Below are 144,179 nucleotides of genomic sequence, written 5' to 3'. Positions count from 1 at the left end.
AGTGGAATTCGAAGGCAAAGATATATAGTGAGATTGGTGAAATTTGGAGATGCTTTGCAGTTTCGCAGTTTGTTTTGATTTGACGTCGGGCAGAGGATACTGGAGATATTCGAGAGTAGAATAACGTGGGCGGAAGAGAGAAACGGTAATTGTAGCAGAGGGGCATGAAGTCGTGCGAGGCAATAGAAGGGTTAAGAAGAAGAGATTTGAGTGAGGATAGGAGATTGGGTGGTTAATGTAAGTCAATAACTGGAGTTCATAAAGAAGAACAGTGACACTTGCTCAGCTGACATTTGTGGGAGAGACCAATAGCTGTCAGAGTTGGGAGACAGGGTTGCATTTTGTTATCGGTGGTGATGGTGTGGAGCGGGAAAGTGGGTTGTGCGTGACAGTGACGAGTGCATAGCTTTTACCTAAGTAATATGCATGTCCATGACTTAAGCACGCCACGTTCAATGTCCTCATCTAGATAATTAGCAAAAAAAATTCACTGGCCTTTGTGCAGTCCACTCACTCCATTGCCTCATGTTTACATTTTGCATCCCTATCGATCCTTTAGCAGCTCCCCCAAGTAACTGGTTATCCATATTTGTTGACCTAGCCATTGTAATCTAACTCGATAATTCTACTTCGAAAGTATGTTTTCATTCCCATAGCATACAGAGGAAACATTGCCGTGATAAGTATCTTCCTTCATTCATTGTATTATCAGATCGGGACATTTTTTTTCAACGGTGTTGATGCCATTCCTGCCTCCTTCTAATTCGATGCTCAGCTGTAATTTTCAGAGGCACGTGTTTGAAAATTGGACCGGCACTGTACCGGACAGTGGTCTTCTCCTGCAGTCAGAATCTAGTCCCCGAAATTTTGAGTTGACTATACTATATTTCGGCGCCTTGCTGCTTTTCCATTCTTTTCTTTCTGTAGCCAGTTCACTGCGCAAGGAGCTTTGGGTTAGGGAAAGTCCACATTCGAATGCAAGGTTATTACATTTTGTCATTTTTAATTGGTCTGTATCCCGATTTCAACCATTTCCCGACAACGCGTTGACATTTCACTGAATTCTCAAGTACACCCCGTCAGTGAGAGTGGAGTGCGAACTAATCGGATCAAAATTGTTTATTATATTCTGTTCCTTCTTTGGCCGAATATTAAAGACATCATACTCCGACATTAGCTGAGGGAATCTGAACAGCTTGGCTGATCAAAGCAGGCAGATTAGACGGTTCCAGTAACTTCTGCTTTTATATCGTTCTTAGGATAATTTTTGGTTAACGTACTGATTCTCAACGCAACATCAAAATGTGGGAGTTCACATTCGAATATCTATAATTAAAGTATGCAGACGATACAGAGAGATTTAGTTATAGAAATCTGAACAACAGAATTAAAAATGTAATATGTGAGTTTACGCACCACGAAAGGATAACTCGAGGTAGAGGGTTAATATCTAGTGAAAGGTAGCAAGTAAGGGAAAGGACGATGTTTTATACTGACTGTGAATATTTAACAGAGAACAACAGTTCATGATTCATTGGTCTGTTTTGCAGGTGGTTTGGTCGTTTGCAGTGACTTTGAAAGCTGTCAGTGGAGATGGATTAGGGTCGTTCCTGTAATAATGAATTTCTGTCATGAATTGATAAATCGGATATATCAGATTCGTTTAATCAGATTACTGACGGGTGATCCTGAGAGGGTATGTTAGATAGATGACGAACTCATTCCACTAGCTAACATCACGAAGAAGGAAACATTTAGCTTAATGGTTGTACGTAGAAATCACCATATCGTGATATATTACAACCAGCTGGATTGCAAAAAAGGAACACTTAGGCTACTACATTAGAGTGGTCGTTTATTCATAGTGCAGCAAAATCTGGCAGAGGATGACAAACAACTCATAACATCTTCCGCATATTACAGAAATTGAATCATTGGAGTTCATTTTAGAGAGGAAATACATGGATTATAGTCAATGAATTATAAGGCACAATTCGATCCCTAAAGTCCGGTCCCGTCGCTTCTTCAAAATAAAAGCACAATGAATTCCAAACTGTTTCACAAACAGTAAAAATTCGATCAAACTTTCATGTTCTTGATGTTTCAGAAACTGCAAAGCTGAATATTCAGAAATGATGCATTCACCAAACGTACTTAATAAAAAGCGCGAGCAAAGCAAACTTTCCCACTTGGCTTAAACAAAGGAAACGAGAAATAACCACATACGTGTACTCTCTGAAAACACATAATATTTGAAACTGGACACCAGGCGGCTAAACAATGGGAAGCGCAGCTGCCGTTTGTAAAACAACCAATCACAACGGAAGCGATCTTTGCCAACCGGAATAAGCCACGCCTTCCGCAGGACCCACACATCCCTCGAAAGTTGCGAATGTGATGATCCAAGCCGCACTCTGGTATGACCAGTGCGAACTCTTAGGTTACAGATGAAGCACCTTAGTAAAATACGCAATATTGCACATCCATTTATAGACAAAAGACAATAGACAATAGGTGCAGAAGTAGACCATTCGGCCCCTCGAGTCTGCAACGACATTCTGAGATCATGGCTGATCATTCACTATCAATACCCAGTCTCTGCCTTGTCCCCATATCCCTTGATTCCCCTATCCATCAGATATCTATCTAGCTCCTTCTTGAAAGCATCCAGAGAATTGGCCTCCACCGTCTTCCGAGGCAGTGCATTCCACACCTCCACAACTCTCTGGGAGAAGAAGCTCTTCCTCAATTCTGTTTTAAATAACTGACCTCTTATTCTCAATCCATGCCCTCTGGTACTGGACGCTCCCAACATCTGGAACATATTTCCTGCCTCAATCCTATCAAATCCTTTAATTATCTTAAACGTTTCAATCAGATCCCCTCTCAATCTCCTCAATTCCAGCGTGTACAAGTCCAATCTGTCCAATTTCTCTGCGTAAGACAGCCCTGCCATCCCAGGAATCAACCTAGTGAATCTATGCTGCACTTGCTCAATTGCCAGAGTGTCCTTCCTTAAACCTGGAGACCAAAACTGTACACAATATTCCAGGTGTGGTCTCACCAGGGCCCTGTACAAATGTAAAAGGACATCCTTGCTCTTGTACTCAATTCCCCTTGTAATAAAGGCCAACATTCCATTTGCCCTCTTCACTGCCTGTTGCACTTGCTCATTCACCATCATTGACTGATGAACTAGGACTCCTAGGTCTCTTTGCATTTCTCCCTTACCTAACTCTACACTGTTCAGACAATACTCTGCCCTCTTGTTCCTGCTTCCAAAGTGGATCCCTTCACATTTATTCACATTGAATGACATCTGCCCAGTATCTGCCCACTCACCCAGCCTATCCAAGTTTCCTTGTATTCTCCTAACGTCCCCTTCGCATGTCACACTGCCACCCAGTTTAGTATCGTCAGCAAACTTGCTGATATAGTTTTCAATGCCCTCATCTAAATCGTTGACATAAATCATAAAGAGCTGTGGTCCCAATACAGAGCCCTGTGGTACCCCACTAGTCACCTCCAGCCAGTCCGAGAAACACCCATTTACTGCTACCCTTTGCTTTCTATCTGCCAACCAGTTTTCCATCCATGTTGAAACCCTGCCCCCAATGCCATGAACTCTGATTTTACTCACCAATCTCCTATGTGGCACCTTATCGAATGCCTTCTGAAAATCTAGGTACACAACATCCACTGGCTTACCCTCGTCTAACATCCTTGTTACACCCTCAGAAAACTCCAACAGATTAGTCAAGCATGATTTGCCCCTGGTAAATCCATGCTGGCTCGGCCTAATTCTATTACTGCCATCAAGATATGCTACTATTTCGTCCTTAATAATGGACTTAAGCATCTTCCCCACGACTGACGTTAGGCTAACAGGGCGATAGTTGTCCATTTTCTCCTTCCCTCCCTTCTTGAAAAGTGGGATAACATTAGCCACTCTCCAATCTTCAGGAACTGATCCTGAATCTAAGGAACATTGGAAAATGATTACCAATGCATCCGCAATTTCCTGAGCCACCTCTTTTAGAACCCTCGGATGGAAACCATCTGGACCCGGGGATTTATTAGCCTTCAGTCCTACCAGTCCACTCATTACAGTTTCTTTCCTAATGTCAACCTGTCTCAATTCCTCTGATATCTTATGACCCTGGCCCATCCATACATCTGGGAGATTGCATGTGTCCTCCCTGGTGAAGACAGATCTAAAGTACGCATTAAATTCTGTTGCCATTTCCCTGTTACCCATAACAATTTTTCCCAATTCATTCTTCAAGGGGCCAACATTGTTCTTAACTATCCACTTTCTCTTCACATAGCTAAAAAAGCTTTTGCTATCCCCTTTTATATTCGTGGCTAGACTGAGCTCATACCTGATTTTTTTCTCTCCGTATTGCTTTTTTAGTTGATTTGCTGTTCCTTAAAACTTTCCAAATCATCTGTATTCCCACTCATCTTAGCCCTGTCATACTTCTTTTTCTTTAATGCTATACAATCTCTGACTTCCTTTGTCAACCACTGTGGCCCCTTCCCCCTCTTTGAATCCTTCCTTCTCATTGGAATGAACTGCTTTTGCATCTTTTGTATTATCCCCAAGAATATCTGCCACTGCTGATCCACTGTCTTTCCTGCCAGGGCATCCGCCTATTTAACTTTGGCCAGCTCTTCCCTCATGGCTCCGTAGTCTCCTTTATTTAATTGCAACACTGACACCTCTGATCTGCCCTTATCCCTCTCAAATTGTAGATTAAAACTTATCATGTTATGATCACTACTTCCTAATGGCTCCTTTACTTCAAGATCACTTATCAATTCCTGTTCATTACATATCACCAAGTCCAAAATAGCCTCGTTCCCGGTTGGCTCAAGCACAAGCTGTTCCAAAAATACATCCCTTAGACACTCCACAAACTCCCTATCCTGGGGTCCAGTACCTACCTGACTCTCCCAGTTCACCTGCATGTTGAAATCTCCCGTAACGACTGCATTACCTTTAGCACATGCCAATGTTAACTCCCTAATCAACTTGTATCCAATATCCACCCTACTGTTTGGGGGCCTGTACACAACACCCATTAGGGTCTTTTTACCCTTACTGTTCCACAGCTCAATCCACACAGACTCTACTTACCCTGTTCCAAAGTCACCTCTTGCTTAACTGAATCTCATTCCTCACTAACAGGGCCTCCCCACCCCCTCTTCCCATATTTCTGTCTCTGCGATAGCACGTATACCCTGGTGCACTCAATTCCCAGGCCTGATCCCCTTGCAGCCATGTCTCCGTTATCCCAACAATATCGTAGTTCCCCATTTTCATCTGAGCTTCACTCATCTGTCTTATTTCTGACACTACGCGCATTCAAGTACAGAATTCTTAGCCCATTCCTCTCTCTTTGATTAAAACACTGTCTATTGTACCTAACCCAGCTCCTTGAACTTCCATCGGGCTAATTGTACCTTGAATTTTGATGTCCTTCTCAAGATCACCCAAACCTTCTACACATTTAGCCCCATGCTCCTTCTGACCAACCCTCTGGATCTGGATCCCTGCCCCCTGCACATCTAGTTTAACCCCCCCCCCCCCGCCCCGAGCAGCACTGGCAAACATTCCTGCAAGAATATTAGTACCCCTCCGGTTCAGATGTAGACCGTCCCTTCGAAAGAGATCCCAATGTCCCTGGAACAAAGACCAATTATCCAAAAACCTGAACCCTTCCTTCCTGCACCATGCTCTCGGCCTCGTATTAATGTGCATAATTATTCTATTCTTCGCCTCACTCGCACGTGGCACAGGTAGCAATCCCGAGATTGTCACCCTGGAGGTCCTGCCTTTCAGCGTCACTCCTAACTCCCTGAACTCTCTAAGCAGGACCCCCTCACTCACCTTACCTACATCGTTGGTCCCTACGTGGACCACTAAATCTGGGTTCATGCCCTAGTTTTCAAGAATAGCCATTTGTTACCTCCCAGTGTGCTACAGTGGTCTACTGACATCCTTGTATCCCAAAAGGCTACCAGTCCCACTCTGGAGTGTAAGGGACAATGACTTGGCTTTGCAACTTAATCTTATACGCTGATTCTCTGAGATATGTTCAACCAGGTGAGCAAAGTCACCCGACCCCTCAGGGTGGTAGGTTCAGCATGCTTGACTAATAACAGTACAAGAGCCACCTTTTTTGTTGAGCAGGTAATCTAAGTTAATCAAAACCTGATCCTGAGACAGTCTCGTCACACCATGGTGAGAAAGGCTACCATTCAAAGCCGTCTTCCTTTGTTATTGTCCTTTTACCAACCAGCATGAACAAGGTGCTCATCCATGGCATAGAACCATGGGCAGGGTTAAGAACTGCAAATCCAGTAAGTGCCATTCAGCGTCCAACAAGCGCTCAGCTTCACATTGCCATTTGGCATAGGCACAGCCATCCCAGGATACTGTTTCTGCTAACACTTGCCATGCAGATTACACCCTGTGCCTGTACACAACAGACCACCAACACTCAGTCAGGTGGTGAAATCATTTTTATGAATCAGGAACTTCCAATTCAACAGATCGTACGTAGGCAATGCCAGCGCTTAAACCACTTACTCCACCAGAGCTCAAGTCTCTGAAGGCTGTTATAATACCCAGTGTTGAGTTTGACTGGAATAGACTACTCACTCCCAACTCGCCAAAAACTGAATGCCAAAGTCAGGTAATTTTCCCCAACATGTGAAAGGAATCAACATCAGTGGCATCCCTTCCGGGATGTAGTACGGATTCGTCATACAAATTCAACAATTAGCCCGGGTGGCCCAGTATGCTAATTCAAGCCACACCCCTAGGAATGTATGTCAGGATATCCCACCACAAGTCAACTTCCACTGCTTTACCATTCTGTAATGCAGAGAGATCTAAAGGTACGCATCTCTGATTATTCACTTGATACTTAGCAACACCAAAATGCAGAATTGGATGAGTTTCTGCCCACATACTTCATTCCCTCTGAGATGCGGGTATCTCAAAATCGGGAATAAAGCTGCCAAAATTTCTATTCCATCAACTCAAAGTTCATACAGACAGTATGAAATAAGTCGTCTGGAAAAAACAATTATCTGTGGAAACAAGCAACAAAGTAACAAGTTCAGGTAAGGGATAGATTAAAAAAAAAGAGAACAAGAAACAATGTAGCTGACTAAACAATCACAAGAAATAAGAAACAAAGTTAAGATGAAAACACAAATAAAGGCCGGCTGTGATATTTAAAATTTCGTATGGAACTGCAAAAACTCAACAAAGACAGTTAATTTCTCAAACGGAAATAGCAGATTTATAAGAAGGAAAGGTCAACTGGGCTGGGGCAAAAACATTCACCGAGTCTCTTAACGACTGACCCCACACACAGGCAGACACACACAAATGCAAACTGACGCGTGTGCCACGTCTCATATTTCTTTGCATTCAAATCATACACACTCTATTTACAGAGAAGACCGATGCAAGTGGAATGACTCCCTCTCTCCAACAACAAGGCGCTGAACAACTCCCGAATTCAACTGCTGGGGTTCATTAGCAACGGTCCTTCGATGCGAATCCTGAGTAGAATGCAAGTAATGAGGTAGATTAAAAAAGGAATGCTTAATAGCAGTGGGCGTGGGCCCTTCTTCCTCTACAGTCTTCCTTCCTTGTTCCGCAGACAGTTCTTTCTACACAATGTATAAAGGGTAGGAATAGTAATTCCATTTCCCCTGTTCCTCCAGGATTCCTGCAGCACCCAAAACCATTTATATACGGCATATGCGGCATAAACCCCGTTCCCGTCACTTCAACCCCTTCCCCCGTTTGCTTAATCAACTTCCGTACCTGGCTACGAGTGCCCCCTTTTACATACTCTAAACCTTGTGATATTTCAATCGCTGTACCTACAGGATGACCAACGGCTGTTGTTATTAAAGACAGCACTACACCGTTATTGAAAAACCGTTAAGCAACCCCGTGTTTCATCATTCCAGAAGTTAAGTTAATCTCCTCCAGTGAGCTACCACTATCGCAGCATAATTCACTGCTAAGAGCCCACTTGCGTAAAAATTTAGTACCCTACACTACTGTGCTCTATTTCGCTTGGAATGTTAAACTCCATTCAGCAAGAGTGAGACACTTAAATTTAATCGCTGCCGTTACCTTACCGGTACCCATGGTGAAGTATGATGCTCAGGGAATGCATGCAGTGATCTCAGGGCGTAATTGATTGCGTGATGGGACGATAACCCGCTCCCGCTCTACCATTCCCTGATGTATCGCATCATTTCAAGTCGTTGGTATCACTCCCCAGATTAAGGACATTATACTTCCGTTTTGTGATATTACATGACTCCACAAATTTGGAATCCACAGACAAAGCAAGTATGATGAGACTGGTGATTTTTCAGCAAGGATGAGGTTCCGGAGTTTGCTTTGATTTGACTCGGCCCAAGAATCTCCTAATAACAAGTGTCTATACCAAATTTTGAACCACAGATCTATTTAGAATGTATAAATAGCCCATCTGATATTAAAAAAATGGGTGATTTTCAGTAATAGTTCTTGAGAGAGAAGGGAGAGTGTATTGTTTAGGTTTTACACGACTCGTATATGGAGAAAAAACATCTAATATCAGACAATATCATGTCCTATTTTAGCTAAGACATGAAAACATCACAGCTATAATGATTTTAAATATATTTTATTGAAACTGGAAGTAGCAAGAACATTCCGCAACTGTGAGGTTTATTATATAACCATTTACTGTATAACAATTACAACCATCAAACATGGTCCTCACTGCAATAGCATAAAAAAATCCATATATCTACTACTATAATTATTAACTATTATTCACACATTAACTAACATTTAACCAACAAACTAAAAAAGAATAATTGTTCTTTGCAAACAGCAGAAGTTGCATTTCCTTCTCTTCTATCCCCTTGCGTTGGCTTCCTGTGGGACTTGTTGTTGACCAGGGCCAGTTTCAGATCGCTGCCCTGCCCTTACCAGTGCTGATGAGGCTGTTGTGCAGGGAAGGTGGTCTTGCCTTTGCATAAAATGAGTCACAAGGGCCCTGCAGGTAGGGTTCAGCTCACTCCATATGACAAGGGCATTGTAGGTCGATATGTCAATGATGTCATGGAATATGCCGAGAGGCCAGCGAGCTGTCCTTCTCGTGCATCTGTATGCGCATGTTACTTTGTCAAGGTTGTCCACTGCTCCTTTGTTGGCATTGTATTCAAGTATGATGGCTGGTTTTCTGTCCTCCTGAGCGCTGACCTCTGCAACCTTATGTAATGTGCTCATAAGGATGACATCCTTTTTCTTATTTTGCATAATCGAGAGAACTGTGGAGTCATGGGTGAAAGCAAACTTAGAAGACAGGCCGGTTCTCTCCCTTGTTGCAATCAGAGCAGGTGGCAGCACAGGCTTGTTCCACTTCACGGTATTAACCATTGTGATTTTCTTCTTAAGGAGCGCCTAACCAAGCTCATGAGATGTGAAGTCCAGTCTAACTTATGTCAACAGTCGATCTCCACGTTCCAATGTATTTTGCCTTCCATTCTGTCGGCTGCGTGCTATTTTTCTTTCATTGTCAATGTATAGCAACATAATCAGGTTATCTGATTCAATACCGTTATTTGTTTAACAAATCAATCTTCTTTTGACAGTGGTTCCATTCATATAAGTAGCAGGAGTTTACTGCATCAAATTTGAGTTTGACGTCAAAAGGGATTGAGATGGTTTTAGGATATTTGGAGCTTTGTCACTCGACACAAGATGTTTATGTTCTGACCTGCTATTAATCTTCGTCAGTTAGGCACGAAGGAATACTTGCTGATAAAAAATTTAGCAAAAATATCTGCATCTCCGATTCCTTCATGTTGTTTGAACGTCTGCTGATGAGTACAATAATCGGGACTGTTACTTATCTCTCCTCCCCCACCCCTTACCCGCTGTTTTGGCTTAACAGGTGTACGATTGATTTTTTTTTCTGTGTTATCCATTGCTGCAGTAGCACGAATAGCTTAAGTACATTTTTGATCCCAACAAAATTACTGTGTCACAGCAGCCTTCCGAATGCACAGATATCCAACTATACGAATAGTAGAAGAGAAATGAAAAAGTATTAAAAAAAAACCCTAGTTATCACAAATAGTCGGCTCCCTTGATGTAGGTTGACTCATTACAGAGCCTAAAGCCCGAGGGTAAGAATGACCTCATATAGTGCTTCTTGTCATCTATAAATAAAAGTATTCCTGTGTTCAGCCAAGTTGGCATGCAAAGGGTTAGAAACATAGTCCGAATTGCCTGGATTTTCCTTCCGATCAATTGCTCTACCACAGCCTACATTGTGTCCAGTTTGTCTCTTGCCATCCGGAAAATAAACGTATAAAAACTATTTAGTCTATCGTTTCCGCACCAGCTGCCTCAGAACAATTCGTGCATTACAATTGTGTGTGTGTGGGGGGGGGGGGGCGGGGGGGGCGCGGAATTGCTCGTGTGCATGTACTCAAAGTGATAAAGATTAACTTTCTTTTATCGCATATACAGAGAAATACATCATTTTGCAACAACAACCAGCACAGTCTGGAGATGTGCTGGAGGCAGCCTGCAATTGTCAATATACTTCCTATGGCAACATAGCACATCCATGATTTACTAAGCCGAACCAGAACACTCAGAGGAAACCTACACAGTCATTCTACAACATTATGTGTCAATACCCAAAGAATTGATATAGGTTATTAAAATTATTTCAACGCTTGTAACAAGTAAACATTTTGAAGACAGAGGGAGAGCAGCCTTGGCACATATTGGTACGAATGGCTCAGGAAGGAAAAGCAAAAAAAGAAGTCCTGAAATGAGAATCTGGACAGCTAGGCAGAAAGCAGAGAAGCAGTACCTTACGGGTAGTAATTTCCGAATAGTTGCCTGTGCCACGCACCAGCGAAAGTAAAACAAGGATAAAAGGGCAAATTAATGTGTGGCAGAGAAACTGGTCCAAAGAGCAAGGCTGCAGGTTCTTGGAACTTTGGGGTCTCTTCTGGGGAAGATATCACCTGTTCAGAATGACGGGATGCACATGAACCCGAGGGTTAACCAATATATTCGCGGGCAGCTTTGTTAAAGTTGTTGGGGAGTACTTAATCTAATTTGGCACGGGGACGAGAGCAGAAGCGGACCCAGGATAGGACGAATGGTAAAAAAAAAACATAGATAGCGTGCAGCCAGATGACAGAAAATAATTGCCGCCAGCAGGGTTAGTATCAGTACATTAGGAATGCAGGATCAAAAAAGGGCAGCAAATACAGCACTCAAAATATTATATCTCAATGCACGGAGTGTAAGAAATAAGGTAGATGATCCAGTTGCATTTTTACAGATTTTCGGCCATCACTAAATCGCAACTGAAATTTGTTTGTAGTTCGGCGCAGAAAGACCAAGGTTACTGGTTGTATCGGGGGTGGCGTGGGGGGGGGAGGGGTGGTGGAAGAAAGGCACAAGGGTGGCGTGGTTCTGCTGGTAAAATAAATTGGCATTAAATCTGTAAAAAGAAGTGATATAGGGTCGGAAGTTGTTGAAGCCTTATAGGTTGAGTTCAGAAAAACAGGGGTAATAGGACCCTGAGAAAATTATAAACAGGCGTCAGAAACAGTAGCGGGGTTCTGAACCACACATTACAACAGGAAAAAAAAGAAAAACTAAGCTTTCAACATGCAGGTCGATTCGGAAAAACTGGTTGCAAATGGATACCAGGAAAGTGAGTTTATTGAGTACCAATCAGATGGCTTTTAGGAGCAGTTTGACGTTGAGCCAAACAGGGGATCAGCTATACGGGAATTAAACGGAGCTAATTAGAGAGCTTCAGGTTCTCTAAAAAAAAACTTTCGGAGACAGTTATCACATATGCTTGAGCTCAACATGAAATTTGGTAGAGGGAAAGAAGAAATATGAAGGAGCAGTATTTCAGTGGAGTAAAGGGAATTAAAGAGATATGAGAGTAGAGTTAGCCAAAGTAAATTGTAAGGAGATGCTGACAGGAACTATAGCAGAGCAGCAGATACCCAGAAAAAAAATGAAAAAGATGCAGGATAAATGTATACGAAAAGGAAATATATACTGAAATTACAGAATAGTACAACAACGGCAGAAAGGAAATTCAAAGCTAATATCAAAGCAAAAGAGGGGCCATACAAAAAGCAAGCACTGGTGGGAAAACAAAGGATTGGAAAACTTTATAAAACCCCAGAAAGCAACAAAAAAAAACATTAGGAGGGAAAAGATGAAATATTAGCGCAAGCTAGCAAATAATACCAATGTGGTCTGTAAAAGCATTTCAAGTATGAAAGTGCATATGCAACCGCTAGAAAATGAGGCAGAAGAAATAGAAAACGGGGCAATGGAAAGTGCAGATTAAGTAAGTTGAGTATTTTGCGTCAGCTGTGACTACGGAGCAGTGAACAGACTATTAGTGTGCTAGAAGTTGAAGGGTGTTAATGAAGATAAGTGAGTGCTGTTTCTAATACAAGGGAAAGGGCGCCCAGGAAACTGAAAGACCTAAGGGTATTTAAGTCACCTGGACCAGATCAACTGAAAGTGGTAGCAGTAGAGGTTGTGCACGCTTTAGTAAAGATCTTTCAGAAATAAGTGGATCCTGGCATGGTGCCAGAGGACTGAAAAAGTAGACTTCACTTGCAGAAAGAAAGAAGGCAGCAGGAAAGGAAGTTATGAACCAATTAGCCTGGCATCAGTGACTGGAAAAATTTGGAGTCAATTGTCAAGGATGACCTTATGGAGTACTATGTGACACAAGATAAGATAAGTAAAGTCAGTATGGTTTCCTTAAGGGAACATGCAGTCTGACAAACCTGTTGGAATTCTTTGAGAAACTTACACATATGATATATAAAGGGGATGTAGTGGATGTTAAAATGTTAGACTTACAGAAGGCCTTTGACAAGGTATCACAAATGAGACTGCTTACTAAGTTAGAGCACATGACATTACAGGAAAGTTACTGCCACGGTTAATCATCGGCTCATTGGTCGGAGGCAGTGAGTGGGAATAAAATGATTCTTTTCTGTTTGGCTGAAAATGACAAGTGGTGTTCCTTAGGGGTACTGCTGCCAGCGCTTCTTTTTACACAGAATATCAATGTTTTAGAGGATAGAATAGATGGCCCTGTTGCCAAGCTTGTGGATGATACGAAGACTGGTGGTGGGGCTGTTAGTGTTGAGGAAACAGGTAGGCTGCAGAAGGACTTAGGTAGATTAGGAGACTAGGCAAGAGAGTAGCAAAGGAAATGCAACTTTGGGAAGTGCATGGTCATGCACTTTCATAGTAGGAATAACTGAGGATTTTCCAAATGTGGAGAAAATCCAAAGATATGAGATGCAAAGGGAATTAGCAGTCCTTGAGCAGACACACAAAAGGTTAACTTGCAAGTACAGTCAATAGTGAGGAATGCAAACGCAATGTAAGCATTCATTTCAAGATGTCTAGAATACAAGAACAGGGAAATAACTCTAAGTATTTTTAAAGCACTGGTGAGGCCTCACCTTGGGTATTGTGAACAGCTTTGGGGCTCTCATCTAAGAAAAGATGTGCTGATATAAGAGAGGATTTGAGCAGTTTCAGCAGGAGTTTTTCAAAAATTAAAAGGTTATCATACAACAAACGTTTGGTAACTATGGGTGTTGAAAGTGAGAACAATGGGGTGGGGAGAGGTCTAATTGAAACCTTTCGAATGTTGAAAGGCCTACATAGAATAGAGATGGAAATGACATTTCGCATTGTGGGGAAGTCTAGGCTTCCATTTAAAACAGTGAAGCAGAGAAATTTCTTTAGGCAAAGGCAAGTGAATTTTTGATTTGATACCACAGGCAGCTGTAGAAGCCAGGTAGTTGGGTATACTTAAAGCAGAGATCGATCGATTCTTGATTACCATGAGAATGAGAAGGCTGGGAAGTGGTGCTGAGTGGCAAGCTTTCGTTAATCAGGTGAAGGAGAAGTTAATTTCAGAGGTGGTTGGGTTGGCAAATGTATCTCTCGCAGAGACACAACTGCTCATAGAGTTGCAAGCAAAGTCCAAACTGAAAAACACCCCAGTCTGCATTTGAAATGGTGTTTCAGCAACGCATAACAAATACCAGAAACAGGTGGTAGCAACTGCAATCTCATAGACACTATTCAATAGCTCTCCACCAGAGCAGTCCTAGTTCCAATCACCAGCACCTCCTCCATATCATCAATTGTTATCTCACCAATCGCAGCCTAGATTTCCCGATTCCTTTGGTTGCTTCTGGACCTGAAACGTGCGTTCGTCTGATGGTTAGCTAGTGACCCCGACGACTGCAGAAACTTTATTGCTGAATGTGAGATGACTTTCCAAACTGAGTCAGATCGGGTCAGTGATAATGCACGTACAACGGCGAACTTCTCGGGCAAGAACCCCCTCCCCCACTTCATCCTGTTGAACGCCCTACAAGAGCAAGGTTTCTCTGCATTTCAGTGATTCTAGCAATTTGTCGTCGACTTAGAAAGAGTATTTGATCTCCTAGTACGGGATCAAATAGCTCAAAAACGACTGCTGCACACGAGCCCAGGGAGATGGTCAGCTCTCTTGAAAAGTTTTTCACACTTGCCGTTGAGACTTGTAGAACGAGCGCTGCCTCATCACTGCTTTCCGGCGTATGCTAAGCACAAAAGTTCGGCGCGAGAACGCTGTGCCCTTTCAAATTATTACTGGGCGTCGTAATGCAAGCGCCCAGTCAAAGAGAGACCCGTCAATTAGAAGAACAATTTTGACTGGCAAATATTACTGCAGGCATCTTCCACAAATCACGGAATAGTACCCCCTTTGATGTTAATAGAGTTCTCAGACCCATCAGCGCTGATTATCTATTGCCTCCGGGTCAACCAGGAGTCTCCCGGATATCTGTAAGGCTGAAAAATGAGGAGTTCCAATCAACAACTGAGAACGAATGGTGATATCAATGCTTTGGGTAGTCGGCCTCACGTTACCAGCAAGATTTACTTTCTATCCCTCCAGCCAGTCCGAGAGAGCTACCATAAGGTACAGATCTCTTTCCATCTTTTTAATTCACCTGATATGCCGTTGTTGCTTGGACTTCCTGAGTTTCTTGGCATAACCCATGGATTTCTTTGTCCCTTAAGGCGCTGGAATTGGAGGCCGGCATGCCTGTGTAACTGCCTGGGTCCAGCTCAAGCACTGTCAGCGTGTCCTCTCCTCGGTCAACATCAAATGTCTGCTGTTCCAGCTAAATATGATGAAATTCTTGAATTCTTCACAGGGAAGAAGTTCGCCGTTCTGTCTCCACACTGTTCACACAACTCCAACACTGAATTCCTACCTTGGTCTAGCACTCCCAAGGGCCGGCTCCTTTCCCTCTTTTTTCAGAAATTGTGACCATGGAAAACGCATCGGCCTCAGGTTTACTCATCCACCTACCTGACCAGCAGGAACGGGTTACCTGTTTTGTGAGCTAGAAGGATGGCATACTCCATCTTGCAGTGATGATCGACCTCTCAACAATAACTTGTGGAGAAAAACAGCCCTCTTCCCATGCTTGCCTCTGATTTGAGTAGAAATCTTACACACTAAGTTCTGTGTGCGCAGTGCTTACAATGTGATTCGCATCGATGAAGAAGAGGACTACACTATATTGACTAGATGCACCTGGCTAGGCCTATCTTTACCCGATCAAATTTATTTTGTCATTTGTTAAACAATATTTTTATTTTTATTTTCATATATGTCGCTTTGCATAAATCGATCTATTTTTCCAGCTTAATTTTGTCCCAAATAAATAGTTCTATATTCCATCCTGACACCGAGAATAAACTGACTGGCCCGAAGTTGTTGGACTTAACCTTACATCATTTTATTTCAAAAAATCTTTAATGAAACCCACTCGCCCACAATTATTGTAGCCGTTATTTTTGGTCTTCTGTTCCATTTTAAGTTTTTCGTTCTTTCAAGCACTGGACCTCAGATTTTTGAGCGATGGACGATGAGCCATTCGAAGCGCCAGAAGACACAACTCCCTCAGGTTTGCTAATTGGGTACAGTAGTCATCGATTCGCGGCAGTTCGGCGTTTTCGTGCAGCGTCCAAGCTGTGATCATGATTTATTGGCAAAACAAATGAAAATAAGACAGTGGCCATCATTACCGTTCCCATACCGTGAGTAAACAATGCTTGAGTGGAGATTTTGAGGCTGTAACTCTTCGAGGCTTCAACGAGGAGAGGCTTGTATGAGATGTCTCTGGTACTAAGTCGGGCTCAGTAATTGGGAAAGGAAGTGCGGGGTTTGGTGATCGGAGATTCGTTAGTTAGAGGACGGGAAGGAATTTCTGTGAACGAAAACGAGATTGCAAGATGGTATGTTGCCTCCAGGGTGCCAAAGCTCTGGAAAATCTTATTCCAAAGAACAGTATTCTTGAGTGGCAGGGTAAACATCCAAAGGTTGTGGTCCATTTCCTACCAATGACGTAGGCAGGCAGAGAGTCGCGGCTCTGCAAAGTGAGTTCAGGGAGTTAGGTGCTAAAGTAAATAGCTGGACCTCCGGAGCAGGGTGGTGATCTTAGGATTGCTACCCGTGCCATGTGCTAGTGAGGCCAAAAAAAGAAAGATCATTAGTGTTCAATACATGGCTAAGAATTTGGTGTATGAGAGAAAGCATCAGATATTTGGTCATTTGGGCTGTTTTACACGGAAGGCAGTGTAGGTACAGAAGAGATGGTTTGCAGTACAAGTCGGTGACGAATGTTTGCTTGTGTTGCATAGGCATTAAACTAGATTTGTCGTGCGATGGGAACCAGAGTGCCAGAGCAAATGCTGCAGGAGTTGTGGAGACAGCTGTTGCTAGTAAGTCAAACGCAGTCAGGAATCAAAAGGTGTAACATATTTCGACTAACGTCATGAGCTACATATATTTCAATGCAGGAAGTATTGAAGGAACGGCAGATGGTCTCAGAGCAAGGATCAGCGTTAGGAAGTAGAATTTTGTAGCCAGTAGTAAGGCGGCTGCAGGAGGAGCGGGACTGGCAGCCCAGTATTCCATGGTTATGCATGGAGGGAGAAGGAGTGGCGTTACTGTTCAGGGTAAATGTCACACCAGTGCGGCGACAGGACATAAGAAATGCTGTAATTAGGCATTATAATTGGAACTAAGAATATGAAAAGTATGGCCACGTTATTGGGCTACATTTTAGATCACCACCTAGGACGACCACAAATTTTTCCGTGGATTTGGAGGCTTGGAGGCTTCAATGACGCGGTGAGCTATGATGGCTGGAGTCAGGGCTCTTGGTAGGGTCATCCATTCCAAACAGTTAAAGGGCAGAGTTAAGACTAATAGTGGTATGTCGGTCCTCCAGGTTCGCCAGTTCAACCCACGTTAACAACCCAGTCTGGCAAAACGAAATTGTTGCGGAAACAGCTATGGAGATTGCTTCTACATCAGATTGCAATTGTACTCCTGAATCTCCACCCGCGACTGTAGGAATGGCAAAAATGAAAAACAGAGGCAAGTTGCTGACTTGAAAGAAGCTCTGAACATCACCAGAATGGAGCATTTTCATTGGGGCCCTAAAAGCCAACCGCGATAACGCAGTAAATACGTAATTATAGATCAACCAACAGCCGGTAGGATACATAAGGACCAGTTTGCAGAGAGATTTCAAACTGTTGAAAGATAGTTATAGTGGGCTATTTTAACGTTCCGCGGGTTGCCACTGACTCCTATATTAGTATAATTAATATATGCGATGGAGTATTTCAAATGTGTTCCGGATATTTACCTTGCTGCCTACGTACGAAAGAATGTGTTATACTTGACCTCTTAGTAGGGAACGACACAGGACAGTTGACAGAAGTTTGAGTAGGGGAACACCGAATGATCATATTGACATTAGATTCAAAGTAAAAATGGAGGAAGATGGGTTTGTTTCGTTGGATATGATTCTAAATTGGAGGAAGGTCAATTCTGATGGCATCAGAAATGATCTGGTAAGTGTGGATTGGAGCAGAAGATTTTTTCGACAAAGGCGTATGTGGTAAGGGGAAGGCCTTCAAGGTGAAATTAAGAGAGCATAAAGCCTTTGTGTCTCTGAGATAAATAGGTAAAGATAACAGGTTTTGATGGTATCAGAAAAGATCCAGCAGATCTGGATTGGGAGGGGCTGTTTTCTGATAAAGGTGTAATCTGGTTGAAGAAGTTTGGTTACAAGAGGTATTGAGGCCATAGTTGAGAAAAATTAAGTTGCCCTAACAGTCAATATAACAGAGAAACCTGAGGGATTATAGATAGATGCTGACAGCAAAAGGAATGCCAGCGATAGAATTGGTCCTCTGGAAGTTCAGAATGGTAATCTATGCGTGGATCCAAAGCAAATGCAGGAGATCTTAAATAAATTCTTTCATCTGCATTTACTCGGGAATTGGACACAGACTCTATAGAAGTGAGGCAAAGAAGCAAAGAGGTTATCAGCACAATGCAGATTACAGAAGAGGAAGTGTTTCTATCTTGAGGCAAATTAGGCTGGATTTGCCTGTCTATTCCTCTTAATATCTTGTACATCTCTATCATGTCTCCTCTCATCCTCCTTCTCTCCAAAGAGTAAAGCCCTAGCTCCATTAATCACTGATCATATTCCATACTCTCGAAACCAGGCAGCATCCTGGTAAATCTCCTCTGTACCCTTTCCAATGCTTCCACATCCTTCCTATAGTGAGGCGAACAGAACTGGACACAGTACTCCAAGTGTGGCCTAACTAGAGGTTTATAGAGCTGCAGCATTACATCGCATCTCTAAAACTCTATCCATTGACTTATGAAAGCTAACAACCCATCAGCTTTCTTAACTAACCTATCTACCTGTGAGGCAACTTTCAGGGATCTGTGGACATGTACTCCCAGATCCCTCTACTACTCCAGATTACCAAGTATCCTGCCATTTACTTTGTACTCTTCCTTGGAGTTTGTCCTTCCAAAGTGTACCACCTCACACTTCTCCGGGTTGAACACCATCTGCCACTTCTCAGTCCACTTCTGCATCCTATCAATGTCTCTTTGCAATCTTCGACAATCCTCGACACTATCTACAACACCACCAACCTTTGTGTCGTCTGCAAACTTGCCAAATCCACCCTTCTACCCCCATATCCAGGTCATTAATAACATCAAGAAATGTCGAGGTCCCAGAACAAATCCTTGTGGGACACCACTAGACACAACCCAATCTGAATGTACTCCCTCCACCAGAACCTTCTGCCTTCTGCAGGCAAGCCAATTCTGAATCCACCTGGCCAAAGCTGCCTGGATCCCATGCCTTCTATCTTTCTGAATAAGCCTACCGTGTCAAATGCCTTACAAAACTCCATGTAGATCACATCCACAGCACTACTCTCATCTATATGCTTGATCACCTCCTCAAAAACTCTATCAGCCTTGTTAGGCACGATCCACCCTTCACAAAACCATTCTGACTGTTCCTGTTCAGACCATGATTCTCTAAATGCCCATAGATCCTATCTCTAAGAATCTTTTCCCACAGCTTTCCCACCACAGACGTAAGGTTCACTGGTCTATAAATACCCAGACTATCCCTACTAACTTTTTGGAGCAAGGGGACAACATTCACCTCCCTCCAATCATCCGGTACCATTCCTGTGGACAACGAGGACATAAAAATGCGAGCCAGTGGTTCAGTAATCCCTTCCGTCGCCTCGTGGAGCAGCCTGGGGAATATTCCGTCAGGCCCCGGGGACCTATCCGTCCTAATGTGTTTTAACAACTCCAACACCTCCTCTTCCTTAATATCAACATGCTCCAGAACATCAACCACATTATTATTGTCCTCACCGTCATCAAGTTCCCTCTCAGTGGTGAACCTCCTGACTAGATATTCCATTTCACTTGTCACCCATGGTTCCTTCAAACTGCCATTCTTTATCTTCCTCACTGGACAAATTTATCCATAATATCCTGCAAGAGATCCTTAAACATCGACCACATGTCCATAGTATATTTTTCTGCAAAAAATTCATCCCAATTCACACCCGCAAGTTCTAGCCTTATAGCCTCATAATTTCCCCTTCCCCAATTAAATGTTTTCCTGTCCTCTCTGATTCTATTGTTACGGATTCAGCAACAATAAATATATGAGTGAGACAGGGGTTTTTATATGAAATAAAACATTTATTGAACACAGAAAAACAAACCCACAAAAGTAAACAAACCACTCACGTAACCGGAAGTCTGCTGCTGTGCGGCAGCTTAAACAGTTCTTAAAGCAATGAAGCTTAAACAGTTCTTAAAGCGACGTTGCAAAAACAGTTCTTCAAAGTAGTATTGCAGAAGTTCAAAATGCTTACAGTCCATTTAAGGGAGAGACTTTTTAAGACGATTTAAATTCTCTTTCACATCGTGTTGTTGCGGTTCCCAGTCGAACTACTTTTCCCACGAAGAATTTACGAAGATGGAAAATGAAACAGCTTAAAGGCGTTGACCTTTCCTTTACAAAACTGTACCCCAATCCTGTCTGCTATTCACTGGGATTAACAAGGGGACAGCCAACGAATCCTTCCGAATGAGGATCAAACAAGGCCGAAACTTTTTCACCATCGAAATCGACTATCCTCGATCTTTTAGCTCCAGAACTCCGATCTTCACTCTCCACTGATTTTTAACTAGCAATATTATAAAGAAACTGCTGGCAATAACCTTTTAAACTTTAGGCATTAAATAAAACTCCATCTTTCAACTAAACTGCGGCATAATATTAGATCACGCAGTGGCATGAAGTCAAAATCGCAAATCCAGCCACGACCTGCCCCTCCTCACAAGGAGGGGTCCTCCTTTTATACCCTGTAAAAAGAAACTGTCACATGACCTCTACCCGCGGGAAAATGACGTCACTCCACCATCCCAAGTCCATTACCTCAAGTCCAGTATAGCTTCAACACCACTCACGTGACAAGTACACCACTGTCACGTGTCACGGGTACGTAACACTATCCTTTTCCATGATAATGCTAAAGACGAAGGAGCATTGATCACTTTCCCCCTGATACTCACCCACTGACAGATCTGTGACCTGACCCGGTTCGTTACCTAATACTAGATCTAGTATGGGATTCCCCCTAGTCGGCTTGTCAACATACTGTGACAGTAATCCATCCTGGACACACTTAACAAGCTCTGTTCCATCTAAACCTTTGGAACTAATCAAGTGCCATCAATATTAGGGAAGGTAAAGTCACCCATGATAACAACCCTATTATTTTTGCACCTTTCCAAAATCTGCCTCCCTATCTGCTCCTCGTATCGCTGCTGCTACCAGGGGGCCTATAGAATACCCCCAGTAGAATAACTGTTCCCCTCCTGTTCCTGAATGCCTCCCATACTGACTCAAAAGACGATCCTGCTACATTATCCACACTTTCTGCAGGTGTAATAATATCCCTGACCGGTAATGCCACCCCTTCTCCTCTTTTTATCCCCTCTCTATCCCTTTTAAAGCACTGAAATCCAAGAATATTGATAATCCATTCCTGTCCTGGTGCGAGCCAATTCTCCGTATTGGCCACTACGTCATAATTCCATGTATGCATCCAAGCTCTCAGTTCATCACCTTTGTTGCTGTTGCTTCTTGTATTGAAGTACACACACTTTAACCCTTCTAATTTACTACCTTCACACACTTTCTCCTGCTTCATTTTCCTCAAAACCTCTCTATATGTTAGATCTGGCTTCACGCCATGCAATCTTTCACTGCACTATCACTCCACTCCCATTCGCCTTGCAAATTAGTTTAAACCCTCTCAGACCATGCTAGCAAACCTACCTGCAAGGATATTGCTCCCTCTCGAGTTCACGTGCAACCCATCCTATCTGTACAGGTCCCACCTTCCCCAGAAGAGATCCCAATGATCCAAAAATCTAAAACCCTGCCCCCTGCACCAACTCTTCTTCCACGCATTCAACTGTCATCTCCTCCAATTCTTAGCATTTCTATCACGTAGCACTGGCAGCAATCCTGTGAACGCCACCCTTGAGGTCCTGTTCGTCAACCTTCTGCCTAGTTCCCGAAACTCACACTTAAGGACCTCATCCCTCTTCCTGCCTATGTCGTTGGTCCCATCATGTATCACGACTTCTGGTTGCTTTCCTTCTCGGACCAGGATATCATGCACCCAGTCAGAGACATCTCGGACCCTGGCACCCGGGAGGCAGCAAACCATGCCGTTTTCCTTCTCATGTACACAAAATCTTCTGCCTGCTCCCCTGACTATAAAGTCTCCTCCTCTGTCTCATCTTTCTGCACCACAGGGTCAGACTCTGGTCAGACACCAGAGGACCTGCCATTGTAGCTGACACCTGGTTGGTCGTCCTTGCCAGCATCATCCAGCACGGTAAACTTATTATTCACGGGGATGGTTACAGGTGTGGTCTGCACTATATGTCTATTCTCCTTCGCTTTCCCCGCTCGGAATGTCACCCAACGACCTGCTTCCGGCATCCAAGGTGTGACTACCTCCCTGTAGCTCTCATTTATGACTGCCTCATTCTCACTTAGGAGTCGAAGGTCATACAGTTGCTGCACCAGATTCCTTACACGGTCTTCCCGATCGCCCAGACGCAAGTACTTCTGGCAGATGTGATTCTGTGGGAGAGTGGAGTTCCCCCAAGACTGCCACATCTCACAGGAGAGGCCACCGTTTCATGAGGCATTGTAAAGACTAACTGGGAACAAGCTCGTCCACCGCCTCTTGTTACCGAAGCCTCTCGAGTCTAAGCCTCAAATCTCCACTCCTTCATTGGCCAACTGACTCACTGGCCGGATCGCTCCGCTTGAGCTACTCCTCTACTTATTTGTTTGATCTTTTCAAACTGCTTGCTCACCTGACCAGGATTGCCCAATCAGCTGTTTTCTGCCGAGTCTGAGCTATTCAAATATTGATTGTCTAATCAACGGCTTTCTGCTGAGCTATTCAAATCATGATTGACTTGATTGCACAGTCCAATTGCTAAAACTGCCAGAATCTCTCGAGTCAAAGCCTCAAATCTGCACTCCTTCATTGGCCCATTCACTCACTGGCCGCCTTCCTATTGATAGGTTTAATGCAACAGTACTTTTTTCCACTGACTTCAGGTGATACCACAACTGAAGGTTATGGATTAAGGGTAAAAGGTGAAAAGTTCGACGGAATCATAAGGGAAACTATGGTGTCTTCCCTCTGCTCATCCTGTATTTGTCCACTGTTTGTTGTTTCCAAATATGGGTACAGTCGAGATCTGTTTTTTTTTTCTCTCTGTCTTAAGTTACTTTACTGTCATATATTTCGTTGTCCGCACCCATTCCCCCATCCTCACCAAAACTATTTTCGCTGTGTTGGCACCACAGTATTGATAACGAGGGAAATGCTCTGGACACTTACATCTGCGCTATTTGTTGTTCTTGACTCTTCCGAACAGCGGACTATCGAAGGCCAGGAGAGCAATGACCACTGAAGATGTTTTAATTTGGAAAAAAAAAAATCAATATAAGTTTCTCAAGCGAGACCATAGTATGTTTCGAAGGAACTTTTAAAGAGAGTAGTCGTTACTTGGAAGGCTATGAACGAGAAGCTAGAGAAAACTAACATGATGGTGTAGTTAAGAAGCACATGGACAAGCAGGTGATATTCCGTACAAAGACTGCGTGCAGACAGATTTGCAGTTGAAATTAGTATCGTGGTCGGCACAGATACTGTTGGCTGAATGCCTAGCGCATGTATGATACCTTTCAATGCTCTTTTATGACTGACTATTTGGGTTCATTGTAACAATGGAGTGAGGGATACAGTCTGTCCGTGCATGAAAGATTGTGCGAGTTTATATATCTGTTGCTGCTGGTCGTCCACTGTACCCATCAAACACTTAACTCTTATTCTGACAATATTCCCACGCAGCAATTTGGAGGTGGACTTTACGAAATTTTCTAATCACTTCCCCAGGAAAGACCAATGTTCATAAACACGAGGGAGCCTGCAGATGCTGGAAATGCCAGGTGTTGTTTTACATCAAGATACAGCTAGAAATATAGATTCAACCATCCTTTCACACAACTCCTTTACTTTACCTAAAAATCATGGCGTTCACAATCGGACAAGATCACTTCCTGCCCTATTACTTTGTTCTACAGTGGTTTAGTATTAACAATTAAAATTGTGGACATGTGGCAAGCTCTTACCGTCAGATCCTTACCTACCGATAGAACAGGATTTCCTGGTAATGCTTTCTCTGGGGTATTTTTCGTCGATCTGGAGGTTTTAATGAAACCCAGACAAGTAACTGAAACAAACCAACCTGACCAAAAGTAATTATATTTCTGAAGTTTGCTTTGCTTCAGTATACTGCACCTTTTCACTCTGTCTTCTTCTTTGGCCAGATCAAGATTTCTGACTATATGCAACCGGAATAACCGACTTTATGCGTTTAAACACCGCTAAAGAGGGAAAAATGATGAACATTATTTTTACATTTCTAGAGCCACTGGGATTATTGAAAAAAAACGACAAACTGTTGATGCTCTCCAGCGAACAACATAGTATTTTGAACATTCTTCTCTGCGTGTTGAGTCCGAAGCGTTTCAATATTAGAAGAAAAAAAATATTTTCTGTCTTCATTCCCGCCACTCAACCTTATATCCTTCACGTAAGGAACTCAAGTGTTGAACAGAAACTAACCTTAAACAATGTTCAACACATTTCTTATAACTGCTCGACAAATATTGTCGCACACATTCCATTGCACGGTCCCATTTCAAAGAAGAAATACCTAGTTTGCTCATTTTACATACCAAAATAGTCAACGCGACAATAGGTGTTATTGAACGGAATTCCATCTTGACCCATTGAAGAATTGCCCGGTGTATGTCATTTCTTCATAAATAAGGGATAAGAATTTATGCTAACTGGAGGAAAATCCAGAATCAGTCGCTGAATTTGAGTGCACATTTGGCAATTGAGAGATTCAGGTGGAACAAGCAAGAGCGTAATATTAACCAGAGAACTCTACGACTGGACTAGATTCCTCAGGTCGGGTGATTTTCACCGATGGAAAGAGCTTCACAGCAGCCTCCACTCGAATGCCCACTACATTCGTTTGTCGCAGTGTTTTCACATCTTGTTCTTCCCAACCCCAGTCATAATGGTGTAGTCTTAATTCACCGGCACACGTTATCTGTTCAAAGTAGAAATCAATGCTATGAATAATATCTGTACTAGTCCCAAGTCATTTTATATATCTGTATGATTGGAGTTCAATCAATACACCTGGTTCTCCATGCATGATCCCACTGAGGGTCCAAACGGAAGCTTCTCAAATAAAGAAGAGAATGGTGAGAAAGAGGAGAATGTCACTATCCTCCCTCCTCCCCCCAAACAACGCCGTTGACGGCAAGCAGCGACGGACACCCTATGGGGAGAGATTGACGTTGAGGTTTGTGCGGATGGATTTAGGGGAAGAATTGTAATATATGTCTATCTAAGTGAAACGACACAGAGAAAGTGACGCAACAACTTAACAGGACAGACAGTATTTATTGAAAGAAATTTCGGACTGGGATCCTTCATCAGAAATGAAAAGGAAGGCACCTTTGCTCCATTCGCAAACAGTAGGGATTCTTTATGTTTAACCATTTTTATACCACTGCACATTCCCATTATTACAATGTAGGTCAAAGGCTTCTTCTACTGGCACTATGAGGCCACTCTCTCAATGGAAAAACAACACCTCATATTCCGTCATAGTAGCCTCCAACATGATGGCATGAACACTGATTCCTCTAAATTCTTGTACTTTTATCTCCCTCCTAACGTTTCTTTGAGCATTCCGCATTCTGACACCCCTTTTACCTATTATCTTTTTCTCAACTGCATATCGCATCCCCCTAATGCCCCCGTCTTTCTTTTCGCCTTATGAACAACTCTCCTTTTTAACTGACTCCTTCTTAAGCCCTTTTATATGTTGTAGCTATCTAGTCCCAGCTTCTCAATTGCTACCCACACTCCCCAAATCTATTATGCCCCTCTCATCTGGTTTCACGTATCATCTGTCTGCGTTATAGACTTTTCCCTTCGGATACCATCTCATTCTGGTTTTTTCCCCTTTATTTCCAGCGCTGATGTAAGACCTAATCGTCAAACGTCGGATATTTATTCCTTTTTATAGACACTGCCTGACTGCTGAATTTCTATAGGATTTTGGTTGTGTTACACTGAATTTGCAGTATATGTAGAATATCTTGGGCTTGTAACAAAATGAGAAGATTTTGGGATCTCCTTGGACTTCCGTGTCATTAACTTGTCATTTCACTAACGAGCAAAAAACCTATTTATATTCCTTTGTAGAACTGGACTTTAAGAACCTTATTCTACAAGCGCATGATGCTACTTGTTAAACGTAGTTGTGTGTTAAACTGAATACTGGGTATAGAAAAGAGCCGCTGCCTGTAGCACGAATTAATGCAGGGTGGCTGGATTCAACATAAACAGATATAAGTAGTACACTGCAAATAGTCAATAGATACAGCAAATGTTTCACTGTATACTCCTGAATGGTTTAAAGAAACACATCGAGACCCGAGATTCTGAAACAGGAGATATCATTGATCCTTTATGAAGAATACGGTCAGCAGAATGTAAAATAGTACCAATTTCTTGGTTACATCGGAAACAGTTCTAAAATTCAACCTTTTTGGACAAATTTAAGAGTTTTTTTGGAACAAATTATTGGAACACAACTTCCACATAATCCAATATTATTTTTATTAGGCGACATTGAAGGGATAAAATCGAAACCCAAATTGAATAAATATCAGAAAGAATTTATAAAAATTGCACTGGCAGTAGCCAAAAAGGCTATTGCAGTTACTTGGAAATCGGATGCATACTTAAGTATAGATCGTTGGAAGAATGCCATTTCCAGCTGTATTCCACTTGAAAAAAATACTTATAATTTAAGAGATAAATATGAAACATTTTTGAAAATTTGGCACCCTTATTTACAAAAGACAGGATTAAATATATAGGTGCTCTGAAGATAAAATAATTTGTTATTTGGGGAAAGAAATAAATATATATATGTATACTAAAGTTATTACGAACACCGTGGAGCATGTGGGGATCTTCCGATTTCCAGGCACTCTTTCTTTCTTTCTTTCTTTTTCTATAGGGTTGTTAGGGGGGAGGGGCTAAGGGGAGGGGGGAAGGGTATTCTTTTTTTCCCTTCTTTCTGTAATTATCTGAAAACTCAATAAAAAAAGTTAAAAAAGAGAATACGGTCAGCAGTAAAAAAGGAACTTAAAGTTTGAGTTGATTATAAAATGGTCGCACAAAAGTGGGAGAACATCAGAGGGAAGAAATGCGTTATGTTGTAAAGATGGCGTTGGGAACGTCATAAATTTTCAGTGGAAGATGATCTTTTTTGAGATTTTATACTTGCCTAATTATCAACGTATTCCAATATTGGGCAACAATATTATAGGACAGCATACACGCAGACGTTCATTAAAGCTGAGGATCTGTACGATATGCTTTATTTGTAGTTTACATTGAGAGATTTTTGTAATTATTTGCCGTCAGAGAAAAAATAAACAGAGAATGGCGGATGGGGCAAACAGGGTGAGAGAAGCAGGACTCCCCGCCACTCGGAGTCACAAACCCCAATTTCGGTCTACTTTGTACCTAAGGTGTACGGGATTAAAAACTGTTTAAGAACTTTCCCAATCCTTAAAGAAAGAAGAGGTGGTTTCGAAGTAGCACTGAAGGTTTGTGATTCTCAATGCATCAGAAATCAAATGTATTTTGAAATATCCTGGAGCAGCAAGGACCAGTGAAGATGCATTGGTCTGGCATCCAGTCCAAGTTGCTTCTGTTTGTTGAAATATAATATAGCCCAGTTTAATACAACGTGTTAACGCTAGATATCTATTCTTAAATGCCCCGGTTCGTCATGAACACGCCTTCTGTGGTTCAAATGCTGTAAAGGTTTCTGCATCGTGTACCCTGCATCAGGACAACAAATTCCACACCCCATTTGGTTGAAAAAGAAGTGTTTTCTATTTGAAACATATCATCTGCTTCATCGTCTTTCTGCAAAGGGAAGTAGTTCCTATCTAATAACAGCTTCAATATATTTCCTAATTTAATCAGTTACGTATCCAGTAAGCCATTTCTGTTCCAAGGCAATCTTCATTTTTTTTTCAAATAGTCTATATAGCTATACTGCAAGTCCTAACTATATCCGTGCTTAATTCCCCTACAACACTCCAATCGAATCAGAACTTTTATGCCCGGGATCGAAATTGCAAGCAACGCTCAGACGGAGAGGCAAGTACAGATTGCAATTTCCAGTACACCTTGCATTTCTTGTTATTCTTGGATAGTAGATAAACACAGCCAGTCCGATTATTTTAATCACTGTCTAACTTTACTTACTTTGATTGGAGATATATGAACATACTCTTCCTCCAAAGCTTGCAAAGTTTGAGCAGATTTGCTCTATGGCCAAAGAATTACAAATTCGTCTAGATGTAAGGCAGCGAATAATCTGAATGGTATGGGGCCATCCATAAACGGGATCGCAAGAAGATGAGGAGGAATACAATTTTACCCTGCTGTATCAAGGTGCAACGATTTCCACTGCCGAGAACATCTTTAAGTGTCTGTTGCTCAAGAAGGTCACATTCATTATTAAGGGCCTTCACATCAAGGACACAACATGGTAAGGGAAACAAGCAAGGTAGTTGTGGAAACTATGATGTTTTAAAAAGAGGAAGTACTGGCGCTTTTAAAGAGTATAAAAGTGGATAAGTGTCCGGATCCTGACAGGATATTCCCTCGGACCTTGAAGGAAGTTAGTGTAGTATTACGTATTTAGGCAACAATAAATCCATGAGTTCGGCAAGGGTTTTTTTTTTTAACAAACAACACGTTTATTAAACACAGAAAACAAACCCCCCCAAAAGTAAACAAACACTAATGTAACCGGAAACCAACTGCGGTGCGGCAGCTCAAACAGTTCTTAAAGCGATATTGCAAAAACAGTTCTTTAAAGTGGTATTGCCAAAAGTTCGATATGCTCACAGTCCATTTAGATGGGAGAGACTTTATAAAAAGATTGAAATTCTCTTTCACGTCGCTTGGCTTCGATCCCCGACGTCGAACTTCCCACGAAGAATTTACGAAACCAAACGGCTTAAAGGCACTGACCTTTCCTTCCTCACTATCTTCAATCCTGTCTGGTAAAACCTAAGGATTAACAACGAAGATAGTCAACGAAATCCTTCCAAATAAGGATCAAACAAAGGTCGAAACCCGTTTCACCGTAGAAAGCGATTCTCCTCGATCTTTAACTCCCGAACTTCGATCTTCACTCTCCACTGTCCCGAACTAGCAGAATCGTAAAGAACCTGCTGGCACTGACCTTTTAAACTTTAGGCATTGGATAAAAACTTCATCCTTCAACTAAACTGCGTCATCACTTAAAACACGCAGTGGCATGAAGTCAACTTGGCAAATCCAGCCACGAACTGCCCCTCCTCACAGGGTGGGGTCTACCTTTTATAACCTGTAAAAAAAAGTCACATGACCTCTCCTGGCTGGAAAATGACATCACTCCACCATCACAAGACCATTACTTCAAGTCCAGTATAGCTTCAACCCCAGTCAGATGACAAGGGTACCACTGTCATGTGTCATGAGTACCTAACAGTAGAAATACCAGGGGCTCTGACAGAAATATTTCAAATGTCATTGGAAACCGGGATGTTGCCGTAGGTTTGGCGTATTGCTCATATGGTTGCTTTTTATAAACAGGGTTCTAAGAGTAAACCTTGCAATCATCAGCCTGCAAGTTTGACGTCAGTGCCGAGTAATTTAATGGAAAGTTTTCTTAGAGATGGTATATATAATTATCTGGATAGACAGCGTCTGATTAAGAACAGTCAACATGGACTTGTGCGTGGAAGGTCCTGTTTGACAAACTTATTGAATTTTTTGAAGATGTTACCAGGAAAGTTGACGAGGGTAAAGCAGTAGTTGTTGTCTATATGGTCTTCAGTAAGGTCTCTGACAAGGTTACACACGGAAGGTTAATTAGGAAGGTTCAATCTTTAGGTATTAATATTGAAGCAGTAAAAGGAATTCAATTGTGGCTGAATGAAAAATGCCAGAGAGTACTGGTGGATAACTGTTTGTCAGGTTGGAGGCCGATAACTAGTGGTGTGTCTCTAGGGATCTGTACTGGCTCCAATACACTTTGTCATATACATTAATGGTCTGGATGATGGGGTGGTAAGTTGGTTTAGTAAGTGTGCAGATGATACTAAGAGTGGTGGCGTTGTGGCTAGTGATGTAGGTTTTCAAAGTTTGCAGAGATATTTAGGCCAGTTAGAAGACAGGGTTGAACGATGGCAGACAAAGTTTAATGCTGATAAATGTGAGGTGCTACACTTTGGTAGGACTAATCAAAATAGGATATACATGGTAAATGGTAAAGTATAGGGGAATGCAGTAGAACTGAGTGATCAAGGAATAATGGTGCATCGTTCCCTGAAGGTGGAATTTCATATGGATAGGGTGGTGAATGAAGCTTTTGGTATGCTGGCCTTTATAAATCAGAGCATTGAGTATGGGAGTTGGGATGTAACGCTAAAATTGTACAAGGCAAAGGTGAGGCCAAATTTGGGGTACTGTGTACAGTTCTGGTCACCGAATTATAGGAAAGATGTGAACAAAATAGAGAGAGTACAGAGGAGATTTATTAGAATGTAAATGTGTTTTAGCACCTAAGTTATAGAGAAAGGCTGAACAAGTTAGGTCTTTATTCTTTGGAGCGCAGAAGGTTGAAGTCGGGGGGGACTTGATAGAGGTATTTAAGATTATGAGAGGGATAGATAGAGTTGACACGGATAGGTTTTTTCCATTGTGAGCAGGGGAGATTCAAACAAGAGGACATAGGTTGAGAGTTAAGGGGCAAAAGTTTAGGGGTAACGCGAGGGGAATTTCTTTATTTCGAGTGTGCGAGCTGTGTGGAACGAGCTTCCAGTAGAAATGGTAGAGACCGGATCGATTTTTTCACTAAAAAAAAAGGATAGGTATATGGACAAGAAAGGAATGGAGGGTTATGGGCTGAGTGCAGGTAGGTGGGACAAAGTGAAAGTAAGAGTTCGGTATGGACTAGAAGGAATGAGATGGCCTGTTTCCGTGCTGTATTTGTTATACGGGTATATGTTATGTTTATATGTCATCTTCTCGTTATTATCGTCCAGAGGATTACAGGAGACGGAAGACGTATACCTGGCGATGTAGTAACAAATTCTTACCCTCTACCATCAGACATCTGAGCAGGTACGAAAACCTGACAAATTTCAGAGTTGTACATATTTACAAATGTTTGTACAAGTTTGGATAATAAATTAACCTTTGAACGTTTGAATCCTTGCACCTGAACATTTCCTCATACTTTTATTGCAGAATTTAATTGCGTAACTTACAGACTTTTATGTCTTGTACTGACTTCTGGCTCAAAATGGAAATAATCACGTCATATGTCACTGATAATAAATAAAAAGTTTCTAGTTGACTGCAAATTTATCTGCCTTGTCGCTTGTCCCAAATGCATTCCGTCAGTATTTTTTCATTATGCATATTTGTCTGTTTCCCTCAACTAATCAGGGATGCATATCTCCTTCCCGTGTAAACGCAGGCACTTTTTCTGTAAAGCACATTTTCAAGCTCAAAGGGTTCACTGAGGAAGCTGGACCACCTCCAGTTACAAGAAAATTCAAACCCTGGAGACAGTTTACTATTGGTTTTTGAAAGGCGATGAATACTTTTATACTTTGATAATAGTCATGATCTAAATTTATTTCAGCTGGAGTAAAAAAAAAGTGACAAACATGAAATTTCGAAATGAAGACACTACAGTAAAGGACACGAATGAGTGACTGGAATACTTTTTAAACATTAGCACTATTCGGATAGAATAAAATGTGTGCTTATACGACATAACATCTGTATATCATATTCAATATTGACAAACTGGGTCATTGTTCTCTTGGTGCCAATGAGTATATTTCAGGAACAATCAATGCAGATCGCTCACAGATCCAACGTTGGCTTTTATCACATGACAAATCATTCAATTTTCCATCGCCAAGTATCTCCGCACAGTCCTCGGCGTTGTTTGCATCATTTGGTTCCCCTTCGTTCCAGTTTCTAAATAAAAGAACAAGAAAAACAGTATCATTAATAGGACGCCAAATTCAATCTCTGCTTTAGTTCCATACTCATGCTGCAGTTCATGGTGCAGCTAGAAGACCAGCATATGCAGGCAGGGTCTGTTTTGTTTTCACAGAATCTGTAGATAGTACTGGGCATATTCTCAACAGAGGCCACTGAATGGTGAAATGGTGTACGGAATTTATGCCCATGCAATGCTGTAGCACTTATTATCATCACTACAACAGAAATATCCACTCGTCTGATAGACTTTCCGTTGCTTCTCCCTTTTGTGATCTGATGCGTTTGTTACTTTCAAGTAGAAATGCTTGACTTGGCATCTGGCATTTGTCCCTTCCAAGTGGAGACGGTGATGACTGCTCCAATCATGACTTTGGCATAGAGCTCTTTCATGGTATGTGCACAGAATCGAAATGCCGTCCTCCCTTTAGTAAATACTATTTATCATTACTTATAAGTTGATATGTGGGGGCTGTATAATAATAATCGAATGCATTTGTTTCAGAGCGATTTCTCTCTGTCTTTTGCATGCAACTTCACCAGTATTCATCAAGATCTTTCATTCTTCTAAATTTGAGGATAATGTTCACAGTCGCCTCTTTCAGCAAATCCGCTACTCTGCATCAGTTGTTTTGAACCTTCATTGTCTCATTCTGCGGTACGTAAATTCATATTGTAATAGAACAAGACTGTTCACAATGTAACTGTCCAGCTAACGTAACAACTACTTACTGCTGCATTCAAACTCCTTCAGAATAGAAACAAGGATACCTTTTCCTTTCTTAATAATCTGGTTGACATGCTTTTGGCTTTTAATGACCTGTACATAAACTCACATCAGTTTATTCGAACATTATCATTTTCCAAGTTACATTTCAGTAAATATCTGAACATCAAACCTCTCCAAAAAATTCCACCCATCTTCAGGACTAACTCTCCCTCCTGCATCAAAGCGGCATATGCCTTGATGTTTGACTTATCTGCCTCCAATCTTGACTGCATGTTACCACTGGCTGCCATTCTGCCAGCAATCTTCATTTTGTGAGCCGAAGGGTAGGTCGAGCAACCGATCTCAACAATCGATATATGGATCTGAAACCAGCACTCCTGTAATAGAGTCATAGAGTACAACACAGGAACAAGCCCTTCACCGAGCTAATCCGTGTAGAACCATCCGACTGTATGGGGACGATAGTTCTGTATACTCCTACCATACAGGTGCCTATTCAAACGTTCTTTAAATGTTTAAGCCGAGCTCGCATGCACCATCTGCGCTGGCAGCACATCCCATATGCTCACACCACTCTGAGTGAAGATTTTTTCTAACTTTTCGCTCAGCATTTCACCTTTCATCCTGAACCAATGACCATTAGTTGTAGTCCACCCAAACTGGAAAACCCCTACTGGCATTTACCTTATCTATAACTCTCATAGTTTAGCAAGTCCTTATGAAATTTCCCCTCCGTCATTTAACTTCTATCGAATATAATCCTAACCTATTCAACTTTCCTCTAACTCAGGTGATCCAGTCTGGCACCATCCTTGTAATTTTTCTCTGTACTCATTGAACCTTAGCGACATCTTTCCTGTAGGTAGCTAACCAAGATTGCACTCAATATTCCAAATTAGAGTTCACCAACGTCTTATACAACTTCACATTATATTCCATCTGCTGTATGCAATATTTTGATTTATGAAGACCAGTGTGACAAAAGATTTCTTTCCGACCCTATCTGCTTGTAAGACCAGTTTCAATAAATTATGGACCAGTATTCCCATATATCCTTGTTCTACAACTCATCTCAGTGCACGAGCGTTCACTGTGGAGGGTCTACCCTAGCTTTTTTTTAACCAAGTACAGCACCTCGCACTTGTTTCCAATAAGTTCGATGTGGCATTTTTAGCCCATTTTTCAGCAGGTTCAGATCCCGCTGAAAGCTCTGATAGTCCTCCTAGTTGTCCATTACAACCCTCCGCTCCCCCCCCCCATCTTGCTGTCACCCGCAAACATACTGAGCCATTTAAAGTATAAAGTTTCTGGCAGGATAGGTTAGAGGGCTAGACTAGGGAGACTATTTGGGTGGAATTGAGGAATGGGAAGGTGTAGTAAAACTTATAGGGGTGTATTATAGGCCACCTAATGGGGATCGAGAATTGGAGGAGCAAATTTGCAAGAGGATAACAGATATCTGTAATTAGCACAGGGTTGTGATTGTGGGAGATTTTAATTTTCCATACATAGACTGGAAAGCCCATACTGTAAAAGGGATGGATGGTTTAGAGTTTATAAAATGTGTGCAGGATAGTTTTTTTTTTGCAGCAATACATAGAGGCACCAACTAGAGAAAGGGCAGAGTTGGATCTTTTGTTAGGAAATGAAATAGGTCAGGTGAAGGAGGTATGTGTTGGGGAACACTTTGGGTCAAATGATCACAATTGCGATTAGTTACAATATAATTATGAAGAAGGATAGGACTGGAGCCAGGGTTGAGATTTTGATTGGAGAAAGGCTAAATTTGAGGAGATGCGAAAGGATTTAGAAGGAGTGGATTGGGCAATTTGTTTTATCAGAACGATGTATTAGAGAAATGGAGGTCATTTAATGGTGAAATTTTAAGGGTACAGAACCTTTATGTTCCTGTTAGGTTGAAAGGAAAGGATAAAAGTTTGAGAGTGCCATGGTTTTCCAGGGATATTGGAAACTTAGTTAAGGAACAAAGAGATATCTACAATAAATGTAGGCAGCAAAGAGTAAATGAGGTGCTCCAGGAATATAAAGAATATAAGAAGAATCTTAAGAAAGAAATTAGAAAAGCTAAAAGAAGATGCAAGGTTGCTTTGGTAAGTAAGGTGAAAGTAATCCGAAGGGTTTCTACAGTTACATTAATAGCAAAAGGATAGTGAGGGATAAAATTGGTCCTTTACAGAATCAGAGTGGACAGCTATATGTGGAACCAAAAGAGATGGGCGAGATTTTGAACAATATCTTTTCTTTGGTCTGCACTAAGGAGTAGAATATTGAATTGTGTAAGGTATGGGAAACACATCAGGAAGTTATGGAAACCATGATGATTAAAGAGGAGGAAGTACTGGCGCTATTAAGGAATATAAATTGGATAAATCTCCGTGTCCAGAGAGGATATTCCCTAGGGCCTTGAGGGAGGTTAGTGTAGAATTAGCAGGGGCTCTCACAGAAATATTTCAAATGTCATTGGAAACGGTGAAGGTGCCGGAGGATTGGTGCATTGCTCATGTAGTTCCATTGTTTCAAAAGCGTTCTAAGAGTAAACCTCGCAATTATAGGCCTGTAAGTTTGATGTCAGTGGTAGGTTATTATATGGAAAGTATTCTTAGAGTTGGTATATATAATTATCTGGATAGACAGGGTCTGACTAGGAACAGTCAACATGGATTTGTGCGTGGAAGGTAATGTTTGACAAATCTTATTGAATTTTCTGAAGAGTTTACGAGGAAAGTTGACAAAAGTAAAGCAGTGGATGTTGTCTATATGGACTTCAGCAAGGCCTTTGACAAGGTTCCGCATGGAAGTTTCAATCGTTAGGTATTAATATTGAAGTAATAAAATGGAATCAACAGTGGCTGCATGGGAGATGCCAGAGAGTAGTGGTGGATAACGGTTTCTCAGGTTGGAGGTCAGTGACGAGTAGTGTGCCTCAGGGATCTGTGCTGGGTCCAATGATTTTTGTCATATACATTAATGATCTGGATGATGGGGTGGAAAATTAGATTAGTAGGTATGCAGATGATACCGAGGTAGGTGGCGTCGTCGATAATGAAGTATTTTTTCAAAGTTTTCAGAGCGATTTAGCCCAGTTAGAAGAGTCGGCTGAACGTAGGCAGATGGAGTTTAATGCTGATAAATGTGAGGTGCTACATTATGCTAGGACAAATAGGACATTTGGTAAATGGTAAATGGTAGGGAATTGAAGAATGCAGTGGAACAGAATGATCTAGGAATAATGGTGCATAGTTCAGAGAAGGTGGTATCTCATGTGGATAGGGTGGTGAAGAATGCTTTTGGTATGTTGGACTTTATAAATCAGAGCATTGAGCATAGGAGTTGGGATGTAATGTAATCATTGTACAAGGCATTGGTAAGGCCGAATTTGGAGTTTTGCGTACAACTCTGGTCACCGAATTATAGGAAAGATGTCAGCAAAATAGAGAGAGTACAGAGAAGATTTACTAGAATGTTACCTGGATTACAGCTCCTAAGTTACAGGGAGAGGTTGAACAAGTTAGGTCTTTATTCTTTGGAGCGTAGAAGTTTGATGGGGGCATGATAGAGGTAATTTAATTTATAAGAGAGATAGATGGAGTTGACGTGGATAGGCTTTTTCCATTGAGAGTTGGGGAGTTTCAAGCAAGTGGACATGAGCTGAGAGTTAGGGGGCAAAAGTTTAAGAGTAACACGAAGGGGAACTTCTTTACTCCGAGAGTGGTAGCTGTGTGGAACGAGCTTCCAGTAGAAGTGGTAGAGGCAGGTTAGGTAATGTCATTTCCAGTAAAATTGGATAGGTATATGGACAGGAAAGGAATGGAGGGTTATGGGCTGAGTGCATGCTAGTAAGACTAGGTGAAAGTAAGCGTTCGGCATGGACTATAAGGGCCGAGATGGCCTGTTTCCGTGCTGTAATTGTTAAATGCATATATGATTATAATTGGCAATCCTTCACGGCAGTTTACAGAGCAGCACTGAGTCCAATCTCTGAAGAGGATTCATTAAAAAAAAGAGAAAAGGGATAAGGCAAGGGCAGGCGGAGCAGGAATTGTGTGACTGGACCAGTGTTATAGTGGCTTTGGTTCATCTGATTTCAGAGAAGCAAGTATCTGATTAGCGTCTGCGTTATTTTTGATTTTTCATTTGCTATGCCACAGTCAGTGCAAAGAGAATCGTGATAGGAACTATGTTTTCTCTTGTGCTCCGGATGCAAGAATTTCCGGAGATATCTATACTCCCAAATAATGATATCTGCACCAGGTACGTCGATTTTGAACGTCTCACAGAACATTAAGGAACTGGAGCTGCAGTTCTATGATGTTCTGCTCATACTGGTGAATGAGTAAGTTAAAGGCATGAGCTATAGGGCTGTAATCACCCCGAGGTTTCAAGAGGCAGGTTACTGTGTGAATGCCAGAAGAATAAACGGAATTGGGCAGCATGTATATCGTTCACCTGTGGCCGTTCCCCTCAATAATTAGTGTACCATTTTGGATAGTCTTGAGGGGGAATGCCTCTCAGGAGAAGCCTCAGCGACCAGATCTATGGCGATGAGTATGGCTCTGTGTTTCTGAAGAGAAGGAAGGTGGAAAAAGTCAGCAGTAGTGATCAGAATAGAGGGATAATTAAAGAAATAAAGATAAGTTTCTGTGGAAACGATAGAGCCACCCAGATAATATATTGTCTCGCAGGTGCTCAGCTCATTGTTAGCTTAGATAGGGCTATGGCATTCTAAAGGGCAGTCTGGGGGTCCTGCACTATAACTTAGCACCTAACATACTGAACTCGTTTTGCATAACCTCTTCACTCCTCCTACCTATGACATTGGTACCTACTTGGATCACCAACTCGCGATGCTCACATTGTGAGGTGCTGAGGACTACATCCGAGATATCTGGGATGCTGGAACTAGGGAGTTAACATGCCACCGGGAATCTCGTTCTCGTAAACAGAACCTTTCTGTTCCCCTAACTAACAAATCCCTTATCACCAATAGGACGCCACATCTCCCTCCTCCTTCGTTTCAGTTCCAGACACCTGACCGCTGTGACTTTCATCTACTCGGCCATCCCCCTCAACACTCACCAAAGTGTTATTCAGGCAGATGGCCCCAGGTGTGCTCTAATGGCTATTTAAACCCTTTCTCCTTACTGCCTGTTACCTCATTTCCTGTGTCCTTCACCTTGGTGGTACCTATCGCTCCATATGTCTTAACTATCACCCCTCAGCTTCCCAAATGATCCGGACTTCTTAATTACCAACTCCATATCCTTAACAGAGGGTGACAGAAGCTGTAATCGGGTGCATGTCTCGTACGGAGGTCTCCCTGCTTTCCCATATCCCGCACAGGAGCATTCAGCTAGTGTTCCTGCTATCCCCACTGTTCTAACCTAGCAAATATAAAGAAAGAAAAACAATAAACACACGTGGAAAATTCTACAATCATGTATTCACTTCTTCAGACTGAAGCATCTCCTCATTGAAGTCTCAAAGAGCGAAAGTCTTAAAATCCCCACTCTAACACTGCCCGCCGTAACATTGGTCGGTCTGCTTTCCCCGCCTTATTTTATTTTGTTCTTGCTAATCAATCCTGATTCTGAATGGCCGCTGCTCTAAAACAGCAAGCTGTCGCCAGTCGATGCATTATTGTGCTCAACCAGCGAAGCTGAGTGAGCTAAGTATTCTCACGTTTCAGATCTCCGAATGGCCGCTGCTAAAAAATGAGCCCCTAAAATAGGGTTATAGAATCTTCGGTTATATTCTATGTTTCTTTATGAGCGGGTTGTCTTCCATGATTCTCATCTCAGGACTTAATATTCTTCTACCCACGTGTCTCTTTCCTACTTCATACATTCAAGATTTCCCTGTGAAATCGGCTCGCGACGGCAACATAGGTCGTAGGTACAGGCTATTCCCTCTACAGGAACACTCACTGCCTGCTCCCTAGGCTCGTTCTATGAGTGAAACTGTTACACCTTCGCCAATTCCGTTTCATCTGCTGTTTTTTGCCTAATACCTCCAACATTATATATAACCAGATATGAATTACAACATGGAAACAGGCCATCTCGGCCCTTCTAGTCCATGTCAAACGCTTACTCACCTTGTCCCCACTGACCCGCACTCAGCCCATAACAGTCCATTCCTTTCCCGTACATAAACCTATCCAATTTTACTTTAAATGACAATACAGAACCTGCTTCTACCACTTCTACTGGAAGCTCATTCCACACAGCTGCCACTATCTGAGGAAAGAAATTCTCCTTCGTGTTACCCTTAAACTTTTGCCGCCTAACTCTCAACTCATGTTCTCTTGCTTGATTCTCCCCAACTCTGAATGGAGAGAAGCCTATCCACATCAACTCTATCTATCCCCCTCATAATTTTAAATACCTCTATCAAGTTCCCCGTCAACCTTCTACGCTCTAAAGAATAAAGACCTGACTTGTTCAACCTTTCCTTGTAACTTAGGTGCTGAAACCCAGGTAACATTCTAGTAAATCTTCTCTGTACTCTCTCTATCTTGTGGACATCTTTCCTATAATTCGGTGACTAGAACTGTACAGAATACTCCAAATTTGGCCTTAACAATGTCTTGTACAATTCTAACATTACATCACAAATCCTATACTTAATGCTCTGATTTATAAAGGCCAACATACCAAAAGCTTTCTTCACCACCCTATCCACATTAGATTCCACCTTTAGGGAACTAATGCACCATTATTCCAAGATCACTGTGTTCTACTGCATTCTTCAATGCCCTACTATTTACCGTGTATATCCTGTTTGGATTATTCCGACCAAAATGTAGCAACTCAAACTTATCAGCATTAAACTCAATCTGCCATCGTTCAGCTCACTCTTCTAACTAGCCTAAATCTCTCTGCAAACTTTGAAAACCCTTCATTATCCACAACACCAACTACCTTAGTATCATCTGCATACTTACTAATCCAATTTACCACGCCATCATCCAGGTCAATAATGTATATGACAAGTAACACTGGACCCAGTACAGATCCCTGAAGCACACCACTAGTCACCGGCCTCCAACCTGACAGTTATCCACCAATGATCTCTGTCATCTGCCATCTGTTGAATCCATTTTACTACTTCAATATTCATACCTAACGATTCAACCTTCCTAACTAACCTTCCATGCAGAACCTTGTCAAAGGCCTTACTGAAGTCCATATAGACAACATCTACTGCTTTACCTCGTCAACTTTCCTCATAACCTCTTCAAAAAAATTCAATATGATCAGTAGGTCAGAAGTCTTTGTTTTCACAGACCTAGGGATTCCGCGACACCAGACCCACAACTTTCTACAAAATTCAATTTTTTGTCCAGGCATTAAATCCATATACATACTGTATAGCCCCCGTTGATTCTTCGGGCCGCTGTACACAGCCGATGTCCAATAAAATCAACGCTCTCTGGAATACAGAGTTAATGCAATCTTTACAACATACTCAGGGACCACAGATCCACATTTCACTTTGGGTAGCTCCAATTCTTTCTTCTAGCCTTAAATCTTTGTTTTAACCACCGATCGGATAAGCATCTGCAGATTCTTTTCTGGATCTGTTGTAAGGCGAGTTTTTGTGCCAGTGAAGAAGGCCTTGATTCACCAGTCACACCACAGAAGGAGACGTAAGCTTAAAGCAGTACAAAGAACAGAAGCAGAACGGCAGTTTGTATAAATTGTCGAGTAGCTGAGCTGCGAGTAGATGATGTGTGTTTTCAGTAGCAAATGTGAGGACATTGCCATTGAATTCTTGTTCATACGCATGAACATTCGGGAGGCCACAGCTTCAAGTTAAAAATACAATACAATTCTGTCAGCTACATTTGAAGTTTAAGCTCAAAATCCAGCCTGGTGCTGCAGGGCGTTAGAGAAAAAAAAATACTGATGCTGGAATTTGCTGGAAATTCAAAATGCTGCAAAACTTAGGATTTTAGGATGCCCCAATAGAGCAAAATAAATTGTCGACAATTAGGGTCCAGACGCTGTATCCGGAATAAGATTAGAGGGATGTGCAAACTTTATAAAGAGGAGGGAACGTCAGGTGAGACAGGTAGACCACTTAGTATAATGGGCAGAAAGAACCAGGTGTGTGAAGGAGAGCTGTATACTTAAGCACAGGGTTTGTATATTGACAAGCCAGGACACATGGACTAAAAGTGCGCGAGTGCGATATGGAAGAAGGACGTGTAAACGGCCCATTAAGGTAGATAAGTGCAGGGCTGCGGGAGGATGGAATCTAGTGAACTATGTGGTTTGTAGGTGGGTGGAAGTAAGTGGGCGGGTGATATAAGGGAGGGAAAAGGGGCTAGAGAGGGTATGGCAAATAGAACAAATATGGGAGAACAACTGCTGAATAACAAGCTGCGTAAACCATTACTACAGACAGTAAGGTCTAGCTGAAATTGGAAAATCTAGTTATATCATTATGTTGTAAATAATTCTCGGAACATGAAGTGCTGAGGTATTTTATTTTCTCTTTATCATTCAAATCCAGAGAGGTGAGACAATCTAGAAATTAACTCACATTGAAGGCAAAGAATAATCGGTTCCGTCCACCCAGCGCCAATCATCTTCAGACTCAGTATCACTGAGGCCAATCCAGTAACGATCTTGAAGGATGCTTCCCAAAAACTCCTGCCATGGAAACAAAAATATCTCATTGTATGTAGTACCTACCAACAATTAATTTAATAGTATTGACCAACTCCGTAGTTGATATACTAGTAAACAAAGCCCAATTATTCACTTCAAAGCAGATAAATGGTCCAATGAAAGTGCGTGAGAATGACACTGGATCGTCTTCTTTTTAATACTTTCTCCGTGGGTGCGTAGTTGGCATGTTCAACAGCTCAAAATTTCAGCGGCAGTGGCATGAGAAGAAGGGATAATTTAGCTAGCCTTTCGTAGCTGTGCAAAGAAACCGACATTGCCTTAAACGGACACCAGGCGTTCACTTGTCTTACATCTCCAACCATTCCGCCAGCTTTGCTTTGGCAACTAAGAATCTCTACATTTTCTGACTTCTGTGGAAGAGTTCCTGTCGTGAACCTTGCCTGAATTTACTTTTTCACAGATGCTATTGGCTGACCGTCCTTTGAGTGCCTCAATGTAGAAAAACAGAAGTAATAAAATGCTACCTTTGAAGTTACAGCTTTGAGAAATTCGGATTGTTTTTGAAGTCCCTCGTGTGCCCTAGGTCTGTTGGTTTTCTCCCTGTAGATTTACCAGGACTATACAAATTAGATATGTTCCTTTGAAGCCGTTTAAATAAATGAATGTATCAGAGCGACTGATAAACAGTTGATTAAGGAATATGCTTTATGCTCTGGTGCTGAATGTTTTGTGTACTTCTGGAGCCGCAAAGTAAGAGAGCATCATTTTAACACAGACCTGCTTTGTGTCTTTGCATGATGGCTTAGAAGAACAAGCATAAGTTTTACAATGTTCTCCAAACCATCCACGGTCCAATAAGTCAATGTGTAAATAAACCCCTGAAAACAGCAGATGGTCAAACACTTCTGAAAAATCGGAATACCATTCTGCTGAGGTGGGTTGAGCATTTTTAACACACTGCTTAATGAGGATTCTAACGCAGACCCCAGCACCCTGGACGAACTCCCTGATCTTCCTTCTATCTGCGACCTCAGTCTACCAGCAACCTTCCAGAAGCTTCTATCAGCTGTCTATTCACTTAAGAACCATAAGTACCTTGGCACTGACAATATCCCTGCCGAGTTACTGAAGAACAGAGGGTACCTGTGTATGCGCACCCTCTACCAGTACATCACCAAGACCTGGACTGACGAGAACATTCCACAGCAGTGGAGAAATGCAAACATCGTTGTAATTTATAATAATAAGGCTGACAAAGCCATCTGCGACAAATAGTAGGTGCATTTCACTCCTTCCTCTTGCTGGAAAGGTCCTGGCTAAGGTGATGCTTCAGAGGCTCATCAGCAACATCACCGAGTCAATGCTACCAGAGTCACAGTGTGGAATTACAAAGAACAGGAGCACGATCGGCATGATCTTCACAGCCCAGCAACTTCAGGAGAAGTGCCAGGAGCAACATCAAGACCAGTTTATGGCTTTGTCGACCACTCCAAAGGATTCAACACTGTGCAAAGAGAGCTCTTATGCGATGTCCTCCTCAGGTTTGGCTGTCACAATAAATTAGTAATATCCTCCGCCAGTACTATGATGGGATGACTGCTCGGGCGATCATAGGAGGACAAGTGTCCGAGCCTTTCCTTGACGCACAGGGGTGAGGCAGGTGTGCATGCTAGCGCCAGTGCTCTTTAACATCTTCCTCTTGTGTGTTATCAAGCTTCTCCACAATGAGGTTGAGGATAGCAGTGGTGTGGCAGTGGACGTCAGATTAGATGGCAACCTCTTTAACATCAGGAGGCTCCAAGCAAACACCAAACTCCATAGAGAACAGGTTCTGGAGCTGCAGTATGCAGATGACTGTGCTCTTGTGGCACATACACCAAAGGATCTTCAGACTATCTTTGCTGTGGTGGTGAGAGCGTACAGCAGGATGAGGCTGACCGTCAATACCACCAAGAGAGAAGTCATTTGCCAATGAAGTGTTGGTGTCACACCCACCCTGCCTGCCTTCACTGTTGGTGATGAAAAGCTGTCAGAAGTGGCATCTTTCAAACATCTGGCGAACATTCTCTCTGAGAATAGTGGCATTCCCGACATCCACAGCCGGATTAAACAGGGATCAGCTGACTTTGGGAGACTTCGGCGGCGCAGAGTCTTTCAGAACAGGAGCCTTCATCCCTCCATAAATTTAGCTGTAGACCAAGCGGTCTGTGTCACCACTCTCCTTTATGACTGTGCAGCTTGGGTAACCTACAGCCGACACATCAAGTCCTTGGAGCGCTTCCACATAATCTGCTTTCAGCGCATCCTGGAAATTACTTGGCGTGAGCGGGTGCCTCACACTGAAATATTTGTAAAGACCAATTGCAGAAGTATTGAGGCCTGGATCACCCAGCGTTAGTTGCAATGGCTGGGGCACGTGATAAGCATATCCCCATGTCGTCTACTCCGCAGAGTGTTATACGGCCAGCTACATCATGGTCGACGCTCAGCTGGAGGGCCGAAGAAGCGCTATAAGGATCAAATGAAGAACGTTTTAAGGAAGTGCAAGATCAGACCTGAGGACCTGGACGTTGTTGCTGCTGACCATAACACTTGGCGGGAGCTGTGTAGGGATGGGGTTTGTATTCTGGAGATGGAAAGAGCAGACATCAGACAGCAGAAGAGAGCCAGGAGAAATGCAGCCATGGTTGCCGTCACTACCCCCACTATCACTACCACTACCATATATACACGTCGCACTGGCAATAGACTTATGGGTAAAGGAAAGGACTATATTGTCATCAAATCTCATCGTTATGGTGTGGACGTCGTTATCTGATTCCGATGGACAACCGAAGAGAAGAGAAGAATAAGAATAGAATACAAAACCTCAGAGACACATCTTACAACCATGATACAAATATGCCTTTTGTACAATTTCCTAGTCGGAGATGACTCCCAGGATGTTGATTGTTGGTGGAACTAAACAAGGAGTCTGTGTCCGTTCCCAGCCATATTTCAGTCTGTGAATGCTCGTGCATTACTGCGTTTAATGTTAAGTAAAACTAAGGGAAGATCAAGGCTTGGAATGCCAGTTGTTAAGAACTCGCAGGTTTCGTTTACTGTGGTCAGTCGCTGGAAGAGCACCTAAGTAAGGTGGTCAGTCACAGGCTTCCGCGGTCTCTACAGATTAAAATACAGAGCTACACACAAGCGGGGAGAGGGGGAGGGAGGGGGAGAGGGAGGGGGAGGGGGAGGTGGAGAGGTGGGGGGAGGGGGAAGGGGAGGGAATACAAATCCATAGAAATGGAGTTTGGGATATCCTGTGGGAACACTCATCCACTCATCTGTTAACCGTTGCCTGGGTATGATGTGTGGTAATTACTGGAAGACGGTATCCCTGTTGCAGGTAACTTTCGATAATAATTTGTCTGTGGATTTGGAACGACATGTCGGACAAGAGCTAAGGCGATATTTGTCTCGTTTTACCAACGTGGTACCCGTGGAATTCTTCGTACTTACCTTTTCACTACGTTTCACCTTGAGTTACAAATATTATAAGTATATACTAATAAAGATAGTGATCTTAACATCAAACCCAGACTCCACGTGTAATCAACTGCTGCCAGTTGATTTCTAAAACATTACAGTTCGTAATACTGTGAACTCGATTTTCAGAGGTTATAACAATGAATAGCAACATGTTTAAATAAGAATATATAAATAAATGAAAAAAGAGCTGCCATTGATCGGGAACAAAGATTTATCCAGACCGTGACTAGCAACAGCCCAGCACTCAGTTATTTATGCCTTCTCTCTGCTTTTGTGACTCAAAGCCATCACGAAGTGAGGAGCAATGAAAAGATGCTGGTCACCTTGACTGTTCAAAAAAAATCTCCTACCTGTTCTTCGGCATTGTTAATGACAACAAGATGGGCATCTACCGATGCACACTGTCTCTGAGCCTCTACCCAGGTTTCTGTACTTAAAGAAAGATGATAACAGGTATTCCTGAACTGAATCCATTCCGTGGGACATCGTAGCAGATCTGTGACAAAATTGAAGTACTGTTAATGTCAAAGGCAGTGTGCTGCTTTGAATGGACATATTTCAGGGATATTTGAATGCGGAGCGTATTGGGGAAATCCCTGGATGGATGAAGCCTCAAAAAGGTGGCATCCAACATTAAGGACCCCCATCACCGAGAACATGTCCACTTCTCATTGTTAATATCGAGGAAGAGGAAAAGTAGCCTAAAGACACAAACTCAACGTTTTAGAAACAGCTTGTTTCCCACCGCCATTATATTTCTGAATAGACAATGAACCTACAAATACTTCCTGAGCAAATCTCCCTAGATTTTTGCACTACTTATTTATTTTTTGTTATAAATATATGCTTTTTAACTTATCGCTTTATTACCATATGTTGCATTGCATCGCTACCGTAAAAAGCAAATATCACACGTGACATTACTATAAAACCAGATTCTGATTCTGATTCTTATACATAGATGGACATATTTCAGGGACACTCGGTTGCGGAGTGTAAAGATGACATCACTGAATGGATGATGCCACAGAGAGGTGGCATCCATCATTCAGGACCCATACCACCCAAAACATGTCCCCTACTCCTTGTTACCATCAGGGAGGAGGAGCAGAAGCCTGACGACACAGACTTATTGTTTCAGGAACAGATTAGCGCACTCGGCCATCATATTTCTGAACAGCCAATACGAGTGCTTCAACAGCAACCCCCCCCCCCTATTTTGTGTTACAATTTAATTTTTCGTCCTGTCGTATCAGGATCCCTGTACTGTTGCCTTGGGGGTTGATCCAACGGAGTTGTTTCGGCAAAGGTATTTGAAGCCGAAGTGATTTTTTTTCCCAAAATGGATGTTGCATCTAGTGGTTATGGGAAAGTGTCGGAGCAGAATGGATGGAGAATGGGTGTCGGAAGATAAGAGAAATGCAGTAACAGTAAACATTTAAGAAGAAGAGGGTTAGAGTATGATTATTTGTTGTATACGTCTGGGTAGCTGAAGCAATTTTAGCAAACAACGCCCTTCTGCACTGGATCAACATTCGTGTAGGTTGAAGCTAAAAAATCGGAGATATATTTCTAGCTGATAATTTTTTAACTTACTGTCACTCGGCTGCAAAATATATTTTTGAAGTTTGGCGATGGCGCCCTCCATCTTGTAGTTCGCTGCAACTGAATGAGGACAACACATCAGATTCTTTTGTTTTCGTTCCCATCCTGTCCAAGTCTATGTCTTAAAGAACGATGACAATTGTCATCAATATCACTGATAATATAATGCAAGGTATAATAATGTTGCGCACAATTATGTTTGGTATTGAATCAGTCAGCGAGAAAGACAGTCTGGCTCATTACATTCTTTTGTTTTCAATGAAAGTGGAGTCATAAACCAAAATTGCGCCAGATACGTGTTTCCCTGGAAACAGCCACACAGTATGGTGGAGGAACAGGGCTGGTCAGGCTGTATCAGGTTGGTCAGTGGAAAGGAATAAACAGCGAACGTTTCGGATCGAGGCCCTTCATCAAAACTGGAATAAACGTCCTGAAGTCACATAAGAAGGTACAGAGAGGGAAGAAAGTTGTACAAGGTGGGAGGTGATGGGTGAAACCAGGGGATGGGGGGGGGGGGGTGTTAGTAAAAGACTGGGAAGTTGATTGGTGAAAGAGATAAAGGGCAAGAGAAGCGGGACTCTGATCACAGAAGGGCATAGAAGAAACAGTCCATAAAAGAAACAGAAGAAAGAGCGGCACCAGAAGGTGGCAATGGAGAGGTCAGAAAAAGGTGAAGAGGTGAAGAACGGGGAATGATGAACAGGGTGGGTGTGCAATTGCCGAATGTTTGAGAAATTGATTTTTATGCCAGCTGGTTGGAGGCTACCTATAATGAGTGTGGCTGCATCCTGGAAGTATAGGGGGGCATGGACTGACATGTCTGAGTGGGAATTGGAAGGAGATTTATAATGAGTGGCTACATGGAGATTCAAATTTTTTGGTGTACTGAGGAAAGGTGCTTGGCTAAGCGGTCTCCCAAACTATGCCCGTCTATACCAATATACAGGAGTCTGCAGAGGTAGCACCTGATCAAGTAGATGATCGCAACAGATTCACAGCTGAAGTGTCACACCACCTGGAAGGGCTAGTTGCAGCTGGAAATGGTAGTGTGGAAAGAGGGGTAGAGGCAGGTGTGGCACTTGTTCCAGTTGGAAGGGTAAGTTCCAGGAGGGCGATAAATAGAGTAAGACGTGTGAACAAGGGAGCCGCGTAGGGGCTATACCAATGGAGAATGGACAGTGGGCCAAGAAGTGTCAGGGAAGGATGTACTTGGCGGTGGGATCCTGTAGGAGATTTGGTAGTTACAGAGAATTATGTGCTGGACACGGAGACAAGTGGGTGGTAAGTGATGACGCGGAGAACCCTCTGCCTGGTGGGTTGGTGGGAGGATGGGGTGAGACAGACGTACGCGAAATGGAAGAAATACGGCTGCGGGCAATGTTGTTGGTGGATAATACGCGACACAACGTTAGTGACTCGCAGCAGATTCACACGTGGGATATGACTGAGAGCCAATTGCAGACATAATTTTGACACAATGATTTCAAGTAACGTCCTGAATAGGGCTGGGGCAAGGCAGCTGCTATTTCTACAGGATGGATAGATGGAGCTCAGTGAGGTGGGACATGATAGATTAAACATTGTACTGACACTGACACTTTCGAATTATCTCTCTTTTCTTCCATTATCCACAGGTGGAGCCAATGTCCTCCAGCATAGAAATCAGTTCGAGCCCTTACTGACGGTGGGACTCAGGAGAACAACTGGAGGATATGAACCATCTATATGTACAGCAATTCAACAAATTGTAGTTTTACACTCACCATTACTCTTCCACTGAGAAAGCTCATTCTTCACACCAGCGATTGATGTTGATGTATCTGAAATGTAAAACAAATGTTCATCCGCACATAATCATCTGGTCTTAGAGGGAAATGCTCTGCTATCCAAAATACGTCTTCATCATTATTAGGCAGTAGGACATTTTCAACAACAGGCATCTTGCGACAGATCCAGATTACACAAGTTCGATAATTCGTGGTTGCATACAAAACATTATTCACTGCACTATACGTAATATGATAGTAATTGAAAACGATGGGCCGCTGATTCTGGAGTCTATTACTAGGATATGGAAATAACATTTTTGAAGGTCGGAAAGGCTGCTTTTTGTAATAAAAGGAAGATTAACAAGACATTTTCACGAGGAGTATAAGAAACGTGACGGGTACTGGAGAAAAAATATTGAACGACTGCCACGCCAGCTGGATTGGAAAAGGGCGAAAAACAGTTAAGAGGAATATATATCAAGCAGTTTGGGGGATTTGAGGAGGCTGGCTTCTTGTGCCTACTATAGTGCGGTGTTGAATCTATATTCAAAGTTAATTAAACAGCCACAGAAGTTCAGCCAATTATTACAGCCCGCTGGAACGAGTTTCAAGTGAAGTGGCGCTATGTTGGAAATGTTTTTATCGTCATTAATAGGATGGGCCTGTGCCTCTTTTTCTGTAGAGATATTCGACGGCTGCGCGACTTAATGTCGCTGGAATGTTAAACCATCCTTCTCCTTCCCGTTTCGGATTTCTGTGGCTCTTTCTTAAGGCACTACAATACCTCGAGGTTGATTCAAGAAACTCTCTTTCCATAAGTTTCCTTCGATTCTTCTCCAATTAGAAAACATCCTTCGCTCCAACCCTGTAGATCAGCATGCTGTGTCCATTTATAAAGAAACAGAGAAAGATATTTCCTGCCGTTTAAAAATAAAGACGTAGAATGTCTGCCGATGTAGAGCTAATGTAAACAACGAAAAGGAGAAATTAAAGCCTGAGATGCATTCATTGAAATCTGTTTTCTAACAGCTTCAGATTTTGCTTATGATCCTGGAGGATTTCCCATTGTTTCCATTCCTAACTATTTTCCCGTCTTACCATCATACGAGTGGTGTTTTAATTATCTCCAAAACTGCGCATCACACCAGCAGTATGTGCAACTATTTTAACAGCGAAGATAGCACAGATATTCTTGATATGATGAACTGATTGCTCTTTTCCTGTATTAAATCTACTGTTAAATGACGCAACACCGTGATTCTGCAAGCTCTCATTCTCTGCGCACTGCTAATAGTGCTGCTCGTCCGCCAGTGACACTGAAATTGAAAGAAGAACTTGTGGCTCAAAAAGGCAATATTAAAGTGGTTTGCCTCAGCCATTCCTTAAGTACTCCAGAACGTTATCAGCTTGGCAAAGTATGTGGAAGGTGGCGATTCTGCTAGAATTGTATATGACTCCAGTTAAAACATTGTTTAAGCTTTGGATCTGCTTCTGCTCACGACATTACTGATACAGTCTGCAGAGCAATAATGCCTGCAACTGAGATTCACCAACATTTGCAAGGACTGGAAAGTAGTACTTCTGAAGATCGGATAGGCTGAAGAAACTTAGAAGCAATATGCTGCAGATATATGACATGACCATGCGCTGGACAGGTTCGACGTGCTCCGTCCATTCTGACTCACCCGTTTCGCACCTCCTGAAAGATCAGAAATATTAAAAAGTCCTAACAAGATAGACCATACGCTGTATGGGAAAATGTAACCTTTAAGATTCAATTGCATATTTTACGATGACCGGCCGCAAACATGTTCTCTATTTATCTTAATTATCGGCACTACCTCCATCTGTGACTTTAACTCAATCCTTCTGTCTGCATTTTACAGGCTGGCTAACTTGTTTTCCGTGTTTAGATAGCGCTGGTGAAGTACAGAATGAACATAGCTTCAGCAAACCAAACTACTAAGTAAGGTATGAATCAAACAATCAAAAATAATCACTGCAATGAATATCCTGCAACTTCGTTTTACTATTACAGCTTTTGAACAACCTGTATTTTTGCGGTGTGAATTCAAGCATGTGGTGGACACGCGCCGAATCAAGACAGCAGAGCACAGACTCCTGAGCGGGCAACAAGCCAATGTATGGCCATTGCTAGAGCGGAATTAGAGGCGAAAGTATCAAGAAGTTAACTTCCTTGACCAAAGAGCATGTCATAGTCTGGTCCATGAAATCCGCATTCTGGTTCGCGGTCCGGTCCAAGCACCTTATTCCAGGTTTTCCGGGTTTCCCCAGCGATGTTGAGGCAGCTCATTCTTGTTTGGGCTGGCCTCGTAAATAGCTGCAGGATTAAGCCTTGGGCTGCTGGATGGTTCCTGTCCTAACCTCCTGTCTGTATCTCTTCCCTTCACCTTCCTCTCGGATCGTCGCCTCACCTCTGCCTGGAGCCTTGCCTCCCCTGGCCTCTACCTGGAGCCTTGCCTCGCCTCGCCTTCACTCTGCCTGGAGACTTGCCCCGCCTTGCCTGTGTCTGTAGCCTTGCGTGGTTCGGAACTGTCTGTCGGTGTCCACGCCTTCGCTAGGTAGGTCCCTTCGTTTTCCCGCCACCCAGCGTTGGGAACTGTCTCTTCGTGCTCAGCATTCTGTGTAATGAATCCCGGCCCTACGTCCTGTACCCAAAGAAGGGTCCCGGCTCGGTGTTCCATGTTCCTGTCACTTCTGGGTTCTCGTCACGTCCAGGTGCCTTGCCCAGCACAGAAGTAACTTGCCCAGCCCGGTGCTGGGATTCCCTCGTCCTGTGCTGGGATTCCCTTGTCCAGGAGTCCCACCTTCAGTCCTGTTGTCTCTTCCTCAACCTAGGCTCTGTGTTTTCGTCTTGTCCGTAAGCCTCGCACAGCACAGGAGTACCTTGCCCAGCCCGGTGCTGGGGTTCCCTTGACCTGTGCTGAGGTTCCCCTGTCCGGTCCAGGAATCTCACGTCCAGCCCTGTGCCACATCTTGTCCTCGCCGGGTTCTGGAGTCAGAGCTCAAGTCAATACCCAGGTTCAGGGACTGTCCAGTCTCTAGCTCGGAGTCCAAGCCCAGGCTCCTAGTCCTCAGTTCCATGTCCTGGTTCCCTGTTCTTGTCAGGTCCTAGCCCAGGCCCAAATTTCTTGTCTTGTCCGGGGCCGATGTCATGTGCAGTGTCCTTTGTTCCCCACTTTTCTTGCTTCCTTCTCACCCCTAGTCCAGCTCCAGGAAGTTCAGTGTCTGTGTTTTGCTTTTGGGTCCACTCCCAATGCCCTCCTTATGACAGTGCATGACCGTAAACTTCTCAGTACTGTATTCCATCTGCCATTTCGCTACCCATTCTTCTAATCGGGTTATATTCTTCCTTAGGCTTTGAACTTCTTCAAAACTAACTGACCCTCGACTTCTCTTCAATTCATCTGCAAACTTTGCAACGAAGCCATGAATTCCATTGTCCAAATTATTAACATATAACACAAAGAGAATCGGTCCCAACTTTGTGGAACACCACTAGTCACCGGTAGCTGACCAAAAATGGCTCGCACTATTCCCAGCCTTTGCCTCCTTACAATCAGCCACTGCTTTAATCTTTCTTGATACAACATGTCAAAGGCCTTCTGAGAATCCAGATACACGAAATCAACCAATTCTCCTTTGTTTATCCTGCTAATTATTTCTTCAAACAATTCCAATGGATTTCTCAGACAAATCATTCCCTTGAGGAAGCCATGCTAACTACAGTCTACTGCATGATGCACCTCCAAGTACCACGAGAACTCTAATTAATAATTGACTCCAACATCTTTCCAAACACTGTTCAGACTAACTGACCTAAAGTGTCCTACCTTCTGTCTCGCTCCCTTGTGGAACACTGGATTGACATTAGCAATTATCCATTCTTTTGCAACGATTCCAGAATCTAGTGATTTTTGAAAGCTCATTACTAATGCCTCGTTAACCATCACGTTCAGCACCTGAACCAGGTGTCTTATCTATGTTCAGAACTTTCAGCTTCCAGAGAACCTTTCTCCAGCAACAGTAAGTGTTTACACTTCATGACCCCTAACACTTGAAACATCCACCATAGAGCTAGTGTCTTGCGCAGTAAAACTGATGCAAAGTACTTTGAGTTTTTCCGTCATTTCCTTGTCCCCGAGTACTATCTCTAGTATCATTTTCTATTAAGCAGATCTCCACGCTCCCTTCCCTTTTATTCTTTACGTATCTGAAGAATTTTTTGACTGGCTACCTTATTTTCATGTTCTATCCTTACTTACCCTCTTAATTTTTTTTGTTGCCTTCTGATGAATTAAAAGCTTCCGAATCCTCCAACTGTCCACTAATTTTTATTCTATTATGTGCCCACGTTGACTTTTAATTGGCTCTGACTTCTCTTTTAGCGTCGGTTGTGTCATCTTGCCCTTGGAATACATCTTCCTCTTTGCAAATGCATATGTCCTGTGTTTTCCAGTTTCCTTCTAGAAATTACAAACTTTGGCGCACTACCATCATCCCCACCAGTGTTATTTTGCAAGCAATTCTGGCCATCCCAGTTCCCAGGGTTTTGTAACTCCCTTTACTCCACTGATATATCCGACTTTAGATTCCTCTCAAATTCAAGTGTGAAATCGATCGTATCATAATTACTTTCCCCTAAGGGTTATATACTCAGTGGAGCAGACCACATGAGAAGGAAACACGCATGGTTTGTTGCCTCCCGGGTGCCAGGGTCCGGGATGTCTCTGACCAGGTGAATGACATCCTAGTATGAGAGGGAAAGCAACCAGAAGTCGTGATACATGTTGGGACCAATGACATAGGCAGGAAGAGGGACGAATTCCTTAATTGTGAGTTTCGGGAACTAGGCAGAAGACTGAGGAACAGGACCTCAAGGGTGGCGTTCTCAGGATTGCGGCCAGTACTACGTGATAGTGATGGTAAGAATTGGAGGAGATGACAGTTGAATGCGTGGCTGAGGAGTTGGTGCAGAGGGCAGGGTTTTAGACTTTTGGACCATTGGGACCTCTTCTGGGGAAGGTGGAACCTGTACAGATTGGATGGGTTGCACCTGAAGTCGAAGGGGAGCAATATCCTTGTTGGTAGGTTTGCTAGCATGGTTCGTGAGGGTTTAATCTAATTTGCAAGGGGGACGGGACCCGGAACGAGAGAGCAGTGAAAGAAGTGCATGGATTAAAGCCAGATCTAACATATAGAGAGGCTTTGAGGAAAGAGCAGCAGAATAAAAGGTATAAAGGTAGTAAGGTAGAAGGGCTAAAGTGTGTGTACTTCAATGCAAGAAGCATCAGGAACAAAGGTGATGAACTGAGAGCTTGGCTACATATACAGAATTATGATGTAATGGCCATTATGGAGACTTGATTGGCACCAGGGCAGGAATGGATTCTCAATATTGCTTGGTATCAGTGCTTTAAAATGGATGGGTGGGGGGGAGGTGAGGACGGGTGGCATTACTGGTCAAGGATATTATTACAGCTGCAAAAACTTCGGGTAATGTAGCAGGATCCTCTTTTGAGTCAGTATGGATGGAGGTCCAGAGCTGGAAGGGAGCGGTTACTCTACTGGGGGCATTCTATAGGCCCCTTGGCAGCAGCAGAGATACCGAGGAACAGATTGGGAGGCAGATTTTGGAAAGATCCAAAAATAACAGCGTTGTAATCGTGGCTGACTTCACTTTCCCTATTATCGATTGGCCCTTGATTAGTTCGAGGTTTTAAATGGGACAGAGTTTGCTAAGTGTGTCCAGGATTGATTCCTGTCACAGTATGTTGACAGGCCGACTGGGGGAATGCCACACCAGATCAAGTATTAGATAACGAACCGGGTCAGGTCACAGATCTGTCAGTGGGAGAGCATCTGGGAGACAGTGATCACGAGGACAGGAAAAAAATTTATTAGGGAAGGGCACATTATGAGGCTATAAGGCTGGAACTTGCGGGTGTCAATTGGGATTATGTTTTTGCAGGGAAATGTACAATGGACATGTGGTCGATGTTTAAGGATCACTTGCAGGATATTTTGGATAAATTTGTCCCGGTGAGGAAGATAAAGATTTGTAGGGTGAAGGAACCACGGGTGACAAGTGGAAAATCTTGTCAGGTGAAAGAAGGTAGCATACCTGAAGTTAAAGCAAGCAAGGGTCAGATGGGCCTACTGAGGAATGTAGGGTAGCATGAAAGAGCTTAAGAAGGGGCTGAGAAGAGCAAGGGGGCATGAGAAAGCCTTGGCGAGAAGGGTAAAGTAAAACCCCAAGGCATTCTTCAATTATGTGAAGAACAAAAGGATGACATGGAGTGAAGGTAGGACCGATTGGAGATGAAAGTGGGGAGATGTGCCTGGAGGCTGTGGAAGAAAGCGAGGTCCTCGGTGAATACTTCCCTTCGGTATACACCACTGAGAGGGAACTTGATGACGGTGAGGACAATATGAGTGAGGTTGATGATCTGGAGCATGTTGATATTAAAGGGGAGGAGGTGTTGGAGTTGTTGAAATACATTAGGGTGGATAAATCCCCGGGGCCAGACGGAATATTCCCCAGGCTGCTCCACGATGCGACGGAAGAGATTGCTGAACCTCTTGCTAGGATTTCTATGCCCTCGTTGTCCACGGGAATGGTACCGGATGATTGGAGGGAGGCGAATGTTGTCCCCTAGTTCAAAAAAGGTAGTGGGGATTGTCCAGGTACTTATAGACCAGTGAGCCTTACGTCTGTGGTGGGAAAGCTGTTTGAAAAGATTCTTACAGATAGGATATATGGGCATTTAGAGAATCATGGTCTGATCAGAGACAGTCAGCATGGCTTTGTGAAGGGCAGATCGTGCCTAACAGGCCTGATGGAGTTCTTTGAGGAGGTGAACAGGCATATAGGTAAGTGTAGTGCAGTCAATGTGACCTACATGGATTTTAGTAAGGCATTTAACAAGGTTCCACACGGTAGTCTTATTCAGAAAGTCAGAAGGCATGGGATGCAGGGAAGTTTGGCCAGGTGGATTCAGAATTGGCTTGCCTGAAGAAGGTATGTGTCGTGGTGGAGGGAGTTGTGAATAGTGGTGTCCCACAAGGATCACTTCTGAGACATCTACTTTTTGTGATTTTTATTAACGACCTGCATGAGGGGGCAGAAGGGTGGGTTGGCAAGGTTACAGACGGCACAAAGGTTGATGGTGTTGTAGATAGTGTAGAAGATTGTCGAAGATTGCAGAGAGACATTAATAGGATGCAGAAGTGGGCTGAGAAGTGGCAGATGGAGTTCAACCCGGAGAAGTGTGCGGTGGTACACCTTGGAAGGACAAACTCGAAGGCAGAGTACAAAGTAAATGGCAGGATACTTGGTAGTGTGTACGAGCAGAGGGATCTGGGGGTACATGCCCCCAGATCCCTGGAGTTTGCCTCACAGGTAGGTAGGGTAGTTGAAAGCTTACGTGTTGTTTGCTTTCTAAGTGGAGGGAAAGAGTTTAAGAGGTGCGATGTAATGATGCAGCTCTATAAAACTAGTTAGGCCACAATGGAGTACTGTGTCCAATTCTGGTCACCTTAGTATAGGAAGGATGTGGAAACATTGGAAAGGGTACAGAGGAGATTTACTAGGATTCTGCCTGGTTTAGTGAGTATGGATTATGATCAGAGATTAAGGGAGCTATGGCTTTCCTCTTTGGAGAGGAGGAGGATGAGAGGAGACATAATAGAGGTGTACAAGATATTAAGATGAATAGACATAGTGGACAGCCAACGCCTCATCCCCAGTGCACCACTGCTCAGTAGAAGAGGACATGCCTTTAAGTTAAGGGGAGGGAAGTTCATGAGGGATATTAGAGGAAGGTTCTTCACTTAGACAGTGGTTGGTGCGTTGAATGCACTGCCTGACTCAGTGGTGGAGGCAGATACACTAGTGAAGTTTAAGAGACTACTAGACAGGTAAATGGACGAATTTAAGGTGGGGGGTTATATGGGAGGCAGGGTTTGAGGGTCGGCACAACATTGTGGGCCGAAGGGCCTGTAATGTGCTATACTGTTCTATGTTCTATGTTATTTCAGGTTAAACTCATTAATCAATTCCGGTTTTTGCATAACACCCAATCAAGCATAATCCATTCCCTAGTGGTGTTAAGCACGAGCCAGTTTAAACCCCATCATGGAAGCTCACAAGAAATTTCCCCCTCCTGGAATGAAGCACGAAACTGATTTTTGCAATTTACCTGCATTTTGAAATCCCTTAGCCTTTTGTAACATTGCTCTTTTGGAGCGCATCGTCTATCTTCCAGAGTAATTTGTAGACCACAACTTTAGTTGTTACATGAGGAAGATGGAGGAGAACACTCGTGCAGGACACTGGCACGTCGACTCAGTTGGGGAAGCTGGCATAGACCTGAACGTAGAGCAGGAAACCAGAATGATCTTGACAAGGAGACGGGATTCACAGGGACTCTCTAGAACTACAGCAGAACTTAGAACTACCGGTTCTAATCGGAACAGGGAACTAAGTGTCACACGAGAATTGACAAACGAACTGGTAACTTGTGATAGAGTCGTCGTCGTATTTATTTCCCAGTCTCTGATGAAAGCCAGGTGTACGATTATTCGGTAACTCGCAGCAATTTACTGAAATTGAGGCATGATCAAGGAGAAAGAAGTGTTAAAGGGGAACGGCCAACCGTAACCATGACAGTACCCACCCCCATCAATTGGAGCTTCCCGGCTTTCCTCCAGGCCTGTCTGGATGGTCCCGATGTAAGTCCTGGATGACGGAAGAGTTTAGGATAAAGGAGCGGGGAACCCAGGAACGATCTTCAGGAGCGTACCCTTTCCAGTCCACCAGGTATTGGAGGCACTTGCCCCGACGGCGCACGTCTAGCAATCGTCGGACAGTGTATGCCGGATGGTTGTCGATGAGCCGGGCAGGGGAATGAGTCACAGTGGGGTCACAAAGGGCTGATGGAGACTGGTTTTATCTGGGACACATGAAAGTTTCGGTGAATACGCATGGTGAGGCGGACCGCTGTGGGGTTGATAATCCATTCACAGAGACACAGCTGGGGTCACAGAGGGCTGACGGAGACTGGTTTTATCAGAGAAACATGAAAGGTTGGGTGAATTCGCATGGTGAGGCCGACCGCTGTGTGGTTGATAATCCACTTGACCTTCAATGGTCCCAGGAAGCGGGTGGCGAGTTTCCTAGGTTCGCATTTGAGAGGGATGTCCTTGGCAGAAAGCCACACCATCTGCTCGGGTTGTTACTCTGTTGCTGGAGTGCGGTGTCGGTCGGCCGTTTTCTTATTTCGGTTTGTCGATCGGAGTAGGGCCGAGCGAGTCTCCTCCCAAACCTACCGGCAACGATTAACATGGTCCCGAACCCTTGGTACCACGATCTCTTCTTCCTGATCGAAGAACAGCGGGGGTTTGTGCCCAAGGGAGCACTCGAACGGGGATCTCCAAATGGCAGAGCTCACTAGCGAGTTATGGGCATACTCAATCCATGGGAGATGTTCACTCTAGTTTGACGGGTGCTTTGCCCTTACGCAACGTAATGTCGCCTCCAGGTCCTGGTTGACTCGTTTTGTCTGCCCGTTCGTCTGGAGGGGTGGAAACCGGATGACAGGCTGGCCGTTGCTCCTAGGGCTCGACAGAAAGCTCTCCAGATCTGCGAGAGGAACTGGGGACCCCGATCAGAGAGGATGTACGCGGGGATTCCGTGGAGGTGGAGGACGTGGAGGACTAAAAAATCTGCGGTTTCTTGCGAGGATGGGAGTTTAGGGAGGTCCACAAAATGCACCGCCTTGGGCAATCGGTATACCACGGTGAGGACAGTTCTGTTTCAGCGGGAAGGAGTTAGACCGGTGAGGAAGTCTAAAGGGACGTGGGACCAGACGCCCAGCTGCAGGTAGGGGACGGAGTAATCCTGCAGGTGGCTGCTGGGAGGCTTTTCCACGGGCGCAGACTGAATATGTGGAAAAATAGGAAGGGGTGTCAGCGTCCATGGAGGGCCACGGTCCGATCGACTCCGGGATGGAAGGCAAAGCGAGAAGTGTACCCTTTCTGTAGAACCTGTGATCGAACAGCATCGGGTACAAAGAGTGTATTGGCCGGTCCGGTGCCTGGGTCTGGTTGCGTCCTTTGGGCCTCTTTGACTTTGGACTCGATCTCCTAGGTGAGCACAGCCACTACACAGGATGGCGGAAGAATGGTCTCGAGGTTGGAAATATTCTCCTCGGAAACGTATTGGCAGGACAGGACATCGGGCTTCCCATTCTTGGAATCCGGACAATAGGTGAGGAAGAACCTGAACCGGCCAAAAAATAATGCCCAACGGGCCTGGCGGGAACTCAGGCGTTAGGTGGTCTAGATAGATTAAAGTTTCTTGTGGTTTGTCCAGGCGATAACTGGGTGTTCCACCCTCTCCAACCAATGCCTCCGCACTTCCAACGCCAGTTTGACCGCTAGTAGGTCCCGTTTCCCCACGTCGTAGTTTCGATTAGCGGGAGACAGTCGGCGAGAGAACGCACAGGGGTGTAGTTTCTGATCCGGGCCCGAACGCTGGGACAGTACCGCTCCCACCCCGGAGTCAGAGGCGTCAGCCTCCACAATGAACTGATAGGAGGGGTCCGTTTGAATCAGAACAGGGGCAGACGTGAAACGCCTTTTCAGTTCGGCGAATGCTGATTCCGCCTCGGAGTTCCGTAGGAAAGGGGTGGCAGCTGAGGTAATTCGGATAAGGAGAGCCGCCATCTGACTGTTGTATCTGATGAACCGACGATAGAAGTTCGCAAACACCAGGAACCGTTGGAGTTGCTTGCGGTCCGTGGGTTTGGGCCACTCCACCACAGCCCGGATCTTCGCGGGATCAACTCTCACCTGTCCCCTCTCGATGATATTATCAAGGAAGCTGACCGAGGGGACGTGAAATTCGCATTTCTCCGCCTTTACGAATAATTTATTCTCCCCAACCTCTGCAGGACTTGACGGACTTGATGCATGTGTTGCTGGGGACTGCTGGAAAAGATCAGGATGTCATCCTGATAGACAAACACAAAGCGGTTAATGAAGTCTCTTAGTACATCTTTAATCAATGCTTGAAAAACTGCGGGGGCATTGGTGAGGCCGAAAGGCATGACTAAGTACTCGAAGTGGCCTAACGGGGTATTGAAAGCCCTCTTCCGCTCGTCCCCCTCCCTTATCCGGATGAAATGGTAGGTGTTTCAGAGGTCCAACTTCGAGAAGATGGTGGCTTCTTGAAGTGGCTCGAACGCAGTGGGTACTTGTTCTTAATGGTCATATGATTTAGGCCTCGGTAATCGGTGCAGGAATGGAGAGAGCCATCAAGCTTCCCCACGAAGAATAATCCAGCACCCACCGGGAAGGATGAGGGTCGAATAATGCCCGCCGCGAGAGACTCACTAATATATTTCTCCATGGCTTCTTTCTTAGGCCGGGACAAGTTATACAGGTAACGAGGTCCCGGGGAGAAGGTCGATAGCGCAGTTATTTGGGTGGTGTGGAGGCAGGGAAAGAGCACGTTGCTTGCTGTATACCTGTCCCAGGTCTTGGTATTCTGTGGAATCTCTGGACAAGTCGAAGGTTTCAAAGACAGGCGAGGTCTCTGTCTCCTCCCTATGGGATAGGGCCGACTGCAGACAAGTGGCGTGGCAAAGCGGGCTCCAACTGGCTATTCTCCCGGTAGACCAATCAATGCAAGCATTATGGCGGAGTAACCAGGGGTATCCAAGTACTATCGGGGCTTGAGGAGAGGAGATTAGGTTAAATTGTATCTGCTTCCGATGATTCCCAGAGAGGATCAACTTCAGTGGTGGAGTACTTGAGCCGGATGTCTTCCGTCCAGTGCCCGGACTTCCAGAGGGGTAGACAACGGCTCCCGAGGAATTCCTGCCTGGGCAGCTATGTCTTAACTCAACAGATCCCCCTCAGCACCGGAGTCTATCAAGGGAGACAAGGACAGGGACTGTTGGTTGTAGGTTACAGTAGCTTGGATCTGCATCCGGGCTTGGGGTACTGAAGGGTGTGTCGTCTGATTCACAAGAGCAGTTGGTGCGTGGAATGCATTAGGAGCAGATGGGGTAGAGAGGCTGGCTGAAGATGGTAAAGGGGGCAGCAGGGTGACCGGTCTTTTCTCTCAGACGTTCTCGAAGTCGAATGAATACCCTGGTGGCTCGAGAGATCAAAGAGTCCAGACAGTTCGCGTCATCCCTGCCCACTAATTCATCTTCTATCTTGTCAGAGAGACCCCGTCGAAACACTTCCTGTAGTGCTTCGTCATTCTACCCAGAGTCGGCCGTTAATATTCGGAACTCTACGGAGTATTTGACTACGCTTCGCGAGCCCTGACAGAGAATCAGAAGGCTCCTCGTGGCGTCTTTCCCGCCAATGGGCTGTCCAAAAACCTTCTTCATTTCAGAGACGAAGGTGGAGGATGACGAACAGTCCTCTGGCCGGTTGTCCCAAATCCCGGTGTCCCATGATAAGGCATCCCCTCGTAACATCTCCATTTTTTTATCTGTCTGAGCTGTACGTACTTGGTTGTTGGTCAAAATCCAGGGAGCACTGCAGTAAGGAAGCCGGGCACTTCCCTAGGTCCCTAGCATAGGATCCGGTTCGGGTACGTAAGGCTCTCGAGGTGATTGTGTTGCCGAGCCCAGGGGCGTTCCCATCCCATGCTGCGTGGTTTGGTCAGACTTGGTTCTTGAAAGGGACAGAGTAGGGGGAGCGGATACCCGGTCCACCTGCTCACCGACCTTTACATCCTCGGATGGGGCACGAAGATCTTTCAAGACTTCTCTGAGTAGTTGCTCCTGTATGCCCAGTAGGGAGCCCTGGCTAACGAGGGCCTGTTGCACCGGGTCAATGTCCGCTGGGTTCATTCTGGCCAGTTTGTTCTGTTACACGGGGGCGACGGAGGAGAACCCAAGTGCAGGACACTGGCACGTCTACTCAGTTGGGGAGGCTGGCGTAGACCTGAACGTAGAGCAGGAAACTAGAGGGATCTTGACAAGGAGTCATGATTCATAGTGACTCTCTAGAACCTAGAGCGGAACTTAGAACTAACGGTTCTAATCGGAACAGTGAATGAAGTATCACACTAGAATTGACCAACGAACTGGCAACCTGTGATAGATTCGTCCTCGTTTTTATTTCCCAGTCTCTGATGAAAGCCAGCTGCACGATTATTGGGTAACTAGCAACAATTGACTGAAATTGGGGCATGATCAGGGAGAAAGAAGTGTTAAAGTGGAACGGCGGACCGGAGCCATGACTTTAGTACTGTTTGAGCGACTGTATACATTTCACATCAGGGTCTTTTTATCCTTGCTGTTATTTAGCTCTTCCCACAAATATGCAACACCACCCAACCATATGTCCCCTCTTTGTAATGATTTGATTTCATTTTATTAAAACCAACAGAGCAACGCCTTCCTACCTGTCTTTGGGATATAACGTGTATTCTTGAACATTATGCTCTCAGCTGAAATCATCTTTCACCCGTGATTCAGAGATGCCTAGAACATCATACCTGCCAATCTACAACAGTGCTGCAAGTTCATCTACCGCCCTTTATATACTGAGCACATTCAAATATAACACGTTCTGTCCTGTATTCACCCTTTTCGATCTTGCCCACCTTTAACATTGCAGCTCATCCTGTTTACTGACTTTTTACCCTATCAAGAGCCACCACTCACTACACAAAGCCTCTGTTGGTAAACCAGCTATCTCAGCTTCAGCACTATCACCTGTCCTTCCTAACTTCAAAACAATAAGATAATGGACCAGGTGCAGGTCAGTGTGATTAAGCAGAAAAATGGTTCGACACAGCCAAGAAGGTCCAAAACGCCTGTTTCTGTGCAGTAATGTTCTATGGTTCTAATGCGCATTTCAGGAAACTAGTCACACCACGCTCAACATTTTGTTTGCTAGCTTTGCTTGAGTTCTTACCAACATTTGCCTCTGCATCCTCTCCACAAACTGTTCTGACACTCTTGTTCCCATGCCCCTGCAGCGCTGGTTTAAATCCTATCATACAGCATTAACAATGCTTCCCGCTAGGATATTTGTTCCGCTCCAATTCAAGTGCAAACCTTCCCATCTGTACATGTCCTACACGCCCTGGAAGAGCGAACAACGATTTGAATCTCTTACATCCTCCCTCCTACACCAACTCCTTAACCATATATTAAACTGAATAATCTTCTTACTCCCTACCACGAGGCACAGATAGCAATCCTGTGGTCACAATCCTGAAAGTCCTACCTTTTAACTTAACACCTAATTCCGTGAAAAACCTATACAGTCGTTACTAATCTTACTGATGGCATTTGTATCAACATGGAACAGGATTTTTGGCTGTTCACCTTTCTACTTAAGAATCCTAAGGACTCGATCGGAGATAGCAGGGATACTCGCACCTGGCAGACAAAATACCATACGCGAAACTCGCTCACGCCCACAGAAGGTCTTGACTGTTCCCCTAATTAACAAATCATCCATCACCATAACATGCCTATTCTCTCCCCTTCAAAGCTGACTCGCAGAACCAGACTCAGTTACACACACTCGACCACTGCGACTTTTGGCTATTAGGTCAGCCCCTAACCCCGACAGTGTGAAAGCTGATATATGTTGTTGACGGACATGACCACATCGGCACATTGCACTGGTTCCTTAACCCCTTCCCCCTCCCAACTGTCATACAATCTCCTGTGTTCTGCACCCAGAAGTAACTACCTCTCTACATGCTCTATCTGTCATCTCTTCAGACTCCCAAATGATCCGGTGTTCGTCTAGTTCATCATACAATTCATTAACGCGGATTGTGTAGAAGCTGAAGTTGGATGTGGTCGGAAAGGATTCTGGAGGACACTGTCTCCCTACATCCTGCAAGAAGAGCATTCCACTGACTTGTCTGACGTCTCTACTATCCTAGCTAAGCACATATAAAGAAGTGAAGGAAATGAAACTTAATCTTTAGTTTTAGTTACTTTGCTTTCTCTGTCTCAAGCTTGTTTTCGCCTCGAATAGCTAAAGCTACAATCAAACCATTCTGACTCTGTCCACTCAGATAACGGCTGATGTGGCAATGAACTTGTCATTGTCTTCCTTTATTTTGGTCTTGATAATCAATCCTAACCGCCGATTGTTCGTTACTCAAAACTCTTTTTCGCTTTGTCAATTCTCTGCTGACATCTCTGTTTGGTCAGTGGACCGGAGAGAAATTCCCTCCTTTCAAAACTTTCGATATCCAGTTCTGTCGCTGGACAAAGCTATTTTTCTATAGTATGATATAGACAGACATAATAATAGCACAACTTCCCGATTTCCTGGGCATGGAGGAAGTACTTTCGGCCTTGAGGTCATTCCTCCTGTTTCTCTGGAACTTCGAAGGAATCTGTTTATTCTCCTCTCTCTTTCCAAATTCTGACGAATGATCCTCCACAGTTTTTCTTCTATTTCGACCGGAAATGTTGAACACTTCATAATTTCAAACATTTCTGTTTTCATTTATTGTTTTCACACGATTTTAATTCAAGGTCAGTGTCCTTGTGGTGTGATGTGGATTACCAGCTGCTGGGGGCATAAAGTAAGAAAATTTTCCAGGAGGTAAGCAAATGAGTAGGATTGGATTTGACTTTGGAGTTTGGGACAAAAATAGGATTAGCTGAAACAATTTTAGCAATCTATGCCACTCTGCTCCTTATCAACATTCATATCGTTTCCAAATAAAAACAAAATAGGACTGGACATGTTGTATGATAATTATTAAACTTACTCATATTCAGCTGTAAAATCTCGTCCTGAAGTTTAGCCAAGGCACTAAGGTTCTTCTCGTGGTTTCCTGCAACTAAATAAGGATATCAGGTTAGTTCGTGTAGTTTTATTTGTCAGCTAGCTCATCATGTCTTCAGTCTCGAATGATTTGACGACTGATGATAATCATCATCAATGTGATTGAAAATACTGATAAACCTGAAATGTATATGGAGCACACCTACATACGTCAGGTATTGAATCAGTCAGCGTGGGAGGCCGTTAAGTCATTACCCTGCTCCATTCAGAATTTAAGTAAAACATAAGGAAATATTTGACCAAATACCCGTTTCCCTTATTTAGCATCAGAAATTTTGAAAAAAATCTCATGAGACTTCCTTTCACAAGAGTGAAAATACGATAAAACTGACAGAGTCAATGTAAAATACATCCATATCACAGTCCAAGTCAGGTGACCTATCATGTAAAAGGCTAGGAAATGACGCACTATATCTGCAAATTCAAATGAAGGATCACAAAGATATTTGGAAGTTTTAAACAGTCTTAGGTATTTAATGAACTAAAAAGACAATGAAAACAGTGGAACTTACAAGGTGGATAAAACGGCTGAACCTGATGAAATATGCCCTGGGGTTTAAAAGGATGTCGCTGGAGAGATTGTAGAGGCATTGACAATGGTCTGTCTGGAAGCAATATTTTCTGGAATGATACCCAATGACTGGAAAATTGCAAATGTTACTTTACTATTTAAGAAGTGAGGGAGGCAGTAAGAAGTAAATTATAGACCTGTTAGCCTATCATCAGAGGTTGATAAAGTAGTTGAAATTAATCTTTAGGAATGAGAGTACGGAATACCTGGAGGCACATGACAAGAGATCCAGCATGGTTTCCTGAAAGGAAAATCTTGTTTGACTAACTGAATGCAATTTTTTGAGGAAATTACAAGCAGGGTAGAGAAAGGAAATGCAGTGGAAGGGATGTAGTGTGCTTGGATTTTCAGAAGGCCATTGACAAGGTGTCACACATGAGGCTGCTTAGCAAGATAAGAACTCTTTACATTATAAGGAATTTACCAGCATGGGTGGAGTATTGGCTGATCAGCAGAAATCAATGAACGGGAATGAAGAATTCTGTTCTTGCTGGCTGCCAGCTACTAGTGGAATTCCACAGGGGTTGGTGTTAGAACCGCTGCTTTGTACGATGTATGTCAATTATTTGGACTATGGGATTATTGGAGTATTGTGACTAAATCTGCCCATGATACAAAATAGCTGGAGTAGCAGGTGGTCTTGAGGAAATAGAAGGACTTTAAATAGGCTTAGATAGTTTCGGGGATTGGTTAAAGAAGAGGCAAATGAAATAGTTTGGTGGAACAAATAAATGAGTAGACTTTTAGTCAGATGGGGAAAGAATTCAAAATGTAGAGAGGCTAAGGGAATTCGGGGTCTTTGTGCAGGATACTCTAAGGGTAACCTCCAGGTTGAATCTGTGGAGAAGAAGGTGAATGCAATGTCGGCATCCAATTCAGAAGGTATAGAATATAAGAGCAGGGATGTGATTATGAGGCTCTATAAGGCATTTGTGAAACCACACTTGGAATACTGTGTGGAGTTTTGGGCTCCTTATTTTTAAAGGATACACCGACATTAGGGAATCTTCAGAGAAGATTCACAAAAATTATTCCAGGAATGCAAGGGTTACTGTATGAGGAAAGTCCTGCAGCTCTCGGGCTGCATTTCCTGCGGTTTAGGAGAATGAGGGGGGATCTCGTAAAAAAATTCTTAATTTTAAAAGGTCTGTAGATATGGCCAAGTTATTTCCCATGGTCAGTGAGTTTAGGTCAAGAGGGCACAATTCAAACTTCAAGGGAATCCATTTAAAAAAAGAGATGCAGATAAATTATTTAAGACAGAATCTTTTGCCATTGGCGGCTGCACAGGCTAAATGATTGTGTGTCTTAGAGTCTGAGATAGATAGATGTTGTTTACTTGGATTTTAACAAGGCCTTTGACAGGATATCGCACATGAGGCTGCTTAGCAAGCTAAGAGCCCATGGCATTACAGGGAAGTTACAAACATGGATGGAGCATGGAGTGATCAGCAGAAAACAGTGAGAGGGAATAAGGGATCCTATTCTGGCTGGCTGCTAGTTACTAGTGGAATTCCAGAGGGGTCGGTGTTGGGACGGCTGCTTTTTACGAAATGTGGTAATTATTTGTACTATGGGATTATTGCATTTGTAGCTAAATTTGCCCATGATACAAAGTGGCTGGTGTAGTGGGTGGTGTTGAGGAAACCGAGAGATTTTAGAGACTAAAGTTAGATAGTTTGGGGGATTGGGCAAAGAAGTGGCAAATGAACTATTTTGGTGGAACAAATAAACGAGCAGACATTTAGTCAGATGGGGAGAGAATTCAAAATTGAGAGAGGCTAAGGGAATTGGGAGCCCTTGTGCAGGATACTCTGAATGTTAACTCCTAAGTTGAATCGGTGATGAAGAAGTCAAATGCAATGTCGGCATTCATTTCTGTTGGTATAGTATACAAGAGCCGGGAATGAGATTATTAAGCTCTATGAGGCACACGTGAGACCACACTTGAAGTATCGTGTGCAGTTTCAGGCGCTTATTTTTAACGGATTACTGACATTAGGGAGGGTTCAGAAAAGATTCACAATGATTATTTCAGGAATGAAAGAGATAGGGTATGTGGAAAGTTTGGCAGTTCTTGGGCTGTATTCTCCGTGGATCAGGAGAATGAAGGGGATCTCATAAAAACATTCCGACTGCTAAAATGTCTGAACAGATCAGATAAGGCGAAGTTATTTCTCATGGTAGGGGAGTTTAGGATAAGAGGGCGCAATTCATGCTTGAAGGACATCCATTTAACAAAGAGATCCAGACAGATTAGTCAGAATTTGTTGCCACGAGCGGCTGTGGAGTCCAACTCATTGTGTGTATTATAGGCTCAGACAGATAGGTTCTTGGTTAGCCAGGGTATCCAAAGGTTTGGGGAGAGAGCAGGCGAGTGATGATGACTGGAACAATGGGACCAGCCCATGATAGAATGGCAGAACAAATTCGATGGGCCGAATGGCCTAACCCTGCTCCTATATTTTTTGATCTCCTGGATAGCTCGCAAAAACTCGGTCTGATCTTTACTCGACAAGGATCAGGACCATTCAATAAGAAAACCGAGGGTTTAGCACTACCTCTTGGAATACACTCCAAGGCATGGAATAATCTCTGTAAACCTAATTAGACCCCAGTATACTGACAAGTTTTAGGTAAGCTTTTCAAGGATACTTAATTATACACCAGAAACATCTTGAGGAGAATTATCAAAAGACAATTGCAACTTTAGTATAAACCAGGAAGATTTAACTCTAACACATCATAAAAGTCGGAAGCGCAATCAGACGTGATGAGTATAATTAATTAAACGAAGATATTACAAAACAAAATGGAGAATACAATCTTTTGTACTACCCGAAATTGTGACAAATTCCTCCCCCTACAGCCGGCTCCTAACGGACCAGTAATATCGAGGTGTATACAATGCAATTCTGAAATTAAATCTGGATTAGAAATATCCCTGGAAGTTACCCAACACCGTAACACAATACTATACCCCTCCCGCTCTACCCAATATTGCAAGTGTCCTGTTAATTTCGTGAATTCAGCAGCAGTCTCTACAGATCCGGTAGACAATTTCACCGCCTATGATCATTCGGGTTAGGGGTGGGAGTGCTCGGAGCAAAGGCACCACAAAGTTAAAGTTTCACTTTGGGTTAATGAAAGGCGGGATGAAAGTCTTGTGGACCCCAACATCAGCCTCCTGATCAGGAAGAGGGGATACGGAAACCCAAAAGGATATTCGAAAGGGGTCATACCCAACGATGAATATTGAAGCATCCTATGGGCGAACACCGCCTTCATTAAACGGTTATTCCAGGCGGCGAATTACCGGATATTAGGCAGCGAACGGTTAGGGGAAACTTGATTCCTTCTCTCCATATGTACATTAACCTGCAGATGGATCCCCGAGGAAAGAAGAAAGGTAGCCCCAATAATTTTGCAAAATTCATGCCAAAATTTCCAGTTGAACTGTGGACCTCTGTCCGATATAATATCAGAGGGAAAGCCAAATTTCCTGAGCATCTTGGATGAGAACTTTCATGATCTTTCGGACGAATGGTAGATTGGATAGAGGAACTAATCGGCAAGCCTTGGAAAACCTAGCGACCACAACTTAAATTGTGTTAAAGGAAGGTGATAAGTTCAGACAGGTAATAAAATCTAGAGGAAGGTGAGACCGGGAGCATGGAATTTGGGTAGATATTGAAGAAGGCCTTGAAAAGGCATATTGGGACAATAGACAATAGACAATAGGTGCAGAAGTAGACCATTCGGCCCTTCGAGAATGCACCGCCATTCTGAGATCATGGCTGATCATCTACTATCAATACCCGGTTGCTGCCTTGTCCCCATATCCCTTGATTCCCCTATCCATAAGATACCTGTCCAGCTCCTTCTTGAAAGCATCCAGAGAATTGGCGTCCACTGCCTTCCGAGGCAGTGTATTCCAGACCCCGAAAACTCTCTGGGAGAAGAAGTTTGTCCTAAACTCTGTCCTAAATGACCTCCCCTTATTCTCAAACCATGCCCACTGGTACTGGACTCTCCCAGCATCTGGAACATATTTCCTGCCTCTATCTTGACCAATCCCTTAATAATCTTACATGTTGCAATCAGATCCCCTCTACATCTCCTTAATTCCAGCGTGTACAAGCCCAGTCTCTCTAACCTGTCTGCGTAAGACAGTCCGGACATCCCAGGAATTAACTTTGTGAATCTACGCTGCACTTACTCTACAGCCAGGATGTCCTCCCTTAACCCTGGAGACCAAAACTGTACACAATAATCCAGGTGTGGTCCCACCAGGGCCCTGTACAAATGCAAAAGGATTTCCTTGCACTTGTTCTCAATTCCCTTTGTAGTAAAGGCCAATATTCCATTAGCCATCTTCACTGCCTGCTGGACTTGCTCAGTCACCTTCAGTGACTGATGAACAAGGACTCCTAGATCTTTTTGTATTTCTCCCCTACCTAACACTACACCGTTCAGATGATAATTTGCCTTCCTGTTCGTACTCCCAAAGGGAATAACCTCACACTTATTCACATTAAACTTCATCTGCCAAGTATCTGCCCACTCACTCAGTCTATCCAATTCACCCTGAATTCTCCTAACATCCTCATCACATGTCACACTGCCACCCTGCTTACTATCATCAGCAAACCTGCTGATGTTATTCTCAATGTCTTCATCTAAATTGTTGATGTAAATCGTAAGCATCTGTGGTCCCAATACCGAGCCCTGTGGCACCTCACTAGTCATCACCTGCCATTCTGAGAAACACCTATGTACCTCTACCCTTTGCTTTCTGTCTGCCAACAGGTTTTCTACCCATGTCAAAATCTTCCCCCCAATGCCATGAGCTCTGATTTTACCCACCAATCTCCTATGTAGGACCTAATCAAATGACTTCTGAAAATCGAGGTACACTTCATCCACTGGATCTCCCTTGTCTAACTTCCTGGTTATATCCTCGAAAAGCTCCAATAGATCAGTCAAGCATGATTTGCTCATGGTAAATCCATGCTGACTCGGCCCAATCCTACACTGCTATCTAGATATGCCGCTATTTCATCTTTAATAATGGACTTTAGCATCTTCCCCACTACTGATGTTAGGCTGACAGGACGATAGTTCTCTGTTCTCTCCCTCCCTCCTTTCTCAAAAAGTGGGATAACATTAGCCATTCTCCAATTCTCAGGAACTCATCCTGAATCTAAGGAACATTGGGAAATGATTATCAATGCATCCGCAATTTCCAGGGCCACTTCCCTTCGTACCCTAGGATGCAGATCATCTGGAACTGGGGATTTGTCAGCCTCCAGTCCCATCAGTCTAATCATCACCGTTTCCTTCCTAATGTCAATCTGTTTAATTTCCTCAGTTACCCTATGTCCTTGGCCCATCCATACATCTGGGTGATTGCTTGTGTCTTCCTTAGTGAAGACAGATCTAAAGTATTTATTAAATTCTACTGCCATTTCTCTGTTTCCCATAACAATTTCACTCAATTCATTCTTCAAGGGCCCAACATTATTCTTAACTTTCTTTTTTCTCTTCACATACCTAAAAAAAGCTTTTGCTATCCTCGTTTATATTATTGGCTAGCTTGCGTTCGGACCTAATTTTTTCTCCCCGTATTGCCTTTTTAGTTATGTTCTGTTTTTAATTAAAAAATTCCAAATCATCTGTCCTCCCAATCTCCTTAGCTCTGTCATACGTCCTTTTGTTAATGCTATGCAATCTCTGACTTCTTTTGTCAGCCACTGTGGCCCCTTTCCCCCTTTTGAATCCTTCCTTCTCTGGCAGAGGAACTGATTTTGCACCTTGTGCATTATTCCCAAGAATACCTGCCATTGCTGTTCCACTGTCTTTTCTGCTAGGATATCCATCCAGTTAACTTTGGCCAGCTCCTCCCTCATGGCTCCTTAGTCTCCTTTGTTCAACTGCAACACTGGCACCTCCGATCTGCCCCTATCCTTCTCAAATTGCAGATAAAACTTACCGGGACGATAACTAGGTTGAGTTGGGGGGGAGTGGTGCATTTGTCACGGTCCGGTCCGTGGACTCCTGACTCCGGGTCTTCTGGCATAGCATTGTCCCATTTGGGTTTAATTGTAGGCAACTGATTCTCGTCCTGGGGCCGGGAAAAAAAGTAGCTCTGGGTTCGAGGCTGGTTACTGATTCCTCTTGTCAGTATCCTGTCCTTCTCTCTGTGAGGTTCATCTCGTCAGTAACATGCCCTTGTCTCTGTGTGGGTTGGTTCCATTGGTATACTGTCGTCCCTCCGTTGGGTAAGTCAGGCCATCATTGTCGTTACCCTGAGGCTTGACTGTTCCCTTCCTTCCCTCCGAAGCCCTGCCTGCAACCTACGCCTGAAGCCTTGCCCTGCAACCTGTGTCTGGGGCTTCATCTTGCCTCTGCCTGGAGCCTTGCCTTGCCTCGCCTCGCCTCGCCTGTGTCTGGAGCCTCGCCATTTTTGGAACTGTCTGTCCATGTCCACGCCTTCGCTAGGTAGTTCTGGCTGTTTTGGCGCTACCTAGCGTTGGGAAATGTCTTGTCGTGTTCAGCGTTCTCTGCAATGAGTCCCGGCCTTACGTCCTGTACGCAAGGAGGGGTCACGGCTCGGTGTTTCATGTTCCTGTCTCTCCGCCGACTCTGTGTTCTGCGTTCTTGTTCCCCCTCGACCCAGGCTCGGTGTTCTGCGTTCCTGATCTCCCTCGACCAAAGCTCCGTGTTCTGCGTTTTTCTTCTCCCTCGACCAGGGCTCTATCTCCTCGTATTGTCTATGTGCTCACCCAGCTCAGGAGTACATTGTCGAGCCCAGTGCTGGGGTTCCCTGTGTCTAGTGCTGGGGTTTCCTTGTCCTGTCCAGGATTCTTACGTCCAGTCTTGTGCCTTTCCTCGTCCCGTAGCCACGTCTTGTCCTTGTCTGGTTTTGGAATCCGATCCCGAGTCAAGACCCAGGTTCTGGGTCCTTGTCCAGTCTCTGGCTCGGTGTCCAAGCCCAGGCTCCTAGTTCCCAGTTCTATGTCCTGGTGCGTTATCCTCGTCAAGTCCAAGCCCAGGCCTGGAATTCTTGTCTCGTCCGTGGCCTTTGACATGTCCAGCGTCCTTTCTTCTTCGCTTCCTTCTCATGCCTAGTCCTGTTCCTGGTAGTTCAGTGTCTGTGTCTTGCTTTTGGGTCCACTCCCTTCGCCCCCCATTATGACAGCATTCTTCTTAGAAATGAATGTAATCTATTCCTGAATATAAGCTATGTTCTTATGGTCTGTCCATACGATGAATGGGTGCCTAGCTCGCTGAAGCCAATGCCGCCTCTCATCCAATACAGACCCCACCACTGTTACCGATGTATAACTCACGTGTGCTGGTGACAGAACGTGTTGATAAATAGGCACTGGAACGTAGTTTCTTGTCAGCAGTGGATCTGTGAGATAAAACGGCAACCACTCTATATAGGAGGGTTCAATGAAGGTCAGGTTTAGCTTTGCTTGAGTTCTTACCTCTGCATCCTCTCCACAAACTGTTCTGACACTCTGGTTCCCATGCCCCTGCAGCGCTGGTTTAAATCCTATCATACAGCATTAAAATGCTTCCCGCTAGGATATATGTTCTGCTCCAGTTCAAGTGCAAACAATCCCATCTGTACATGTCCTACATGCCCTGGAAGAGCGAACAACGATTTGAATCTCTTACATCCTCCCTTCTACACCAACTCCTTAACCATATATTAAACTGTATAATCTTCTTACTTCCTACCAAGAGGTACAGATAGCAATCCTGTGGTCACAATCCTGAAGGCCCTACCTTTTAACTTAACACCTAATTCCGTGAAAAACCTATACAGACGTTACTAATCTTACCGATGGCATTCGTATCAATATGGAAAAGGATTTTTGGCTGTTCACCTTTCTACTTAAGAATCCCAAGGACTCGATCGGAGATAACGTGAACACTCGCACCTTGCAGACAAAATACCATACGCGAAACTTGCTCACGCCCACAGAAGGTCTTGACTGTTCCCCTAACTAACAAATCACCCATAACCATAACATGCCTATTCTCTCCCCTTCAACGCTGACTCGCAGAACCAGACTCACTCACAGACACTCGACCACTGCGACTTTTGGCTAATAGGTCAGCCCCTAACCCCGACAGTGAGAAAGCTGATATATGTTGTTGACGGAGATGACCACAATGACACATTGGACTGGTTCCTTAACCCCTTCCCCCTACCGACTGTCATACAATCTCCTGTGATCTGCACCTAGGGAGTAACTACCTCTCTACATGCTCTATCTGTCATCTCTTCAGCCTCCCAAATGATCCGGAGTTCGTCTAGTTCATCATACAATTCCTTAACGCGGATTGTGTAGAGGCTGAAGTTGGATGTGGTCGGAAAGGATTCTGGAGGACACTATGTCTTCCTACATCCTGCAAGAAGAGCATTCCACTGACTTGTCTGACGTCACTATCCCAGCTAAGTACATATAAAGAAGTGAAGGAAATGAAACTTAATCTTTAGTTTATATTACTTTGCTTTCTCTGACTCAAGCTTGTTTTCGCCTCGAATAGCTAAAGCTGCAAACAAACCATTCTGACTCTGTCCACTCAGATAACGGCTGATGTGACAATGAACCTGTCATTGTCTTCCTTTATTTTGGTCTTGATAATCAATCCTAACCGGCGATTGTTCATTAGTCAAAACTCTTTTTCGCTTTGTCAATTCTCTGCTGACATCTCTGTTTGGTCAGTGGACCGGAGAGAAATTCCCTCCTTTCAAAACTTTCGATATCCAGTTCTGTCGCTGGACATAGTTATTTTTTTAGATTAAGATATAGACAAACATATTAATGGCACAACTTCCCGATATCCTGGGCATGGAGGCAGTACTTTCGGCCTTGAGGTCGCTCCTCCTGTTTCTCTGGAACTTCGAAAGAATCTGTTTCTTCGCCTCTCTCTTTCACAATTCTGATGAATGATCCTCCACAGTTTTTCTTCTATTTCGACCGGAAATGTTGAACACTTCTTAATTTCAAACATTTCTGTTTTCATTTATTGTTTTCACACGATTTTAATTCAAGGTCAGTGTCCTTGTGGTATGATGTGAATTACCAGCTGCTGGGGGCATAAAGTAAGAACATTTTCCAGGAGGTAAGCAAATCAGTAGGATTGGATTTGACTTTGGAGCTTGGGGCATAAATAGGATTAGCTGAAACAATTTTAGCAATCTATGCCACTCTGCTCCTTATCAACATTCATATCGTTTCCAAATTAAGAAAAAATTGGTCTGGATATTTTGTATGATAATTCTTAAACTTACTCTTATTCAGCTGCGAAATCTCGTCCTGAAGTTTAGCCAAGGCGCTAAGTTTCTTCTCATGGTTTCCTGCAACTAAATAAGGATATCAAGTTAGATCGTGTGGTTTTATTTGTCAGCTAGCTCATCATGTCTTCAGTCTCGAATGATTTGACGACTGATGATAATCATCATCAATGTGATTGAAAATACTGATAAACCTGAAACGTATATGGAGCACACCGACATACGTCAGATATTGAATCAGTCAGCGTGAGAGGCCGTTAAGTCATTACCCTGCTCCATTCAGAATTAAAGTAAAACATAAGGAAATGTTTGACCAAGTACCCGTTTCCCTTATTTCGCATCAGAAAGTTTGAAAAAATCTCACGAGACTTCCTTTCACAAGAGTGAAAATACGATAAAACTGACAGAGTCAATGTAAAATACATCCATATCACAGTCCAAGTCAGGTGACCTATCATGTAAAAGGCAAGGAAATGACGTGCTATATCTGCGAATTCAAATGAAGGATCACATAGATATTCGGAAGTGTTAAACAGTCTTAGGTATTTAACGAACTAAAAAGACAAACAAAACAGTGTAACTTACAAGGTGGATAAAACGCCTAAACCTGATGAAATGTGCCCTGGGGTTTAAAGGGATGTCACTAGAGAGATTGTAGAGGCATTGACAATGGTCTGTCAGGAAGCGATATTTTCTGGAATGATACCCAATGACTTGAAAATTGCAAATGTTACTTTACTATTCAGGAAGTGAGGGAGGCAGTAAGAAATAAATTGTAGACCTGTTAGCCTATCATCAGTGTTTGATGAAGTAGTTGGAATTAATCTTTAGGAATGAGATTACAAATACCTGGAGGCAATTGACAAGAGAGCCAGCATGGTTTCCTGAGAGGAAAATCTTGTTTGACGAACCGAATGCAGTTTATTGAGGAAATTACAAGCAGGGTAGAGAAAGGAGATGCAGTGGATGGGAAGTAGTGTGCTTGGATTTTCAGAAGACCTTTGACAAGGTGTCGCACATGAGGCTGCTTAGCAAGATAAGAACTCTTGACATTATAGGGAATTTACCTGCATGGGAGGAGCATTTGCTGTTCAGCAGAAAACAATGAGTGGGAATAAAGAATTCTGTTCTTGCTGGCTGCCAGCTACTAGTGGAATTCCACAGGGGTCGGTGTTAGGACCGCTGCTTTGTACGATGTATGCCAATTATTTGGACTATGGGATTATTGGAGTATTGTGTCTAAATCTGCCCATGATACAAATATAGCTGGAGTAGCGGGTGGTCTTGAGGAAATAGAGAGACTTTAGCTAGACTTAGATAGATTCGGGGATTGGTCAAAGAAGTGGCAAGTGAAATAGTTTGGTGGAACAAGTAAACGAGCGGACTTTTAGTCAGATGGGGAAAGAATTCAAAATGTAGAGAGGCTAAGGGAATTAGGGGTCCTTGTGCAGGATACTCTGAAGGGTAACCAGGTTGAATCTGTGGAGAAGAAGGTGAATGCAATGTCGGCATTCAATTCTGAAGGTATAGAATATAAGAGCAGGGATGTGATAATGAGGCTCTATGGTTTCATTCGTGAAACCACACTTGGAATATTGTGTGGAGTTTTGGGCTCCTTATTGCTAAAGGATATACCGACATTAGGGAAGCTTCAGAGAAGATTCACAAAAATTATTCCAGGAATGCAAGGGTTACTGTATGAGGAAAGTCCAGCAGCTCTTCGACTTAACTTCCTGCGGTTTCGGAGATTGAGGGGGGGGGTCTCGTAAAAAATTCTTAATTTTAAAGGGTCTGAAGAGATTAGATATGGCAAAGTTATTTCCCATGGTTGGTGAGTTTAGGACAAGAGGGCACAATTCAAACCTCAAGGGCATCCATTTAAAAAAAGAGATGCAGATCAATTATTTAAGACAGAATCTGTTGCCATTGGCGGCTGCGCAGTCTAAATGATTGTGTGTCTTAGAGGCTGAGATAGATAGATGTTGTTTACTTCGATTTGAGCAAGGTCTTTGACAGGGTGTCGCACATGAGGCTGCTTAGCAAGATAAGAGCCCATGGCATTACAGAGAAGTTACAAACATGGATGGAGCATTGGGTGATCAGCAGAAAACAGTGAGAGGGAATAAGGGATCCTATTCTGGCTGGCTGCTAGTTACTAGTGGAATTCCAGAGACGTCGGTGTTGGGACGGCTGCATTTTACGAATGGGATTATGGGATTATTGTATTTGTAGCTAAATTTGCCCATGATACAAAATAGCTGGAGTAGTGGGTGGTGTTGAGGAAACCGAGAGACTTTAGAGACCAGAGTTAGCTAGTTTGGGGGATTGGGCAAAGAAGTGGCAAATGAACTATTTTGGTGGAACAAATAAACGAGCAGGCACTTAGTTAGATGGGGAGAGAATTCAAAATGCAGAGAGGCTAAGGGAATTGGGAGCCCTTGTGCAGGATAGTCTGAATGTTAACCCCTAAGTTGAATCGGTGATGAAGAAGGCGAATGCAATGTCGGCATTCATTTATGTTGGTATAGAATGCAAGAGCCGGAATGTGATTATTAAGCTCTATAAGGCACACGTGAGACCATACTTGGAGTATTGTTTGCAGTTTTGGGATCCTTATTTTTAAAGGATTACTGACATTAGGGAGGATTCAGAAAAGATTCACAAGGATTATTCCAGGAATGAAAGAGTTACCGTATGTGGAAAGTTTGGCAGCTCTTAGGCTGTATTCCCTGCGGATCAGGAGAATGAAGGGGATCTCATTCCGAATGTTAAATGTCTATACAGATTAGACATGGCGAAGTTAATTCTCATGGTAGGGGTGTTTAGGATAAGAGGGCGCAATTCAAGCTTGAAGGACATCCATTTAACAAAGAGATCCAGACAAATTAGTCAGAATTTGTTGCCACGAGCGGCTGTGGAGTCCAAGTCATTGTGTGTAATATAGGCTCAGACAGATAGGTTCTTGTTAGCCAGGTTATCGAAGGGTTTGGGAAGACAGCAGGCGAGTGATGATGACTGGAACAATTGGACCAGCCCATGATAGAATGGCAGAACAAATTCGATGGGCCGAATGGCCTAACCCTGCTCCTATATTTTTTGGTTTTCTGGATAACCCGCAAACGCTCGGTCTGATCTTTACTCGACAAGGATCAGGACCATTCAATAAGAAAACCGAGGGTTTAGCACTACCTCTTGGAATACACTCCAGGGCATGGAATAATCTCTGTACACCTAATTAGACCCCAGTGTACTGACAAGTTTCAGGTAAGCTTTTCAAGGATACTTAATTATACACCGGAAAAGTTTTGAGGAGAATTATCAGAAGACAATTGCAACTTTAGTATAAACCAGGAAGATCTAACTTTAACACATCATAAAAGTCGGAAGCGCAATCATATGTGATGAGTATAATTAATTAAACGAAGATATTACAAAACAAAATGGAGAATATAAACTTTTGTACTACCCGAAATTGTGACAGAATTCCTCCCCCTTCAAACGGCTCCTAACGGACCAGTAATATCGAGGTGTAAACGATGCAATTCTGAAATTAAATCTGGATTAAAAATATCCCTGGAAGTTACGCAACACCGTAACACAGTACTATACCCCTCCCGCTCTACCCAATATTGCAAGTGTCCTGTTAATTTTGTGAATTCAGCAGCAGTCCCTACAGATTCTGTAGACCATTTCACCGCCTATGATCATTCGGGGTAGGGGTGGTGTGCTCGGAGCTAAGGGACCACAAATGAAAGGCGCGATGAGTACTCATAGGACAGGAAATTTCTAACTTGTATGTTACCAGGATAATGTTCCCCAGACTCTAAAGAGAACGATATAATGGGGAGTTAATGTCTGCCTTTCTAGTTTGAGCAGAAAATCCTCATTTGAAAAATGGACCTGCTGACCAAAATAGAAAAAGTGACCCAAATTGTTTCTATTGGCCATATCCTGCTGTTGGGTCGAACTCTGTTTAAGAGTCTCTGAGGCCTTGAACCAAATTTGTTTGCATACATACACAGTTGCTCTGTCGTGTGGACCTCGACATCAGCCTCCTGATCAGGAAGAGGGGATACGGAAACCCAAAAGCATCTCCGAAAGGGGTCATACACAATGATGAATATTGAAGCATCCTATGGGCGAACACCGCCTTCATAAAACGGTTATTCCAGGTGGCGAATTACCGGATATTAGGCCTCGAACGGTTAGAGCCAGCTCGATTCCTTCTCTCCATATGTACATTAATCTGAAAATGGATCCCCGAGGAAAGAAGAAAGGTAGCCACAATAAGTTTGCAAAATTCATCCCAAAATTTCCAGTTGAATTGTGGACCTCTGTTCGATATAATATCAGAGGGAAAGCCAAATTTGCTGAGCACTTTGGATGAGAACTTTCACGATCTTTCGGACGAATGGTAGCTTGGTTAGAGGAGCTAATCGGCATGCCTTGGAAAACCTAGCGGCCACAACTAAAATTGTGTTAAAGGAAGTTGATAAGTTCAGGCAGGTAATAAAATCTAGAGGAAGGTGAGACCGGGAGCATGCAATATTGGGTAGATATTGAAGGAGGCCTTGAAAAGGCATATTGGGACAATAGACAATAGGTACAGAAGTAGACCATTCGGCCCTTCGAGCCTGCACTGCCATTCTGAGATCATGGTTGATCATTTACTATCAATACCCGTTTCCTGCCTTGTCCCCATATCCATTGATTCCCCTATCCATAAGATACCTGTCCAGCACCTTCTTGAAAGCATCCAGAGAATTGGCGTCCACTGCCTTCCGAGGCATTGCATTCCAGACTCCGAAAACTCTCTGGGAGAAGAAGTTTGTCCTAAACTCTGTCCTAAATGACCTCCCCTTATTCTCAAACCATGCCCACTGGTACTGGACTCTCACAGCATCTGGAACATATTTCGTGCCTATCTTGTCCAATCCCTTAATAATCTTACATGTTGCAATCAGATCCCCTCTTCATCTCCTTAACTCCTTACAAGTCTAGTCTCTCTAACCTGTCTGCGTAAGACAGTCCGAACATCCCAGGAATTAACCTAGTGAATCTACGCTGCACGTACTCTACAGCCAGGATGTCCTCCCTTAACCCTGGAGACCAAAACTGTGCACAATACTCCAGGTGTGGTCGCACCAGGGCCCTGTACAAATGCAAAAGGATTTCCTTGCACTTGTACTCAATTCCCTATGTAGTAAAGGCCAACATTCTGTTAGCCATCTTCACTGCCGGCTGCACTTGCTCTGTCACCTTCAGTGACTGATGAACAAGGACTACTAGATCTTTTTGTATTTCTCCCCGACCTAACACTACACCGTTCAGATAATAATTTGCCTTCCTGCTCTTACTCCCAAAGTGAATAATCTCACACTTATTCACATTAAACTTCATCTGCCAAGTATCTGCCCACTCACTCAGTCTATCCAATTTACCCTGAATTCTCCTAACATCTTCATCACATGTCACACTGCCACCCTGCTTAGTATTATCAGCAAACTTGCTGATGTTATTCTCAATGTCTTCATCTAAATTGTTGATGTAAATCGTAAGCATCTGTGGTCCCAATACCGAACCCTGCGGCACCTCACTAGTCACCACCTGCCATTCCGAGAAACACCCATGTACCTCTACCCTTTGCTTTCTATCTGTCAACCAGTTTTCTACCCATGTCAAAATCCTCCCCCCAATGCCATGAGCTCTGATTTTACCCACCAATTTCCTATGTAGGACCTTATCGAATGACTTCTGCAAATCGAGGTACACTTCATCCACTGGATCTCCCTTGTCTAACTTCCTGGTTACATCCTCAAAAAGCTCCAATAGATCAGTCAAGCATGATTTGCCCATTATAAACCCATGCTGACTCGGTCCAATCCTATCACTGCTATCTTGATATGCCACTATTTCATCTTTAATAGTGGACTCCAGCATCTTCCCCACTACTGATGTTAGGCTGGCTGGACGATAGTTCTCTGTTCTCTCCCTCCGTCCTTTCTCAAAAAGTGTGATAACATTAGCCATTCTCCAATTCTCAGGAACTCAACCTGAATCTAAGGAACATTGGAAAATGATTATCAATGCATCCGCAATTTCCAGGGCCACCTCCCTTCGTACCCTAGGATGCAGACCATCTAGACCTGGGCATTTGTCAGCTTTCAGGCCCATCAGTCTACGCATCACTGTTTCCTTCCTAAAGTTAATCTGTTTCATTTCCTCGGTTATCCTATGTCCTTGGCCAATCCATACATCTGGGAGATTGCTTGTGTCTTCCTTAGTGAAGACAGATCTAAAGTATTTATTAAATTGTTCTGCCATTTCTCTGTTTCCCATAACAATTTCACCCATTTCATTCTTCAAGGGTCTAACATTGTTCTTAACTATCTTCTTTCTCTTCACATATCTAAAAAAAGCTTTTGCTATCCTCGTTTATATTCTTGGCTAGCTTGCATTCGGACCTCATTTTTTCTCCCCGTATTGCCTTCTTAGTTAAGTTCTGTTTTTCCTTAAAAAAAACCCTATCGTCTGTCCTCTCAATCATCTTAGCTCTGTCATACTTCCTTATTTTAATGCTATGCAATCTCAGACTTCTTTTGTCAGCCACTGTGGCCCCTTTCCCCCTTTTGAATCCTTCCTTCTCCGGCAGAGGAACTGATATTGCACCTTGTGCATTATTCCCAAGAATACCTGCCATTGCTGTTTCACTGTCTTTTCTGCTAGGATATCCGTCCAGTTAACTTTGGCCAGCTCCTCCCTCATGGCTCCATAGTCTCCTTTGTTCAGCTGCAACACTGGCACCTCCGATCTGCCCTTATCCTTCTCAAATTGCAGATAAAACTTACCGGGACGATAACTAGGTTGAGTTGCGGGGGAGTGGTGCATTTGTCACGGTCCGGTCCGTGAACTCTAGACTCCGGGTCTTCCGGCTTAGCCTTGACCCATTTGGGATTAATTGTAGGCAACTGGTTCTCGTCCTGGGGCCTGGAATATAAGCAGCTCTGGGTTCGCGGCTGGTTACTGATTCCTCTTGTCAGTATCCTGTCCTTCTCTCTGTGGGGTTCGACTCGTCAGTAACATGCCCTTGCCTCTGTGTGGGTTGGTTCCATCGGTATCCTGTCCTCCCTCCGTGGGGTAAGTCAGGCCGTCATTGCCCTTACCCTGAGGCTAGACTGTTCCCTTCCTTCCCTCGAAGCCCTGCCTGCAACCTAAGCCTGAAGCCTTGCCCTGCAACCTGTGTCTTGGGCTTCATCTTGCCTCTGCCTGGAGCCTTGCCTTGCCTCGCCTTGCCTGTGTCTGGAGCCTCGCCCTTTTTGGAACTGTCTGTCCGTGTCCACGCCTTCGCTAGGTAGTTCTGGCCGTTTTGGCGCTACCTAGCGTTGGGAAATGTCTTGTCGTGTTCAGCGTTCTCTGCAATGAGTCCCGGCCTTACGTCCTGTACGCAAGGAGGGGTCACGGCTCGGTGTTTCATGTTCCTGTCTCTCCGCCGACTCTGTGTTCTGCGTTCTTGTTCCCCCTCGACCCAGGCTCCTTGATCTGCGTTCCTGTTCTCCCTCGACCGGGGCTCTGTCTTCTTGTATTGTCGATGTGCCTCGCCCAGCCCAGGAGTACCTTGTCGAGCCCAGTGCTGGGATTCCCTGTGTCTTGTGCTGGGGTTCCCTTGTCCTGTCCAGGAGTCTCACGTCCAGTCTTGTGCCTTTCCTCGTCCCGTAGCCACGTCTTGTCCTTGCCTGGTTTTGGAATCCGTTGCCGAGTCAAGACCCAGTTTCTGGGTCCTTGTCCAGTCTCTGGCTCGGAGTCCAAGCCAAGGCTCCAAGTTCCCAGTTCTATGTCCTGGTCCGTTATCCTCGTCAAGTCCAAGCCCAGCCCTGGAATCCTTGTCTCGTCCGTGGCCTTTGTCATGTCCAGCGTCCTTTCTTCTTCGCTTCCTTCTCATGCCTAGTCCTGTTCCTGGTAGTTCAGTGTCTGTGTCTTGCTTTGAGGTCCACTCCCTTCGCCCCCCATTATGACAGCATTCTTCTTAGAAATTAATGTAATCTATTCCTGAATATAAGCCATGTTCTTATGGTCTGCCTAAACGATGAATGGGTGCCTAGCTCCCCGAAGCCAGTGCCGCCTCTCATCCAATCCAGACCCCACCACTGTTCCCGATGTCTAACTGACGTGTGCTGGTGACAGAATGTCTTGATAAATCGGCTCTGGACCGTATTTTCTTGTCAGCAGTGGATCTGTGAGATAAAACGGCACCCACTCTATATAGGGGGGATCAATGAAGGTCAGGTCGAGGTCATTTGGTGCAAAAATAGGGCATTAACAAGCGATTTCTTTTAGGGTCCACAAGAAGATATCTTTGAGAGATGGCAATGCCAAAAAATTTCCTAAAAAGGAAACTTTAGTGATGTGAAACACACCCGTCTCTAATTTCACAAACAGGCGATTCTTTAACAGGCACTGAAGAATCTGACTAATATCCGTGATATGATTCACAAAGGTTTGCGAAAAAAAAGCAAATGTTATCGAGTACACAAATATGAACTTTCTTAAGCATCTTCCTCAGAAATTCATGAATAAATTTTTGAACCACAGCTGGTGTACTCACAGGACGAAAGGGCATAATTATCATTCATAATGATTTATCTGGGTACTAAAAGCCGTCGTTTATTCGATCCGTTCACGAATACTAATTAAAGTAGAAGCGTTCGTTAGATCCAGTTTTGAGATGTTAGCTGCTCCTTACAACAATTCAAGCGTTTTGTTAATGAAGAGCAAGGGGTACCGATTCTTAACACTTCATTTGTTTATGCCTCCATAATACATGCAGTGAAGGTCTCACGTTTTGCTTTGTTTGCAACACTGAATCCTGATGCCGCCGGATATGATGGCCTGAAAATCCGTGAAGCGAGTGCCTTTTTGAATACATTTGTACATCGCCAGCCTTTTGGCTCCTTAAAGTGAATAGTCTTCCTTGGGGTGGCTAGGACCCTGGCCATAACTCTGTAGCTTTGTGATAGCGCCGACGGGGCGGGCCTGCCATTTGCTTTATAAAATTCTCAAGGCGGTAGAACTATTTGAGGGGTGGGGTGTGATATTTTTAGATCATCAATTGTCGCAAACTCGGAGCGTGAGAGGCAGACTCGAAAACAAGGGTGGCAAACTCATGAACACAGGATCTCGGAAAGCTTCTGGGAGTCAGACCTTATGACAGCTGAAAGCCGAGGATTCTGCCATTAGACCTGTCTGTCTCAGGACCATGATGTTACAACTACGGAAACATTAATAAGAAAGGTATCCCAGGGGAACTGATAATGTGAAATATAAGCTTCTCACAATGCTGTCCTTTCCGGAAGTGCAGGGACTCTGAATCTTGACATATCTTTCGGGCTCAAGTGGTCTCACATTGGCTGTAAAAGATGATCTAACCAGAAGATTTGGATTGCCATCTGTTGGGCCAAGATCAGGCCAATAAAAAAACAAACCTGCAGAGCCGGAGATTACCTCTCCCTCCTGTCCCGCTCAGTAGAGGTCAGACGAAAACTGGCCAGCGGTATGGCCTGCTCGGTTGCGTGTAGGGACGCGGTGACGTAAGATACTTGTACGAGTAGAAAATGCGGATCAAGAACGGGGCTAAGCAGAACCACATCTGGGGAACTTACCGCGAAGCTCCCTCCGGCATCAGAATATAGTATCGGATAGCTACGTGAATAAACCGATCGAGGTCCTGAACTGGTTAACGGCCATCAGTTCATTCTTGAGCATTTCATTCAGACGAGTGTTATCACAAGGCGAAGAGCCTTTCTCCATTCCACCTACTCTCAAGTGCCGTTGCCCGGAACTCAATCGGTCCCTCTCACATAAAGAGGCTGCCAGTCGGCTGATACCACCCGAGCGCCTATTAGAAGAGCCATCCCATAGCTCTGACAAACGTACCAATATTCTCTCCCCCCCCCCCCCCCCCACCAGTGGCGTTAGCCACACCAGAGACTGATGCGACAGGACGGAGATTATGAATGCCACCTTCGTTCATTCAATGGCCAGCGAGAAAGGGAGCAGATGGAAGACCAAAGACAATTGTGTTATGTACCCACGGTAAAACCCGGGGCTCTCAGCAAAGTGCTCGGAATTGGGCAGTTTCGCAGATTTTTTCGACACGGTCTAGTTCAATCGGGAATGTATTTAACTGCCTCGTTCCAAGAATTTCTGGGAAATTCTTGAAGAACGCAACTAGCTCTTGCAGCATCTGTTCGTGCCAATCGCCTGTCGCACCTTGCTGCACCAGAGCTGACTAAATCTGGAATCCTGCTGGAGCAAGGAAAGATTCGGTAGTATCGTCACCTTGCATCTTCAGGCACAAGTGTAGAGTTCCACAGAGACTACAAAGGGTTAAACAAAGCTATGTATTTGAATCACAAAAGTGACAAAACAGAACAATAGAACGCACAATGCATTGGATAACTCGCAGTATATAGGAATAACTCGGCCAGAATTTCTCTAGGCAAGAAGTGCGACCATTGAGAAAACACTGAGGGTTGGTACTGCACCTTTAAATGCACTTCCGGTTATGATGGGTTTCGTGCCCAGCTCATGAAAACCCGGAACCTTAATCAAATTACCGGTAACCATTCTGTTACAAGCCAACCTTCCAAAAATACTTAATTGGACAGCTGCAATGTTTCGATGAGAATTAATTGGAAATATCCATAGAAAATTTCAACTGAAATGTAAATTAGAAAAGACCAAACTGTAGCACATAATGACAACTATAGTGCTATCGTACATTATGATTGCAATTAAACAAAATGGAGAGAATGCAAAAAAAAGCCAGATCAGCAAAAAAATCAGAAAATACTGAGAACGACCCAAGCTTGTGACAGGGGTCATCCTTAAATTTCAAGTACATTTTCATAATTGTCATTCAATCGTACACATGAAAACAGCTCAATGAAACATAATTTTTTCTGGGGCCAAACTGCAAACATATTACGTAATGAATAGTCACAAGTTGCACATTTTGTAACGACACAGCAATATAGTCACAAACTAATACTATGAGAACTGTACAGTGGCATGGCCTGAAGATTAACGGGTTGTTATGCAGTTCAAGATATATGCTTATGTAAGACAGTTTAACGTTACCAACATTATTAGTGTAAAATAAGCAATATACTGCATGGGCAAGATCAGCAATGGAAGATAAATCTGACCAGTGTGTGATGAGATTGTTTCTGAGAGTCTGGGCTTGTTGCGTGACGGGGTGTGTGCGGTGTGTTGGTAGGCCATTCAGACAGCGTGTGTACGTGTGATGCGTGGCACTAGAACAACCTGACAGTTATGGCTCTTATGCTGCCATATGTTCTGCTTGATGGCGGGAAGTCAAAAAGAATGTGGGAAGGATATAAGGGGCCTTTGACAATGTTGGAGGAAATGCACATGCTGCTGTTCTGAGACATACCATGAACAAAGTATCTGTTGCAAGATCTTGCCATTAGATCATGCAATTCCGATAGAGACTATGCTACAGCAGGTCAGTACACTCTTCATGGTGCAATCTAAATGTGGTGAAAATGACAGTGGGATACTCGCTTGTCATAGAGTCATCAAAATGTGGAGGCGCCAATGTGTTCTTTTGGTTAGTGAGGTAGTGTTGAAGGACTAGGTGAGATTGTCAGTGAAGTGTACGGCATTGAACTTGATGTTCCCGGTTCTCCCGAGTGCGGGTCGTTAATATATACTAAGGAGTGGTCAACCAGACCTTACTGAAGTCCACAATCATTTATGTAGTCTTGGAAATAATGGTCCGCCCTAGTTTCCAATAGATACCTTTCTTCCAGATGCATCCGTACAAGTAAGGAGGGTCTGCTGACAACGTGTGTTCCCGTAGCTGCCTGGAATATGAAACTGACTGTTTGACTGGGACGAAACAGATCAATAATGGGGTTGACAACGTAATCCTGGAAAACCCATTAGTACCGTCTCTGCTGATTCCTTGAGCTGTGAGCAATTTATCTGAAGCCATTCTCAGTAAGGAGAGAGCATTAACGGTGAGATCCGGAGTGACAGATGGCCCAGCTTGGAATAATTCAGAGACTCAAAAGCTCTGTGCCAACATGACCGACTGGTGTACAAGTTAAGCGGATCAACGTGGAGATGACAGAAGTTATGCCCCTGAAAGCCATTCAATATAAGGATGTAGAAACAAGAGATTCTACCTAATTGCTTACATTTTCAAGCCATTCAACAGAGCAGAGCTGACCTGCACCGGACCTCAAATCCACTTCCGCCATGTCTCATTGTCCCAAGTTTTCCTTATCTTGCAATAAATTATGTATTTGCATAAAATGATTTGATAGTTCTTTCACTTCACTCTGAAGCAGAGCTTTCCAAAGATTCAACAACCTTAGTGAGAAGTATCTACATGCTGCGTCTTTAAATCTCAAGTAAATTAGAGTCATAGCAAAGTACAGCGCCGAAAATGTCACTTCAGTCCATCTGGACCGTGATGGCTGAACCATGTAATCTGCCTATTCCCATCGATCTGAACTTGGACTATAGTCCCCGTACTCCACCAATCTATGTATCAATGCAAACTTCTCTTAAACGTTTAAATCGAGCTCCTAAGAACCACTTTCCCTGTTAGCTTGAACTATACTCTCACGACCGTCTGAGTGAAGAAGTTTCCCTTCATTCTTCCTTTAAACTTTTCACCTTTCACCCTTATCCCATGGAAGCAGAGTTTACTTCTCCCATTCTGTTCCACAACGTTTAAAGTCAGGAATGATTTCTAGTTTATAACATTGAATACAATAGCAGTGCCCACAAAATGAAAAGTGGGCGCACAGTCCATATAGTCGTTTTTTTGTATTATGAACAAGAAGGCTTGCCCAATAGAGGACGATGGCTTCAGCATCATTCTAAAATCGAAATTAATCACCCACAGTTAAGCGCACCGAACTCGGGCACACCATGAATTATCATATCTCTGACCACCCCAATCACAAGAGTGAGCTTAATCTGCGAAATTGTAGACTGCAGACAATAATATTCAAATCGCTCGCCTCGGAACAGCACATCCACGTTGCTATTCCCTGGGATTTGCAACATTTGTCAGTAGAAAGTGCATTCCTGGAAGCCTCAGATCACAAAAGAATAAGCGTGCAAAGTCTGGGGTGGGGGGGGGGGTGGTATGAGTAACATCAGGAGAAAGACATTTCACAACGTTTGATGCGTGATAGCTAGGTCACACGGTAGGCAGAAATGAACAATTTGGTAACGCTGTTCTGAAGTAAAATAAATGTTACGTCACGATGCTGAACTCTGCGTGGTTTCAAATTTGTGATGTAGTGATTAAAGACAAACCGGCAGGGTTTTATCACATGATGGGAAATATTTTTTTCAAAGTGGAGGAGCGGGACGTCGTGACGAATAGAAGGGACATCAAGTGGTAAAATGTGGAGGTCGTGATGTGCAGGAATAGAGAGAAATAATGTGGACTCATCAGCGCTGGTCCCGTGTGCTATCTTCAGACTTGAAAATGGATGATATAATACATAGTAACAAGGACATGACAGGCTATGGATTAAAGGGGGTACAATTAAGTCATAGATTCATAGAAAAGTACTGCACCAAAAATAACCTTCAGTCCATCCAGAGCGTGCAGAACCATGTAATCTGCCTACTCTCATCGGTCTGCATCGGGCCATAGCCCCCGTACCCTATGCACGTAACGATGAAAACTTTTGTTAAAAGATGAAATTAAGCTTGCATACACTACTTGCGCTGGCAGCACGTTTTACACTCCCACGACCCATTTAGCGGGATTCGATATTGATCGCAATGACGTTCTGGCATCACTAAGTCGTGTCTGAATGAAGGCCATAGTTGGGAGGTTAAAAATGAAGGACATACTTTGTATCGGAAGGCCAGGAAAGAAGGCAAGCCGTGGTGAGGCTCTGTTGGTACGAGTTTGTTTTACATCTTTAAATCAATGTTACAGGGTCTGTTGAATCTTAGTGGGTGTATTCAAGAAATTGTAAGGGTAAAATAAAGGTTGGGACTCATATATAGGCCCTTGAATACTAGCCAAGATATGGTGTTCAGATTCCAAAGGGAGCTGGAAAAGTAATATAATAATGGTAATGAAACAATTTTAATGGGGGACCTCAGAATGCAAGAGAATTGAGAAATTCAGTTTGGTGTCGGATCGCAAGTGTGGGAATTTGTTGAAAGCCGAGGAAATGGCCTTGTAGAGCAGCTTGTACTTGAGCCTACTTGTCGAAAGGCTATTTTTGATTTGCTGTTGTGCAGTAAGCCAGTCCTCATTAGCAAGCCTTTCTTAAAGGAACACTAAGGAGGCAGTGAACATAATATGATTGATATCATACTGTAATTTGAGGGGGAGAACATAATTCATATGTATCGGCAATGGAATAAAGGGAATTACAGAAACATGAGAGAGCAGGTTGCCGAGGTGGTTTAGAAGATTATACTGACTGGGATGACGGCTGAGCTGGGATGGCTGAAGTTTCTCGCAATAATTCACAAGGAGTAGGATTGATATGTATCACAGAAGAAGAAGTTCTCAAATGGCATGAGTAAGGAGCTATGGCTGAGAAAGGAAGGCATAAAAGCCAGGGAAAGGCATATATAGTAGCAAACGTGAGTTGGAATTTAACTAATTTGGAAAGTTCTTAAAATCCAATAAAAGGTAACTAAAAGCTATAGCAAGAGAAAAGATGAAAATTTAGGGCCGACTACCAAATAATTTAAAGCAGGATACGAAACATTTTTTTTTCAGATTTATAAAGAGGAAAGGAGAGTGAGAGTTGATATTGGACGACTGGAAAAATGATGTTGGTGAAGTAGTAATGGAGGACAAAAAATGACAAATGAACTTACTGGGTACTTAGCATCCTTCTTCACTGTGCAATACACTAGCAGTGTGCCAGAGATCCCTGAGTGTCAGGGAGCAAGAGTGAGTGGCATTATTATTACAAAGGAAAATGTGATAGGTAAACTCAAAGGGCTTGACGTGAGTAAGTCTCCTGGACTTGTGGACTACATACCAGAGTCCTAAGAGATGTTTCTGGAGAGATAACTGATGGATTGGTCATGAACTCTGAAGAATCACTTGAATCTGGCCTGTTTCCAGAGGACTGGAAAATTGCAAATGTGATCCCACATTTGAGGAAGGCAAAAGAAAGGAAATTATAAACCAGTTAGCCTAATCTCTTTGGTTTCGAAAATGTTGGAGTCTATTAGTGAAATGAGACTTCGAGATTCTTCGAAACCTATTGCAAAACAATTCAAAGGCAGCGTTGTTTCTGTAAGGGACACTCTTGCCTGACAAATCTGTTCGAGTTCTTCGAGGAAAAAAACAAGCAGAGTAGACAAAGTAAAGGCAGTGAATGACACTTAACTAATTTTCAGGTGTTTGTTAAGGCATCTGCATGTGAAAATGCTCAACAAGATAAAATCCTATGGCGTTACCGGAAAGATACTGACATGAATATTAGAATGGCTGACAGGCAGCAGAGAGAGCGAGTGGGAATAAAATGGGCCTGTTCTGGTTGGCTGCCGTTGACTAGTGATGTTCCTCAGGAGTCAGTATTGGGACCATTGTTTTTCATATTGTTTGCCAATGATTTAGATAATGGAATTTATGGGTTTACTGCAACGGTTGTGGATGATACGAAGGGGAAGGGTAGGTAGTGATGTGGAAGCCATGCTATTGCAGCTGAACTCAGACAAGTTCAAAAAATGAGCAAGAAAAGGCAGGGAATACAGTGTTGGGAAATGTATGATAATACATTTTGTTAAGAGCAACAGTTTTGCGGACTATTGTCTAAATGTTCAAATATTTAAACATCAGAGGTGCAGACAGAATTAATAGTCCTCGTGCAATACTCCAGAAGGTTCATTTGCAGGTTAATTCTGTGAAGAAGAAGGAAAGTACAACTTATGCATTTATTTTAAGGGGAATAGGGCATGAAACGAAAGAGATAATGGTGAGCCTTTATAAGGCACAGGTCAGGTCGCACGTAAGAGTGTTGTCAACAGTTTTGGGCCCCATATCTCTGAAAGGATGTGAGGGCATTGTCGACAGTACAGAGGAGGTACACGAGGATGATTCCGGGAATTAAGGGATTAAAATATGAAGAGGATTTGTGAGATTTCGGCCTGTATTCACGGGAATTTAGAAGATAGTGGGGGGATCTCATTACGATCCACCGAAAGTTGAAAGGACTAGATAGGGTGGATGTGGAGAGTATGTTTCCTATGATGGTGGCATCCAGAACTAGAGGGATCGGCCTAAAAACTGAGGAACGACCTATTAGAACAAAGGTAGCGACGGATTCTTTCAGAGAGAGATTAGAAAATCAATGGAATACTCCGCCACAGACTGCAGTGAAGGCATAGTCCGTATCACATATTTAAGGCCGAATTTGCTCATTTCCACATCGGTCAGGATATCAACGGATATGGCAAGAAGACAGGTGTCTGGGAGTAATTGTGATCCCGGATCAGCCATGATGGGATGTCGGAGCAGGCTCAAAGGACTGAATGGCCTATTTCTGTTCATATGTCTTTATGGTCTTATGATGCTCTGAGTAAAGAAGTTTCCCCTCATTCCGCTTTTAAACTTTTCACCTTTCACACTTAACTGAGAGCTGGGACACAGACATGGAATTATGATGTAGTGGCCATTACAGAGACTTGGCTGGCACCAGTGCAGGAATGGATTCTCAATATTCCTGGATTTCAGTGCTTTAAAAGGGATATAAAGAGGGGGAAAGGGGAGGATGGGTGGCATTGCTGGTCAGTAAGACTAGTACAGCTACAGAAAGGTTGGGGATTGTATCAGGATCCTCTTTTGAGTGAGTAATGGTAGAAGTCAGGAACAGGATGGGAGCAGTTACTCTACTGCAGGTATTCTATACGCTCCCTGGTAGCAGCAGAGATACAGCAGGAGCAGATTGGGAGGCAGATTTTGGAAAGGTGCAAAAATAACAGGGTTTTTATTATGGGTGTCTTTAACTTCCCGAATATTGATTGACACCTGATTAGTTCCAAGGGTTTGGATAGGGCAGAGTTTGTTAAGTGTGCCCAGGAAGCATTCCTGTCACAGTATGCTGACTGGGGGGAATGCCATAATAAATCTAGTATTAGATAACGAACCGGGTGAGGTAACAGATCTCTCAGTGGGTGAGCATCTGTGGGAAAGTGACTACCACTCCCTGGCCTTTAGCATTATCATGGAAAAGGATAGAATCAGTGAGAACAGGAAAAATGTTAATTTGGGAAGGGCAAATTATGAGTCTATAAGGCACTTGCGGGTGTGAATTGGGGTGTTGTTTTTGCAGGGAAATGTACCATGGAGATGTGGTCGTTGTTTAAGGATCTCTTGCTGGATGTTAGGGATAAATTTGTCCCGGTGAGGAAGATAAAGAAAGGTAGGGTGAAGGAACCATGGGTGACCAGTGAGGTGGAAAATCGAGTCACGTGGAAGAAGTCAACATACATGAGGTTTAGGAAGCAAAGATCAGATGGGTCTACTGAGGAATATAGAGTAGCAAGAAATGAGCTTAAGAAGGGGCTGAGAAGAGTAAGAAGGGGGCATGAGAAGGCTTTGGCGAGTAGGTTAAAACAAAAACCCAAGGCATTCTTCAATTATGTGAAGAACAAACGGATGACAGGAGTGAAGGTAGGACCTATTAGAGATAAAGTTGGGAAGATGTGCCTGGAGGCTGTGGAAGTGAGCGAGGTCCTAAATGAATACTTCTCTTCGGTATTCACCAATGAGAGGGAACTTGATGACGATGAGGACAATATGAGTGAGGTTGATGTTCTGGAGCTTGTTGATATTAAGCGTGCGGATGTGTTGGAGTTGTTGAAATACATTAGCACGGAAAAGACCCCGGGGCCTGACGGAATATGTTCCCAGGCTGCTCCACGAGGTGAGTGAAGAGATTCCCGAGCCTCCGGCCAGAATCTTTATGTCCTCATTGTCCACGGGAATAGTACCGGAGGATTGGAGGAGGGCGAATGTTGTCCCCTTGTTGAAAATAGTTAGTAGGGTTAGTCCGGGTAATTATAGACCAGTGAGCCTTAGGTCTGCGGTGGAAAGCTTTTGAAAAAGATTCTTAGAGATAGGATCTATGGGCATTTAGAGAATCATTGTCTGACGAGGGACAGTCAGCAAGGCTTTATGAAGGGCAAATCATGTCTAACAAGCCTGATAGAGTTCTTTGGGGAGGAGGAGGTGACCAGGCATATAGATGAGTGTAGTTCAGTCCAGGTAATCTATATAGATTTTAGTAATGCACTTGATAAGTTTCCACACGGTAGGCTTATTCAGAAAGTCAGAAGGCATGGGATCCAGGGAAGTTCGGCCAGGTGGATTCGGAATTGTCTTGCCTGCAGAAGGCAGAGGGTTGTGGAGGAGGGACTACATTCAGATTGGAAGGCTGTGACTGGTGGTGTCCCACAAGGATCAGTTCTGGGACCTCTACAATTTGTGATTTTTATTAATGACCTTGATGTGGGGGTGATAGGTTGGGTTGTCAAGTCTGCAGACGACACAAAGGTTTTTGGTGTTGTAGATAGTGTAGAGGATTGTCAAAGATTATGGAGAGACATTGATAGGATGCGGTTGCAGAAGTGGGTTGAGAAGTGGCAGATGGAGTTCAACCCGGAGATGTGTGAGGTGAAACACTTTGGAAGGAGAAAATCCAAGGCAGAGTACAACATAAATGGCAGGATACTTGGTAGTGTGGACGTGCATAGGGATCTGGGGTTACAGGTCCACAGATCCCTGAAAGTTGTTTCACAGGTCTATAGGATAGTTAATAAAACATATGGGGTATTAGCTTTCATAAGTCGAAGCATAGACTTCAGAGTCCTGATGTAATGATGCAGCTCTATAAAGCTCTGGTTAGGCCACACTTGGAGTACTGTGTCCAGTTCTGGTCGCCTAACTTTAGGAAGGATGTGGAAGCATTGGAAAGGATACAGAGGAGATTTACCAGGATTCTGCCTGGTTTAGAGTGTGTTGATTATGATCAGAGATTAAGTGAGCTAGGGCTTTACTCTTTGGAGAGAAGGAGGATGAGAGGAGACATGTTAGAGGTGTACAAGATATTAAGAGGTATAGATAGAATGGATAGCCAGCGCCTCTTCCCCAGGGCACCACTGCTCAGTACAAGAGGACATGGCTTTTAGGTAAGGGGAGGGGAATTCAAGGGGGATATCAGAGGAAGGTTTTTAACTCAAAGAGTGGTTGGTGCATGGAATGCACTGCCTGGGTCAATGGTGGAGTCAGATACACTCGTGAAGTTTAAGAGACTACTTGACAGGTATATGGAGGAATTTAAGGTGGGGATTATATGGGAGGCAGATTTGAGGGTTGGCACAAAATTGTTGGCAGAAAGGCCTGTAATGTGCTGTCGTATTCTATGTTCTATGTTCTACCTAATGATATCTAGTTGTAGTCCCACCCAACCGCAGCGGAAAAAGCGTGGTTGTATTTACCATATCTGTAACTCACATGATTTGTGTACTTTTTGCAAATCTCACCTCAATCTTCAAGGTTAAAAGAAAAAAATATCATGGTCTGGTCCGTGAGTCCACATTCCAGTTCACAGTCTGGTCCACCTGATTCTCATTTTGGGCTGGCTACATATACAGCTACACATTTACTGGACTGTTCCCTTCCACATCCTTCTGAAGCCTTCCCTGTAATGCCGGCAAGTTCAACCACCAGAGCAAGACTGGGGCCTTGCTGTGTCTCAGTTCTACCCTGAGTGGAGAACTGTCTCTTCGTGTTCAGTGCACTGTGAATAGACAGAGACCAGGCCCTTGGTCCTGTTCCCAAGGTTGGGTTCCTTGTTCTGTGTGCTATGTATGAGTCTCGGCCCTATGTCCTGCTCCTAAGGAGGTGTCTCAGTTCGTTGTTCCATTTTCCTGTGTTCAAGTACGAGGCTCCGCGTTTCCCGTGCTCACGTCGAAGGCTCCGTGTTTCCCGTGCTCAAGTCCAAGGCTCCATGTTTTTGGGGCTCAGCGAGGTTCTTGCGTAGCAAGTCCAAGGCTCACAAGCTTCTGGATCTAGTCCCTGCCCAGGCCCTGAATCCTAGTCTCGTCCAGGGCCTGTGTCAATATCCAGCGACCCTTCTTCCCCACTCCCCTTGCTTTCTTGCCAAACCTAGTTCTATTCCTAGAACTTCCGTGTCTGAGTCTTGCATAAGGGTTCGCTACCAGCGCCCCCTTGTGACAATAATGTAGCTAACCTATTCAATCTTTTCAGACAATTTGGGTCCTGCAGGAACGGGAAATTCTTTGTTAATTTTATCTTTCCTCTTTCAAATTTATTCCTATATTTTCAGTATATAAGTGACCAAAAATGCACACAATATTCCAACTTAGGCCTCAGCCATGTCTTATACATGTTCAACCTAACATCTTATCTTCTGCACTCATTATTTTTTTTAGAAGACTAATCTACTAAAACTGTAGGCATAATGGGTCAGGCTATTCAAAGACAATAAGTATTTTTGCTTCCCTAGATAATACGATGAGCACTTGTCGAAGACACTTGCAGCATAAACAAATATGATTGTCATTTGTCTTGATCATGCCCAAACCTCTAGGTCTTATTAAACGGGTAAAGTAGAAACAAGCATGATGTTTTCCCTAGATTTAGAGCATTATGCTGCCATTGCTTTAGAATTATGTATATATCAGATCAATAATTTAGCATGCACCATAAGTAAAAAATGAAACTAGTTCACTTGTAGAATTTCAAGAGGTGTCTCAGAAGAACAAATTGGAATTATTTTAACAAAGTGAGTGGATGAATTAAATGCAGCTAGTGGGGCTAAAATGGTAGAACACATTAATATTGTGATACTGAGGTTTGACTTGGGAGTCCCCATCTGAAACCTGTGGAATCGCAGGGTCTTTGAATCGACTTATCAAATAATCTAATATGCTGTTGCAAGTGGTACGGCATGTATCTTGCAATTACCACTGGGTTAGTTCGTGTTTTGCGATGGGAGTCGCCCGGATTGGCCTGCTGACCTCCTCCTGAATTATTCTTCTTTCTCAATCACACAATAAATCAACTTGCTCATGCTGATACATTTCTATATATGAAGTCTGTAACAGCTTTGAAGCTGCAGTACACAAAATAATATAAACAATTCTCTGCATTTTGAAGCAAATCAAACTGATTCGTTACTACACTCCATACAGCATGATAGCATGCACAATGTACTCACAGACCAAAACATTAAATAGTATTAGAGCTCGGCTGCTGTTGGAATATTTCACATGGTTAGAAGGCAGTATTTTCATAAAGAATGGCGGATCTTGCATACATTCCAGGAAAGGAAATTCTCTCATGCAAAGCACACAGCAAGTTAACTTTGATCAGCTCGGAGACGTTTCTAATGTTGTTCTGGGAAACTGAAACTTAAAATATGTCTATGCTCTTCTCTCTTAGTCAAATATTAAGTTTCTTTCCCAGTAAAAAAAGAGGTTGATTTTAGTTCCCTTATTCTGTTTCGCTCAGTTTCAAAACAAGTATTATTTCAAATTTATAATACTAAATAAAACAGCAGTGGCCACCAACTGAAAGTGGGCGCACAGTCGGTAAAGACGTTTTCTGCATTACAAACAAGCAGTCCAATCCAATATAGGGTATTAGCTTCTGCGCCCTTCCAGAAACGAAATTAATTTTCCAAATTAATCGCATCATATTGTGTTTTACTATAGACTATTACAGCTCAGACCACAGTAATCACTGAGTTATCTGAATTTGCAAAATCGCTGACTGCAGGAAAGACAATTAAAATCTCCAGTCTTTAAACAGGACATCCACTTCCTGGGACTTCCAACATTGGATGTCAATCAAAAGTTTGATGTTGTTCAGAAATTTCATAAGCCCAATCAATGGCGGGAGCCGAGCACCGCGAAGTAAATAAAAGTACAGATGGGATAAGCGGGGAGGCCATTGCTCGTACTTGGCCAACGGTAGGAGTGGGAGTATCAGGATTTGATGCAAGAGGTTTCAAGCAGAAGAGCCTTGAACCAAAGGAACAGATTAGAAAATATGTTCTTGGTTAAACATTGTACAGTATTGGCAGGATGGCTGTAGGATTTTGGAATTCATAGAATCTGATAGTCTCCCTAATTACTGCACCCGCTGGATCTGCAGGCAAGTACAGCTCATGGAGGGTCACATTAAGGTTCTGCAGCTGGAGATGGATGAACTTAGGATCATCCAGAAGGAAGAACAATTCATAGATACGGTAGTTGAGCAGTTGGTTACACCCAGAATGCACAATTCTGGGAGTAGATGAGTGAACACTGAGAAAAGTACAGGGAGAAAGAAGGCAGCGTAGGGTCCCCCTGTGGCCTTTCCCATCCCCAACAGGTATGCCCTGCAGGATAGTGCTGAGTGAGATTCCTTATTTGGACAATGCAGCTGCAGCCAGACTAATAGCACTGTGGTTGGCTCTCTGTCTCAGAAGGGGAGGTTGAATTCGGGGGAGTAATAGTGTTAGGGTATTCGATAGTTACGTGGACAGATGGGATACTCTGCTGCCGCAAAAGAGAAGCCAGGGCAATGTGTTGCTTCCCGGGTGCTAGGCGCCAGGAAGTCTCTGAGCAGTTGCAGAATATTCTTTTAGGGGCGCTGAGCAGTCAGAGGTATTGGGATCCTTCAACATCCAGCGAGGCAAAATAGGTAGAGGAGTGGCATTGCTAATCAGGCATTGTATCACAGCTGCAGTAAAGGAGGAAGTAATGGAGCAATTGTCTACTGAGTCATTGTGGGTAGAAGTCAGAGACAGGGAGGAGCAACAACTTTACTGGGTGTTTTTATAGAGCCTTAGAGTTATCACACATATCCAGTAGCAGATAGGAAAGCAGATTGTGGAATGATGCAATAATAGGTCTGTTGTGATGGGAAATTTTATCTTTTATATCATTTACCGGCCTGACTTCAGACCAAGGGGTTTAGGGGAGTTGAGCTGAATTGTTGAAGGTTTCCTGATGCAATATGTAAAAGAAAAAAGCACCTGGAAGAGAAGCAGTACTTAATATCCCCGTCCAGGGATATGAACCTGGACAGGCGTTACATCTCTCGGTGGGAGAGAATTTTTGCGGTAGTGATCACAACTCCAGTTGCTTTACCATAGCACTGGAGAGGAATAGGAGCAGATATTTCATTGGGAGTATTTCATTGGGGTAGGGGGAGATGTAATGCTATTAAGCAAGAACTTCGGAGCTTAAATTGGGAGCAGATGTTCTCAGGGAAATGTATGGCTCAAATGCGGCAAATGTTCAGGGAACATTTCCATAGCGGTCGGCGTTACTTTGCTCCATTGATGCAGGAAAAGGTTATTCGAAGCGGGCGAATTACTAGATGCTGGGCAGCGAACAGTCTCGCCAGGTCGATTCCTTCTCTCAATCTGTACATTAATCTGCGGATGGATCCCCCAGGAAAGAAGAGAGGTAGCCCCAATAAGTTTGCAAAATTCTTGCCAAAATTTCCAGTTGAACCGTGGACCTCTGTCCAACACAATATCAAAGGGGAAGCCATATTGCCAGAGCGCCTGGTGGATAAGAACTTCTGTGATCTTTCGGACGAATGGCAGCTTGGTTAGAGGATCTAATCGGCAAACCTTGGAAAACTACAACTAAAATTGAGTTAAAAGCAGATGACAAGGTCAGACAGGTAATGAAATCTAGAGAAAGGTGAGAGCGGGATCTTGAAGTAAAGGATAGATTTTGAAGAACGACTTGAGAAGGAGTATTGGGACTTTTGTAACAGGCGCTAATGTCACAAGCGTCAACGAATGACTTAACATCTTTACACAGACCGGACCATCGGTATTTGTGTTTCGTGAAATTTCGACTACGCGAGTTAACGGAGTGATTTTTTTTAATTTTAGAAGCGTGACTCCATTGCAGAACCTTATATCGCAACCCAACCGAGACCAACAATCGACAACGGGCACTATCTTCTAGAACCCTGTTTATCCGTTCGAGGATTGCCTAACTAGTTAATCTACACACAATGAGACAGGGCCTCTAATCTTTCGCTCGGTATCATGTTTTCAACCTGTTTATCATATCTGGGGGCTCGAATTCTCTCGAAAATGCTTCACTTTTCTTTTTTATTAGACCAGTACGATAACTGGGTGGGGGCGGTGTGGTGCGTTCTGTTGGGAAATTAGTGTATCCTCTTCGTTAGTATAAGCCAAGATCTTCTCGTCCGTTTGGACAATGAACGATTGACTAGCTCCTTGATGCTAATGCCGCCGCTCCTCCGGTACCGACGCCATCGATATTCCCGATGTCTAAATCACATCTGTTCTAGACAGACATCTTGGTGAACAGGCACAAGAATGCCATTTCGAGTCAGTAGCGGATCTCTGAGATAAAATGGTACCCACTCCAATATAGGATGCATTAAATGTTAGGTCGGTGTCATTTGGCGCAGAATTAGGGCAGTAACAAACAGTTTTTTTAGGGTACATAAGAAGATTTTCTTGAGAGATGACAATCCCTAAAAATAAACTTTCTGGATGTGGAATACACACTTTTCTAATTTCACAAACAGGCGATTGTTTAACAGGCACTGATGAATCTGCCGCATAAATGTTTTATGACTCTCAGAGGTGTTCGAAAAAATCAAAATGTCATCGAGTACACATAAATGAATTTTTAAGCATTTTCCTCAGAAAGTCATGAATGCATGTTTTGTCCACAACTCGAGCATTCGTCAGCCAAAAGGGCATAGCCATGATTCGTACTGACTTTTCGGGTTATTAAATCAGTCTTCCATTCCTCCCCTTCAGGAATATAAATTAAATTATAGGCGTTCGTCAGATACAGTTTTATTCAATTCGCTGCTCCTTGAAACAATCGAAATGTTGTGTTAATTAGGTGCAAGGGTTACCGATTACTCACTGTTAATTTGTTTAAGTCTCTATAATCCATGCAGGCTTGGTTTCACGTTCTTTTGCTCGTAAAACTGAACCCTGCTGCCGCAGGATAATATGGCCTGATGAACCTTGAGGAGAGTGCCTTTCTAATCTACTTGTACATGGCCAGCCTTTTGCTCCTAGTCGGGAAGTCGTCTTCCTCAGCGTAGGTCACTTTCCATAGCTCTATGGCACAATCATAGCGCCGATCGAGCGGTGGCGCGGCACCATCTGTGATTATCAACGGCCGCAAATTCGGGATGTGAGAGGCAGACTGGAAACCACAGGTAACTCGGGAACTAGGAATGCTTCTGGGAGGCAGACCTTATGACACATCTGGGGAACTCACGGCGACGCCTCCTCTGGGAACTCTAACATTAGAATATCGTGTTGTATAGCTAAGTTACTCAGTCCGTCCAGTTCCAAGACGGGTTCACGGGCCACCAGTTCGTCCCTGAGCGTTTCATTCAGATAGCTGTAGAACATAGCGACGATGGTTTCTCTATACCACCCACTCACAAGTACCTGTCACATACTGTGAAGCCTACCAGTCGCCTAATACCCATCGAGGGACAATAAGCAGATCCACCTCATAGCTCTTACGAACATGGCAATGTTCGAATATTCTGAAACATCTCTCTCCCACAATACCTTAGGGAACACCGGAGCCTTACCTGACAGGAGGGAGTATATGTATGCATCTTTAGTCCGTCCAGTGGCCAACTTGAAAGGCAGCAGCTGGAAGACCAGTGACCACTATTTTAGGTATCCAGCGCAAGACCCGGGGTTCCCGACAAAGCGTTCGAGACTAGGCAGATTCGACGATCTTTTAACACCGTCTAGCCCAGTCAGGGACGCACCTGACTGCTTGCTTCCTTGATATCTGGGAAGGTCTTGAAGGACGCAGCCAGCTCTAGCAACATTTGTTCGCGCCGTTTACCTGCAGCACATTGCTGTATCAAAACTGACTAAATATCAAATCCTGCTGGTGCAAGGAATGACTTAGAAATACTGTCACGCTGTGTCTCCAGACCCAAGCGCAGGGTTATACAGAGACTACGAGAGGGTTAAGTAAGACTACGCATTTGATTCACAAAATAGACAAAACAAAACAGTAAGACGTACAATGTATTGGTTAATTCGCAGTAACTAGGAATATCTCGGCCAAAATGTCACGGTGAAAAAATCGGGACCATCGCAAAAACCGAGGGATTGGTACTGCACCATTAAATACACTGCAGGGAATGAAGGAGTTCGTGCACAGCTACCGAAAACCCGGACTCTTAACTAGCTTACAGGTAACCATTCTGATAATAGAAAACCGTCCAAAGATACTTAATTGGACAGTTGCAAGGCTCCCAGTAGAATCAATTGGAATTATCTATGGACAGTTGGAACTTAAACGTAAATTAGAGAGGACCGAACAACAATACGTGAATACATCTAAAGGGCTGTCATACATGATGATTATCATTAAATAAAACGTAAATAATTCTAAAATACACAGCAACAAAAATATCAGAAAACACTACCAAAGACCCAAGCTTGAGACAGGATTCATTCTTCAAGTTCAAGTTCAAGTTCTTAATTGTCAGTCAATCATGCCCATGTATACAGCTCAATGAATCAATATTCCTCTGGTGCAAATTCCCCGGGTTTCTCTGAAACTTTGAAAGAGTTTGTTTATTCTCCGTTCTCTTTCACACTTCTGATTTAAGATCTTGCACATTTATTCTTCTATTTCAACGGAAATGTTTAACACGTCACTATTTCTAAAATTTCTGTTCTTATTTATTATTTTCACACAATTTTAACTCAAGATCTTTGTCCTTGTGGAATGATACATTAAGGTATACAGTAAGAAAAATTTCCAGGTGATAAGCTAATGAACAGGACTGGGTTTGACTATGGAGTATGGGGCATAAGTAGGATTTTCTGCAGCAATTTTAGCAATCTACGTCACTCTGAAAATCATCAACATTCATATCGTTTCAATTTAAAAAATAGGACAGATATTTTATTTGATCACTGTTAATCTTACTGTTATTCAGCTGCGAAATCTCATCCCGAAATCCAGCGATGGCATTAGGGGTCTTATTGATTCCTGCAACTAAATGAGGGTATCACATTAGACAGTGTGATTTAATTTCCCTGCTAGTGCATCCTGTTTTCAGTCTCAAATGATTTGATGAATGATGATATTCTTCATTAATGTAATTGAAAATAATGGTAAAGATGAAATGAGTGTTGAGCACATCTACATAAGTTGGTTAGCGTAAGATGCTGTCAACACATTACCCTGTTTCATTCAGAATTAATACAAGACGTTAGAAAATATTCGGCCAAATATGCTTTTCCCTCATTATGCGTCAAAGAATTTGAAGGCATCTTACGAGATTTCTTTTTTACAACAATGACCGTAGGATTAAACTGACGGATTCAATATAAAATACGCTCATATCATAGTCTAACCCAGCTGTGTTACAACAAAAAAGGACAGGACGTGTCACGCTACATCTCCGAAATATATGTAGACTTGTGCTCCTTATTTTAGAAAGGATATGTTGACATGGAAGAGGGTTCAGCGAAGATTCACAAGAATGATTCCAGGAATGAAAATATTACCGTATGAGGAACGTTTGGCAGCTCTTGTGCTGTATTTCCTGGAGTTCAGGAAAATGAGGGGCAATCTTATAGAACCATTCAGAATGTTAAAAAATCTGATCAGATTAGATATAGAAAAGTTATTCGCCATCTAGGGGAACCTAGGACAAGAGTGCACGACTTCAGGGTTGAAGGACATCCATTTAGAACAGAGATGCGGAGAAATTACTTTTGTCAGATGGTGGTAAATCTATGTAATTTGTTGCCACTAGTTACCTGCCGAGGCCAAGTCAGTGTGTGCATTTAAGGCCGAGATAGATAGTGTCTTGATTAGTTTAGGCATCAAAGGGTGTGAGAAGAAGGCGGGGGAGTGGAGATGACTGGAAAAATTGGATCAGGCCACGGCTGAGAGGCGGAGCAGACACGATAGGCCGAATGACCTACTTCTACTCCTATATCTTCTGGTCTTATGGGTTTGGTTACCTCGCAAAATCTCAACCAGAATTTTACTAGACAAGGATCATAACCACTGTAAAAGAAAACCGAAGGTTTAATACTACCCCTTGAATTACACACTACAACAACAGCAAAATATCAGAAAACACTAAAAATGACCCAGGTTTGAGACAGGATTCATCATTCAAGTTCAAGTTCTTAATTTGCAGTCAATCATACACATGTGTACAGCTCAAGGAAATATAATTCTACTAGAGACATGGTACAAATATTTGACGACCCGTATTGTCACACATTGCATATTTAGTAACGACACAATAATAGTCACAAAATAATATTCAAAGCATTCTGGAGTGGCGCTGCATGAAGATTGAAAGGTTGCCATGCAGTGCAAGGTATATGTTCATGAAAGTCAGTATAAAGTTACTGATATTATTATAATAAAAACAAGCAGTAGTAAAATATGTTAAACAACAGCAATTAAAGATAAATGTGACCAGGGTGATGAGAGTGTGTCTATGAATCTGGGAGTGTGGAGGGAGGGGAGTAGGGGGTGTAATGATAAGGCATTCAGACAGGATGTCCACGTGTGCTGGTGGTAGCAGGGTGCTAAGACTTCCACCAATCTGGCAGTTATCATTTTTATTCTATCGTATCTTCTGCCTGATTGCGGGTGTCAAAAAGATTGTGGGAAGGATGTAAGTTGCCTTTCCCAAAGCTGGATACAATGCACATGCTACGGTTCAGATATGTACACTGAACAATGCGATGATCGCTTCAGCAGTCCTCACTATCCAGTGAGAGATCTTGCAACAAATGCATGCTATTCCCATAGAGGCCATTCTACAGCTGATCAGTGCACTCTCGATGGCGCAACGATAAACGTGGTGAAAGTAGGGCAGGGGAATCTTCGCATGTCACAGTGTCTACAAAAAGTGGAAACGCCATTGGGTTCTCTTGGCTAAAGAGGTAGTGTTGAGGGACTAGGTGAGATTGCCAGTAAAATGTAAGCCAAGAAACGTGGTGTTCCTGGCTTTCTTTATGGCGAGCGGTCAACCAGACCTTACGGAGGTCAACAATCATTTATGTAGACTTGGAGAGAATGGTTTCTATAAAAGGAAAGCTTGCTTGCCAAATCAGTTCGAGTTCTTCGAGAAAATAACAAGGAGGGTAGAAATGGATGGGCAGAGAATGTTATTTACTTGGAGTTTCAGCTGCTAGATAGCGAGTCACACATGAGGTAGCTGAACGATCCTATGATATTTTCCTGTAAGAGTTAAGTATCTTTCCTGATACTGAAAGATACTGAGATATTGAAAGTTTCAGGTATCCCATATCTCTGAAAAGATGTGTTGTCAATAGAGCAAGTCCAGGGGAGGTTCACGAGGATGATTCTGGGAATTAAGGGATTAACATGGGGAACATTTGGCAGCCTTGGGCCTGTACTCTCTCTAAAATTGAAGAATGCAGGGAAATCTCATTGAAACCTACCAAATGTTGAAAAGACTAGATAGGGCGGATGTGGAGAGGGTGTTCCCTGTGGTGGTGGTACCCAGACTAGAGAGCATAACATCAAAATTGAGGAACGACCCTTTAGACAGAGGTGAAAAGGAATTCTTTTAGACAGTGTTTAATAAATCTGTGGAATGCCATGCCACAGACTGCAGCGGAGGACTAGTCTGTATACTTAAGGCAGAAGTTGCTCTTTTCCTGATCAGTCAGGACATCAGAGGATCTGACAAGTAGGCAGGTGTATGGGAGTAAGTGGGATCCGGTATCATCCATGATGGATTGGTGGAGCAAACTCGATGGACTAAATGACCCAATTCTGCTCATATGTCCTCTGGTCTTATGACGCTCTGAGAGTACAAATTTCCCCTCATGCTCATTTTATGCGTTTCACCTTTCACGCTTAAACAATGACACCTAGTTGTAGTCCACTCAACTACAGTAGAAAGAGTGTGCTTATATTTACCATATCTACAACTCTCATGATTTTGTGAGCCTTTTGCAAACCTTTCCTCGATCTTTTACATTACAAGACATAAGGTCCTATCCTATACAATCTTTCCGCACAACTCGGGTCCTGCAGACACGCACATTCTTTATTTATTTTCTCTTTTCTCTTTCAAATTTATTTATATCTTTTCTGTAGGTAAATTACCAAAATTGCACACAATGCTCCAATTTAGGTGTCAGTCATGTCTTACAGAAGTTCGACACAACAAGCAGCTGTCTATATTCAATATTTTTATATATGAAGACTAATCTGCAATATTGTAGGTACAATTGGTCTGCATTGCAAAGACTGACTGATAATTTAAAATTATGTTGCTTGAAAAAAAATCACATCTTCATATACATACTCTTAAATAGCTTGTTGGGGTTGCTGAAGCTCCACGTATGCATATTTGCATGTAAATTTAGAAAATAAAATACCTTCAAAAAATTATCTGTCGACCAGCTTCATTACTGTGCATTATAGGCTATTCAAGTACAATAAGAATTATTTGTTCTCTCCAAATAATACCATAAGTACTTCTTGAAGACATTCGTAGTATCTACAAATATAACCGTCATTTGTATTGATCACGCCAAAACCTTCTGGCCTTATTAGAGACGGATAATGTATATAAGAATATGAAAGTTGTCCTAGATTGAAAGCATTAAGCTGGCATTGTTTTGGATTTGCATATATCGCAGATCACTAATTTCTGCAACATATGTAGAAATGAAAATAGTTCAGAGTGGATGCAGTTGACTATTGCAAGTCCTGCAAAGAGATTTCTCTGAGGCTTAGGTAGGCTGTCGTGTGGAATAGGAAATACAGAGTAGAAAGTTACCCGCGTGTAGGAATTCATGAGGAGTCTTAGAAGAGCATATCAGACTCATTTTACCAAACCGAGTGGGTGAGTTTAATGCATTTAGTGGGGGGTAAATGTGAGATTTGGAGGTTTGACCTCGAACTCGCCATTTAAAATTTTTGGAGTGGCAGGGCATGGAATTCACTTATCCAATGCTCTGATATCTTTTTGAGAGTGGTATGGCGTGTATCTTGTAATTGCAACTCGATTGGCTGGTGCATTTCCGATGGGAGTCGCCCGGATTTACCTACTGACCTCCTCCTGCATTATTCTCCTTTCTGAGACACACAAAACATCAACACGCTCATGCTGATTCACTTTGAAATTTGAAGTCTGTTAAAGCTTTGAAGTTGCAGAGCACAAAATAATAAAAAAACAATTCCTTGCATTTCGAAGCAAATTAACTTGATTTTTACTGCACTCCATACATCATGAGGACATACCAATGTATTTACAGTGCACACCATTAAACAGACTGAGAGCTCAGCTGCTGCCGGAATTTTTCACATCATTAGAAGGCTGTATTTTGATAAAGAATGGTGGATGTTGGATCCATTCTAGGAAGGGAAATTATGTCATACAGAGGGCACAGCAAATTATATTCGGTCAGCTCGGAGACACTTCTAAGATTATTCTGATAGCACAAATTAAAGTAACTTTATTCTCTTTTCTCACAGTCTAACGTTCATTTTTCCCAGTACGATGTAAGAGGAACCAGATTTTGGTTCTCTCATTCTGTTTAGCTAATTTAAAGACAAGAACTGTTTCAAGTTTATAACACTAAATGCAATAGCACTGTCCATCAGCTGAAATTGGCTCACAGTCTGTAAAGTCGATTTCTGCATTACAAACAAGAAGTCCTGTCCAATATAGGGCGATGGCTTCCAGGCCCATTCTAGAATCAAAATCAATCACACACAGTAATCACACCTAATTTTGTTGTACGATAAATCATCAGATCTCCGACCACCCCAATCACATGAGTTATCTGAATTTGCAAAATTATTGACTGAGAAAAGAAAATTTAATTCGCTAGACCCTAAACAGCACATCCATTTTGCTATTTCCCTGGAATTACAGTATTGCATGTCAATCCAAAATTTGACGCCGAAGGTTTTGTGGGCATTTGGACCTTTCAGAGGCCCAATCAGAGGCGACAGCAGAGCATCGCGAAGTAAATAAAAGTACAGAAAGGAAAAACGAATCAGCCAGTGTTAGGAGTTGGCCAACGGTGAGAGTTGGAGCGTCAGTCTTTGACTCAACAGGCTTCGAGTGGAAGAGACTTTGGCCAAAGAAAAGGTGGTGGGGGGTGGAATTTGGTCTTGGTTACCCATTGTACAGTGCAGGCAGGATGGGAGATGTTGCAGCAGAAGACTTCACCTGTAGGATCTGGGAATTCATAGAAGTTGAAGACTCTCTGATGAACACACCTGCGGGTTGGGCTGCCAATTCTAGCTCATGAAGGGCCGCGTTAAGGTGTTGGAGCTGGTGATTGATAACGTAGGATCATCTGGAAGGCAGTGCAATTGAGAGATATGACTGCTGAGCAGGTGATTACACACAAGTGCACAGCGCCGGGAGGGGTACTGGGAGAAAGAAGTCAATACGGGTCCCCCTGTGGCCATTCTTATCAACAAAAATAGTGCTGACTGGGATGCCCTATCTGGGCAAGGCAGCTACAGCCAGACCAACAGCACTGTGGTCGGCTCTAAGCCTCAAAAGGGGAGGGTCAAGTACGGTGATGCAATAGTCAAAGGGAACTCGATAGTTACGGAATAGATACTGTATTCAGGATGATGTACTGCCTCCCGGGTGTTTGGCACCAGGATGTGTTTGAGTGGTTGCAGAATATTCTTGTTGGGTAGGTGAGGAGCCAGAGGTATTGGTACAGCGAGTCAAAAGAGGTGGGCGAGGGGCTTTGCTAATCATGAATAACATCACAGCTGCAGTAAAGGAGGACATCATGGAGGGATTGTCCACTGAGTCATTGTGGGTGGAAGACAGAAAGATGTACTGGGCAATATCTTTACTGGGTGTTTTTTACAGACCACAAATGTAACAGAGTCATTCCGGAGTATATAAGGGGCATATTTTGTAATGGTGCAATAATAATAGGGTTGTTGTGATGGAGATTTTAACTGTCGTAATATTGGCTGGCATCACCTCAGAGCAAGGGTTTTCGGTGAGGTGGAGTTTGTTAAGTGTGTTTAGGGAGGTTTCCGGATGCAATATGTTAAAAGGCCAGCTGCAAGAGAAGCTGTACTTGATCTGGTATTGGAAAATGAACCTGGTCAGATCATATCTCCCGGTGGGAGAGCTTATTTTGAGGGAGTGATCACAACTCCGTTTCCTTTACCATAGCACTGGAGAAGGATAGGAGCAGAGAATTAGGGAAAACATTTCAATGGAGCATATGATGCTTTTAGACAGGAGTTGAGGAACATAAATAGGGAGCAGGTATTCTCAGGGAAATGCACGGAAGAAATGTGGCATTGTTGTGTTCCGTTGAGGCAGGGAAAGGATGATAGAGTAAAAATACAATGGCGTACAATGGGTATGGATAATCTAGATAGGAAGAAATGAAAAGCTTACGAGAAAGTTCATGAAACCAGGTATTTTTAGAGCTCCAGAAATTTTCAAGGTTGCCAGGAAGGAGCTCAAGAATGAATATAGGAGAGCTAGAAAGGGCGACGAGAACGTCTTGTTGAGCAGGGTTAAGGAAAACCCGAACACATTATACAAGAATTTGAAGAGAAAAGGGATGAGCCGTGTCAGAATAGGACTATACAGCTGGAACAGTGGAAACGTGTGCGTGGAGATGGAGGTGGTACCGGAGCTAATTAATATTTTGCAACAGATTTCACCAGTGGAAAGCACTTTCATATTTGTGCAAATGACATACAGCGGAATGAAATGCTTGAATGTATAGACATTAAGAAAGAGTATGTGCTGGAGCTTTTGAAAGCTATTAAACTAGATAAGTTTCTAGGGCCAGATGAGATATACCACAGGCTACTGTGGGAGCGGGAAGGAGATGGCTGATACTCTGGCGATGATCTTCGCATCACCAGTAGGGACCAGAGAAGTACAAGAGGGCTAGAATGTTGCAATTGTTGTTCCCTTGTTCAAGAAAGTGTGCAGAAATAATGCAGGAAATTATAAATCAGAGTATCTTACTTCAATGGCTAGAATTTCCCTACAGTATAGTCCTCTATATAGTCACACGGCAAGTTGTTGGAGAATAGCCTGAGAAGCACGATATATGAGCAGTTGGAGAGAAATAATCTGATTAGGGAAAGGAAACATGGGTTTGTCAAGGGCAGGGCATTCCTTACGAACAAGATGGAATTCTTTGAGGATGTAACACAACACATTGGTGACAGTAGACCAGTGAATTTAAGGATTTCAGTAAGGCCATATTAAAGGGTTCGTAACGAATGTCCTGCCTATGCATGGGCCATTCAGAAAGTAATGTGGCATGAGATCCCGGAAGACCTTGCTTTATGGATCCAGAATTTGCTTGTGAAGTTGCAGATGGAGTTCAACCTAGTTTAGTGTGAAGTGGTTCTTCTTGGTAGGTCAAATTCAAGACTGAATATACTATTAATGGTAAGAATCTTAGCAGTGTTGAAGATTAGCGAGCTCTTGGACTCCATGTCCATTGGACACACAGAGCTGCGTAGTTTGACAGTATTGTTAGGAAGGCTGATAGTGTGTTGCCTTTCATCAACCGTGGAATTGAGTTCAGGAGTGGTGAAGTAATGTTAAGGCTATGTAAGACCTTGGTTGGACTCCACTTGGAGTTCTGTGTTTAGTTCTGGTCTCCTCTCTGCAGGAAGGATGCGGATAATATAGAAATAGTGCAGCGGAAATTTAAAACAATGTCTCTTGGACTGGGGAGAATACCTTATGAGAATAGATTGAGACAACTTGGCATTTTCCACTGGAGCGACAGAGCATGAGAGATGAAGTGACAGAGCACTATAAGATGATAAGAGGCATTGATCCTGTGGATAGCCAGAGACTTTTTCTCAGGCTGAAATAGCGAACATGAGGGGGCATAGTTTTAATGTGCTTGAAAGTAGGTCAGAAGTAGGAAGTAGGAGGAAGTCAGAGTTAAGTTTTTCACAGTGAGTGGTGCGTGCGCGGAATGCACTGCCGGCGGCGGTGGTAGCGGTCTAGGGATTTTTGACGAGACTCTTAGAGAGGTACATGGAGCTTACGAGTATAGAGGGCTATTTCTCTTCCAAGCAGTTTCTAGAGTAGTGTACATGACGGGCACAACATTAGGCCTCTAAGGTGCTGTGAATTTCTATGTTCTATGATCAATGTTCTAAAACATATTCCTGAAGGTTTCCTACCATTGAAGAATCAGACCGCACAGAGTGTAAGCTGTGAGGGGATTAAGTGCAATATCGGGAGATAGATATTTCCCAAGTTTGATGCGCGGTCAAACGGTCACACGGTAGTTGGGAATGGCAACAAATTACAGTCAGTGAAATGAAAGAGGTCATGATGCTCTCCGCTGCTTAATGTCAGATCTGTGATGTAGGAATTAAATAACACACCACCAGGATATCATCAAGCAATTGGAAATCTTTCAAAAAGTGGAAAAGCGAGACATCGTTTCGAGAGCAGTGGCTAACGAATAGTAAAATGTGAAGGCTGTGATGGAAAGCAATAGAGTGAAATAATCTGGACTGCGCAGCATTGGCGTGTTGTGTTTTGTCCATTGGGTGGGACGGATGATAAAATATATTGCCACAAGGAGATCAGAGGTTGTGAGTAAATAAGGTAAAATAAATTAGGTAAAATAGAGTTATAGAAATGTAGAGCGCCGATAGACACCTTTCTGCCCATCTCGGCCAGTCCTTCTTCTGCATTATTCTTCTTTATCAGACGTACAATAAACCAAAATGCTCTTTTTCATTCACTTTTAAATTTGTAGTCTAAGGCTTTGAAGCTGAATTGCACAAAATAATAACAAATATTTCCCTGCATTTCTAAAATGTAAACTGAGTGATACCGCACTCTGTACATTATGAGGGCCTACTCTATGCACGCGCGGTACTAGATCTGATGTTCGCAAGATTTTATACTTTTTAGCTCCATTAGTAGTATCCACAGAAATTAATTAACATACCAAATTGCATTCATTCCTCCGCCAGCAAGCATGTCTAATCCAGAACTCATACTGTTAGACATACATGTCGCTTTAACTATTCCCTTTCTGTTCCTGAACATTGTCTGTCACTTTGGGCTTATTCAGACAAATTGGACAGTACATCTTGAAAATCTCTCTACCGCGAAATTTAAGCTTTGGAGAAAACTTGCTGATGCAAGATGACTACCTTTTGCCTTGTTTCTATCCTCATTCTTGCATTGGGGTAAGAATTGATTATTTTCAGTTTAAGTCTTTGCATCTGCTGCACCGTTTGCCTTTAGTTTCGTTGTCCTTCTCCCAGATTGTTTCCTTCTACACCGGTTTCTGTTTCGGTTAAGAAGTTTACTTCATGCAACGCATCATGCCATTAATCATTATCACGATTGTTATCTTTGTTCAATCTTGCTCTGTACTGGATGCCGACAACGTAATGAAGTGTTTATTTGAAAACTGGAGCCTTAAGCATTATAATACTTACTTTAACGAAATACAAACAAACCTTCTCTGTAGCTTTTAATTTCTTTTTGGAAAAGGATGTTTGAAGCTCTGAAATTGGGCCATTTCAAATGACACAAGAAAGCAGAAAAAATAGGTAAAATAATTTAGGATGCCTGTGGCTTTTGCATAGTAACAGAGATAGATAGATGGACAGAAAGACAGACATATAGAGAGATAGAGAGATGCAGGATGTGGGGCTGTGTATCAGCACTCACCTATCCTGAGTCCACGATGCTATTGACCTTTATCTACATTGCCTGTGTGGAGCCTTCAGCTATGCATCTTCTCTGATCCTGTCAGACCACTTCCTTTTTTTAAGGCAATATATCCTCTCCTGACTATAGGGACTTATTTCAAAGCACATTAGGTTTTCGACATACTCTAACTGCACACTACTGAAAAGAGCATGGGCTGATCTTGTAAATTATGAAAGTTCTCACGATTTTCTGCTTTAACAAACTCAGTTCTTCCACATTTATGTGGATGGATTGGGCCTTTAACTACCGGAACTTCAATGACATTACATCAGTCCTCTTCTACTACTACGCTGAAAACCCAGCAAAAAAACGTGCAAAAAGAGGGGCAAATAACTGACAACTGGGGGAAAAAGTATCTGATTGATGCCTGGAACGTAATTCGAGGTTTCCCTTCACAAAGCAACCTCGATTTCTAACAATGTTGCTACGTCTTACTAACTACTGAAGTAACATAATTCATTTTGCTAATATCCCCTGGATATTGCATGCCACAAGATAGTTTTGATAATTTGCATTGTGGAGCTAAAGTCAAAGTTTACTGCATCAGAGCACAACTTACTCAATATAAAGGCGGTGACGAGAGCCATAACGAGCAGCAAGATGCAGACACCCAGGAGCGCATAGATCATCCTGAGAGAGAAATTTCTTCGGGCAGGCTCCATTTGCCAGATAAGCCACTCTGCAAATTAAAGTGAAAATCAACACCGAAAGTAAGATTTCATGATTTAGATATGGGAAGAGCCGAAGTATGACTGTTCAGCAACTAACTCCACAGTGTAAAAGTCATTCCTCTTTGTTTGTCAGACATATAATTCTACAGGGAACAGAGCGGGTGCATGTTCTGCATACTGTATTTACTAAAGAGCATGTTTTATGCAGTGGGAGGGTCTAATACCAAAGGACACAACGGAAAAAGCTAAGCATCCCTTTAGAGCAGTGACGAGGAGAAATTTCTTCAGCCAGAGATGGTCCACCTCCATAATTAATTACTACTGACGGCAGTGGAGGCCAATCTTTGGATATATTTAAAACAGAGGTTGATTGGATCTTGAACAATAAGGGCGTCTAACGTTATGGTAGGTAGCAGGAGAATGGCACTCAGAGGTGAAGCAGATTCGATAGACAGATTGACCAAATTCTTTGTAAGCTCTGTTCCTGAAAAATCTCAACATTTTTATAATTTTTCTACGAGTAAATCTTTAAGCCCAGTAATCCTTGGTTCACTGTTTCACCTTTTTCCATAATGTATTCAGAGGATTATCGTTTGTTAACCTCCAATTCATCTTCTGATTGAGAATGTTGCAGAAGATGATAAATCTCCCCTGGGCCGGAATGCAGATACTGGAAGCTATGGATAGTACCTGCATTTTCTCAGACTTGACTGATACAAAAATAAACGGCATTTTGCCGTCTCATATCATTCGCACTTCAATGTGTCACTTCTCTCAATTTCGCATTTAACATTTTTACTTCAACCTCTCCACGTACCTTTGGCCGTAAGGGAAGATCTGAGGCTAAAGCACCATCACGTTTCATTTGTCTTTTACCATTAAAATCAGCTCAGCCTTTTGAGGGGATTATTGACAACATATACTCCCGAATGCCCTTTTCACTTCCTTTCTTCGATCGGAAATATTTACCCAATTATTGCTGAATAATTCAAAAATAACACACGAAATAGGTGGCAATGGCATTTACCTGGCTTCAAAGATTCTCCTTTGCCTCCCGCTCTTCTACTTTGTCATTCAACAAGTTATCTGCAATTTTCATAAGACTCAATGTTTTCAGCTCTCATTGCTTCTTGTCTTTTAACAACCTGTCAGACAAAAGGGAAGTGAAATTCTTTACGATACTTGCTATTACTAAGATGAGAACAGTACACTTTGAAGGCAAAAGTCTAAGTGTGTGCAAAGCCAGTGAAGATAGAAATTCTTTAAGTATTGGTTGTAAAGCGTTTGTACCACCAGCTGACCAAAATAAATCTGCTTTGCTTTCCATATAAAATAAATTGTTTGTACAAATAATGAACCCAACACGGATCATTAGGAAACCCGACCTGACAGAGGCTTCAGGCAGGGAAATAAACTTTCAGTCATCACGATCTGCTTCCCAGCAACATTGCAAATGTTAGTAACACCTCGCTAACTGCACTTGAATCACATGCGTCTCGTTTTGGAACGGCGTGAAACGCTGTGTGTTCTGCAGATTAAAACAGACATCTGATATTTCATGCTGCTTTGATTTGCAACGCGAGATTGAGAAGCAACTCCCACCTTCAAACCACAAAGTCATGTCGGCTGAATTTCAAATTGTACAAATTACTGTAATTAGTTCTTATTTCCATCAAAGGGGCAAATATCCCCGTTTCTCACCAATGCGCGAAGTTGTCTGGATGATTTTCCTTCTCCCTCTACTTAAACTGGACAGCCGTGAATTTCACGATATTGATAACTTTTTTTTTGGTTTTATCGTTCTCCAAATGATCACTAGGAATAAATGGCATAACAACCATGGCCTCACTCTTACTCAGACATTCAAATTTCCAGTACTTCCTTCTACCTACCGTCTGAAATTTATAACTTTTAACCAGGTCATCATGACGTCATGCGCGGCATCTCTGAACTCCCCCCTCACATTTACACAACCCTCCCGCAAAATCCTCAGCTATGCCGAACTTATTTAAGGCGATTCAGCTAGGCGCTAAATTGCTGAAATATTGTTACTTTTTCAGCAGCCACACAGTAGTACGTTATTCTCTGTCTTGCTATCTACTGACAAAGAAAGAGGCCCCACCGAAATTCCTTTATTGAAGAAAGGTCATAGATCTGAAGATTTAATTTTGTTTCTCTCTCCGCAATTGCTGATTGATCTGTCCCGGAATTCCACCAAAGTAATTATCTAACCCTGCTCATGATATTATAGCTTTCCTTCCAATTTGCCGCCATTCTCAATTTAATCGTTTGTTCCATTTCCACTGCTAATGAAGGACATTGCACTGAAAACAACTGCTGATGTTGTAGACATATGGAAAATCTACAGCACAATACAGTCCCATCGGCCCATAAAGCTGTGATGAACATGTCCTTACCTTAGAAATTACGCAGGGTTACCTATCGCCCTTGACTTTTGTAAGCTCCATGTACCTATCCAGGACTCTCTTAAATGACCCTGTCATATCCGCCTCTACCACAATCGCCGGCAGCCCATTCCACGCACTCACTACTCTCTGCATAGAAAAATATCTTAGCCCTGACATCGCATCTGTACCTACTTCCAAGCACCTTAAAACTGCGCCCTGTCCTACTAGCTATTTTAGCCCTGGGGAAAAAAAGCTTCTGAGTATCCACACGTTCAATGCCTCTCATTATCTTATATGTCACTGTCACATCACCTCTCATCCTCCGTCACTCGAGGGAGAAAAGACGGAGTTCATTCCAACTAATTTTATAAGGCATGCTCCCCAATCCAGGCAATGTCCTGGTAAATCTCCTCTGCATCCTTTCTATGTTTTCCACATCCTACCTGGAGTGAGCTGAAGAGAACAGAGCACAATACTCCAAGTGGGGTCTGACCAGGGTTAGATATAGCTGCAACGTTAAACCTCGGCTCCTAAACTGAATCACAAACCCGAGAAAAAGTCAATACACCGTATGCTTTTTGAACCACAGAGCCAACCTTTGCAGCAGCTTTCAATGCCTCGTGGACTTGGACCAAAAATCCTTCTGATCCTCCATACTGCCAAGAGTCTTACCATCAATACTATATTCTGCCATGATATTTGACATAACAAAATGATCAACCTCGCACTTACCTGGATTGCACTCCATCTGCCAATTCTTAGCCCAGTTTTGCATCCAATCAAAGTCCCGTTGTGACCTTTGACAGCCCTCCATACTATCCACAACACCCCCATCCTTTGTGTTGTCACCAACTATACCAACCATCCCAACATTTCCTCACCCAGGTCATTAATAAAAATAAGAAGAGTAGGGGTCCCAGAGCAAATCCCTGAGAAACACCACTGGACACCGACCTCCATAAACAATATGACCCGTCTGCAACCACAGTTGGCCTACTGTGGGCAAGCTAGCTCTGGATACACAAAGTAAAGTTCTCATGGATTCCGTGCCTCCTTACTTCCTCAATAAGCCTTGCATGGGCTACCTTGTCATATGCCTTTTTGAAATCCACATACCAGTCAACCCTATTAGGCGGACCCCGTGAACCAAATGTCTGAACAGCGCTGACCCATTGGCACTTTCGTGAAAGTACCTGTCATAACATGTAAACTGCTCTAATTTATTTTAACCTCATCCCGCACCGTACACTTGACCTACGCTCCCGTAGAGCGTGCGACCTACTGCGCACTATCTATGGTCCTGGACTAGACAGTGGCAGGCACCAGCTACCCGCCAGTCATCTAAGAAGCGAATCTGTCATCTAAGCTATTGTTACCAGCAGTAATTTACGGACCCCACACCAAGAACAACATGGACTGTGCGAAAAAGCGCAAAGTTGACCAGGAAAACCGTCAGTTCAAATCTGACTGGACTGCTCAGTTTTGTTTTATTTTACCTGACCATGCCAATGCTAAACCAACATGTTTAATATGCATGGAGTCCGTAACTACCTATAAATCAGAAAATCTAAAGCGGTACTTCAACACTCTGCATGCTATCAGTATTAATGCCAACTACCCTGATAAATAATATCAACGCAAACAAAAAATTGTAAATATGATAACAACGTATAAGCACTCCGTTTCTACTCTCTGTACGTCAACATCTGCATAAGAAAGCACAATTGCTGTATCATTCTATGTGTCCTGGAATATTGCCAATGCTAAGAAGCCATTTGCCTGCTGTCGAGTTTCTTAAAACTTATGCAATTTATATGGTTGGCCAAGGTTTAAGTCATGATGACAAACCCCAAAAAACGGTTGAGGAGCTATTAAAGACGGCGCCATTGTCGGTTTACACTTCTCTCACTGACTGGTGAGTAAATAAATTATGTTTGTCCAGCTGTCAATTTTATTGTGGTATAATAATATTACCACAACGATGATACTGATAATGTCATTGATAGCTACACTTCACACTTCGAATGCTACGCAACTTAATTAAGGACAATTAGATTAAATACCAGAACAGAAACAGTAGGAACGGCATTACTACTAAAACTCTTTGTGTGGGGAGAAGTGGTGAAGACTTCTAGTATGTGTGTGTGTGTGTGTGTGTGTATGTGTGTGTGTGTGTGTGTGTGTGTGTGTCTGTGTGTGTGTGTGTGTGTGTGTGTGTGCGTGCGTGCGTGCGTGCGTGCGTGCGTGCGTGCGTGCGTGCGTGCGTGTGTGTGTGTGTGTGTTTTAAGTCCCAGATGAGTTCTCAATGTGACAGCTGACTGCTGTGATAGCTAGAGTCGGAATTAAATGGTTGGTTTGTGAGTAATTTTGTTTCAAGAGTGAATGTTTTCTTGTGTGACCCACAACACAGGTTTCGAGAATTCCAGGTCTAAATTGTCACCACCACGACTCCTACTACAACAACAACTACTACTACTACTACTACTACAACTACTACTACTGCTACTACTACTACTACTACTACTACTACTACTACTACTACTACTAATAATAATAATAATAATAATAATAATAATAATAATAATAATAATAATAATAATAATAATAATAATAATAATAATAATAATAATAATAATAATAGCAATAGCAGCAATAAACAACACCCGCCCAGAAAACAACTTACAAGTGCAATGACAAAAATCAGCCCTGGACGTTTTGGCCCTTGGCTTGAAATGCTTGACATAACTTGGCCCTTGTGGAAAACTAACTGGAGAACCCTGCCATATACAGTACATCTTCTGCTCTACCTTCATCGATGTGTTTAGTCACATTTTCAAAACATTCAATTAGGCTCATAAGGCACGACCTGCCTTTGCCAAAGCCATGCTAACTATTCATAATCATATTTTGCCTCTCCAAATGTTCATAAATCCTGCCTCTCAGGATCTTCTATATCAACTTACCAACCACATAAGTAAGACTCAATGGTCTATAACTCCCTGGGTTATCTCTACTCCCTTTATTGAATAAGAGAACAACATCCGCAACCCTCCAATGTTCTGGAACCTCTGCCGTCCTTATGGCTGATGCAATGGTCATCGCTACGGTCTCAGTAATGTCCTCCCTCGCTTCCCACAGTTGCCTGGGGTACACCCCGTCTGGTCCCGGTGACTTATCCAACAATGATTACCAAAAACTCCAGCACATCCCCTTTCTTAATATCTATATGCTCAAGCTTTTCGTTCCGCTGTAAGTCATCCCTACAGTCGCCACGATTCTTTTCCATAGTGAATAGTGCAGCAAAGTATTCATTCAGTACATCCGCTATCTCCTCCGGTTCCATACACACTTTTCCACTGTCACACTTGATTGGTCTCACATCTTATCCTCTTGCCCTTCAAATATTTGTAGAATACCTTGTATTTTTCGTTAATCCTGATGGTCAAGGCCTTCGCATTGCCCCTTATGGCTCTCAAAATTTCATTCTTAAGACCCGTACTGCCAGACTTAACATCTTCTAGATCTCTATGATCACCTAGTTTTTCGAACCTTTCATGAGCTCTTCTTTGTTATGCGACCACTGTTTCGTTTACTGTTGGTGTCACTTCAAAAACGTTTGGATGAGGCGGGACTATGACGTCAGTAGAACAAGTTGCGACTGACCACTGAGATTTTCAGGAGAGAGAGAGAGAGAGAGAGAGAGAGAGAGAGAGAGAGAGAGAGAGAGAGAGAGAGAGAGAGAGAGAGAGAGAGAGAGAGAGAGAGAGAGAGAGAGAGAGAGAGGATTTTCTTGGAGCATCCCGCGGCAACCACTTTTGTTAAACCTTACTTGGATTTGGGTGTGCTATGTGGTAACCACTTGTGCAAAGGGACACTCTGAGACTTGTGATATTTCTACATAGATTTCTGAATGATTCGATGGATAAGATCTTTGGCGACTGTTACTTCGTTTAGCCCAGCGTGGAATCTGAGGAGTTCTTTGTTATTGCCTCATCTCTACATTTTAACATGAATTTACAAATCTCTCCCTTCATTTATCCTGTGAATTACTGGACCATTTCTACTTTGCCATCTTAATCTGAAGACTTTAAGAGCTGTGCCTAAGCTTGACTGTGTAGGACACACACACACACACACACACACACACACACACACACACACACACACACACGCACGCTTAACACCGGTAACTTCTGTTTATTTTTGTTAAATTTTATATATTTTGAATAGATACTAATAAAGATAGTGGTTTTAATATCAAGACCTGATTCAATGTGTGATCTATTGTTACTGGAACGTCATCTTCTTATCTAGATTTACAACAGCCTTTTTACACCACCGTTCCTGTACCCTACCATCCTTTCCCTGTTTCACTGGAACTTTGCAGTACTCCACGCAATATCCTTTGAACAATTGCCATATTTCCTCCTTACAATTCCCTGAGAACATCTGTTTCCATTTAATACTTCCAGGTTCCTGCCTGATAGACTCATGTTCCCCCTTACACCTAAAAAACGCTTTCCTAACTTGTCTGTCCCTGTTCCTCTCCACTGCTATGGTAAAGGAAATAGAATTGTGATCACCATCTCGAAAATGCTGTCTAACTGAAAGATCTGACACCTGACCAGGTTCGTTTCGCAATATCAGATCAAGAACAGGCTTGGAGTCTCTTGTAGGCTTATCTAGATTTTGTGTCTAAACGCCTCGCTCTAGGGACATGCCAATTGATATTTGGAAAACACACACCATGACAACCCTTTATTTTCTCACCTTTCCAAAATCTGTCTCCTATCTGATCCTCGATGTCCTGTTGCTGTTGAGTGGTCTATCAAAAAACGCCCAGTAGAGTTATTGATCCCTTCCTGTTCCTAACTTCCACCCACAGAGACCCCGTAGACAATTCTTCCAAGATTTCTTCCTTTTCTGCAGCCGTGGCACTAACTCTGATCAACAGTGCCTCGGTCAAACCACTGATGAATAATTGTCTCCTTTCAAACTTTTGTCCCTTTTAAACTCTTATCTCTGTTCTGCCTGGTTGACGTCCACGCGTTTGCACTGTCATGCCGGGATTAAACTGCTGAAGAATAACCGTCTCTTTTTAAACTTTTCTCCCTTTTCAACTCTTCTCCCTCTTCTACATGGCTGAGGTCCACGCGATTGCGCAGGCGTGCCCTGATCAAACCGCTGAAGAAATAACGATACATCAAAAAACGAGGAACAACCTATTGTGGCCCCATGCAGAAGATTGGAAGACGCAGCAAGAGCATTGTAGAGTCAGCGAACTTTATTATGGGCACAGCCATCTCTACCATAAAAAACATCTTAACGTTGGCATATGTCGGCAGCATTCCCTTCACTGTCCGTAAAAGGTCCTCTTCTCTTTCCTAAAACCAATGAGGAAGTACAATTTTTTAAATTATTTTTTTGCATTTCTACAAACCAACTACAAACAACAAAAAACAACAAAGTGAAGAAACAACAATGCAAAATATACATATCAATTATCTAATCCATACCAATAAGGAAACAGCACCCAGAATAAAATCATATAAAGTTACTATCCTCCCCTCCCTCTCGCTATGAAACTCGAGGCCAACCATTAAAATATGTAAAAAAAATAATCGAAGCTTTCGACCACACAAAACTGTTCATATAATTAAAATAAAGAATAATAATGCCCCTACCAAAACTATAAAGTAATTTCCATCAAAAAGAAACCATAAAACTTACAGAGAGAAAAAAAAAGCTGAAAGTAAGGGATTAAAAAGAATATACTTAATCTATAGAGGAGTTATGAAAGTAGTCAAGAAAAAGTCCCCATACTTTTTGAAAGTTAATTTCCGAATTGCGAAGTGAGTAAGAATTTTTTTTCAAGTTCTAAACAGGAGATTAGGCTATTGAGCATGAGTGGGTGGGCAAGATCTCTCCACCTAAGGAGAACTAAACGTCTAGCCAAAAGAGAGGCAAAAGATAATGTTCGACATTTAATCGGATTCAAATGCATGCCTGCCTCACCCAAGGTACCATAAAGGACAAACACAGGATTAGGATCTAAACAGCTATTAAGAATATGGGATAAAGAGAAAGAATAAATTTCTCTCCAGAATTTCGCTCGACTAGGACAAGCCCGGTACATATGGAATAGAGAAGCCTTGCCATCTTCAAACTTGTTACAATCAGGATTAATGTCAGGATAAAACCGCGAAAATTTAGTTTTAGATATGTGAGCTCTATGTACAACCTTAAACTGTAAAAACAGTGGCGAGCACATAAAGAGGTTAAAGTAACTGACTTAAGAATGGAATCCCAGACCGCATCAGATACAGAAATATTTAAATCATGTTCCGTAGCAGATCTAATTTTATATCTAATAAGATGGTTAACAACTAGTCTAGGCCAGCAACAAGGAAGTGTTGATCCAAAAAGTGCAGAAATAGAGATATCCTTAGTAGAGCTCATCTCCATTGCCACCCATTTTGGACAATCAAAATCATAAAAAAGGATGAAAAAGTAAGACAGCAAATATTGGCTGGCCAAGAACATAAATGGAAGTTAGGTAAAGTCATACCACCTTTTCTTAAGATTTTTGAAGGTAAGCTTTATTAAGTCTAGAAAGTTTGACCTTCTATGGATAGGACAAAATGATAGAATCTAACGATTCAAAAAAGCTTTAGAAATTAAAATTGGTTTAGACAGAAATAAGTATAAAAATTTAGGAATGATATACACGTTAATAACAGTAATTTGACCTACCTGAGACATAGATAACGATGGCCATTGTGTCAAACTCTGTTTTGTAGAATTTAAAATTTTAGCTAAATTTTCTCCAAAAAGATTCTTGAAGTTCCTTTTAACTGTAATACCAAGGTAAGTAAATTGATTGTTGACTGCTTTAAAAGGGAGGTCATGAAATACTAATGCTTGTGCTTCTCTATTAATTGGGAAGAGTTCACTCTTATAACCAGAAAGCTGGCTGAATTGATCAAGAAGTAAAAAAACATTGGGGGTAAGGAAGTGGACAGATTTGATATAAAATGCAAAATATTGTCAGCATAAAGAGAGACTTTATGCTCAACATCTCCCTTCCAAATCCCAGTCAATTCAGAACAACTTCAAAACCCAATCGAGAGTAGCTCTATAGCCATATCAAAAAGTACGGAACTTAAATGGTTCCTTGTTTAAGGCTAAATGACTGGGATTGCTGAGGGTTAGTCAAAACAGAAGTGTTGGGACATAAGTATAACAATTTAATCCATGAAATTTAAAAAAAAATGTCGTGATTACATTTTACTAAAACCGCAAAAAGGTAATTCCACTCCACACAATCTAACACTTTCCCTGCATCAAGAGAAATAACACATTCAGGAGTACAAGTTGAGGGTGAATGTAAGATATTAAATAAACGCCATATATTTTTAAAAAAAGGAAGACGACTTTTAATAAAACCGCTTTGAACTTCAGAAACAGTAAAGGTTCGTGTTCTCCAATCTATGATCCAAAACTTTAGCCACAATTTTAACATCAACGTTTAACAAATAAATTGTTCTGTACGACGAACACTCTGTTAGATCTTTACGTTTTTTAAGCTAAAAAGAATAAGACATGCCTCATTAAATGATGGTGGCAATTTACCATGTTTGAACAAATCAGATAGAACTAAAATTAACTGAAAGTTGTGACGAAAATTATTTATAAAATCCTGCAGAGAACCCATCAGTTCCAGGAGATTTACCGAACTACAATGCAGAAATAGCAGAGGATATTTCTTCTAGTGAAAATGGCTCATTAATTTTTGCTTTATAGTCAAAGGAGAGCGAAGGAATATTCAAACCATTTAAAAATGGTCAACAGAAATATTAACATGTAAAGATTCGGAGGTATAAAATCAAGAATAATAATTCTTAAAAGTATCATTAATTTCAGAATGATTCGAAGTAATATTCCCATTTCCCATTCGAGTTTTTGTAATATGTTGTTTAGCTTTAGCGCATCTCAATTGGTTAACTACTAACTTACCGGATTTATCACCATGAATATAAATTGGCTCTTGCTTTCAAGAAGATGATGTTCAACTGGTTGAGTGGAGATAAGGTCAAACTTAGTTTTAAGTTCTACTCACTTCTTGTACAGTTCAGGATTTTTAGTTTGGACATATAGTTGGTTCATTACTTTAATTTCACTGATCAAGTCTAATCGCTCTAAATGGGTCTTTGTTTGGAGATTCACTGTATATGAAATTATTTGACCCCTTAAACATGCTTTCATAGCATCGCAGACAATCTGGGATGAGATTTCAGACGATGTGTTAGTGTTTAAAAAAATTAATCTTGTCCTTCATAAACTTTGCAAAGTCATTAGCAGATAACAAAGCAGGATTAAAACGACAATGTTTCTTCATTTTGAGGAAGACTATGGAAATTTATAGACAAGGTAATTGGAGCATGATCCGAAATCAATATACTCTGATAATCACAAGAATGAAAAGATGGAATCAGCTGGTTATCCATTAAAAATAATCAATTCTTGTAGCAGTATAGTGAACATATGAAAAAAAGATTAATTTCTGTCAGTAGGATGGGGAAAAATGCACATATCGGAGAAACCATAGTTAGAAATGAAAAAAAAAATGAATAAACTGATTTACTGAGTAATTTAGGAACAGTGGACAATCGATCCAAAACTGGATCTAATCAATAACTGAAGCCATCGCCCAGTATAACAGAATATAAATTCATATCAGCAATAAAGAGAAAATACTTTCAAAAACGTCCACATCGTCTGAATAAGGAGAAGACAGGTTAGCCAATATTACCCTTGTATTATGCAATTTCTCAGAGACAATAATAAAGCGACCAATTGACTCAGATACCTTATTGTGGAGCTCGAAAGGAACATTTTGATCAATAAGGATAGAAACACACTTGGGGAAGGAAGAATGGAAGTGCTGACCCACCCACCTTGACACAAGGCGAGAGATGTCAAAACTTCGAATATGAGTTTCTTGAAAAAAAAAGCGATGTCAGCTTTGAGTTGCTTAAGATGCGAAAACACCTTTATTCTTTTAGCAAGATGATTCAATCCCTTTACACCCAGCTTATAAAATTAAACGAACAAACCATTGTGATTTAGGAGAACGTAGAGAGTAGTAGGCATAAACAGGATCAAACATTCAAATAACAGTCCTGGAGCAAAAGTATGTCAAAAAATCAGGACAGGAAAATGCCCTGAATAACAAAAAAAAAAATCAATGAATAATGTTGGCACAAGAGAACCCATCCCTCTCTCGAATCCCAAAACTGTCATGGTTCCGGTTGGCCGTTCCCCTTTAACACTTCTTTCTCCCTGATCATGCCCCAATTTCAGTCAATTGCTCATAGTTAACCAATCACCGTACATCTGGACTTCATCAGAGACTGGGAAATAAATACGATGGCGACTCTATCACTGGTTGCCAGTTCGATGGTCAATTCTCGTGTGATAATTTGTTCCTGGTTCTGATTAGAACCGGTAGTTATCAGTTCGGCTCTTGATAGTTTCTGAAGAGTCCCTGTTAATCCCGTCTCCTTGTCAAGATTCCTCTGGTTTCCTGCTCTACGTTCAGGTCTACGCCAGCCTTCCCAACAGAGTCGACGTGTCTGCGTCCTGCACTTGGGTTCTCCTCCGTCGCCCCCGTGTAACAGAACGAACTGTCAAGAATGAACCCAGCGGACACGGACCGGGTGCAACAGGCCCTCGTTAGCCACGGCTCCCTACTGGGCATACATGAGCAAGTACTCAGAGAAGGCATGAAAGATCTTCGTGCCATATCCGAAGATATAAAGAAGGTCAGTGAGCAGTTTGACCGGGTATCCGCTCCCCTTACTCCGTCCCTTCCAAGAAACCAGTCTGACCAAACTACACAGCCTGGGATGGCTACGCCCCTTGGCTTGGTAACACAATCGCCTCGAGAGACTTACGTACCTGAACCAGAACCCTACGCTAGAGACCTAGGGAAGTGCCGGACTTTCTTACTGCAGTGCTGTCTTGTTTTTTGAGCAACAGCCACGTACGTACAGCTCGGACAGATCAAGAATTCCGTACATCATGGGGTTATGAAGGGATGCCTTATCATGTGCCACCGCTACCTGGGACAACCGGCCAGACGACTGTTCCTCCTTCTCCACCATCGTCTCCGAAATGAGGAAGGTTTTTAAACAGCTCATTCACGGGAAAGAGGCCGCTGGGCGCCTTCTGACTGTCTGTCAGGGCTCGCGAAGCGTAGCCAAGTACTCCGCAGAGTTCCGAACATTAGCGGCCGTCTCTGGGTGGAATGACGAAGCACTACAGGAAGTGTTTCGACGGGGTCTCACTGACAAGATAAAAGATGAATTAGCGGCCAGGGAAGCCGTGAACAGCCTGGACTGTTTGGTCTCTCTAGCCAACAGGGTAGATAATAGACTTCGAGAATGTCTGAGAGAAAATACCGGTCACCCCGCTCCTCGGGTCATCCTACGGCCCACCATACCATCTTCGGCCAACCTCTCTTCCCCGTCTGCTCATTGTGTAGCCGCCAGCTCCAACTGTTCAGGTGAATCAGACGACACTCCCTTCAGTTCCCCAAGCCCGGATGCAAATCCAAGCTACTGTAACCTACAACCAACAGTCCCTGTCCTTGTCTACTTTGATAGACTCCGGTGCTGAGGGGTATCTGATGGATGAAGACACAGCTGCCCAGGCCGGAATTCCTCAGGAGCCGTTGTCTACCCCTCTGGAAGCGGGGGCACTGGACGGAAGACTTCTGGCTCGGGTTAGTCACCATACTCCACTACTGTCTTTGATCCTTTCTGGGAATCATCGGGGTCAGGTACAATTTAACCTAATCTCCTCTTCTCAGGCCCCGACAGTACTTGGATACCCCTGGTTACGCCGCCATAATGCTTGCATTGATTGGTCTACCGGGAGCATACACAGCTGGAGCCCGTTTTGCCACGCCACTTGTCTGCAGTCGGCCCTACCCCCTAGGGAGGATACAGCGACCTCGCCTGTCCTTGAAACCCTCGACTTGTCCAGAGTTCACACAGAATACCACGACCTGGGACAGGTATTTAGCAAATAACGTGCCTTTTCCCTGCCTCCACACCGCCCGTATGACTGCGCTATCGTCCTTCTCCTCGGGGCCTCGTTACTTACCAGTCGCCTGCAAAACTGGTCCCGGCCTAAGAAAGAAGCCATAGAGAAATATATCAGTGAGTCTCCCCCGGCGGGCATTATTCGACCCTCATCCACCCCGATGGGCGCTGGATTCTTCTTTGTGGGGAAGAAGGATGGCTCTCTCCGTCCCTGCATCGATTACCGAGGCCCAAATCCCATCACCGGACTACCCTCTTCACATGGAAATACTGCCGAGCTCACTGTGGTGGATCGTTTCTCCAAGTCAGTGCATTTTGTGGCCCTCCCTAAGCCACCTTCCGCACAGGAGAGCGCAGATCTTCTCGTTCGCCACGTCTTCCGCCTCCACGGAAACCCCGTGGACATCATCTCAGATCGAGGTCCCCAGTTCGTTTCACAGGTATGGAAGGCCTTCTGTCAAGCCTTGGGTGCAACGGTTAGCCTGTCGTCCGGCTTCCACCCCCAGACGAACTGGCAGACAGAACAGGTCTACCAAGACCTGGAGGCGACGTTACATTGTGCAACGGCAAATCAAACGTCAACCTGGAGCGACTATCTCCCCAGTGTTGAGTACGCCCACAACCCTCTGGGGTGCTCTGCATTTGGGAGGTACCCGTTCGAGTGCTTCCTTGGGTACCAGCCCCCGCTGTTCCCCGCACAAGAAGAAGAGATCACTGTACCGTCTGTTCGGGACCATGTTGATCGGTGTCGGAGGATTTGGGAGGAGACTCGCACGGCCCTACTCAAATCAACAAATCGAAATAAGAAAGCGGCCGTCCGACACCGGACTCCAGCGCCAGAGTACCAACCGGTGCAGATGGTGTGGCTTTCCTGCAGGGACATCCCGCACAAATGTGAACATAGGAAACTCGCTACCCGCTTCCTGGGACCATTGAAGGTCGAGAGGATTATCAATCCCACAGCCGTTCCCCTCACGCTGCCAAAGTCCATGCGTCTCCACCCAACATTTCATGTGTCTCAGTTGAAACCAGTCTCCGTCAGCCCTTGTGTCCCACAGCTGAGACTCCTCCCTCTCTCCGGCTGATCGACAACCATCCGGCATACACCGTCGGACGACTGCGCCGTCGGGGCAGGGGCCACCAATACCTGTTGGACTGGGAGGGGTACGGTCCTGAAGAGCGTTCCTGGGTCCCCCACTCCTTTATTCAAGACCCTTCCCTCATCCATCGGGACCAACCAGACTGGCCTAGTGGAACATCGGGAGGCTCCCATTGAGTGGTGTAGGGTACTGTCGTTGTTCCCGTTGGCCGTTCCCATTTAACACTTCTTTTTCCCTGATCATGCCCCAAATTCAGTCAATTGCTCCTAGTTACCCAATTACTGTACATCTCGTCTTCATCATGGACATGGAAATAAGTATGATGGCATCTCTATCACAGGTTGCCAGTTTATTGGCCAATCCTGTGTGATGCTTTGATCCCTGTACCGATTAGAACTTAGTACTAAGTTCCCCTCTAGTTTCTAGACAGTCCCTGTGAACCCTGTCTCCATGTCAAAATTCCTCTGGTTTCCTTCTCTACGTTCAGGTCTAGGCCAGCGTCCCGAACTGAGTCGACATGCCAGTGTCCTGCACTTGGGTTCTCCTCCGTCGCCCCCCCCCCCGTAACAAAAACAAGATAGCTACAAAAAAAAGCAGCAAGATCTCCAAAAAAAAAGACGCCCCAAATTCAAACTTACAGTTTCGTAACATTTATCATAAGCTCTGTTTAACCAATAATATAGAAACTAGAGAACTTATGCACTACAAATCAAAGCTATAAATAAAGAGAAACAGCACCATCAAAAATATTAAAGTTAATTCGAAATAATAATCCAGAATAGACTACTCGCAAGAAACTATGAAAAAAAATTAGTAATTTAAAGAGAAAACGGAGATTAAAATAAAACAGAAAAAGTAAAAAAAAATAAAACGTACTTACCGGCCATTTTAACAGAATCAGTCCGAGTGTGTTGTAATCAAAATGGCTGGGAGACCTTCAATAAATTTCTGAGTCTCTGTAACCGTCTTAAACAATTTGTGCTCCCCAGTATTAGCAGATACTTCGAAATGGGCTGGGTTAAGCAGCGAGGGTCAGAGTCCACGGTTGCAAAACACTTTCATAACGTCTTTATACTCGGTGTACATCTTTAAAACTTGAGGAGCATAATCTTCAACGATACGTACGGAATGTCCCCAGAAATCCAGTTTTCCCCTCTGGATTGCTTCCATGATCAAAAGTGTTTTTCACCTGATATCGATGAAAACAGAGAATAATTGGACGTGGCCTAGTGCCCAGCTCAGGCTTCACGAAACACGCACGACGCACTCTGTCTAATTCAGGTGGGGTCGGAAGAATATCCTTCCCAAAAATCTCACAGAGTAAAGAAGAAAAAAATATCAACAGGGGATCCCCTTTCGATAGCCTCTGCCAAACCGAGAATTCGTAGAATTTAACGCCTGCTTCGGCTTTCAAGCCTTGAAAGTTAACTTGGTGTTTTGCTCAGTCAAATTGGAACTGATGGCTTCGAGCTTCTGAACGCGGCGTTTTGAATCTTTGGAAGTTAACTCGACAGGACAAAGACTTTCGGCGTGGTCGTCCACTCTAATGTTCATTTGATCTAATTTTAACTCCAAAGTACAGAAAGAAGACCTATATTCAGACTTATGTTCAGATACTAGTCGATGCTGTTCCAAAACGGAGACAATCTCGACTGTCGCAGACGTAGAGAATTATTTTTTTATTCCCAGATTTCGGCAACTTTGTGGCCATTGTAGGATAGGCGAATTTGCAAGCAGGCAAAAAAGCAAAACAAACAAACAAAGAAACAAACAAACGCAAACTGGAGTAAAATATAAAGTACATCAGGAGTGTGGAGGTAAGAAATCAAACGGAGCAGAAGGTTTAATCGCCATCTTACCGGAAGTCGAGAAAATACAATTAATACAACACACACAAAATGCTGGAGGAACTCAACAGGCCAGGCAGCATCAAGGGGGGAAAAGAAAGAACAGTCGACGTATCAGGACAAAACCTTTCATCTGGAATAGAAAAAAAAATGAAGGGTCAGAGTAAGGGCGGGGGTGAGGGGTGGTGGATTGTGGTGGTTGAGAACCACAAGGTGATAGGTGAAACGACAGGTGTGGGAGGGTTGAAGTAAAGAACATGGAATTGGATTGGTGAAGAGTGGAATCTGATAGGAGTGGACAGAAGGCCTTGGAAAAAAGTAAAGAAGGAATGGCACTAAAGAGAGGTGATAGGCATTGTGTAAGAAGACCATGAAACGTTTCTTCACGAAGAAGAAGGACAGTGGAGCTGCAGGACGGAAGAAACGAAAGTTGGAGGCCGAGGAAGCCAAGATGTTGAGCAGGTTCTCCATTCCACTTCTTTGAAAGGCCTGGAGCGAGTAATTCAACATGTTCCATGGAATCACCTGCAACTGCTAAAAGTTTGTGAGAATCTGAAGGTGGATCAAGTAAAAAAAACGTCACAAACCAAGGAGAAACTACAATCAGATAAATTTGAGTATGACGAGATCATGAGTGAGCCTACCACAGAGAACGTGGATATAACTGGAGGGAAGACGATGGTGGTGGTGTTGGTGCTGAGTTTATTGACGAGATTTTACCTGACGAGATTGAACCTGACGACACTGAACCTAATGAAGTGGATGGTGCCATAACAGAAGTATTTGAACAGCATGACATTGAACTTCTGATGTTCGACAAGGATGTTGGAAAAGCGGATCTGCCTGACGCGTTGAGAATGAAATAATAAAGCTGTGTTCGATGCATTTTTAGAACAGTGAGGTGCCTTTCCTACCAAGAAATAACCGCTCAATGAACAAAACTGGGTTCAAGAAAAATTGGGAAATAGTCATGGTGGAGTAAGTGACCCGCTCATGATTGTCTATTCCCCTTCTAAAAAGTCTGCATTTTGTATCTGTTGTCTTCTTTATTCCAGGTCAGGGGATCAATCCTCATTGGAGCAGGAAAGTGGATTCAAACTGCGGAAAGTACCTGAAAGGATTAGTGTTCATAAAAAGGCCAAGAATCATCGGGAATGCTTCACACAGTGGAAAGTAATGGAAAGAAATTTAACTGCAAACAGAGGAGTTATTGACGCGGAATTTCAGTCACAGATTGAGAAGGAAAAGCAGACGTGCCCTGGTATCTTGACGAGAATCCTTCACTTCATTAAATTCCTTATTATGAGTCCGAACCTAGCTTTGCGAGGACACAGTTAGATGATGTCTCCAATGTGGGAAATTTCCTTGGCTTACTGAAACTACTCTCCATTTTTGACTCTGTCGTAAAAGAACACATCACTCATTTGGAAAGTCATCCTCGATCCAGCTCTTATCTGTAAGGGTGTCCAGAACGAATCCATCCACATGATGCCATCCATTGTTCGCCAGAGTTTACTGAGAAACATTCGTTAATCCAAGTACTATGGCCTCAGGTTCGACTCGACCCCTGATCAGGCACAGGGTGAGCAGATGTCAGAAGTAATGAGGTATGTGGATGTTGATTTTGAGAGGAAAACAGTACGTGTTAGAGAGTCCTTCCTTATTTTTATCCAGATAATCCGGAAGGATGCTCAGAGCTTGGTTGAAGACATCTTGAAACAGCTAGTGAAGGACGAAATGGAGCTTCAAGATTATCGATCACAGTGCTGTGCCAACTCTGCAGTGATGGCTGGACACAGAAGTGGCGTTCATCACAGAATAAGTGAGAAAAACAACCTGGCAGTGTTTGTGAATTGCGACAATCACTCACTCTATTTGGTGGGTGTACATGCAGTCAAGTAGGATACAATGAGGGTCACAGTTTTTTTGGAAACATCGAAGCTCTCTACGTGTTTTTCTGTCGTTCAACAAAGAGCTGGGAAAAATTCAAAAAAACGCCGTGCTTGTGGTTGTTAAGTCGAAGTCCGAAACCAGGTAGAGTGCAAAGACAGAAACAGTGAAGCCCATTAAGAAGTACCTTGAGGAGATACGTCAAATTCTCCACGACATGATAGACAATGAAAGCGAGACCAGTGAAACAAGAAGCGACGCAAGGTAGCTGTACAACTGCACGTTGAGCTATGAATTTCTGATTTTGGTAGGATTTTGGAACAAAGTACACTTTCGCATTGACCGTATTCCAAAGAGGCTGCAGGATCCTGACATGAACTTCCACGATGCTGCCTTGGATTTGAAAGCCCTCCGAAATCATGTTTATAATGAAAGAGAGGTGTTGCTCAGTGAGTCACTCGAAGAAGGAGTCGGTCTCTGTCAATAATGGACTATTTAAGTTGAAAGACGTCAGAGACCAAAGAAACGAATGGCTGATGAGAACGCGAGAGATGCTTGCTTAATAGCTAAGGTAGAAGCGAAGATTCATGAAGGGAACACTCGACCGTCTTCGCAGAGAAATAGACGAGTTTGGGTTCCTTCTCGATGTCGACAGACTGTGTTACGGCGCCGACCGTAACGACGTAAAGAATAAGTGCGAAAATTTGGGCGAATTGTACAGCTCTGATGTTGATGGACAGCAGCTATATGAAGACATTTTGGACTGAAGAATGCTGCGATCAAGTCGGGTCATCATGAAAGTACCAAGACCTGAAGAGTTTCTTGAATTATTTGTTCAGTATGGAGCGTCTTCCCCATTCTTCGCATTGCTATTCAGATAATGCTAACCATCACAGTTTCCATCGCCAGCTGTTAGAGATCATTCAGCAAGATAAAACTTCCGGATTTGAGAGCCTCCATGGGTCAAGGGAGACACTGTGATCTTGTTCTGCTGAGTGTAGAAAGAGAAGAAACTGAAAAAAAAACCCTGACTTTTTCACATCATAGTACAACTTGCATCAGTGAAAGCAAGGAAGGTGCAGTTATAATTTTCATGTAGTGCCATAATTTGCTAATTAAAAGATTAACGAGGTTGACGTATTTTTGAGCTGATATTATGATACAGTTATCTAAAAGATAGCTGTCAGATATTTGGACAGGGGCGCAGTTTCAGTGCTTGCCATAGGCGCTATTTTCCGTAGATACGCCCCTGTATAAGGTATTGCTCCTCCAAGCTCAGTGTAGACTCATCGCGACAGAAAAGGAGGCCATGGACTGAAATGTCGTAATGGTAATGGGAAATGGAATTAAAATGGGCTGCCACTGTGAGATCCCGTTTTTTTTTTTCTGGCGTACTGCTCGGTGAGGCAGTATCCCACTCAGTGTCCAGTCTCACCAATATACGCGAGGCCAGGTTGGGAGCACCAAACACAGTATATGACCCCAGCTAATTGATAGGTGAAACGACCCCTAACCTGGAAGGACTGTTTGACGCCCGGAATGGTAGTGAGGGTGGAGGTGTCGGTCAAAGTGTAGCAGTTGTTCCGCTTGAAAAGTTAAGGAAACTTCCTGTGTGGTCTCCCGTACTGTATATCTGTGAGATCCGACGCAGATTCAGACACTGCTTTGCCGAGCGCCTACTCTCTGTTGACGAAAAATAAACGGGACCACCCAGCTGCCACCCATTTTAAATCGACTTCCTATTCCCATAACGAGAAAAAAACTGCTGTGCTAGGGAAGGGGGAACAATGTTGCTGAAAACTGCGAGTATTTATAAGAAGGTGCAAGCTCCTGAATAAAGTCCCAAAAAGCCAGAGTGATGGTGAAATACAGCAGGTACAGAGCCGACAAGGGTGTCCATTTAGCTCTTTCTATTTTCCAGCGTTCGGCCCACAACTCTGTCAGCCAGAACACTCCATGTACCTATCCAGCTTCTTCAGAAATTATACCATTGTACCGGTGCTTTTCACTTCGCCTGGCAGCTTATTCCATATGTTTGCTGCATTTTTCGTGAAATTACAGGCAGAAAGAGAAGGGGTGGCCACTAGAGCGCGTAGCAGTAGGCTGGTAGTGCAGGAGTCCCCTGAGGTAATCTTCCTCCTAAATAGATATACTGTTTTGGATACTGTTGGGGGAGATGTCTCATCAGGGGAAGGCAGCAGCAGCCGAGTTCATTGCACCATGGGTGGCTCTGCGGCACAGGAGGGAAGGAAAAGGAATGGGAGAGCTGTAGTGATAGGGGAATCGATTGTAAGGGGAATAGATAGGCGTTTCTACGGCCGCAAACGAGACTCCAGGATGGTATGCTGCCTCCCTGGTGCAAGGGTCAAGGATGTCTCTGAGCGGCTGCAGGACATTCTGGAATGGGATGGTGAACAGCCAGTGGTCTTGCTGCACATGGATACCAACGTTATAGGTGAAAAACGTGATGAGGTCCTACAAGGTGAATTTAGGGAGTTAGGAGATAAACTAAAATGTAGCACCACAATGGTAATAAGCTCTCGATTACTACCAGTGCCACGTGCTAGTCAGAGTAGAAATAGAAGGATATTTCAGATGAATACGTGACATGAAGAATGGTGCAAGGGGGAGGGTTTCAAATTTCTGGGGCATTGGAACCAGTTCTGGGGGAGGTGGGACTGGTATAAACAAGACAGTCTGCACCTGGGCTGGACTGGAACCAATGTCCTAGGGGGAGCGTTTGCTACTTCAGTTCAGGAGGCTTTATACTAATGTGGCAGGGGGATGGGAACAAGTGCAGAGAGACAGAGGGGTGTAAAATGAGGGTAGAAGCAAAAAGTAGTAAGGTGAAAAGTTAAAGTGGCAGGCAGGCCAATCCAGGGCAATAAACAAAAAGAGCCACTTTTCAACATAATTGTATAAGAGTTAAGCATGTTGTAAAAAAACAAGCCTGAAGGCTTTGTGTGTCAATACGAGGAGCATTCGTAACAAGGTGAATGAATTGAATGTGCAGATAGTTATTAATGAAAATTATATAGTTGGGATCACAGAGACACGGCTCCAGGGTGACCAAGGATGGGAGCTCAACTTCCAGGGATATTCAATATTCAGGAGGGAGAGACAGGAAAGAAAAGGAGAACGGGTAGCATTGCTGGTTAGAGAGGAAATCAACGAGACCGAAAGGAAGGACATTAGTCTGGAGAATGTAGAATCGATATGGGTAGAACTGCATAACACTAAGGGGCAGAAAACATTGTTGGGAGTTGTGTACAGGTCACCTAACAGTAGTTGTGAGGTTGGGGACGGCATTAAACAGGAAATTAGAGATATGTGCAATAAAGGAACAGTAGTTATAATGGGTGACTTCAATCTACATATAGATTTGGTGAACCAAATTGGTAAGGGTGCTGAGGAAGAGGATTTCTTGGAATATATGTGGGATTGTTTTCTGAACCAACATGTCGAGGAACCAACTAGAGAGCAGGCCATTCTAGATAGGGTATTGACAATGTGGAAGAGTTAGTTAGCAATCTTGTTGTGCGAGGCCCCTTGGGAAAGAGTGACCATAATATGGTGGAATTCTTCATTAAGATAGAGTGTGACATAGATAAGTCTAAACAAAGGTTCTGAACTTAAAGCAGGGTATCTTTGAAGGTATGAGACATGAATTAGCTAAGGTAGACTGGCAAATGATACTTAAAGGGTTGACGGTGGATATGCAATAGCAAGCATTTAAAGGTCGCATGGATGAACTACAACAATTGTTCATCCCAGTTTAGTAAAATAATAAACCAGAGAAGGTAGTGCACCCGTGGCTGACAAGGGGAATTAGGGATAATATCAAGTGCAAAGAAGAAACATATAAATTAGCAAAAAAAAAATGCGGCACACCTGAGGACTGAGAGAAATTCAGAGACCAGCAGAGGAGGACAAAGAGCGTTAATAGGTAAGGGAAAAAAGATTATGAGAGAAAGCTGGCAGGGAACTGAAAAACTGACTGTAAAAGCTTTTATAGATACGTGAAAAGAAAAAGTTTGGTCAAGACAAATGTAGGTCCTTTACAGTCAGAAACAGTTGACTTGATCATAGGGAACAAAGACATGGCAGAACAATTGTATAACTACTTTGGTTCTGTCTTCACTAAGGAGGACAGAAATAATCTTCTGGAAATAGTAAGGGACCGAGGGTCTTGTGAGATGGAGGAACTGAGGGAAATACATGTTATTAGGGAAGTGGTGTTAGGTAAATTGATGGGATTAAAGGCAGATAAATCCCCAGGGCCAGATGGTCTGCATCCCAGAGTGCTTAGGGAAGTAGCCCAATAAATAGTGGATGCACTAGTGATAATTTTTCAAAATTTTTTAGATTCTGGATTACTTCCTGAAGATTGAAGGGTGGCTAATGTAACCCCACTTTTTAAAAAAGGCGAGAGAGAGAAACCGGGGAATTATAGACTGGTTAGTCTGAAATCAATGGTGGGGAAAATGCTAGAGTCGGTAATCAAAGATGTGATAACAGCACATTTGGAAAGAGGTGAAATCATCAGACAAAGTCAGCATGGATTTGTGAAAGGAAAATCATGTCTGACGAATCTTATAGAATTTTTTGAAGATGTAACTAGTGGAGTGGATAGGGGAGAGCCAGTGGATGTGGTATATTTAGATTTTCAAAAGGCTTTTGAAGAGGTCCCACACAGGAGATTAAACTTAATGCACACGGTATTGGCGGTATGGTATTGATGTGGATAGAGAATTTGTTGGCAGACAGGAAGCAAAGAGTGGGCGTAAACGGGACTTTTTCATGAATGGCAGGCAGTGACTAGTTGGGTACCGCAAGGCTCAGTTCTGGGACCCCAGTTGTTTACAATATATATTAATGATTTAGACGAGGGTATTAATTGCAGCATCTCCAAGTTTGCGGATGACACGAAGCTGGGCGGCGGTGTTAGCTGTCAGGAGGATGCTAAGAGGATGCAGGGTGACTTGGATAGGCTAGGTGAGTGGGCAAATTCATGGCAGATGCAGTTTAATGTGGATAAATGTGAGGTTATCCACTTTGGTTGCAAGAACAGGAAAACAGATTATTATCTGAATGGTGGCCAATTAAGAAAAGGGGAGGTTGAATGAAACCTGGGTGTCATTGTATACCAGTCATTGAAGGTGGGCATGTAGGTATAGCAGGCGGAGAAAAAAGGCAAATGGTATGTTGGCATTCATAGCAAAAGGATTTGACTATAAGAGCAGGTAGCTTCTACTGCAGTTGTACAAGGTGAGATTGCACCTAGAATATTGTGTGCAGTTTTGGTCCCCTAATATGAGGAAAGACATTCTTGCCATAGAGAGAGTACAAAGAAGGTTTACCAGCTTGATTCCTGGGATGGCAGGACTTTCATATGAAGAAAGACTGGATCGACTAGGCTTATACTCACTGACATTTAGATTATTGAGGGGGGATCTTATTGAAACGTATAAAATTCTAAAGGGATTTGACAGGCTCGATGCAGGAAGATTGTTTCCGATGTTGGGGAAGTCCAGAACGAGGGGTCACAGTTTAAGGATAAAGTGGAAGCCTTTTAGGACCGAGATATGGAAAAAACTTCTTCACACAGAGAGTGGTGAATCTGTGGAATATTCTGCCACAGGAAACAGTTGAGGCTCGTTCATTGGCTATATTTAAGAGGAAGTTAGATATGACCCTTGTGGCTAAAGTGATCAGGGGGTATGGAGAGAAAGCACGTACAGGGTTCTGAGTTGGATGATCAGCCATGACAGTACTGAATGGCGGTGCAGGCCTGAAGGGCCGAATGGCCTATTCCTGCACCTATTTTCTATGTTTCTATGTTTTTACTTCTCAAGAGTGCTTTATATATCCCTTTCATAATTGCATACGTGTTCCTATGATACACCCTAATTCTCATACGTTGTAAGGTATAAAAAATACCCTTGCCATCTCTCCCTAAACCACAGGCTATCTAGTACTAACAGCACCGTTGTAACTCTTCTAAACTCTTTCCTGTTTAACCACGTCTTTCCTGTGCATAACATTCCACGTGTGGTTTCAAAAACGACATGCAGCTGCAACATTATCTCGTAACAGCTTTACTTAATGCCCTGACTGTTAAAGACCACAATATTAATCACCCTTTTCGTTACCTTGTCTCTCGGTATCGATATTTTCAACGCCGAATTCCCAAGTCCCCCCTCCCATTACACCCTTGACTGATCGATTTTTCACTGCCCCCAATATCTTGGTTTCCGCACGCCCCCCGGATCCCTACATGCCCTGACCAATGAAGAGTCTATTACCCCCTGAAATAAGTATACATAAAGGCGTAGCTTTTACAGCTGCCTGCGGCAATGAATTGCACAGATTCGGCACTCTCTGGATAAATAAATTCCTCCTCATCTCTGTTCGATAAGGAAGAACCTTTATCTTGAGGCTCTGTCCTCTGTTCTTTGTAGTTCCTTAGCACTGTTGACAAAGATTAAATAACTTCCAAACCTATATCACCTGTTTCTAATAATTAAATTTCTTTCTTTTTTTTTTACCAACAGAGCCACACTACCATCAGCCCAACTTCCTCTCCCCTTCCTGTCCGTCTCTTCGATCCAATCAGTATTCTTGGACTTTAAGCTCTGAGCTGTAATCTTCCTTCAGCCATGGTTCAGTGATGTCTATGACATGATATATGCCACTCTGCAAATGTCTTAAACGTCATTGATCTGGTTCCGAATACCGTGGCTATCCATATATACCTTCAGTCCTAGTGTTCAGACTTTTCTCTATTGTCCACCTTTAGTGTTCTGACTCATCCTGTTGACTGAAATTTTGCCCTATTGTCAAGCTCTCCATGCTAGGACCCTCACGATATTTTTCCCCTGTTTGTAAACCAGTTACCTGATCTTCAGCACTACAAATCCATTTCCCATCTCCCTGCCGAATGGCTCTGAATCTTCACGAACAAATGTCGCTAACATTCCTACATGGATAATGAAGCCCTCAGATTGAGGTATACCTCGTACCTCTTTTACGGTCAAACCTTCCCCAGAAGAGATCCCAGATGATCAATAATTCTGAATCCATGCCTCCTGCAACAGTTCCTCAGCCACACCTTTATTCTATTCCTACCCTCACTGGTGCGTGACAGAGGTAGCAATCCAGAAATTACTACAATGGTGGTCCTTTGACTCATCCTTCCAACTACCTCACAGAAATCTCACTTCAGGACCTCTTCATCTTATGTACCTATGTCATTGTTGCCAATTTGTATCATAACTACTGGCTGCTCAAACTTGCCCTTGAGAATGACATTGGTACGATGTGAGACATCCATTAACAAGGCACTAGGGGAGCAACAAAACATTCTATTGTCTCTATTGCGTTCACAGTACTTAATATCTGCTCCTATGACTGGGGAATCAACTGTCCAAACTGCAGTGCTCTTCACCTCTCTGCTGTTCTGTGCCACAGCACTAGACCTCCTGTCAGGGTCCCAGTCGCTGTGGCTGCCTTTGTGGCTTGAGGGTACTATGCACTGGCTTTGCATTTCCACTCCTTCTTCTGACAGTCACTCAGTTACCTGTCTCCTGCAAAGGGTATCTAACTCCCTATAGCTTCTGTCTCATTTTCCCGTCGAGTCGAAGGTCATCTATTTCCTTAATACAATCTCGCAGGAGCTGCAGCTCGGTGCATCTGGTGCTGCTGTCTTTATCTGGTCGAGTAAACCTCCCCCAATTTTCCCACATGACACACACAGTACAAAACACTGTGCCTGGAGCAATGTCGACTATCCAATGCACTAACAGATGAGGAAAGAACAAATACGATAAAAAAGAGAAATTACAAGACAATCTACCTTACCTAAGCTTGATGTCACCTCACCTTGATCAGCCAAATCCAGACTATTGACAGGCATACTCAGAAGAATGGTCGCTCTAAGAATGGTTGCTCGTAGACTTAGTTGTTGAATCAGAAGGCACGTCCTGCACAGTTGACTCCTTCTGCTCGGCATTGGTTTATTGCACATTTCTTGACCAGAGACAGAGAATATCTGATGTACCAACCTTAAACTAAGTGACAATGTGTGGAGATAGTCAGAGATACTTTATCATTCCAATTACTTGTGAGTGTTCGGGGAGGGAGGGACGGGTTTTGTTGATTACAAAATTCAGCAGATGAAAATTGCAAGGCCCATGTCAGAACCAAAGAGCAGAACATAAGGTAAGCTTTTTGGTAAGCACTGAGGATGAGGTATATGACTTAACATACTCATCTTCTACTAGTTTTTCTTGACATTTATTGTTATTTGTCTGAAAACCTATTCCTTCCAGCAACATTATTTTGAAAATTGTCACCTCCAATCTTCTCTCAGTTCTGAGAAGCAGTCTCGGAAATATAAACAGATATTTCTGATAGGAGTTCAGTGATGGTCCAAATACGGAGGGAAAGAGACAGACTCAGTAAATATAGCTGAGTTTTAGTGAGAACAGTACCGAGCAAAGTTTAAAAAGAAACACTATACCAACACGTAAGTGTAGGAATAGAATGAGGGGGACAGTAAATGTGTGCCTGATGGATTGGAGCAGGAGGCAGTGATTCTGATTTCATGATCGCTGTGACCTCTTCAGGGGCAGGTGTGACCAGTACAAAAAGGATAGGTTGCTCTTAAATCTGAGGCGGATCAATATCCTGGCGAGGAGATTTCCTAATGCTATTGGGGAGGGATAAACTAGATTTGCAAGCAGGTGGGAATCGAAATAAACAGGATGGGGTGGTTGATGCACAAGCAGAGATAACTTTGCAGGGTATTTGGGAGGAAAGATACCCAGATGATGGAGAAAAGATATATTTGGCCTCATGTTCTGAGGTTTTTCATGAATAATTTGCTTCAGCATTTAACAAGGAAAATCATCTTGGAAATTGTGGGGATGATTTACAGTGGACTGAAATGCTTGAGTATTTAGACAGGACAGAGGATCGGACCCAACCGGACTGGGAACGGATCAGGATACTGTGCGAAGTGAGGGACGAGATTTCTGAGCATCTGGCGATGATCTTTGCATTATCAATATGGATGGGAGAAGTAATAGAGGTCTGAAAGGTTGCAAATGTTGTTTGAAAGGTTTCAAGAAAGAGTGTAGAATTAAATGAAATGAAATGAAAAGAATTAAATGAAATGTAAATTATTCATGTTTCACACTAGATAGAAATGAAGTCATGAAGCTGATGATAATTCAATAAAACCGGGGATGAATTTACAGAGATGGGTAATGTTACAGGTCAGGAAGGGAGGTATCACAAAATGTATGACATCAGAAGTGGTGGTGATTTTACAGAAAGTGCTAATTGATGGCACAACGCAAGAGTTTTGATGTCATGAACTGAGGCACAGCATCAAGGGCTGCTGAAGAAGGTTTCAGGAGATTTATTTTCCATGATGTGATTTTATGTTTTTCTCAGCGGATACCTAAAAAAAACAATAAACACTTCGATGTAGAATGGGTGCATGACTGCTGGATTTTAACTTTAAGGACCGAATAAACACTGAGCCGAATATAGAAATGTTATTGCTGCAACATTTCCCAAAAAGGGGAAAGTCTGCCTCATTGCAGCCTGGACAGAAGAACGCACATGGTTTTGTTTAAGAACTGGTTACAGTAACGAGGTTTAAGATAGTGACCAGAAATCTAAAGCAATGCAAAATCTCTCTCCACTGGAGCCAAACAAGCCTGTTATGTTGATTTTTACCACATCCCCATTATTTTACTGGATATATTTAATCCAGATACCGGAGTTCTGACATGCTGATATCACTTAACAACTGTATCACTGAAATAGCAACAGACCTCTGGCAGTCTCACATTGAAAGAAATTTGATTTCCTCTTCTACACATCTACCAACAGCTCCATCAGATTGATATTGTCTGTGACGTACAATAAGAAATGATGGCGATTCTGTTAGTAGTGTCTTTGCTGTCAGCTCTTAGATCCACTCTTTGCAGAACTTTTACTTCACCTACTGATTTTCTCAGACACGTTCCTTTACTTTTTAATTGAAGAAGATTAACCATTGTTTTACATAGAACAGAAAGGCGGGCCGTAGGCGGAAGAAGCTGTAAAGAAACGTGTAATGAAATTCTAGTAAAAATGCAGTACAGGAGTACGCATTTGATAATAACTGTTTTGTGATACAGCAGAGGAACCGATCAAATGAAAACACCTAACACTGAACATATACTACAGTGGGTGATGATGGTGAGTTGGAGAAATATATTGCATCAAAATCGTAAGCAAGTAATTGACACAACATTATGTCGAATTTCCAATGAGGGTGTGTGCAATACTTGATCAGCTAATAGGGAATGAGACAAGACTAATGGCAAAAGTTTCTGTGGAGGAACAATATGAACCTAATGATCACAAAGGAAATATGCAGAAAGAAAAGTCTGGATCGCTGGGTGAGATTTTGCTTTTGAGAAAGGCAAATTTTGATGTTATCAAAAGGATCTGGCAACTGTGGAATGGGTCAGGCTGTTTCTGGCAAAAAAAAAAATCGTCATAAGTGGAAGGAGTTCACAAGTGAAAGGTTGAGAGTACAGAGCTTATAAGAACATGTCAGAATAAAAATGAAAGTAACAGGTTAGGGAACTTTGGTTTGCACGAGATATTGAACACGTGTTTGCAAAGGTGCATATCAAGTATAGGGAGGTAGGAACAAATGCGATGCTTATGGAACATAACAAATGTAAGAGTAGAGAAATCAGGAAGAATAAGCAAAGGCATGAGGTGAAGGGCAATCCTAAAGATTCTACAGATAGGGTAATATCTAAATGATTGTCAAGGACGCAACTGATCCTTTGAAAGATCAGAATGGTAATCCATCTGTGGAGATAAACGAAGTGTGGACGATATTAAATATCTCTGCATCTGTATTTATTTAGAAAAAACACAGGGTCTATAGAAGTCTGCAAAGTGGCATCAACTTCAGGATACTATACTGATTACAGTGGAGAAGGAATTTGCTGTCCTGAGGCAAATTAGGGTGAATCAATCCCCAGGGCCTGACAAGATGTTCCTTCCATCATTGCGGTAGGGACATGCAGAAATTGACCAGTCACTGCAGCCGTATTTACTTCACCCTTCGTGACAGATAAGGTGCCAGAGGATTGGAGGATAGGTAATGTCGCCATTTACTGTTCACGATATGCTCGAAAAATAAACCAGAAAACGATGAGTTTGTGAGCATGAGATGAGTAGTGCAAACATTATTGGAAGGTATTCTGAGGGAGAGGATATATGAGTATTTGGACAGACATGGACTGACAAGGGATAGTCAACTGGAAAAATGGGGAGGAAAATGGAAGATGGAATTTACTGCATAAAAATGTGAGTTGTTGTATTTTGATAGGACCAATTAGCATAGGACTTACTCTGTGAATGGCAGGGCTTTGAGAAGTGTGGTAGAACAATGGACTCCCATGTATACAAATCCATAATCCATTGAAAGTGGCACCACAGTTAGGTAGGGTCGTTAAAAAGAGATTGGCACATTGACCTTCATAAACTAATGTAATGGTGTACTGGAGATGGGTTGTTATGTTGAAGTTGCATAACCCCTTGGTGATACCTAATTTGGAATACTTTGTGCGCTTTTGATCACCTACCACAGGATATATGTAAATAAGTTTGAAGGTGGACAGAGAAAATTTACATGGTTTGTGCTGGGTCTGAGGATTTGAGTTCTATGGAAAGATTGAATCGGTTATGACTTTATTCATTGAAACATAGAAAATTGGGAACAATTTTGACAGATGTATGCAAAATTATGAGTGCGTAGACAGGGTAAATGCAAGCAGGCTATTTCAACTGCGGTTCAATGGGACTGCAAAAAGAGGTCATGGGGTAAGGGTGAAATATGAAAAGTTTCAAGGGAACATGTCTACATTCACAAGATCATGAAAGCGTGCAACAAGTTTCTAGCACGTTGTGCATTCAAGCTCGATCTCAATGCTGAAGTGAAGTATGGAGAGGTATATGGATAATCAGAGCATGGAGGGCTATAGTCACAGTGCAGGTCGATGAGGGCAGGCGGTTTAAACGGTTTGGTGCAGAGCAGATGGGCCAAATTGTCTGCTTCCATGCTGTACTTTTCTATGACGGCTCTAACTCTATAAAAGACTGGGGAATTTTATGGCACGTGCACCGGGAATGGCAGAGTGAATGACCAAGCTCTCTACGGAAATTTGATATTCTCTAAATAGCACGTGCTCAGACAATTCAACGGTACGATGTCTGGGGATGGAATGTTTCAGTTACAAAAAGTGACAAGGCATGCAGCGCTTTACTCCCTCATGGTAAGTCAAACTTTTGTTCTATCTGATATGATAATATATTTTCTGGACCCTTATCAGTAGCCCCTATAAACTAGTAACCATATAACCATATAACTATGTAGCAACTACAGCATGGAAACAGGCCATCTCGGCCCTTCTAGTCCGTGCCGAACGCTTACTCTCACCTAGTCCCACCGACCTGCACTCGACCCATAACCCTCCATTCCTTTTCTGTCCATATACCTATCCACTTTTACTTTAAATGCCAATATCAAACTTGCCTCTACTACTTCAACTGGAAGCTCGTTCCAGACAGCTACCACTCTATGGGTAAAGAAATTCCCCCTCTTGTTACCCCTAAATTTTTGCCCCCTAACTCTCAACTCATGTCCTCTCGTTTGAATCTCCCCTACTCTCAATGGAAAAAGTTTATCAACGTCACCTCTATCTACCCCCTGATAATTATAAATACTTTAACTTTCTAAACTCCAAAGAACAAAGACCCAACTTGTTCAACCTTTCTCTGTAACTTAGGTGCTGAATCCCAGTTAACATTCTCGTAAATCTCCTCTGTACCCTCTCTATTTTGTTGACATTTTTCCCATAATTTGGTGATCAGAACTATACACAATACTCCAAATTTGGCCTTACCAATGCCTTGTACAATTTTAACATTACATCCCAACTCCTAAACTCAATGCTCTGATTTATAAAGGCCAACATAATAAAAGCTTTCTTCACCACCCTATCCACATGAGATTCCACCTCAGGGGACTATACACCATTATTCCTAGATCACTCTGTTCTACTGCATTCTTCAGTGCCCTACCATCTACTATGATAGTGAGAGACATTAACCCTTTAGAAGTAGAGGACAATTTCCCCATATTCTACTGTCTCGCTTATTTTTCTGTTACTCGGTGTGTAGAGTCGCCTTACATACAATGTGGATTTCAATGCTCTGGCTTTTGGACAGTCTCACTTTTATCGTATAAAGTTATTCCTACATTTGTGTGCTTTACTGCTTCATTTCTATCGTGTCCTTCCTGGTTGGTGTTCAGAATTCCATTGAATTTGATTCGCAATACAACAATTCTGTGGTCTAGCTCCCTAGATCTTGGTTACATTCTATTTAGTATGCATTCAATTTATCTTGTGTGCAACATTAATTCTAATATTTCTCACCAATTGCATCAATGATATACCCAATCCACCGGCTCTCTAACTTCAATGAACCTTTTTCAATTAGCTATGAACAACATTCTGATCAGCTCTACATGCATCATGCCTACTAGCATTATAGCTGAACCTGTGTTGTAATCTATCTGGTATGTACTCCACATCATTGTTCTGGATTCCGTCATGTAGAAACTTCCTAACAATGAATAAAACGTAAAGTTTCATCAATAGTCTTCTCTACTTTCATGGATTTCATGAAACTTACATCAGAATCTGAATCAAAATCAAGTTTTTTATCACTAGTATATGTTGTAGCGTTGCTCTTTAGTGGCATCAGCATACAATACATAGAAATACCATAAGTTACAATGAGCAATATATATTATTTTGTACATACATATGTATTCATACATACATATGTATACATT

General features: G+C 43.0%; 1 protein-coding gene across 2 annotated transcripts; it reads right to left on the bottom strand.

Moving 5' to 3' along the window:
- Positions 1-31,959: 31,959 nt before the first annotated feature.
- Positions 31,960-113,385, bottom strand: LOC132405869 (CD209 antigen-like protein C). Of its 2 annotated transcripts, XM_059990860.1 has the most exons (11): positions 113,273-113,385; positions 112,915-113,032; positions 111,776-111,895; positions 101,415-101,483; positions 74,385-74,456; positions 64,424-64,495; positions 48,619-48,675; positions 46,847-46,915; positions 45,601-45,746; positions 41,631-41,740; positions 31,960-32,308 (listed from the first exon to the last, which is right to left on the bottom strand). In XM_059990860.1, exons 3-11 carry the CDS (start codon positions 111,876-111,878, stop codon positions 32,137-32,139), a joined length of 870 nt encoding a protein of 289 aa, XP_059846843.1. In that variant the 5' UTR covers positions 111,879-111,895; positions 112,915-113,032; positions 113,273-113,385; the 3' UTR covers positions 31,960-32,136. The 2 variants fall into 2 exon arrangements, with proteins under 2 accessions (XP_059846843.1, XP_059846844.1); XM_059990861.1 differs by lacking the exons at positions 101,415-101,483; positions 111,776-111,895; positions 112,915-113,032; positions 113,273-113,385 and adding an exon at positions 79,119-79,151.
- Between the last annotated feature and the right edge of the window lie 30,794 nt (positions 113,386-144,179).

Source organism: Hypanus sabinus, chromosome 16 (assembly GCF_030144855.1).
Source record: "Hypanus sabinus isolate sHypSab1 chromosome 16, sHypSab1.hap1, whole genome shotgun sequence".
Lineage (NCBI taxonomy): Eukaryota > Metazoa > Chordata > Chondrichthyes > Myliobatiformes > Dasyatidae > Hypanus > Hypanus sabinus.
Note: the sequence above shows the minus strand (reverse complement) of the source record. Positions and strands in the feature narration are given on the sequence as shown.

Bases quoted from the DNA above. Each gene is read 5' to 3' on its own strand.
- LOC132405869 (XM_059990860.1), bottom strand. From the start codon at position 111,878: ATGGAGCCTGCCCGAAGAAATTTCTCTCTCAGGATGATCTATGCGCTC. The intron at 101,484-111,775 runs GTAAGTTGTGCT...ACCCTCATTTAG, and splicing joins CGTCACCGCCTTTATATTGA to TTGCAGGAATCAATAAGACC. The intron at 64,496-74,384 runs GTAAGTTTAAGA...ATCCTTATTTAG, and splicing joins GATTTCGCAGCTGAATAAGA to TTGCAGGAAACCACGAGAAG.